The sequence below is a fragment of the Crocodylus siamensis genome, chromosome 1 (assembly GCF_052110815.1).
Source record: "Crocodylus siamensis isolate JL-2025a chromosome 1, ASM5211081v1, whole genome shotgun sequence".
In the NCBI taxonomy this organism is placed as follows: domain Eukaryota; kingdom Metazoa; phylum Chordata; order Crocodylia; family Crocodylidae; genus Crocodylus; species Crocodylus siamensis.
The window spans coordinates 378595713-378739891 of NC_143395.1; the positions used below are offsets into that span (position 1 = coordinate 378595713).

At 47.0% G+C, this 144179-nt stretch overlaps 1 protein-coding gene across 2 annotated transcripts; it reads left to right on the plus strand.

Annotated features, from left to right (window-relative positions):
• The first annotated feature begins 37550 nt into the window (after positions 1-37550).
• KATNAL1 (katanin catalytic subunit A1 like 1) lies at positions 37551-102539 on the plus strand. Of its 2 annotated transcripts, none has more exons than XM_090028142.1 (11): positions 37551-37703; positions 56202-56377; positions 70275-70435; positions 76751-76919; positions 87649-87776; positions 88294-88399; positions 93601-93759; positions 94523-94649; positions 95762-95896; positions 98324-98450; positions 100617-102539. In XM_090028142.1, exons 2-11 carry the CDS (start codon positions 56216-56218, stop codon positions 100813-100815), a joined length of 1473 nt encoding a protein of 490 aa, XP_089884268.1. In that variant the 5' UTR covers positions 37551-37703; positions 56202-56215; the 3' UTR covers positions 100816-102539. The 2 variants fall into 2 exon arrangements, with proteins under 2 accessions (XP_089884268.1, XP_089884276.1); XM_090028150.1 differs by lacking the exon at positions 37551-37703 and adding an exon at positions 38358-38376.
• The last annotated feature ends 41640 nt before the right edge of the window (positions 102540-144179 follow it).

Consider the following 144179-nt stretch of genomic DNA (forward strand, 5'->3'; position numbering starts at 1 on the left):
AGGCTGAGTTGGGCTGCCAAAAATACAATGAGCAGGGAGTTTCAAGACCCTGGCAAATCAAGCCTGGAAGATGATAAATGACATGTCTTCCAGGAAGGTAGGGAGGTTTGTGTTTTTTCTGAGAGGCAGGAGAGAATAAAACATGTTTCCATCTTCTCAGTCTTCTTTTTCACCAGAGATCTCTCATCTTCATATCCTTGGCATTGTCCATTATCCCACCCTATCCTCCTTCTCTTTCATCTCTCATGTCTGCATGCCAACCAGGGGGATACTCCATATAGATACAGTCAACCCCATTTATAAATTCACAGGCAGTGCTGCCTGTAGGTTTGAGCCTGGGACTGTGTAGCAGGGCACTGGTAGTGCCAGCCACTTTAAGGACTGGGCCAGGGAGGGGCAGGTGCCTGATGAGGGCAGCCATGTTAAGGACCAGCTCCCTAAGCTGAGGGTAGTTCATGATCAGCCAGCAGAGGAGAAACATATCTCTACTGAGCTCTGCCAGGAACACCTTGGAGGCCATGGGGATGGCTTGGAGGCCTCATTGGTCCTGAGCATGACCTAAAACTGCACCCTGCCGAGGCAGGAATGCCTGGTGGGGATGCTGCTGGTGTGGCAGCCCCCAGGTAAATGCCAGGAGTGAGCACCTCCCCACTGTAAGGTGGGTTGGGGCCCCTTAACCTCAGCCCCACCTTCATATAATGTGGGTTATATAATGCAGGGAAGGCCAGGTAAGCTTCTTGAAGCACCTGAGCCTGCTGGGGCGAGTGATCCTGCAGGGCCAGGCATGCTTTGTGAAGCACCTGAGCTGGAAATGAGGGACCCTGAACCCTGTGAGCAGGCAAGCTGCTTAGACTTGTCCTGAGGGACCCTTGACTGGCCCAGGCTGGGGCCAAGACCCAAAGAGGGGTTGAAGGGCCAAGGTGGCCCACTGTGAGGGATGCCTAGAGTAGAGAGTATCAGGATCCCGACTGGCCTGAGACAGGGCTAGGGCCTAAGGGGGAGCCAAAGGTCCCAGAGAGGGGACCACACTAAGGGGGTGAAGGGTACAGCTGAATTTAGCTGCCTGGGATGCTGTCTGTGAGGCTCGGGCTGCAGTGTAGGGGTGGAATGGAGCTGTGGATATTTCCTTAAACATCGGGGTTCAAAATGGGCAGCCTCCTGCCTAATTAACATCACAATACTATTACATCAAGGTGTGGCAGGTGAGTGAGGTGGGTGACTGGCCCATAGACAGGAGGCTTGCATCGGGTGTGAAGGTTTGCCCCTGTCATAGACTGACAATTAGGAAGCAGGTGTTCTATATGTCACTTGACCCCTCTCTATTAATCTAAAACCAAGGCATGGTAGAATGTATTACCGCTGAAAAGACTTTGCAATGGAAATCCAAACTAGATGTGAATTTAAAGGCTGTTTCGTAGGTCCCTGAAAACCCAAGAAACTCCATAACTCAGAAGCCTGTGGCTACTATAGAGCTTCAGAATGAATGAATGTCCTCTGGTTGACTTATGGGCCTAGTTAGAAATAAAAAGGCTTAGATAATCATTTTTTTGGCTTCAAGCTATTTGTGAAATGATTGACAGCAAAAAGTATTGAGGTGTGAGATGCAGGCAAAGACATGATTGCTTACGTGAGAGATGAGTGGTAAAGAAGTTGCAAAACAGGGTGAGTGGCAAGAATGGTTACTGAGGGAGAATGTTTGGTTCAGAGCTGTTACCAGTCAAAGGTGACTGGTGAATAATCCATGAGCTCATGATATGTATGTTGTCTATCACCCAAGAGGGATAAAAAGTTGCCATGTAAGTGCTATAGGCTAAGGACAGAAGTTACACATAAACTGGTTTAAATAATCAGAAATTGGTTTAAGCCTGTAACAGAACAGAAGTTCAGTGCACATAAACCAGTTTCCAAATGGCTGAAACTGGTTTAAGATAAACCTGGCTGAATGTAGTATCAGACCTAACTGATTTGTTTCAAACGGGTTTATGAAACTTCTGTTCCAGACCCCTTCCTGGTTCACATTAAATCAGTCTCCCAGAATCCCAGCATGCTTTGCAGCCCTGGGCTGTACTGTCTGCTCCAGCACAGAAGAGTTGATGGGGAGGGGAGAGGCAAGGACTGCCTCACCACCTGGCAAACCCTGGCTGGGGTTCTGGGGCCAGGGATGGGGTTAAACTCACCTTCCCCTGAGTACAGAGCTGCCCTGATGCTAAACTTACTTAAACTTACTGCTGGCTGCAACTGTGGACTAGAAATCCTAGAGGCATCTGGAAGGAGGAAGAGGATGTGATGAGCAGCCCTGGAGAGTCCTGCTGCTGGGATTCTGGACTGCAAATCCCAGAGACCTCAGAGGCAGCAGGAAGAGGAAGCGAACACACATCCCATTATGGCTATGTGCCAGAGAGGTGTGCTCTAGGGCGCTCCCCATCCTGCTTCTGGCTTGAGCCACAGCAGGCATGTAGCTTCATTTCCTGAATTAAAAGTAAATGTGGGTCCAGTTGTTTCTGCAGTTTAGACTAACCTGCAAAGATTGAATTGATTCAGCCTCGGGTTTTTTGACTGCCTGTTCTTAGCCATAGTGTGCAGGGTGCCTATGTAAAGAATGTAATTTCAGGAATCTCTGAAGAAAGAAGACACCTAGGAAGACAGAAGAGAAGACACATGAAGAGAGAACACCCATCCAGTGCCCAGACGACATTGTGCAAAAAGGCCTTATGTAAACATACCTTCTTCTGTTCCAATTGTATTTTAGTGTTTGTTACTGTTAATAAATCTAATCTTGAAGCTGGAATAGTTACACTAATCATTTAATCTGCTTTACCCACCCCCTTTTGCTAAATTGATTAATTTGGCATGACAGTTTTATAATCACCATTGCAGGGGCACTGAGTCAGGGAGCACCTGGCCTCAGTTCTGGTTAGCATCCTCTCCTAGGCCTCCACAATTTACTTTTGCAGCTACTTTCAAAAGTACAAGTATCTTGTATCTACCTTCAAGTACAAGTATCTGCTCTCCAGAATGTACTACGCACAGAACAGCACTGAGTTCTGCTACACGTACAGACGTACCAGGATATTACCTTTGTTCTCAGACAATTTTGCTTGTCTCATATACATTTTCTCATCCAGTCCAAAACTGCTGTCCTTACTTCTAAAACTTGCTTGTGTCATGAGGCTTTTCTCTCTCTGCTCCCCACCCCAGCCTCTCTATTTAGCACTGACCCCCCCTACTACTGGTGTCAGAGCCTTCTCCTTTGCTCCTACTTAGACAGTCTTGATCCCTCATTGACTCCATAATTGAGGGCATAATTTGGATTGTAAAACCTGCATGACTAATGATGGTGCATGAGTCAGAAAGGACTTGTAGAATTTAAGCTGAATTTACTAAGCTGGCAGTTAGAAAAACCATATGTGACATTTTAGCCCTATTGAGGTCAACAGAAGTTTGCCATTGATTTAAGCAAGGCCAAGAGTTCACCCCATATTTTTATTTGCAGCCTGTGAACATTTATTTTAGAAGTCACTGAGATGCAATGAAAATTGAGCCCTACAGAGCCATTTTTAAAGTCATTGCTCAGAGCAGAACCACACTAGTTCTCTGTGCCTCTTTCATCCATCTGTAAAATTGGTCTAATAACGCTAGGGTGGTGTGTGGATTAGAAAAATAATGTTTGCAAATTGCTTTGAGATGCTCTGATGAAAGGTGTTAGGGCTGTGCAAAGGATCATTAGATTACATTCTCTCTCTCTCCGTAAATCACTTAGTGATATTTCCAATGAAGGATGATGCTGTATAGTAATGACCAATTCGTATTGTAAGTGGTGTATGCAGCTAAATGCTTCCTTTCTTCTTGCTTTATGATCTAGCGATGAAGCCATTCTTGTGTGCTAAGAGTGTGTTTTTAACATTTTTCCTGGAATGTATCTAATGGAAAAGTATATTTAAAGTTAGAATTTCAAGCACAAATCTGTTTATTGCTGTAAATTGGCCCGTGTTTGGGTAGATGAGTTGACAAGTCCATGGTCCTGTAGCATATTGTAGCACATATAAACAATATGGCTAGCCTCTTGATTTTCTGTTTTTTGAGAACCAGGGCAGCTGATTTATTTAAGCATCCTTCAAAGAATTGAATGCATTTAGAATATCAATTAAACTAAATTGAATAGAAACTTAATCTTTCAAACAGGGGAAAAATACAGGCCAAATGCTACTGTGTGCTAGAAATATCACCAAAGGATTGCATCTAAAGTTTCACTGCTGGGTCTGTTTGGAAAAGTGATTGATACTGCAGCTGTGTCATACTCTGTATGTAAATGTAGCATGTTGTGTGGAGTAAAGATATATTTTGCATTTCTTTTTCCAAAACAGTTAGTGACAAATGGTTCCCCTATGTGGGTTATTCCTGAATGTAAGACTCAGATCTCCAATATACTTCCTAGCCGTAATTACAAATACTATATAAGTGCAGTTCACAGACTGCCAAGCTACATTTTATATCATCCTATGTTTGTAATTTTTGTAGAATTATACTTGGATGACTGGGTGGAGAATATAATCAATATTGCATATGTCAGGGATGAAAGGGTTATAGACTTACAACAAGAAGTATAATTCATTCCATTTTTATTTATTCAATGCCTCTTCAGAGTGTCATTGTACTGTATGATGTCCCTGTGGGGTAGATTTTACACTTAGACCTCTGAGCTAGCTGACAGCTGTGCAGAATTGCAGAGAGCTACTGACTGTGTGTGAGAAGGCCTCAGCATGCCGCTTGATTACAGTCAGTGTGAGAAATATCTTGTGCTTATGAAATGTAGTGTTAGTTACATTTGTTATCAAAGGCTGCATATGAATGCTGAATGTGTGCATCTAATCTGCCTGGACCTATACAATTATACTGTGCTCATCCGAATGTCTAAGCACTTCAGGGCTGAAAGTTGATGCTTTGGGGGAAACCACACTCCATTTGCTGAATGCCTGCTTCCAGGTGTGGGTGTACCAGCCATCCAGGGTAAGATATTCAGAAGCGTGAGTGTTGGCCTGATGAAAATATTGCCTTCCTTCTCATTATGTCTCCTCATAGTAGATTTGGGGGAAAGTAAGGGTTAGTATTAAGATCAGTAATTATTATTCCTTTCCTAGGAGTTATACATCCTGCATGCTTAGGATAAAAGTCTAATCTCACATCCTGCACTCCCTGTAGAAGAAAACTTTGCATCCTACGAGGGAAGGACTACAACTGAAGCAAAACTAAGGAAGTTATTTTCCTGCTTTGCTCAGCATTGGTGAGGCTGCTGCTGAAATACTGTGTCCAGTTCTGGGTGCCGCACTTCAGGAAGGATGTGGAGAAATTTGAAAGAGTCCAGAGAAAAGACACTCGTATGATTAAAGGCCTGAAGAGCAAGCCATAAGAGGAAAGGCTGGAAGATATGGCCAGAGTAGAAAAGAAGACTTTGGGGGGTTTGGTGGTATTTTACAAATATATCAGGGGAGAGCATCAGGTGCTAGGCAAACAACTATTCACCAAGGCGCCCCAGGGGAAAACCAGGAGCAACAGTCATAAATTCCTAGAAGAAGGTTTCAGACTAGTTATAAGGAAAAACTTCTTCATGGTTATTTGACCCCAGCAGCCTCTCATGCTCAGAGCAGTACAGGCACTGTCCTGGGGGAGAGCAGTGGAAAGGACCCCAAACAATAAACGGGGACCCCCTGGGACGGGAACCACACATTAGGGCTGTGCAGAGCAGGTAATATTCGATTTGACAGCCATGTTGAATATTAAACCAGGTCCCACTTTTTTGCCGTCTGCTTTGAGTCGAAGTGGGTCCACTTTGACTTGAGGTCGAAGCTCAGTTGAATATACGAGCTGCTTTGACTTCCCCATAGGCTATAATAGGGAAGGTCAAAGCAGGCTATAACTTTGGCATTTCTTGTCTGATCTTGACGAAACTTGCAGGAATGGTAGCTCCTGAGGAACCCACAAAGCCTGCCAAGTTTTACTGAGATAGGTTCAGGGGGTGCAGAGAAACTGCACCCACCCCAAATTCTTGAGAGCAAACCGCTTCTAACTTCTATGTGGAAAGCCACAGGGAGCTCAAACTTGCAGGAATGCTAGCTCCTGAGGAGCCCACAAAGCCTGCCAACTTTCATGGTAATAGGTGCAGGGGTTTGGACGAAACTGCACCTTAGGCTGCTGACAGACAAAACTTGTGATACAGATGGAGTGAAGAGGGTGGCACTCAGTCCGTCTGCACCTGGCGCTTGGGGAAGTCCAGCAGCAGGAGGTTCACCTTGAGGAACACCAGCTGCTCCACCAAACCAGGATCCAAGCAGGTGCGGTGGGGTGTCACAACATCCACAGCTATGCTGAACACCCTCTCGCTTGGCACACTGGTTGGTGGACAGGACAGGTATTCCCGGGCAACTGTGGCCAGATCCAGCCACATTGGGCTGCGGGTTGCCCAGTAGGCCAAAGGGTCACAGTCCAGGGGCTCCACAGGCTCAGCAAGATAGGCAGACACCACGGTGTGAGGGCTGTCTGCCTGATCCTGGGGTCTGGTGGGTCTGGACCCCCTAATGTTTGCCATGGCCTTAGTCCATATTGGCAGTGCCTGTGGTGGAGGGGAAGACTGGCTCGTGGGTGGCAGGCTAGGTTTAGGCAGTGGATCCCCCTGTTCCACTTCCCCCCGCCTCTGCCGTTCCGCCTCCGTCACTTTCTTAATAAGTACCTCCCTCCAGTGACTCAGTGTCTCACTGCCACATATGGTGCCCTTCACCCTTGGGTCACAGATGGCAGCCAGCATATGCACTGTGTTGGACCCCAAGGGTTCAGGCCTTTTCCTAAGGCCTTTCTTCAGCCGCCTCACCAGTGCCTGCACATCTGGTGAAAGCGGCCTGCCCCAGCCAGGAGCATTGGCCCCCAGGAAGCTCTCCATTTGGCTGCAGAGCTCCTTCAGTATGGGGACTGCCTGGCTGAGGAAGGCATCAGCAGCACTGAGGGTCTCACTGGCCTCAAGGAAGGACTTGAGGACCAGCAAGATCTGAGAGATGGCATCCCACTCAGCTTTGGTCAGGGGGCTGCTGATCCCAATCTCCCCAAGCAAGGCCAGCTCATGGATGGCCTTCTGTTGCTCCACCAGCCTCTCAAGCATCAGGTATGTGGAGTCCCACCGAATCTCCAAATCCTGGATGATTCTGTGCTGTGGGACATTTAGCTCTGCTTGTTTGTCCCGCAGCATCTTGTCCCCCTTGATGCTCCGGTGGAAGTAGCCTGGCACCTTCCTGCATCTGGAAATGATCTTGCTGGTGTTGCTGGTGCCATCACCGGCATCCCTGTCCCCCTCCAAGACATCCTTCACAATCAGATGTAAATTGTGTGCCACACAGTGAATACCAGTAAAGTTGGCATCACGGACTGCCTTGACCATATTGGCCCCATTGTCAGTGGCCATGAAGCTGTGGGTGAGCTCAGCTGCCCAATGCCCAGCCACCCCTGCACCATGTGGCTCATGGCCCCCCTTATCTCTGCTGCTGTGTGCGACTCATCCTTGGCATGAAGGAGAGCCCACTGATTGCCTGGCTGGCCACACCAGTGCCCTGTGAGGGAGAGGTACACATGATCTCCACCCTGGCTGCTCCAGATGTCCGAGGTGAAGTGTACGGTCACCTGTGGACCTGTCTTGTGTAGCTCCTCCCTCAAGTGCTCCCTGCATGCTTTGTATAGGGAGGGCACCACCGTCCTGCTGAAGGTGGTGCGTGCAGGCACCTAGTAGGATGGAGCCAGCAGTGCCAGAAGTTGCCTGAACCCTGGCTGCTCAACAAAGATGAAGGGCTGGCCATCCAGAGCAAGCATCTCCCCAATGGTCTGGGTGACCTTGCTCGCATTTGCAACTGGTCCCTTTTGCCCCCAATGTTCCAGGGTGCCCTGCCTCTGCTGTGGGGGGACAGTGGCTGTGGAGTGAGTGGGGGCCATTCTTGTGGCAAAGGGGTGGTAACTGCGGAGATGATTCAGCATCCCCAAGGTGGTCATATGCTTTTTTCCCTTGCCCCGGCTGATTTTGGCTCAGCAGTGCACGCAGAAAGCAAATGCGGGATCATCTGCCAGCTCATAATGATCACAGGGTGTTCATAGAGGGCCTAACCCTAAGGGAGTTCATAGAGAACAAAGGTTACCCTAGCGTAAGGACCAGGGAGGAGATCGTATGGGTTCTTTGTGATGTAGCTGTATTGTGTTTCTTTTTTCCCCCCTGTCACGGAGCGGGGCGCAGGAGCGGCCGTGATCTTTCTCTAGCGCCCCCTGCCATGCCAAGTAGGCGGGTTCAGCACCCTCTTACTCTCCCGCCACGTCTTGTTGTTATAGGGTTCTAGAAGGGAGGCTGCCTCTTGTCATCCTGGACACTGTGCTATGCTTATATTGTCCCCCGTTCCGTAGGGAGTGACCTGGTGAACCCCAGCCTTATGGGCTATGCGTGCCTCCAACCTACCCTTTAGCATGCCCCAAGCCTCGCAGATGTACCGGACGTTATCTGGTCAGATTCCTGTATGCACCCTTCACGGGCGCCCCTGGGCTTGTCATGCAACGGCGCCTCAGGCTTGTCACGCAACCGGCGCCCCTTCACCGGCGCCCTTGGGCTTGTCACACAACCGGCGCCCCTTCACCAGCGACTCTGGGCTTGTCGCGCAACCGGCGCCCCTCTATCTGCTAGCCCTCTCGGGCCTACTAATTATATCCGCCCCTCTCCTGGGGTCCACTCAATATACTCGCCCCTCCTGGGGCCTCTCCATGCACAGATGGTGCCCCCCCCACTGAAGCCTGTCCCTCCGTGCACTCACCCTCTCTGGGCTCTCTATAATCGCGGACTCACCCTCTCCGGGGCTCGTCCCTAGAGTAGCACCCTACCCTGGGCTTCTCTTCCTGTGTGCCCCCTTTGGGCCTAACACGAGCCCCTTGGGCTTCTCGCGGGTGCTCCTTGCAAGTGGGGCTCAGGTGGCCTTAGCCATGCCTGGCCCCCCCCAAAGTCCTCTTTGCCCCTTCTCAGGGCTGGGGTATTACACCCCGAACTACAGTGCCCTCTCCGGCGCTGTGCACCTTGTCAGGGTAATACATCCCTACTATGGTGCCCCCGCAGGCCCCGGGGTCCCCACCACTGTGGAGCCCCTCTGGGACTCTTCCCAATTGGGCTTAGGCGGCCCTCGCCTTACCTGGCCCCCTTGACCCCTTTTTCTGGGTCCTGTCCCCCTGGGGCTTCTACCTACACCCACGCTGGGCTTCCTCTCACTAAACGTGCCCTCCCCAGGCTCCTCAATCTGTTCGCCCCTTCTGGGGCTGGGGTCCAGACGCCCCGCAATACAGCACCCCTCTCTGGCACTGGGAGCACCCCACCTCCCTGGGGAGCTCCTGATGAGGCCTCCTCCACCCCTACAGCCTCGCCCGGTCCTCCAGAATAACAATAACTAAACAGAACCATAAGCCAGCCAGCTGTAACACAACAATAAGCCTCCTGGCTATAACATAGGATCTAGGCCCACCTGGTTCTCTTGCAAAGGTCTTCCAGTCAGGGTTCTCTCCACCCTTACCATGATGCAGCCCCTTGGGTGATCAGGCTGCACTGCTCGTTTCTGCTCTGCTTGGCTCTCCTGCAGGGCTCCTGCACCTCAGGCTGCCAGAAGGGAACTGCTGCTAGGCTTTGGCCTGGGCTGTTGATAAAGGCCCGGCCCTGCCCCCTTCTGGTCATGTGACCAGTCTGGCTGCTCCGGCAACCAACACCTGTGCTGTCTCGGGGAGCGTCAGCAGCCCTTATTCCTTCATAGGAACAGGGCACCCAAGTGCTCCTGTGACACCCCCCCTTTTGGAGGGGTTGAGGAGTAGGGCAAGGCAATGCAGACTGGATAGCTGCATCAGAGCTCCTTTGTACTCCATCTTTGTCTTGGGGGCATGGGTTAGGAGTCTGCTTCAGGACCGGAGTGAGGGACTGCGGGGAACTCATGGCTAACTGAGTCATCATAGAATCACAGAATCATAGAATCAATGAGTCGGAAGGGACCTAGACAGATCATCTAGTCCGACCCCCTGCCATGGGCAGGAAGGAGCACTGGGGGTGGCAGGGGTCATAACACCCCAGCCAGGTGCCTGTCCAGTCTCCTCTTGAAGATCTCCAGGGAAGGCGAGAGCACCACCTCTCTGGGAAGCCTATTCCAGGCTCTGGCCACGCTTACAGTGAAGTAGTTCTTCCTAATATCCAACCTAAACCTATCCTCCCTCAGCTTGTAGCCATTGTTTCTGGTGACTCCAAGGGTGGCCCTGGTGAACAGAATTTCCCCGAGTCCCTGCTGGTGGCCCCTGATACAGTTGTAGGCAGCCACAAGATCCCCCCTGAGTCTCCTATTGCAGAGACTGAAGAGATTCAGGTCCCTCAGCCTCCCCTCATAGGGCTGGCCACAGAGGCCCTCAGCCATACGAGTGGCCCTCCTTTGGAATCTCTCCAGGTTCTCCACATCTTTCTTGAAGTGTGGCACCCAGAACTAGACACAGTACTCCAGCTGCGGCCTGACCAGTGCTGCACAGAGGGGGAGCAAGATCTCTCTGGACCTGTTAGTGATGCCCCGGTTGATGCATGACAAGGTGCGGTTGGCTCTGCCTATTGCTTCATCACATTGGTGACTCATATTCATCCTGGAGTCAATCCTGACTCCAAGATCCCTCTCTGCCTCTGTGCTGCTGAGAGAGTCAGCCCCTAACCTATAACCTTGGGGAGCAGTACCCCAGGAAGGGAGAGGGCTACAAAAGTTACCAAGCCCAGGAGTATGACAGTATTGGGAGTACGGCCGAGAAGATTTAGTGACCCGCCAAGGGTTGGCGTGATGCTGGGGTGTAGGGGAGGTGGAGCCCCACAGAGGACTGCCGGATGGACTCCCTGCTGCAGAGGAAACCCAGGTGGTCTTCCCCCCCCAATGGTATAACATTCAAAGTTGTGGCAGGAGAGACTGGGGGAGGCCGCTTTGGGGATAAACATCTACTCATTGGCCTACAGGAGACCGAAGGGTGATCACTACTGGTCACTCGGGCCAAGGCCGCACGTGACCAGATGTTCAAGGCCAGGCGGGCACAGGCACTATAAGAAACAGCCTACAGACTGGTTCATGAAGACTCTTTTGTAAGCCCTGGTGCAGGTGGTATGTCTACAGTGCTCAGCAATCAGAGATACTAGGTAGGGTAGCTGCCTCTGGGGCAGACAAAAGCAACTGCCATATCTTAGACAGGTCCTAAGGGCTGTAAACATTAGGCTAGAGGCATGTCCAGCTTCCCTGAGCAGCTCAGAATTAAGTGAATAAATTAGTGACCTAGCACAATCTAAGCCCCATTGCATTCTGGGCTGGGAGTTCTTTGCATCTTAGCAGCACAGCGCAGTGTCATCCTCAGTATTTCAAGTCTACTGTGTGTAGAGTCATTCTACTATGATTTTCAAACTCTGTGCTTTTGCTTTTATGACATGTAATTACAGAAGCCCCAGTCCTGCCTGCACTCACATGTAAGTGCTGTCCTTGAACTCAGTGAGACAACTCAGATGTGCACATTTCCTCACTCTGCAATTGTAGGATGGGAGTCACATGTTGTAATTCTACTGTATTTCTAAGTATAATGGAAAACAAACTTCCTGATTATATACAAAGCACTACTTTTCTTGTTTTAGAGTCACAAGAGGGATGATTTGGAGAGAAAATGTGTTCATGAAGAAGACAATATGAGATACAGGAAAGCTTAATGTAACTTCAGGACATTTTCTTGTGAAGTTTTTATTTCTGTTCTTGTTTGGTTGATTCTTTAGGAATCATCCCCTTCTTTCTGTCCTGGAGTGAATGATCAGAGAAAGATGTTTAGACTTTTAGCCAAAGAAGGTAAGAGGCAAGTCATGGTGTAGAATGTCCCAGAAAAATATCTTTCAAAAACCCCTTTACAGATTAGGGTCATCACATGTTGATGTTTTGCTGTTCTTCAAAGAGTACATGACATAATTTTTTCAAAAAGGAGACTAGTAACTATTAAAAATGGTAAGTTGGTTGAAACACTGGATCTATCATTTTGTTGGATTTCTGACCACCCCTGGTAAGTTGCCCTAAGCCATAAGCCAATTAATTATATGAGCTGATAAAATATATTACCACTAGTCAATAGTGTGAGGGAGAGAAGGAGCCAGCAGGCTCCGGGGCCCCACGCCCGAGCGGTAGCCCACTAGTCCCGCGCCCGCAGGCACAAGACGCTGGGCGGGAATTCACTTTTCACAGGTGTGTGGGGAAGGGTGGAGCTGGTGCTCCTGGGACCGGCATAAAAGAGAGGGCGGGGCCGGCAAAAAGCAGCCGCGCGGAACCAGAAGCAGGCAGCGGAGGGGCTGGAGCTGGCCAGAGCACGTTGCAGCAGATGCAAGCAGCTCTCAACCGCGGTAGGAGCCTTTGGAGAAGGGGTGAGCCCCAATGGGGCTCTTGAGCCCAGTCAGCTGGCTCTTGTGGGACATGGGACTGTTTTGTTACCGGCCGGGAGCAGCTGGGACCCGGCGGGAGCCGAGTACCGCATAAGCCCTAATAGCAGGGCACTCATTGACTATGGGCACCGCAGTTCCTATAATAGGGGAGGAATGGCCACGGTGAGCCTTAGTTATAAAGGGAAGAATCGAACAAGCCCTCAAGAAGAGCTCCACGAGAGCGGGAGTGGGGTTTCGACCCCACAGCCTACGGGGGGAGGGATATCGGAGACCGCCTGCTGAAGGCAGAAGCGGCGGCCCCAACCCTGGGAGACCCCTAGCTATAGCATTTGTGTTGATCTGTACCTTTCTTTCATGGACAATCTGTGTGGTCTACGGACACGTGGCAGAGCCAGATAGGCGGCCACCTCCCAGTGGAACGGGCGAGGGTGTAGGGGTGGCGGAGCCCTCATCAACACAGGACCCGCGGGACGCCAAGGAGTCTCATATTTAGACGACACATGCCGGACCATCTGAACCAACTCTAATATCATCAAAGTTGTGGCAGGCGAGCCAAGCGCGTGTAAAACGCCCAACTCAAGGTAAGCCAACACTTGGCGACCGGTAAGCGGCCCCGACGCGGGGAGGCGGTCGTGGCTGTACCCCGACAAATAGACATTGGAAAAAACTCTCTTAACATTGGTCATTGATGGAACCAAACACTGCTGAACTGGAGTACCTTCTTGAAAGTCTAAACAGAGACACAGATCTGTTTATAAAAGTCAGGAAACCTTTTTATAGCATATTAATCATTAGGCTATTTTGCTTAGGTTCTGAACCTTGAATATGAGTAACAGATACAGAGCCTGTTCTTCTTCTTACGTTTAGATTGACGTAAATCATGAGTATATGGGCTGACATCTGGAGGCCCACACTGGCATGATATTAGTGTAAGTGAAACCAGAAACAGGTTCAGACTGAGTGAGAGGAATGAGTATTAGCCAAAAGGTGGCTCATTCCTGTAATGACATACTTTTTTTCCTGCATCATTGACCCTGAGTTGACACATTGATGTATTTGCATGCATTAGGTAAATGCACACAAAATTTTAAAAATGTCCAGTTTCCAAGTACAGTACTAACATTAACATGCAAAAGATTCCCTGGTTTTGTACCTCTGATGATCAGAACCAGATTGAATTGTTCACATGGAAACAATTACATGAGTTCTACAGTAAATACATTATGAGACTTTCCAATAAAAAAAATCAGCATGTAATAGACAATTTTAAAATGTGACAAAAATTAATCTTATCTATAAAGAGGAGGATAAATTAACCCTTTCTCATCTAGCAGCTATGTTCACCCAGCTAGGCTTTGGAACCAGAGTTTATAGTAGCGTGTGCTTTGTTTTTTAACTGCACTTTCTAAACTTGTGATTCTTTACAAAACAGACATGTATCCTGAGCAGTGGTTCACCATTCTAGTTTGTTATTTTCATCAGATCTTCAGGATAGCTTGCACATCAATAGGTTAGTAGATTCAAAATGAAACCAAGCACTTGTTTTTATTTTGCTCTCTCATTCTTAAACATTTTTTTAAGTTTCCATTAGGAACTTTGGCTAAACTTTCATTCCAAGCACTTAGTCTGTTGTTTGCCTTAGGTCAGAACTTTCCATCAAGTCATAGAATATGTTTGGTTAGGATGCGAAAAAACTTTCTGTTGCTCTCCTGATACACCTGGGTTACTTCTGCAGTTCCTCCACTCTGCAGTGCCTTCCTACAGAAGTTTACTGCCTTTTTCACTGCATCCCTCCAAACAACCATTTGTAGTCTGTCATGAGCACAGCACTGTTGAGGCTGGCCCAAACATTTTGGGCAGGGTTATTGGCACTCTTTTCCTAAATATGGCATTCAACTTCCCCTTCAGGGCTAGGGACAGACATTACACATAAACCTTCACTAGCGTGTTTTGCATTCTGTTTGTTTCATCAAGCTTGTTTAGCTGCTGCACTATCTCGTTTCATTTCTATGCTCCTAAACTTATCTTCCACCCATCAATGGCTGTCTCTACAAATATTACCCAACTACCATTCTTTTCATTAACATTCCTTGGTACCTTCTGTCACCTCTGTTACACTGAATGCTCCGGCTCTACCTCAAGGCTGTGTATGCTTTCAAGATTCAATTCAAAATACTGTTCTTGTTTAAAAACTTGTCCTGAGCCCTCAGCAGGTTTCCAGATAACACCAAACTGAAGAAAGTAGTAGATACACTGGAGGCTAGGATGCAGAGTGACCTAGACAAATTGGAGGATTGGGCCAAAAGGAATCTCATGAGGTTCAACAAGGATAAGTGCAAACACCTGCATTTAGTGTGGAACAATCCCACGCGACGGTACAGCCTGGGGGCTGACTGGCTGGGAAGCAGCTCTGCAGAACCTGGGAGTTACAGTGGATGATAAGCTGAATATGAGCCAGTGGTGTGCCCTTGTTTCCAAGAAGGTATACTGGGCTGAATTGGTAGGTGTGTTGCCAGTAGGTCAAGGAAAGTGATTATTCCCCTCTATTTAGCACTACAATAACCAATTCCAATACCCATAACTTCTTGACACTTGATAAGATTTTGGGCAAGCCACATAGGACAAGGCTTTCAGAAACATCTTCGCATTTTTGAGTGACCTCCTGTGCTACTGTGGCTGTCTGCCAGAAAAAGTGATGGGATCTCAGGCCCACTTTAAATATGGTGGCACTGATGTGCCACAGATTTCTGTGTCTAAGCTCTTTGCCAGTGTCCCATGGGGACAGTCACCAGGAGACAAGAGACCCCTCCCATGGTAGGACTTGGGGCAGGGACAGCCCACCTCGACAAGAAAAGCCCTGAAACCAGGGCAAACTTACTGATTTCAGGCCAGGGAGGGGCAGACAAGCTGTGCCAGCATGAAGCATCTGCATGGTTCATGAGCCATGCTTATTTCCAGCTGGAGCCAGCATGGGCGGGTGGCATCACCCTGGGATGCTGTCCAGCCAGGATAAAAGTCAGCACTGGGAAGGACGCTGGGGGAGCACTGCAGGGAGTGGAGGATGGAAGTGCTTCCCGCCCCGGACATAGGTAGTGCTGGCGACTGAAAAGAGACCCGGAGATGGACCCACTGGAGAGGTCCGTGAGCAGAGAAAGGAGCCAGGATGATGCCGGGGGACAGCTGGGACAACCAGCTCCAGGACAATGAGTGGACTGTGTCATTCCTCCCCCACCCCCGTCAACCCGTTCTTCTGTTAATTTCTTCCTTCCCTTTTTTGTTGCTACCGGGGACTATCTGAAGAGACCCCAAGATGAGGATTGGGACTGTGACTGACACTCCAAGGGAGGAGTGGCCGGGAGACCCTGCAGGCAGCCAGGTTAGAGCCAAAGACCTGAAAGAAGAGCAGGGACAGCCCAAACATCCCGAAGCAGAACCAGCTAGATGGAGTCAATGGTAGCCCAGCTGATAAAGAGAGCAGGGAAAGTCATTACCGGAGGATGGGTCACACCAGCACTAACAGACCCTCCTGAAGGCTGGCACATGGCTGGGGTGTAAAGGAGGTGGAGCCCCATAGATGCCTGTCAGGGGGCGCAGCTGATCTAATTCGCTGATGATACCAAAATTTGGGGTGAGGTGAGCACACTAGTAGGGAGGGAAAGATTGCAGCAAGATCTGGATAGGTTACAGGAGTGGGCTAACATAAACAGGATGCGTTTCAATACTGACAAGTGCAGGGTGCTGAACTGAGGCAGTAGAAACCAGCAGCACACTTATAGAATGGGAAACTCCCTTCTAGAGAGCACGGAGGCAGAAAGGGATCTTGGATTCATTACTGACTCCAAGATGAACATGGGCTGATAATGCGAGGTCACGGTTGGCAGGGCTAACTGGACCTTGTCGTGCATCCACAGCGCATCTCAAGCAGATCCAAGGAGGCGATCCTCCCCCTCTATGCAATGCTGGTCAGGACACAGCTGGAGTACTGCGTCCAGTTCTGTGCGCCCCATTTCAGGAGGGATGTGGACAACATTGAAAGGGTCCAGAGGAGGGCCACCTGCATGATCTGGGGACAACAGGGCAGACACTATGTTGAAAGACTGAGGGACCTAAATCTGTTCAGCCTTCACAAGAGAAGGCTGAGGTGGGACCTGGTGACTGTCTATAAACTCACTAGGGGGGACCAGAAGGTTTGGGGGAGACACTGTTTCCCCTAGCACCCCCTGGCATGACAAGGAACAATGGACACAAATTACTGGGGAGTAGGTTTAGATTAGACATCCGCAAGAACTACTTCACAGTTAGGGTGGCTAGGAGCTGGAACCAACTTCCTAGGGAAGTGGTGCTGGCTCCTACCCTGGGGGTCTTTAAGAAGAGGCTTGATGTCTACCTGGTTGGAGTAATTTGAGTCCAGTTTTTTTCTCCCACCCAGGCCAAGGGTCAGACTTAAAGATCTACAAGGTCCCTTCTGACCCTACTTCTATGATTCTATGAAGGGGGGTTGCGAGAGGGAAACCCAACACTGAAAGAAAAATCAAAGTCGTGGCAGAAGAGTCTCTGGGCTTCTTTCAAGAAGATTGAGGGATCTCTCTGAGACCACTGGAGCTTACGCAGTGACCAGCATTAGGATCATGTGCTAAGGCAGCACGTGAGTGCCTCCTTGAGACCTGGCAGGCACAGTCAGTGTGAAGTGAGATGTGTTAAGTGTGTGTTATAACATATACAGTGCCCTGAGAGGGATGTCATGACACTGCATAGATTCATAGATATTAGGGTTGGAAGGGACCTTGGTAGATCATTGAATCTGACCCCCTGCCCTGGGCAGGAAAGAGTGCTGGGGTCAGATGACCCCAGCTAGGTGTTTGTCCAGTCTTCTCTTGAAGACCACCAAGGTAGGGGAGAGCACCACCTCCCTTGGAAGCCCATTCGAGATTCTGGCACACATTACTGTGAAGAAGTTCTTTCTAATGTCCAACCTAAATCTGCTCTCCATCAATATGTAGCTATTGTTCCTAGTTACTTCCGGGGGTGTCCTAGTAAACAGAGCATTTCCTATTCCCCGCTGCCCTTCCCTGATGAATTTATAGGCAGCCACAAGATCACTTTTCAGTCTTCTCTTGTGAAGGCTGAAGAGATCTAGGTCCCTCAGTCTCTCCTCATAGGGACTTGCCTGCAGGCCTCTGACCATACGAGTGGCTGTTCTCTGAACCCTCTCAAGATTCTTCACATCTCTCTTGAAGTGCGGAACCCAAAACTGGATGCAGTACTCCAATTGCGGCCTGACCAGTGCTGCACAGAGGGGAAGCATCACCTCCCTGGACCTGTTTGTCATGTACCTGCTAATGCATGATAAAGTGCAGTTAGCCTTGTTGATCACTTTTTCACATTGATGACTCATATTCACCTTGCTGTCAACATGATGTAAGTGTGGAGTGGCTGGATGTGTTCCCAGCCTGTAATTGTGGTGGTGGTTCTTTTTGCCCAGGTGCAGCACTTTGCACTTGTCTGTGTTGAACTGCATCCTATTACATTCTGCCCATTTTTCCAATCTGTCCATATCCACCTGGATCCATTCCCTACCCTCTGGTGTGTAAACTTTGCTCCATAATTTGGTATCATCTGTGAACTTGGACAGCGTGTTCTCTAAACCCTCATCCTGGTCACTGATGAAGACGTTGAATAGCACCCGCCCAAGGACCAAGACTTGTGGGACTCCATTGCCCACATCTTTCCAGGTTGATACCAACCCATCCCCTACCACTCTCTGAGTGTGACCCTCTAAGCCAATTTGCTACCCACCTGACTGTGTGGTCATCTGTATCACAGACTGTCAGTTTATTTATGAGAACAGAATGCAATACCATATCGAAGGCCTTCTTAAAGTCTAGGTAGATGACATCTACCTCGACTTCTGCATCTAAGCATTTTGTGACCTGGTCATAAAAAAGAAACAAGGGTAGTTAGGCAGGAGCTACCTGCAGTGAACCCATGATGATTTCCTTTCAGCTTTATTTCCCCTGCTGGGATCCCACAAATGTGATCCTTAATGATTTTTTCTAGAGTTTTCCCAAGGATAGAGCTGAGACTAACTGGCCTATAGTTTTCCGGTTTCTCCCTCCTCCCCTTCTTGAAAATACAGACTACATTGGCTCTTTTCCAGTCCTCTGGGACCTGACCAGAGCACCATGAGTGCTTGAACAACCGTGACAGCTGCTCTGCTTTGACACTGGCCAATTCCTTCAGCACCCTTGGATGAAGTTCATTTGAGCGCACTGATTTGAACACATCCAGCCACTCCAAGTGCCCCTTCACTAAGCCTGAGTTAACAGTTAGTGAGCTGGTGCCCCTCCTGTGTCTGTCTATGGTCCAATTGGGAGATTTGTCCTGGTCTGTGTCTAGGAATACAGATGCAAAGAACTCATTGAAGAGCTCAGCTTTGTTCCCCCTCTCTGTCACAAATTGTCCTAGTTTGTCCTGTAGGGGTCCTATGCTATCCTGTGCCTTCCTTTTGCTCCCTATATGCCTGAAGAAGGACTTTTTATTGACCTTAATTTTTGTCACCAGCCTAAGTTCTAATTCTGCTTTGGCCTGCCTAACTGATTCCCTGCAAGTGTGAGCCAGGGAGGTACACTCCTCCTTGATAGCTACCCCGTTTCCACAGCCTGTATCTCTCTTTGTTTGCCTTTAGGCTTTCGTGGACTTCCCTGTTCAGCCAAGAGGGCTTCTTGGTCCCTTTGCCCCCTTTTATGCGCAATAGGATTTGTCTCCTTCTGTGCTGGTAGGATCGCTCCCTTGAGGAATGATCATCCTTCCTGGACCCCCATTTCACCAATGCTCTTGAGCTTTAATGCCATACTAACTAATCTACTGAGCACATTGAACTTAGCCTTTCTGAAGTCTAGCACTTCAGCCCTGCTGGTTAGTTTACCCATCTGTGGCAGTGACACGCCCCCCACAGGGTTTCAAAGGGGTGGAGGCGAGCCCCGCAGGTCCCAAAACAACCAAAACAGACCCCCCCATGGGGAAAACTTAACTCCTGCTGGCCTGGCAGTACAGGAACCGGGACCGCAGCCGCAGCTGCGTGAGCCGGCATTATGCTGGCTGTTTAATCAGCTGTTCCCCATGCGGGCAAAAGCTGGATCAATTGCGGCAGTTGTACTGGCCGCCGTGTGGAAGTTTAAAAGCCCCGACAGACCCTGTGTGGGAGGGGAGCCAGAGGAAGAGAGAGGAGGTGGGCAGCACCTCAGAGGTGTTGAGGCTCCTGCGGGGAAGAGGAGCAGCACAGCTGGGACAGCACTGGCGAGCAGGGCAGGGGAAATCTTTGAGCCCCCTGCCAGAGGCAGAGCAGGGGAAACACTTCGGGCCCCTTTAGGAGGCAGGGCAGGGGAAGCACTGCAGGTCCCTGCTGAAGACAGACCAAGGGAAGCATTTGAGCTCCCTGTAGGAGGTAGAGCAGGGGCAGCATTTGAGTTCCCTTAGGAGGCTGGGGAAAAGGAGGCAGCTCCACGTCCCTCTTCTCCCGAGGTGAATATTTCTTCTAAGGAAAACAAAAAGAAAAGAAAGGGAAAAAAATTAAAGATATATAGAGAGAAGGGTGAGGCATCTCAGAAGGACAAGAGCCGACTGAGACCACTAGGATGTGGGTTCACCCCCACCCCACCTGAAGCAAGCAGCAAGCAAGCCCGTGGGGTCAAAACCACCATCGCACCATCACCTATCCGGTTGGCGAGTGGACGGGGTGTAGGGGAGGTGGAGCCCCGTGGAACACCACACCTAATAACTGTGAGTACTGCCATTGTTGGGAAGCCCTCCCAAGAAGATCTCCACTGAACCCCCCCTCTTTATAGCTTAACATCAAAGTTATGGCAGGTGAGTTGAGGGGAGGGGCTACATACCCAACAGGCTGTGCTACTCTTAAGGCCCCCCAGTGATCACACCATCCTTTGCCAGATAGTGAATTCAATCAATCAATGGTCACTATCCCCTAGGTTACCTTGTACCTGCAGATTCCCCACCAGGTCATCCCCTGTAGCTAACACCAAGTTCAGCAAGGTGGTTCCCCTAGTGGGATCGTATACCTCCTGCGTTAGGTGGAGATCCTGTATGGAGGTTAAGAACCTATGTGAGTGGTTAGATTTGGCGAACTGCTCCTCCCAGCAGATGTCAGGGTAGTTTAGGTCACCCATGACAACCATATCTCTAAACTATACAGCCTCTGAGAGCTGTCTGGAGAATTCCAGGTCTAGCTCATCCTTCTGGTGTGATGGTCTATAGTAGACCCCCACTACAAAGTCCCTTTCCCCTGATCCCCTTGTATCCTGACCCACAGTACCTTGGGGTCCCATCCTCTGATCCCACCAGATTATAGAGGATGTATATTGTTCCTTAATGTAGAGAGCAACACTCTCCCCCTTTTTTCCCTACTCTATCCTGTCTGTACAACCTGTAACCCTCAACGCCTACTGCCCAATCTTGAGTAGGGTCCCACTAGGTTTCAGTTAGTTCAACCAGGTCAAAGTTGTTCCTTACAAGCAGGAGTGCAAGTTCCTCTTCCTTGTTCCCCTTGCTCCTAGCATTAGTGTAGAGACATTTAAGTGCCCTTGGTACCCCCCCATCCTGATGTCTATTGGGCCCCTTAGTGCTTACCTTAGTACTTACCTGGACTGATCCAGTGCATTGCTTGTGGCTCGCCGATCCTAGGTTCTCCTTATCCTTTGCTTTTCCGTTCCCGGATGAACCTAGTTTAAAGCCCTTTGGAGGAGATCAGCCAAGCTGTAACAGAACAGACTCTTACTTTTAGAAGAGAGGTGAAAACCATCTTGTCCTAGGATGCCTCTCTCATGAAAGTTCAGACTGTGGTTATAGAAGCCAAAACCTGCATGATGGCACCAACTCTGGAGCCTCAGGTTGATTTCCCTGATGCAGGTGTCTTGATGCTGATGGCAACCGCTGACCAGAAGGATGGACGAGAAGACCACCTGTGTCCCCGACTTCCTAAGCCTGGACCCTAGAGCCCTGTAGTCACTCATGACGCAGTCTGGACTACTTCTGGCCATCAGTGTAGAAAGCTTAGAGAAATGCACAGAATCCCATTTGATCTGGAGGGAACATCTGGCACTGGGGGCAGCATAACATGAAGCTGCTTTGATCCAGAGGATGGAAGGAAAGCAAGAAAGAAGAAAGTAGTGTTCTGAAAACTTGGACTCCAACTCAGACAATACATGGATATGTGAAACTTGTAAGGAGCTGTGTTGTTCTTCAGTTGGACTTGTTGGCTACAAGTGGGTGCATCAGCCATCTGACTAGACTTCTTACACATACACCATGATCCAGAGGATTGACAGTTGCCTATCATGCTTTGAACCATATCAGGCTAATACATGAATACACATAGCTAGGTATTATTCCTTTTTCTTTCATATCAGTACATTACCATTTTAATTCATCCTCTGCATTGCTTGCCATACCTTGTCAACGTTTTTTTTGTTGAAATTTTGTGTCTCAGGCCAAAGCAGCCAAATCAGTTTTGAATTCTATCAACTTAGAATAAATCAATCATTCAAATCTGTGTGGTGCTACCACCAGCAAGTATCCTACTTCCCAGACTCTTCATTCTGGTGCTTCAGACACTCCCAAATCCATGGAAGGCATCCTATACAGCCCCAAGCCTGGAGGCCTTGGAGTTCAGATACCCACTTGTCTTGCTTGCCCCAAGCCAGAAGACCAAAGGAGCAAGCTAGAGGGAAAGTCCAAAAGCAATCCCCCATCACCATAACTTGTAGACTACTCCACATTGGGAGGCTTTAGTAGACTCCTGACGGGGTGTCTCCTTGCAGTGCAAGGGGCAGGTCTCCACCCTTTAACTACATGAGTTATTCAAGGCTGAGAACAGTATCTCCCCTGCCAAGTAAGTAAAACCACCTGAGCTGAAAAACGTTTCAAGGTATCTCCCCTGCCAGGTCACTACATTTTTAGCTGCCATGATACCCAGGAAGCTACACCTAGATTGAGGGAATACTGAATAGTGGGCATTTACAATCAATTTTAACCACTTAAAACCTCCCAGTCGTCCCAGAATGTTCATCACATTCCTGTTACAGTTCCATGGTGGATATAGCATTAAGCAGTGCCTCAGGAAAAATCCTGGAGAAAACTGTCAAGGGATTCATTGGCACCGGGCTAACAGAAGGCAAGTGTCTGAATGCCAACCAATGTGGCTTTGTGACTGGCAGGTCTTGCCTGACCAACCTCATCTCCTTCTATGGCCAGGTAACACATGTCCTGGACAAGAGAGATGATGTGCATGTCTTATATCTGGATTTCAAGAAAGCCTTTGACCTAGTTCCCCATAATGTCCTCATAGTTAAGCTGGGGAACTGTGGCCTTGATCATCCGATGGCTAGGTAACTGGTTACAGGGTCTGACCCAAAGAGTACTAGTTGACGGGAACAAATCAATGTGGTGCAGGGTGACCAGTAGAGTCCCTCAGGGCTTAGTACTTGGGCCAGTACTCTTTAACATCTTTATTAATGATCTGGATTCAGGAATCAGATGCGAACTGGCAAAGTTTGTGGATGACACCAAATTATGGGGGAGGGCGGTCACACCACAGGACAGGCTGGAGATACAGGCTGACTTGGACACACTCTCAAGGTGGGCTGACCAAAACCTGATGGGCTCCAAAGTAGAGAAGTGTAAGGAGCTGCACCGTGATAGGAAGAATCTTTAATATACTTACAGGCTTGGCAGCGCTATGTTCGCTAGCACCATGACTGAGAGAAACTTGGGGGTCTTGATTGACCACAAAATGAATATGAGTCACCAATACTCTTTCAAAAAACATATGGATGTTTTTCTTGCTGGGGTCACTTCATCCCAGCTGACTTCTTGCCTATGGCGGGGGCTGTACTCGATCTCACGAGGCCCCTTTTAGCCCCTAATGTCTATGAATCTATGAAATCTATGAAAGGCTTTCATCCTAAAACAGTCAACACACCATACTCTTCCTACTAAGTCCAGAGCACTGTATGGTGCCTGGAACTCTGTGTTATTCTTTGTCTGGTTCTTATGCATGATGAAGGGGGATGCTGTTATGATTAAGTAGACAAGTACTGTTTGAGGTGGTCCTTGAAGAAAGGGGAGTCCACTGCTGACAACTTATGAGCTTCTGAAGATTTTTTCCCTGGCTTGTGTAGGTCTCACAAAAGTACATAATACAGCAACTTGTATAACAATTTGGGGGAAGCAATGTATTTTATGTATATGTGTATATAAATGTACACACACACATACACATGTATTACATATGGCAGGCTCGGGGAACTGGTGGGCAGGATCTCCTGGGAGGCAAGTCTGGGGGGAAAAGTAGTCCAGGAGAGCTGGTAGTACTTTAAAGAGGCCCTTTTACAGGTGCAGGAACAGGCTACCCCAATTTGATGGATGGGAAGTACAGCAGGAGGTCAGCCTGGCTTGACAGCAATCTCTTCAATGAGTTGAAACTCTAAAATGAATCCTACTATGACAGGCCAAGTTAGCCATGGTTGTGAGGGGGCAAACTCCCCACAAGGTGAGATACCCAATTAAAGGACCACTTTCAATATAGACTACCAAAACAAACAATACAACCACGTAATTGTCATCCCTATAAAAAGTTGAAACTTGAACCTAACACTGGGGAAGAGTAAAGAGCATCATAAGGGCATGCAGGGAAAAAATTAGGAAGCCCAATGCATGATTTGAGATACAGCTGCCAAGGGACATAAAAGGCAATAAAAAGGGATTTTGCAAGCACGTCAAGAGTAAAAGAAAGACCAAAGAAACCATAGCTCCCTTATGGAATGCAAAAAGTAATTTATGAGGATAGATTCAGAGGGTGGTTTGGAGACTAACAGCAATTTTGAAATAAAACCATTTTGTGTGCAGTGATGGTTTACTGGACCACATCGCTTCTCTATGTAATTGTAAAGGATAGGGTGCTCAATAAAATGCCACATCAGTGTTCTCTGGTGCTGTGTTACTTTGTTGCAGACATATAGCCTGGGCAGCCATTTTGCTGTTAGTTTCTATAGTTACAGATGATACAGAGAAGGCTGAAGTATTTAATGCCTCTTTTACTTCAGTCTTCAGAAGTCAAATCAACTACTGGATGATGCGTGCAGTTGGCAGCAAAGATGGGAAAGGAGTCCAACAGCCTAGAGTAATGGTGGAAGAGGTAAGAGATGACTTAGAGATGCTATATCAGGGGTGTCCAACCTTTTTGAATGTGGGGCCGAATCACAAACTTTTTATCACCCAGTGGGCTGGCAAGCCATATTCAAAGACCTCACAGGAAGTGGTAGCACATCAGGAAGTGATGTCACGTGACCTTTGACACCAATTAAGTTGGGTCTGGAAATGTGGTTTAAAATCCAAAATAAAAACAATATAAAAGCAAGAATGAAATAATACCAAACACTTGACTAAAATAAACACTACTCACTTCTCAATGAATGAAAGAAGCCTGCTGCAAGTCGACAAATCAAATGTGGAAAAGATATCAGCCAGAGTGTAAACTAATCAAAGCAACAAAATATGGGCATTTTTGAGAATAATCTTCAAGGAGATTTACTTTTATTGAATTAATAACTTGTTAGTAACACATCTTTAACAAGTAGTAACAAGTTGAACCCCCAGTCCTACACAAAGAGAAACAGAAGTAAACACAAGCCAAACACAGGACAGTATTTTTACAAAGATTTTTTACCTGCTCCAAATTTACGTTGAAGCCCAGATCGTTCATGCTCTATTCTTGAGCATATTGTTCAGTCTTAAAGGAGCATACAGCACAGCTGCAGGGGGTACAGCCACAACTTTCCCTCCCTGTTGCAGCCCGGCTAAGCCAGCTCATCCCCTCCCCTATCAAGCGGTGGCTTCCCCATGTGCTTCTGCACTTTCCCCCTACCTGCGCCAGCTGGTCCCAAAAGGCAGGAGGCTTTACTGCCACTTCTACTGGCCAGTGCCAACCCAGCCAGGCACCCCCAGCAGCACATGGGAAGCTGGCTTCAGCCACATGTCGCCCCACCCAGCTGGGTCAGCACCAGCCAGGAAAAGCAGCACACAGCTGAAGCCGGCTTCCCACGTGCTGCTGGGGGCAGGAGGTCCTGCGTGAACTGTTGGCCCCTGCCCTGCAACATTGCTCACCAGAATTCCTGGTATTTTGTTTTCATAAAAAAGAGGAAATTGGTGTATAAGAGTGTAAGATGACACTGAATCATTCTCAACATGTAATTGTGACATTATGGGACCCGTCCCTGACTATGAAGTAAATTCTAGTATTATAGAAGCCTAAGTCTGTCTGTCTGTAACACTTTATTCACGCTCTGATTGGCTGACGGAAACAGCCAGTCAGAGTGCTACAAGCATGGGGGTGTGCGCCATGATTTCCAAGCTGCGCCCAGGACCAGACAGGGGATGGGAGAGCCAGGGCCACCCCGTTCCCTGCAAGAGGCAGAACAGTGGCAGCCTGGGGTGTTAGGTGGCAGCACTCCATCCCAGGCACCCCCCCCCCGCGGTCATTCTTGATGGGCAGCTGGCTAGTATTACACATAGTTGCATGTGAAACAGATGCTTATTCAAGGCTTAAGTGACTGCTGCATTGATGTCTCAGGGGGAGTCTAAACCAATCACGGTAAGGTAACATCTTTCTTTATCTCTGGGCAGCAATAGAGACAAGATTGATCTAGCAGGCTTATGACTGGCCCTAGGCCAAGTAGCCCTGGTTACAGAGTCTCTTGTAAGGAGAGCAGGGCAAGCTTTAAGGAGAGATCAGTGGCAGAGCAGGCCTGTTGTCACAGAAAAACCTCCAGGGGAAAGAGTTCAAGTCATGAGTGAATGTAAGAATCTGTGGATCCTTAAGGGCCAAAGTCAGAAATTAATCTGCAAGAACATAATAATTAAAATAGTATATATTGCCTTTCTTATATTTCCCAAGAAAATAACAACATTAGACATAGCACATATTCAGGTTCACATATTTCCCCACTTCAAAAAGTACTTAAATGTAAAGTGTCTATATAACTCTTGGGGGAAAAAAACATACTAAAGGCCTTCTTGATTGAAGAAGCCTGTGCTCCAAACTGCAAATCTTGCTTTCAGTATTGCAGAGATGACTTGCTCTCTTTTGGTCCTTCAAACACCAACAGTTGCTTACTAATGTTAGAAATATTATTAAAAATGCATTATCAATAGCTGTTAGCTCCCATCAATAGGGTTGTCCTTTGAATAAGCAAGGCTGCCAGCCCTCCTTGTCTCCTTAATGAGAGAGGGAAGGGGGGGTTGGAAACTGAAGGAAAAACTCCAAGAACTCTCTTTGTTCTGCAAATTTACTATCTCTTTGTTACACTAAATCACACTTTCTTTCATGGCTCCCACGGCTCTTAGGCTAAGATAAGAATAATTGCCATCTTAGCCTTGAGGTTAAACCCTCCATAACCTCCAGTGCTTTCTGGGCAAGCGCAATAACCTAATACATATTAAGCCTATCCGCCCCGCATACTTAAGTAGCTAATTATAATACACATGGGATGCATGATCTGACGTATTCTCATGCATGTTTGTATGAACCGGAAATGAGTTGTAAGAGTTCCTGTTTCTGTACACGTGCCAGAAAAGAGGGGATAAAAGCCTGCTAATGATTGTACTCAGGGGCAGAGGGTTTTGATCTTTTGTCTTCTCCCTCTGACCCTATTTGCAAATATATACCTTTTGCCTCACCAACAATGTGTGCCTAAGGATTTGTTATTCAATGAGCCTCCAAAGAAAACGAACCGAGAGAGAGTTTTTTTTTACCTCACTAAGGCCCATAAGAATATGAACAATCTCACAATGCCCTTGATCAAGGGGTTAAAGGCTAAATATACAAGTTTATTCTCTGGTAACATAACAAAGACAATCCTCCTCCCCCTCTCTGCAGTTACTTTCTTTTTCCTTAAACAGGGCAGGGCGTGTTTATCCTCTGCCAGACCCACAAGCCTGAGCCAAGTACAACCCAGCTTATGGGGGTAATTATATGTGGCAGTTACCACACAGAAAGGCCTAGGAGTGGTGTGAGGCCAGGCTTTGAGGGAGGAATCCTTCCTTCCTGAGTAGTAGAGGAGGCCAGCCAGCAGGCCATCTGTGAGACTGAGCCGGGCCCTGGAAACTGGTAGGAGAGAGAAGCTCTGCCAGAAGGGTTTGGAATTTGGAGGTGCTCAGGAGAAGTACAACCCTATTCCTATTCCCTTAGCCCTGTGTATGAAAAAATGAAGCACTTACCAATCTGGGGCATCAAAAAGAAAGGAGACAAAGGAGAAAAAAGCTCGGGATGAAAAGGGGAGGCAGACGCTGGATCAGTTTGGATGGGTGGTGAAAGGAAATAAGGAAGTTGGAAGGGGAACAGGTGATGCAGGTGGCACATCACTTGCAGGGGATGAAGAATATTCGGATCATAAAAACATCACAAAGAGAAGCAAGCAGTGATTTAGCAGGAGAACGTGAAAATGAGTCAGGTTTGGTGGTGCAAGCTGAAGGAGACAGCATCACATGAGAAAAATGAGACAATTGATCTGGTTTCCAGATCTGCGCCTGAGCTTCACCAATTCTGGTCATCTTCAACATTATTTACAGTGGAAAGATCTTGCAAATGCTGTTAGTGGAAAAGGAACCATTGATAATGGTCTTGAAAAGGGTATACATTCAGAGAAGGAAAAGTGGAGTAAAGTGTAGCAAGGTCTGGCTGACGTTACCCTGTTTCTGGCAGACCGAAATTTGCTGTTCTGAGGATCCCATTCTACCCTAGAGCATGACGACTGAGGGTTGTTCCTTTCTACTGTGCAATTCATCAGTCAATACAATCACAATCTGAAGTGCTACCTTGAAACTGTCACGGTCCATCAAATGGTTGGGGAATGAATGCAAGCATACTTCTTCATGTCCTGGCATAGTCAGAATGAGTATTTGGAGGTGTGTGCCAAGGAAGTACTAAATATGATTCTTGAGGAGGTGAGAAATGCTCGCTACTATGGAATCATCATAGATGGGACACCTGATGTCTCACATACTGAGCAGTTGGTATTTATCATAAGATATGTACACGAAAAACATGGAAAATGGGATGTGCAGGTATGATTTCTGAAAATAGTGGACCGCGATAAAAAGAAAGGAGTAGACATTGTGGAGCAGATAAAGAAAGTACTGGCCGAGTGTAAGATAGAGATGCAGAGCTGTAGAGGCCAAGGGTATGACAATGCTTCAAATATGGGAAATACCAGGGTGTGAAAACTAGGATACAGGATGAAAATCCTCAGGTATTGTTTTCACCCTGCAGTACACACTCTCTGAACCTATGTAGTACCCGTGGCATGGAGAAGAGCCCTGAAGTGAAAACATACTTTAGAAATGTACAGAAGCTGTATACTTTATTTTCATGCAGTCCTGCAAGTTGGAAAATTCTTCAGCAAACTGCAGGACTCTCTCTTCACTCCGTGTCAACAACTAGATGGGGCTCGAGAATTGATGCTGTTTCCCCCCTTGTGAAAAATCCTAAAGGGATGCTGAATTCTTTCTTCAAAATTGAAGAATTGGACTTGACAACAGAAACCCAGGCTGATGTTTCAGGTCTCATGGAGTGGATCCAATCCTTTGAGTTAATCCTTCTGACTACAGTGTGGTACAAGATATTGCAGTCCATCAATATCAGAAGCAAGCTTGTCCAAGGATCCAAGCTCACCATGGAGGAAGGGGTGCGACATGTCAAGAGCCTCCTGAAAGAAATGCAGTGGTTGAATGATTCCAGGCCAAGTCTTCTCACAGAAGCTAAAGACATTGCTGAGGGGTCAGGTATCACTACCGAATTTAAGAGAACACACAGAAGAATATAAAAGATGGAGCATTTTCACAATGAGCCAGCCAATACAGAACACACAGTCTCTTCCCCTGAAGATAAATTCAGGGTCGAAGTGTTCACCACAGCCATGCATCTGCTCCCCTCAGATCTCCGAAGCCTAGCTGAGACTATGGGGGAACTCTTAAGCTTTGTTCTCACCCATACTTGACCCACCAGCTGTTGCAGAGGATGAAGAAATTGCGAAGTTTGCAGAATCCCTGTCTAACACAAACCCACGAGATCTGAACAAGGATGAGTTGCAAAAAGAACTTTGCCAATTTTACAAAATCAGGAAAGACTCACATTTGTACACCTCTGGTGGAGCCATGGACACTGCACCTGAGCTTCTCAACCAGATTTATGGCAAAGGTGTAGAATCTATGTTCCCTTAGATATGCATTTGCTTGAGAATGCTCATTGCCTTGCCAGTCTCTGTTGCATCCGGGGAATGCACTTTTAGTAAGCTTGAGATTATTAAGAACTACCTGCAGTCAGTGATCAGGGAGGATAGGCCGAACCATTTGACCATGCTCTCAGTGGAGAACAGACTTGCAAAGCAAATAAATTATAATGATGTAATTGATGACTGCATCCATGACGGTGAGAAAGAAATACTTTAGTTAAACTTTCCTCTTCTCATTTTATTCTTAAGTTCCTAACTTTGTAGCATAAGTTTAATAAATGTTTCACTTTCAAACTGTTAATGTCATTTTGCTTTAGTAACCTGTCTCCAAGGTAAATTCTCTCTGCCTAGCCCTCCTTGCAACGAGAAGTGGGGAAAGCCTGCTTGTTCTGACTTCCCAGGGGAAGGGAAGGAGGAGTCGCATGTGAGAATTCTTACATGTGATGTGTGCGTGCAGGAATTCTCAGACGTGGTCCCTCAGCTTTGTATACACACACAGGGGTCCTTGTAGGGGGCAGTGGTGGGGTCCCCAACATCACACTTACCCCAGGCCCCATAAACGCTCAGGGTGGCCCTGATTAATTCACCAAGAGCTAGTAGTCATACCTGACCTTTGCCACCAAAAGTCCACCTTCCCCGCTCACTGCCAGAAGCACTCCTTTTAGGAGAGGGAGTTTGCTACCTTGGAACCTGAAAAAAAAATCATATACTAAAAATCAAAATCTACTATAACATATTTTAATTTTATTTAAAAATATTTTGTCCTGATTTAGATCTATTTGCTTAGTGTAAATTGAGGTCATTACATAATAGCTCAAAATAAAGTTTTATTCTTGTATATTGTGTGTGTGGCAGGGGTGGGATTTGTGGAAGGGTGTGTGTGTGAGGTTTGTGAAGGGCTGTGGGGTTTGTGGGTGTCCAGGCAGGCTCTGTGCCACCATGTGCGGCTCCCCACTGGAGTGGTAGAAGTCCCACATGGAGGCGCAAAGCTGCACCATCAGCCTGGCCCAATGGCACGCAGCTCCCACCTGCAGTGTCAGGAGCCCCATGTGTTGGCATGGAGCCAGCCATGTTTGGTTTGAAGGTGTCAAAGACTGCGGAGCTGGTGTCATCGGGAAGGGTTTGGCTTCCATGACCACAGCCCGCTCTTTGGCGAGAGAGGCAGCGAGCTGCTGGGAAGAGATGGCCTCCACCTCTCTCCCCTGGGGAGGAGGCTTTTGTCAGCCAGGCTGGCTGACCTGCTCCACCGGGCTTTAAACTAAGCCCGCTGGGGGATGGGGGGACTACTGCCACTGCTGGCCCGCTGAGCGACCCTTGCAAAGCCAGCAGACCAAGGCACTTAAGGGAGCCCACCCCTACCCCAGCCCTGGTACAATCTGTGGGCAAGGCAAGAGCCCCTAAGGGCACACTTGCCTGCCTGTACACTAATGCCAGGAGCCTGGGTAACAAGCAGGAGGAGCTTGTCCTCCTGCTCAGTGCAAAGAATTATGACGTCATTGGGATAACGGAGACCTGGTGGGACTCCACCCATGACTGGACCACGGGTATAGAGGGCTATACCCTGTACAGGAGGGATCGTGTTGACAAAAGGGGCGGGGGTGTAGCTCTCTATGTGAAGGAAAGCTACATGTCCCTGCAAGCTGATGTTGGCGACCAGCATGGACAGCTAGAGACTTTTACATGGGTAAAAATTCGTGGGAAAAACGGCACAGGGGACACAACGGTGGGAGTCTACTACAGACCTCCCACTCAAAGTCCCGAGCTTGACCAGGAGTTCACCCGGGAACTGACTGAGGCCGCTTGATCCAGGACCTTGGTTGTCATGGGTGACTTCAATTACCCGGACATCTCCTGGGAAGATCACTCAGCAAAATCCGAGCGGTCGCAAAGCTTTCTCTCGTGCGTGGATGACCTCTACCTGACTCAAGAAGTCTATGGGCCAACGAGAGGCAAAGCGCTGCTCGACCTGGTACTGGCTACGGGGGACGACCTAATCGGTGACCTAGTGATCGATGGGAAGCTGGGTGACAGCAACCACGAGCTGATCACCTTCACCATCCGCTGTAAAGCTGGCAAGTCAGTCAGCAACACAGAAGTCCTTGACTTCAGAAAAGCCGACTTTGACAAGCTCAAGAGGCTAGTCAGTCAGGCCCTTAGGGACCATGACCCCAGGGAGATGGGAGTTCAAGAAGAGTGGTTGCTTCTCAAGGAAGCGATCCTCAATGCACAAGCTAAATCTATTCCAACACGGAGGAAAGGCAGCAAGAAGGCACAGCAGCCCTCCTGGCTCTCTAGGGACCTAGCAGACCTCCTGCGGCTAAAAAGGAAAGCCTACAAAGGATGGAGGACGGGATTCACCTCCAAGGAGGATTATTCTGTGCTGGTCCAGTCCTGCAGGGAGCAAACCAGGAAAGCCAAGGCTGCAACTGAACTCCAACTAGCTTCAAGCATCAAGGACAACAAAAAGTCCTTTTTCAGATATGTGGGGAGCCGGAGGAAAAGCAAGGGCAACGTTGGGCCCCTGCTAAACCAGATGGGGCAACTGACAACTGACACCCAGGAAAAAGCCAACCTATTAAATAGGTACTTTGCGTCAGTCTTTCATCAGTCCCGTGGGATGCCCATGCCTGCTATGGGACAGGGAGATCCGGGTGATGGGGATCCCCTACCCTCCATAAATGCTGACCTCGTGAAGGAACACCTTGAGAAGCTGGATACCTTCAAGTCAGCCGGCCCTGACAATCTGCACCCCAGGGTACTCAAGGAGCTGGTGAGCGTCATAGCCCAGCCCCTGGCACGGATCTTTGAAAACTCCTGGCGCTTTGGTGTAGTGCCCGAAGACTGGAAGGAGGCCAATGTGGTGCCGATCTTCAAGAAAGGGAGGAGAGTGGATCCGGCTAACTACAGGCCCATTAGCCTGACTTCTGTCCTGGGGAAGATCTTAGAAAAGTTTATTAAGGAGGCCATCTTTGATGGACTGGCCCAGGCTAACATCCTAAGGGATAGCCAGCACGGGTTTGTTGCGGGTAGGTCTTGTTTGACCAATCTCATTTCCTTCTATGACCAGGTGACCTATCACCTGGACAAGGGAGAAGAGATTGATGTCATATATCTTGACTTCAAAAAAGCCTTTGATCTGGTATCCCATGATCACCTCTTGGCCAAACTGGCCGGTTGTGGCCTTGGCTCCACCACGATCCGCTGGCTGGGAAACTGGCTCCGTGGTCGGACCCAGAGGGTTGTAATCGATGGCAGTCACTCATCGTGGTGCCCTGTGACCAGTTGGGTCCCTCAAGACTCTGTCCTGGGACTCATCCTGTTCAACATCTTCATTAATGATGTGGACATTGGAGTCAGGAGTGGACTGGCCAAGTTCGCCGATGACACCAAACTTTGGGGCAAAGCATCCACGCCAGAAGATAGGCGGGTGATCCAGGCTGACCTGGACAAGCTCAGCAAATGGGCGGACGAGAACCTGATGGTGTTTAACACCGAAAAATGCAAGGTTCTCCACCTTGGGAGGAAAAACCTGCAGCATCCTTATAGGCTCGGCAGTGCTACGTTGGATAGCACTACAGAAGAAAGAGACTTGGGGGTTATCATTGACCACAAGATGAACATGAGCCTCCAATGCGATGCTGGGGCTAGTAAAGCGACCAAAATGCTGGCGTGCATCCATAGATGCTTCTCGAGCAAATCCCGGGACGTCATTCTCCCCTTGTACTCGGCCTTGGTGAGGCCGCAGCTGGAGTACTGCGTCCAGTTTTGGGCTCCACAATTCAAAAAGGATGTGGAGAAGCTTGAGAGAGTCCAGAGGAGAGCCACGCGCATGATCAGAGGTCAGGAAAACAGATCTTACGATGACAGGCTGAGAGCCATGGGACTCTTTAGCCTGGAAAAGAGTAGGCTCAGGGGTGATCTGATGGCCACCTATAAGTTTATCAGGGGTGACCACCAGGATCTGGGGGAACGTTTGTTCACCAGAGCGCCCCAAGGGATGACGAGGTCGAACGGTCACAAACTCCTGCAAGACCGTTTCAGGCTGGACATAAGGAAGAATTTCTTTACTGTCCGAGCCCCCAAGGTCTGGAACAGTCTGCCAGCGGAGGTGGTTCAAGCACCTACATTGAACACCTTCAAGAGTAAATTGGATGCTTATCTTGCTGGGATCCTATGACCCCAGCTGACTTCCTGCCCTTCGAGTGGGGGGCTGGACTTGATGATCTCCCGAGGTCCCTTCCAGCCCTAATGTCTATGAAAGTCTATGTCTATGAAAGTGTGCACCAGCATGTAGGATTGGGCAGGCTCCATGCCACCATGTGCAGCTCTCAGGATTCAGCCAGAGCTGTGCAGTGCTGAGGGGCTCTGCCTGCAGTGGGCCAGGAAAGCCCTGAGGGCCTACCACCTGCTGCTGCCACTGCCAGCAGGAGCTGTGCACCATGGCAGAGGGGCCCACCCCCACCCACAAACCCCACCCCCACTTCTGCAGGCAGGAGCTCTCCTTCCCACTCACCAGCTGTCCAGTAGTGTGCCATCACATTTAGTGCCTCTGCACAGGGCTCCCAGATGAAATGTCAGGAGCCCCTCAGAGGTGGAAACACAAAGCCTGCCTGATCCAATGGCACGCAACCTCTGAAAGCCCACCTCCCACTGGCTTTCAGAGGGGCAGCCACGGGCTGGTAGTAATTGTTTTATGGAGGGGCCCCATGGGCCAGACAGAGTCACCTGGCAGGTCAGATCCAGTTCACAGGCCATATTTTGCCCAGCCCCGGACTAGGCTAAAGTACTGTAAAGTGGATACAAAACTGGTTGAATCGTTTTGCTCAATGAGTAGTCCCCAGTGGCTCAGTCTAGTTAGAAGAAGGAATCTAGTGGGGGTCCCCAGTCATCTGTCCTAGGTCTGGTACTGTTCAACATCTTCATTAATGATTTGGATGATGGGATTGAGAGCACCCTTAGCAAATATATAGATGACATCAAGTTGGGTGGAGTTGCAGAGCCTCTGGAGAGTGGGCCTAGGATCCAGAATGTCAGGGACCCTAACCAGGCAGCTCAGCCTGGGTTGATTGCCTGGGCAGCCCCACCTGCCATAAGTCTCTGACAAGCTCTGGCCCAGGTGACTGACTGACTTCCTAATTCGTGCCTGAGTGTGCTGCCCATCCATGTTGCCCTAGCGGCAGAGTCCCAGGCCAGCCAACAGTTCTGATCCAGTCTACTTGGGCAAGCTTCTGGTTCCTGTGCTCACTGGCTTTCCTGGTTCTTGACCCCAATTTGGCTCTATTCTCAGACTTTGACCTGTGGATTATTCCTGAGACTTGGTAACTTGGCTTCTGATTTCTAGACCCTGACCTGTGTTTTTGGACTTTGCCCTTGGATTTTCCCTCCAGACCTGGTGATCTGGCTCCCAAGCTCTGACCCAGCCCCTGCTGTCTGTCCATGGCCTAACCATTAGGCAAGACCACCTACAACTTGGTCCCTGACACAGAATGACCTGGATTGACTGTAAAAATGGTCCACAATCAGTCAGATGCTATTGAACAAGGACAAGTGCAAATTCCTGCATTAGAACAGAATAGCTGGATGCACAAACACAGATGGGGGAATGAGTAGCTAGGCTGCAGTACTGTAGATAAGGACCTGAAGGTTACAGTGGACCATAAACTGAATATAAGTCAGTGGTGTGCTCTTGCCACAAAAAATACCAACACCAGACTGGGTTGTATTAATAGGAATATAAATTGCAAATCAAGGGATGTGATTCTTCTGCACTATTCAGCATTGGTAAGGCCTCACCTGGAGTACTGTGTCCAGTTTTGGGTCCCACTCTTCAAAAAAGATGTGGACAGGTTGGAAAGGGTCCACCACAGAGTAACAAAAATGATTAGGAGCCTGGGAAGCATGGCTTATGAGGAAAGGCTGAAAGAGCTAGGGCTATTTAGTTTGGAGAAGGAAAGACTGAGGGGAGATTGGATAACAGTTTTCAGATACTTAAAGGGTGATTATGGAGAAGATGGAGATCCCCTCTTTTATATGGCTGTGGGTAGGGGATAGGACTAGGAGCAATGCCCTCAAACTGTTGCAGAGGAAACTCAGGTTAGAGATTAGGAGTAATTTATTTTCTGATTATGAGAGTGTTCAAGCATTGGAACAGCCTATAGAGAACCTTTAAAATCTCCATCCTGATAAATTAGACAGACATTTTCGGGATAGTTTAGTCAGGGATGAGTCTGCCTTTGAGCACTGGTCACAGAGATACTAAATGACCTTCTGAGGTCCGTTCCAGCCCTAATTTTCTATGCTCCTATGTGATATTTTGTAGCTTAGGGCAGGGGTTCTCAACCTTTTTAAAGGAGTGCACCCCTTCTGGTGGGTATCCCTTCTGAAGTGTAACCCCTTCCAGAACATGGGGAGGGGGGTGCTGACAAATGGACAGATGTGAAGCCAGTACCGCATGGCAGCATGGGAAAGTGGTGCATGGCAGGGGTGCAGAGTTGTGAATGACGGCAGGGGGGCGGGGAGCTTACATGCAGCAGCCACTGCCACCATTCACCTTTCCATGCTGCCATGCGCTGCTTCCCCATGCCACCGTGCATACCGCCTGGGGCTTTCCCAAATACCCCTGGTTGACAACCCCTGGTTAGGGGAAAGAGCGCAAGCCCAGGTATAATCCTATTATCTTCTACTGAAAAACACCAAACACTTGATTGCAAATGAAGACCTCCTTGTGCTACACTTAGGGAAGTAACTATAATTCATGTTTTATAGAGAACTAAGAGCTGACACAGTCTTGTCAGGCACAGTTGGGAAAATCTAATTACTTTGCAACAGTGCTTTACAGGAAGATCCTAAATCAGGCACTTCTTTTAGCCACATGTTTCACTAGCAGGAATCTTACATGCTTTATGACTGCTCCTTCTTCCCTGCTAACAAAACTGCTAAGAGCAACCTTTTTGTCTTCTAAGAGCTGCCTTCTGTTGTTTATATTAAGTCACAGAGATACTGGCTTCCATATTTAGTGATAATAGATGACTCAGCAGGTGTTACATTTGGCGTGGTTGTCTGTAACCACTAGGACATATTTTGGTCTCAGACAGAAAACAAGACTCCTAACATTCAGTGCTCCCCTCACCTGACAAACACTGGTACAACTCAGGAGCAAAGTATAGGTCAGTCTACATGAAGGACAGCAGCCTCCTTTCCTTCCCCAGTTATCCGTGTGGAAGTTTTTAAATCCTGGTTCTGCTATGGGGCAGTCAGACCCTACTAACACCCCATTGAGAGGTGAAAAGCACGTCTCTGCGTATGGACCTGCAGCACCTGTGCTGAGACTTTGCTCATTAGAGGCTGTCCTGGAGTGCAAGCTTTTCCTGGGGTGCACCGCTTCTCTGCAGGCAAGGTGCATTGAGTAGAGGTGATCTCTTTTATTAGACCAACTAATACAAAGATATAAAAGACACCTCCTCTACCCAGAGAACCTTGCCTGTCTGTCCTTAAATGGGTGTCCCAGTTGTGGCCATATGGGTCTCAAGGCAAAAGGAATCAGGAGTCCTGCTGGAGGTGGTATCTTTTATTAGACCAATTAGATTTTTGCAACAAAAAGATAAAAATGTTTATTTAATTTCCTTAGGTCAACCCGGCTACAACCAACAGGCTTGGTAGGCTTTTTGGCCATGTCTAGAAGGGCCTTGTGCCTGGCAGTAAACCCGGGCTCCCCGGCCCCGCCAGGACAGCAGCGGGGATTGGAGGGGGGGGGGGGGGGCGGCGCGGGGCCAGGCGCGGGGGGCGGGGCCGCGGGTTGCCGCAGCCCGGCGTCCTCTTCCCTCCCCCGTCTCCATGGCAACGGGCGCCGCTGCCTGGCGGAGCTCGCGGGCCCCCCCCACCCCTCGGGCGCGCTGCAGGTCGAGGGCGGCGACGGCGGCGGCTCAGCCCAGGTAACAGCTCGTCTGCCCTACGGGCGGCGGCGGGCGTGACAAACAAGCCCGCTAGAGCTGGGGCCGGCGGCGGTGCGAGCCGGCTCCGGCGGTCAGCCTTCCCCTGCGGTGCTGCGGCGGAGGGGGCACGGGAGGCTTGTGCCGCGGGGCACGCTGGGAGATGGAGTTCTCCGGCTCGCGGCTCCGGGGCAGTCTGGGCGAGGCGTGGGCGGACGGGAACTGCAAGCCCCAGCGCGCTCCGGGCCGGGCCGGGCCGGGCCTGGGTGGCGCTGGCGGAGGCCCAGGCCTGGGCGCGGCCGTGGCCGCGGGGCTCGTGTAACGGTGTTGAGGCGGGGGAGGCCTCTGGAGCGGGAGCTCGAGCTCCTCCATCCCCGCCCAGTGGCTTGGGGGCCGTGGTGACCCCGGCCGCATTTCTCGAGGGCCCCCTCGAGTGCCCCCCCCAGGACCCAGAGGAGGGTCCAGGCAGGGGCGGCGGGATGATGAGCCATGGAGGGGTGTCCATGGGGAGAGAGACTGGAGGGGCCAGGCCTGTTGTGTTTAGAAAAGAGAGGCTCATGGCGAGCACCGGGAGGTCTGACAACATGCTGGCTGGCGGGGAGAGCATCGACAGGGATTTGCTACTGGCTGTCCCCCAAGGCACGAACTGGGGGTCACAACACAAACGGAGTGGGCAGTAAGTTTAAAACTAACGGCAGGGGTGTGGGTTGTAGCTGTGGTGTACGAACATATGCAGACAAGGTCTTCTGTGTAAATCTGATGTCTGGTAAAAGAGACCCAAAGACCCGTGTCAAAGTAATGCTAGGAAGTTCCTTTTCACTCAGAGCATCAGGTAGCGGGGATCTCGCTGTCCCGAGGTGCTGCAGTACTGACAGCTGAGGCCGGTTCAAAAAGGGATGGGACAGGACACGTTTTTGGAGGAAAGGGGCATCGGTAGCTGTTGAGCCCAGACGTTACGGATGCGGCCTCTGAATGAGAACTTTCTAGCCCTTAAATGCTGAAGGCTGTAAGCGAGAGAAGAACAGGGGGGAAAACCCTGGTCACATCCAATTCACTCTCCCTTTCAGCATCTACTCTCTGAGTGACTGAGGGCTGCCCACAGGCTACTGGCAAGACAGACCTATGGTCTGACCCAGTAAATGGCAGTTCTTAAGTTCTTAAAAGCTTAGGAAATTACATGCAAAAATTAGTATTAAAAGAATTTCACTGGGGTTGCAAAGTCAAGCCCTCCAAAGTTGGCAGTGCTGGAGTTGAAGTTGCTAGGCGAGCCTCACTTGGATGCCTTGGCCGCATCTATAAAAGAGGCCGACTGCATGGTTTATACAAGTATTACATGACTGCATTAATGCCGAGGTACGGCTTTCGTGACACTGACTGTGCAGTAGCTCATGACTACTGTGCAGTAGCATTGCATCATGCTTCCTGACATGACACTACTGCGCAGTAGTCACGGGCACCTGTGTAGTTTCATAGTTTCTAGGGTCAGAAGAGACCTGAGTAGATCATCTAGTCCAACCCCCTGCCATGGCAGGAAAGAGTACTGTGGTCAAACAACCCCAGCAAAGTGTTCATCTAACCGCCTCTTAAAAACCCCCAGGGTAGGAGCCTGCACCACTTTGCTTGGAAGTTGGTTCCAGTTCCTAGCCGCCCTGACCGTGAAGTAGTGCCTCCTGATATCTAGCCTAAATCTACCCTCTGCCAGCTTGTGACCATTATTCCTGGTCACTCCTGGCGGTGCTCGGGGGAACAGGGACTCCCCCAATGTCTGCTGATTCCCCCTGACTAGTTTATAACAGGCCACTAGATCCCCCCTCAGCCTTCTCTTCTGGAGGCTGAACAGGTTCAGGTCCCGTAGCCTTTCCTCATAGGGCCTGCCCTGCTGTCCCCTGATCATGTGAGTGGCCCTCCTCTGGACCCTCTCCATGCTGTCGACATCCCTCTTGAAGTGGGGCGCCCAAAACTGGACGCAGTACTCCAACTGTGGCCTGACCAGTGCCGCATAGAGGGGGAGGATCACCTCTTTGGACCTGCTCGAGATGCATCTGTGGATGCATGGCAAGGTACGATTGGCTTTCCTGACTGCCTCCCCACACTGCCGGCCCATGTTCATCTTGGAGTCAATGATGACTCCAAGATCCTTTTCTGCCTCCGTGCTGACAAGAGGGGAGTTTCCTAACCTGTAGGTATGGTGCCGATTGTTCCTCCTCCGGTGCATCACTTTGCACTTGTCTGTGTTGAATCCCATCCTATTCTCATCCGCCCACCCTTATAACCTGTCTAGGTCCGATTGTAGCCTGTTGCTTCCTTCTAGTGTGCCCACATCCCCCCACATCTTAGTGTCATCAGCAGATTTGAACAGGGTGCTTTTTACCCCCTCATCCAAGTCACTGATGAAGATGTTGAACAGTGTGGGCCCGAGGACCGAGCCCTGCGGAACCCACTGCCCACGTCCTTCCAGGTTGGGAAGGACCCATCTACTACCACCCTCTGGGCGCTGCCCTCCAGCCAGTTGGCGACCCATTTGACTGTGTGGGTGTTGATACCACAGTCCGCCAGTTTCGTGATGGGAACGGGGTGAGAGACAGTGTCGAAGGCCTTCCAGAAGTCCAGGAAGACTGTCCACTGCTACCCCTGCATCAAATGATTTGGTGATCTGATCATAAAAGGCCACCAGGTTGGACTGACAGGACCTGCCACTGATGAACCCGTGTTGGTTGCCCCTAAGCATGGAGTCCCCTGCTGGCCCCTCCTCCTCCAGGGCTGCCAGGGCCTTGTACCTGTTCTCTAGCCAGATTGGAGGAACTGGTGCTGCTATGTTACGAGCAGCCCTGGCACAGGAGGTGACCAGCGTTGCCCTGGCCCCTGCTGCTTACCTGTGTCGTCAGCATCTCATGCAGACACGGCACTTGTGTCTGTATATTATGATGCCAAATGCATAATCACAGTTTTTCCATAGATTTCTCCCAAAGGCCTCAGGGCTGCTTTCATGAGCAACTGTTTCAGTACTTTTTCCCTTTGTTCAGTACATGATCCCATGCCTTAATTACAGTCTTTTCAAACCACAGGCTGAAGACAGTTTTCTCATTAGCTTACCTACAGGATCTGGGCTCTTTGCAACCATTGGTAGCTTTATATTCACAACATCCTTTTGAGAAAAGTGAGTATTATCCCTTTTTCACATAGGGAAATGAAGCTATGAGAGATTAAGGAAAAAAGTGTCCACTAGTTCTGGGCACTGTGCCCTGTTCAGTGCCTGCGTTCCAGTTTATGCAATGATTATGGCCCCTTCAGCTTATGCCTAAATCTTGCAAATGCCTTCTGTGTACGATTTGAAGGTTTGGCTTTTTCTAGCTCATCCACACAACTGGCAGGTCTTTTCTAGGTTCTAATCATTGTACACTGCAATTACTGTGCCATATTTTTCTTTGGCCTTAAAAAATGTAGGGTTTTTTCCTGCTCAGATCTATACTGACTGCTGTTGCTTCTTGCTTTTATCAGGGCATTCCTTTCCTCATGCCTCCACTAGCTCCCTCTTGTTTCTCACATCAGACATAAGCTACTCGTTTTCATTTTGAAAGTTTTCCATGGCCTGCCACTTCCCCCACCCAACCCCGCCATTTGCTGTGAAAATGTGAGCTCCCATAGCTGATCAGCCCAGGATACCAACATTCATCATGTGCCCATTACATTTTTAAGTGCAAATCATTGTGTTTGCTCCTAATCTGTTCCTCCTGTGGAGAGAAGCCTCACAGGGGAATAGACATCATAAAGCTATTTCATTTCAGATTCCTTCTTAACATTCTCTTTTGCCACAGTGCCTACAAAAATGCTTAACAGGCTGCTAGTGTGCAAGAGCACTGCCTATCATGCTGACCAGTGCTGTCACAGTGTACTCTCCCATCTGTTTGTAGCCATCTGGTATGTTTTGTCTTATGCTTAAGTTGCAAGCCTTGCAGAGTGAGAGGATGGAGCTTTTGTGCTGTGTTTGTCCACTACCTAGCAGGAGTTTCCCAGTCTACAATTAGAGTGCCTAGGAACTACAATAAGGCAAAAAAAAATGAGAACAAAGGTTTTATGCAACCTCATTCACTCCCCAACCTTGATTCATCCCCCAAAGCACGGCTTTGCTGCATACTGAATGAGGCAGGGCTTCTTTGGAAAACCTAGGTTGTAATCCTTTACTAATTAACAACTATATCATAATACACATGCACAAGAGGGCTGAGTAAAGATTACACAGGCAACCTTAATTCTATCACTTCCTATCTTTTAAGCACTTGAGTTTGCAGCCTTAATGTTTCATTTTGCCTGTGTGTAATTTAATTAGAAAAACATATATTCATACTAAATGCAGTGGACACATGTAGGGTGCTGCTCAACAGCAAAAGGGTTAAATGTTCTCAGTACTTATTTATTTTACAACATCCAAAGGTATAATACATCCTTCAGAGACAAGAAGGATGCTGTCCTTACCCAAAACAGCCGACTATATTTAGACATGACCTCTTGTGTGAAGGTGTGAGGGATAGAACAAACCAGGATGAAGGTTACAGCAATAGCATAATGTGATTATTCATCACTAGGCATGTTCACATCTTAGTGCTCTTTAATTAGAGAAATAGAACAGATCCCATTAAACACAATGAAAATAGTTGACTGTCTTCTTACAGACTTCACAGAAGAGTAAGGCTGTAACAGGACCTTAAATGAGAAGATAATATTGGCTTGGTTGATGAGCATAGTGGGCAGAATGAGTAAAGGTGAAAAAATGCACAAACAAAGTAGAAAGCAGCTGGTATCTTTTGTCTTTTAAATTTCTCATCTGTGCTGCTTTCACCAATTAATGTTCCACTGACAGCAGATGAACCATTAGGATACCTGCTACCTGATAGTTATGTACAGCAGTGTGACAACTGTCTTCTGCCTGATGTAGCTAGATGCAGTAGCAGCAGTAAAGCTAATTACTTGTACTCTGCTGCTAGAAGGTATCGGAGCATATTCTAGTCAGGCTTTCAAAGATTGAGGACCAAATCTTCCTTGCCTTACTCCTGCCAACATTTCCAATGAATTCATTTGAAATGCTTGAACAATTATGGCAAGGTTGGCTTTGACCCCAGATGATTAGTTTTATTTTTAGTGTTTGAGCACAAACTTAATTTGTTTCTTGTGATCTAAAAACACACTCTGAAAGCCAGCCACTTTTCTCATTTCTAAACTATACATCTTAGAAGAACAAGAAACATAATTTCTCACAGAAATATAAATAAGACATTCACTGAAGTCTCTGTGGCCCCTGCTACACATTACATCCGTCATGCAGTTGACTGCATGATCACAAAATAAATGTAAACCAGCTATAGATGCAAAGTAATTACCACATGAAATGTCTGTCCAGCTGTAAAAAGTGGATCAGCTATAAAACTAGTGCTTGAAAATGTGTAACAACTCTGTAGCTGGTTTTTATCCAGCTTTAATTTGAACATGTGGTAGGGCCCTCAGATAAAAGGTGATATTGTTTAAAATATTATCTTGTAAGGTGATATTTTAAACAATATGCTAAACAGCTATTGAATCTCTGCTTCCCAAAGGGACTCTCAAACAACCACCCCTTTCCTGTTTTGTCACAGTAGCGCACAGTGCTTTCCCAATATTCAGTAGGGAATGGGCCCTACCCTAAAGAGGTCACAGCTCAGCTCTACCTAAAGATAGGCGGGCAAGTAAACATAGGTTGGACCAGGCAGATCCCTTTAAGAGCACAGGAATTGGTGTACAGACGGCTAGCCTTATCTATTGCATGCACACACCTGCAGGAGCAGAACATTATTAAGGTTGCAGAGTCAAGCACTCAGAAGTTGGCACAATGCAAGTGCCCTGCACAGCCTTCATTAAACTGCCTTGTGTACATGCATATAATACAGTTTTTAACTGCATGGTCACATTTTTTTTCTACAGGACTCCTGCCCCATTCAGTGCATAGAATGAGCCTGGCGTGGGGTTGTGTAGCGAAGCAGGCTTTTGTCTCCAGGGTTCCGCTAATTTGTTTCAGAAGTTGGAAGGTGTATAGCAAATGGGGCAGAGGACTGAATGCAGGATGAGAATGAGACTGGAAGGTCTCATTGTTAAGGCAATTGAATATGAAGAATTGGATTCTCACTTGGCCTCTGACATGGAGGCCTTTTGTGATGTTTGGCAAGTCATTTAAACTAAACTTTTCAGAGGTGATTGCCAGTTGTGGAGTCCTCTTATCTGAGTGATGGACTTAATGCCCTGGCATTTGATTTGCAGAAGTTCTGAGGCTTGCAGTAGTTGCTGAGGTCAAGGAAAGCTGTGCTTTGAACAAAGTGGTTATGTTATGCCAAGTACTCTGAAGAAGTCATGTCTTTGGCATCTACAATTAATGGCTACTTTTTTACTTTATTATTTCTATACGTTGTTTCCCTACCTGTGAAGTAGGGTTAACAGGGGCTGGACTTGATGATCTCCCAAGGTCCCTTCCAGCCCTAGTGTCAAATGTGTATGAAATACTGCTCCTTCCTTCACTGTGCAGGTGTGTTGGGAAGACAAATGAATGTTTGTGAATCACTTGGATGATGTAGTAGTGAGTGCTATAGTAGCTTCTGAGGTGATACTGTCTTCATACTAGAGGTTTGACTAAGGTGGAGTAAATATGGCCTGATACTACAGCTTGAACCATGAGAATACTGTACAATTGAGTAGCATGCATTTAAATGAGTACAGCCTATCCTGTGCACAAGATGAGCAGAGGTCCTGTGGAGAAAAAGAGTATGCAGTCATGTGATTGATTATATTATAATACATATGTACAAAGTGGCTTGGGTTCTGTGCACAGTTCTGAGTGCTTGATTTCATTAATATTTCAGTATCCCCTGATCATGATTTCTTAGTTAAAAAAATGAAAAAACAGAAATTCAAACAATATGGATATCCACATTGTTCATTAGGAGCACTAGACATTTTAAATATATTGCACGGTCTTCTGCCACATGCACTAAGAAAGTAGCTGATGGCAAAAATAGGCTATTATCTTCACTATGGGGAATAGTGAGGGTTCAGAGAATAAGACAAGCAGGGATGGGAGGGACCTCCATAGGTCTAGTCCAACCATCTTGCCAGAGGCAGGATGATACCATACAGATCCATTGTCCACAGTCCCTACCCATCTGACTATAGGGTAAAACTCCTTCCTGATCCCAAAGGTGGTGATTGGTCTGATTTTGAACGAAGGGGGCAAGACCCTGTAGCTGGGAACCTCTGGGTTTAAGTCCCAGTGGGAACACTGGCACACCACACACAAAATTCCCAGCCCAGGCTGCAGATAAGACATGCTTTGTCATTGGGTCCCATACATACTTGCTGATAGGAGAAGAACAGTGAGTCTCAGAAACCATAAATTCTGTTCCAGGTTTTGGAGGGCAGGGTTCTTCTACCCCTTTCAACCTGTCCTGTCACTGTCCCTTTCCCGCCCTTTGCACAATCCTACTTCCTGTCTCACAGTCATTCTTGTTGCGTATCAGTCCCCAGTTTCCTCAGGCTTCTCATACCATTCACAATCTCGTTCAGCATTTAGGCCTCCCCTCCCTCCCCCAGTCTTTATCCAGTTTCATTCTCTCTTCCCATCTTGGTTCTTCTTGTCCCAGTCTCCAGTTTCCTTAACTAGACAGGACCAGGACCCATCCTGTACCCCAATTCCTTGTCAGATCTGTTTGTCTGCCATTGTTTTCTCTGTTGCTGGTTGATACTTCCACTTTCCTTGTTCAGAGGGTCCCAGTTTCCCCCTCCATTGCTTCTCCTCCAGTCTGTTACAGCCTCACATTCTCCTTCTCAGCCAGATGGCTGCCAATTATCCTTTTATTTCTCTTAATGACTCCTGATACTTCCCACCAGCCTCCAAACTTACAATCCCTATTTTCTTACGCGAGTAATCACAGATCTTCTCTCTCCACCTAAAGTCCTAGTTTCACCCAACTTTTGTTCCAGGCAGGTCCTTTCTGTCTTCCTTGGTCCAGGTTTTCTCTCCTCAGCATGTCAGTCAAATTCTTTTCACCTCTTTTCTTCTACTACTAAGGCAGCATTAGTAATTGAGAACAGAGGTTTCTTACTCTCAGCTCTAGTGCTTGGCCCTGTGCTGGAGCAGCATTACAAGAAAATTCAAGCTTTACCCCATAGTGTTGGGGCAGAATGTGGCCATTGCTCTTTGAGGAAGGCATATGCCCAGTCTGTGAGCACCAGTAATCATGAGAGGTGCAACTATGAGGTTGGAATTGTTGGAAATCAAAGAAGGTCTCTGCCAAGTGTTTCTGACACAGTACCTGCCCAATTTCAAATCGCAGCTTCAAAGAACGGGGACACTGATCTTAAAGAAAAGGTCTCAAGAATTTTTTTTCATGTGAACAGACATACCATATTTACTCAGTTCTAAGACAAGGTTTTTCGTTCCCATTTTTCACTCCCATTTCACTCCCCTCATCTTGGAATTGAGCACGAGTGTGGCTGTGGGGGGGCAGCAGCTGCTGTGGCTTGGACTTCAGCCTGTACTTGGGGTTGGGGCCATAGCTGCAGCTGCTGCCTGCCCCCTTCTGCTGCCTCTGCACCCTACCATCCCCTCCTTGTTCCCTTCACATAACCTCTGCTTCCCTGCCTGCCCATCTGTCTTCTTCCCTTACGCTTGCTCTGCACTGGTAGTCTCTGTCCATGTTGTAGCCTAGGACACTGAGCACACTCCCAGCCTGGCCCCATGGCAATGGCATGCACAGAGGCTGGGCTGGGGCCATGGTCAGTGCCCCAGGTCTGCACTGTGGATGGATCCTGCTGGCATGGAGCAAGGTAAGGGTGGAGGGAGCGAAGGCTGGGGAGGGGAGGGGGAAAGAGGGTGCAAAAGCAGTGTGGGGATGTGGGGGCAGAAGCTTGAGTGGGAGAGGGACAGGAGGGAGTGCAGAGAGGGAAGGGGAGGACAGAGGTAGCAGGAGGAAGGTACAAGCTGTGGGCAAGCTACTTGACATCCTATACCACCTGCTTCTCCACTGCCCGCACCCTACAGTGGTGGGGAGGGCGAATTAAGACAACTGTCCAATAATTTGTTTATATACATTGTTACATTTATACATTTTCCATGTATAGAATCTGTTGAGGTTGGGGCATCTTAAATTCAGGGTTGTCTTAGATTTCATAGTTTCATAGTTTCATAGTAGCTAGAGTCGGAAGGGACCTAGGAAGATCATCTAGTCCGACCCCCTGCCTTGGCAGGAAAGAGCACCGGGGTCAGATGACCCCGGCAAGGTGCTCATCTAACTTCCTTTTAAAAATCCCTAGGCTAGGAGCCTGCACCACTTCCCCTGGAAGCCGGTTCCAGGCCCTAGCCGCCCTGACTGTGAAGTAGCACCTCCTAATATCTAATCTAAACCTACCCTCTGCCAGCTTGTGACCGTTATTCCTGGTCACTCCTGGCAGCGCACGGGGGAACAGGGACTCCCCCAATACCTGCTGATCCCCCCTGACCAGTTTGTAGCAGGCCACAAGGTCCCCCCTTAACCTTCTCCTGTGGTGGCTGCACAGGTTCAGGTCCCGTAGCCTCTCCTCATAAGGCTTGCCCTGCTGACCCCTGATCATACGAGTGGCCCTCCTCTGGACTCTTTCCATATCGTCCACGTCCCTCTTGAAGTGTGGCGCCCAGAACTGGACGCAGTACTCCAGCTGCGGCCTGACCAGTGCCGCATAGAGGGGGAGGATCACCTCCCTGGACCTGCTCGAGATGCATCTGTGGATGCATGACAGGGTACGGTTGGCCTTCTTGACTGCCTCCCCACACTGCTGGCCCATGTTCATCTTGGAGTCAATGACGACTCCAAGATCCTTTTCCGTCTCCGTGCTGGCAAGAGGGGAGTTCCCCAACCTGTAAGTGTGGTGCCGGTTCTTCCTCCCCATGTGCAACACCTTGCACTTATCAGTGTTAAACCCCATCCTATTCTCATCCGCCCACCGTTGCAACCTGTCAAGGTCAGCTTGTAGCCTATTGCACCCTTCTAGTGCACCCACATCCCCCCACATCTTAGTGTCATCAGCAAACTTGAACAGGGTGCTTTCTACCCCCTCATCCAAGTCACTGATGAAGATGTTGAACAGTGCGGGCCCGAGGACCGAGCCCTGCGGAACCCCACTGCCCACGTCCTTCCAGGTCGAGAAGAACCCATCCACTACCACCCTCTGGGTGCGGCCCTCTAGCCAGTTGGCGACCCATTTGACCGTGTGGGCATCGACACCACAGTCTCCCAGCTTTTTGATGAGGACAGGGTGAAAGACAGTGTCGAAAGCCTTCCGGAAGTCCAGAAAGACTACATCCACAGCAACCCCTGCGTCTAATGATTTGGTGACCTGATCGTAAAAGGCCACCAGGTTGGTCTGACAAGACCTGCCACTGATGAACCCATGTTGGTTGCCCCTGAGCATGCATTCCCCTGCAGGGCCCTCCTGGATGTGTGCCAGGATGATTTTTTCAAAGAGCTTACCCGGGATTGAGGTAAGACTAACTGACCTGTAATTTCCCGGGTCCTCTTTTTTTCCCTTTTTGAGGATAGGGACTACACTGGCCCTCTTCCAGTCCTCCGGCACCTCACCAGAGCACCACGAGTGCTCATAGAGCTGCGCCAGGGGTCCCGCAATGACCTCGGCCAGTTCCTGTAGAACCCTAGGGTGAAGATCGTCCGGACCAGCGGACTTGAACACGTCCAGCCTCTCCAGAAGTACCCTAACTAACTCCTCGCTAACCCCTGGCTCAGGCGTGTCTCTCCCGGGGCCCGAGGGGGGCCCAGCAGGGAGGTGGCTGAACTGGTCCCTACTTAGGAAGACAGAGGCAAAGAAATCGTTAAATATGTTAGCTTTGTCATCTGGCATGACGACTAAGTTGCCCATCGTGTCCTGCAGGGGCCCCACATTACCCGGGACCCTCTTTTTACCCCCTATGTATTTGAAGAAGGACTTCTTATTGTCCTTAATCCGGGAAGCTAGTCCTATCTCCATCTCTGCCTTGGCCTTCCTGACTGCCCCCCTACATCCTCGGGCGACTGTAACATAGTCCTTCTTGGTGATGACCCCATCCCTCCATTGGGTGTATGCCTCCCTTTTAGCAAGGAGACATTCCCGGATGCTCCTAGTGAGCCATGGGGGTTTATGTGCCCTCCTGCTCCCTTTGACCCTTGTTGGGATTACCTCCCTTTGGGCATGGAGGATCGTCTCCTTAAGGAGCAACCACTCACCTTGGACATCTGGCTCCCTTCCCCTCTGGGTCCTCAGCGCTTCCCCAACGATCCTCCTTAGCTTGTTGAAGTCAGCCCTCCTAAAGTCTAGGGCTGTTGCCTTGCTGCAGCCCTTTGCCACCTTACGCTGGATGGTGAATTCCAGCAAGCGATGATCACTGTCTCCCAGGTGGCCCATCACCCGCAGCCCCCTCACCAGGTCATCACCCGTGGCCAGCACCAGGTCCAACAAGGCGTCTCCCCTGGTGGGGCTGTGCACCTCCTGGGTTAGATGGAGGTCCTGCACTCTGGCTAAGAACCGACGTGAGCGGTCAGACTTGGCTGACTGCTCTTCCCAGCAGATGTCTGGGAAGTTCAGGTCCCCCATGATGACCACATCCTTAGCCCTCACTGCCTCTGTGAGCTGACCTAAGAATTCCTGGTCGAGCTCTTCTCCCTGGTTGGGAGGTCTATAGTAGACTCCCACCGTTAAGTCTCTCTCCCCTGGACTGCCTTTTACTCTAACCCAGAGCACCTCAGAGTGCCCCCCCTCTACCCCCTTGCTAATTGACGAGGAAGTATATTCCTCCTTGATGTAGAGTGCTACTCCTCCACCTTTCCTTCCTATCCTGTCCCTCCTGTATAGCCTATAGCCCTTGACACTCACCGCCCAGTCATGCGATGAGTCCCACCACGTTTCTGTGATCCCCACTATGTCAGGGCTGGTGACAGCTAGGAGGAGGGCGAGTTCCTCCTGCTTCTTCCCCATACTTCGAGCATTCGTGTAGAGGCATTTGAGGCCTCCAACGGTTGTGCCCACTGACCCCCTAGTCTCAGCAATGCCCCATCCCCCATCACTTACCTGTTTCTCCCTTTTGACCATTGGTCTGGGCTCGCTGGCTGTTGCTGGGCCTGGTAGTTCATCGTCTCCTCCGCCCTCATCTTCCCCCTCCCCCGACGAGCCTAGTTTAAAGCCCGCCGAAGGAGGTTCACCAACCTGGAAGAGAACACACGCTTACCTTTAGGGGAAAGGTGGAGCCCATCCCATCCCAGCATGTCTCTCATCACGATGTGCCGGTCATGGCTGAGGAAGCCAAAGCCCGCCTCGAAGCACCATTCCTATTTGAGTAAATACAGTATGTATTTTCCCCTAACGTTGTCCTCTGAAACATCTGAGCTGTTTTGTTTGAAATTTCCAGTCCAAACTTCAGCCTGAGAAAGATGCCTGGTATGGAAAATTTCAGCCCAACAGGTGGATGACTAGTAGAGTTATAAGCCACTGAAAACATTCTTACTGTGAGAAGTCTTGGGCAATCTTAATGGATGGTGTTGCCTGCTCTGCCTAAAATATGCATGGGCATCTAGGTGGTCTTTATGTATCTGATGTTTCTGAGAGGGTTCTTGATCAATTGTGCATTGCAGTATCGTAGGAAAAAATCTTTTCTGACCCCAGATAGGGATCAGCTCAGCTTATGCTCCAAAGAATGAACATTAATATCCCTGGTGACCTTTTTAGCCTAGTAAGTTGTAGGATTTTTAACAAGTGGGCTTAGGGTCCACGTGTGGCAGCTATATTGACAAGAAGGTCTGTAATGTTTCCTTTCGTCAATGATCCGTGAGCTAAGAAGTCCCAAAGGGTGTCTTGAGATGCTATGGAGCTGTTATGGTCTATTGCAGGAAGGAGTCGCATGATAATTAGATGAGAAACTGGTGCTATAAGTAACTGTTTTAAACTGCATCAGCTGTTTTAAAGTTACCTGGAACAGTTTTCCTTTAAAAAAAATGCAACTATTGTATAGTAGGAAATATAAACAGATTAATGGAAAATACGTTTATGTATTATTTTATCAGCAGAGAAACATTGCTTTAAAAGTTCCAGCATCTTTGGATATAGTGTATTATGTGGTCTGAAGGAGGAATAAAGAAATTATATTTATTAAGTGTAATATAATTTATATATTGCATATAATATGATTATAATATAATATGTACAAAATGTTATGGGAAAGACAAAATTAAACCATCAGACTAATAAGTTAAAATCAACTAAACTGGAGCGCAGAAACATTCAAAGCAAGCAAACACAAGAAAAACAGTCCAGAAAAATTTCACTGTTCTCTCAAAAAAATACAAAGAAGAATAAATTAACTACTTTCTTTATAAATATTAATTGCATTAAGCTCAAAATACCCAATGGCTTGAAGAATAAGCCAAAACAAAGAGATCAAGTCCAAGGCAAGTTTTAAACTATGTTAAACTGGCACAGTTTCAGGTATAAATGCCAGATATCCTTCATTTTTGTAATTGGTCCTTATGGAATTGTTTTGAAGACACAGTTAGCATTGATTAGAGACTGATGGGAATATGGAGTTTTGTTTGTTTGCAGGTTCAGATGTGGCTCAAAGGGATGGATGCTTAGATGAGCAGTCAACAAAATACTTGGATGCTTTCAAGTTTTCAACAAAACAATTCACAGCTGGCAAGAACTGGCATTTTTATCAGCTGATTCTGGGTTTGTATGCACTACAGAGCCTTTGCTACTATTTTACTGCCATGACTAGCAGTCTGTAGTGAAAATGCAATATAAGCTTTCAGGAGTTTTTTTTTTTTTACCTGTAAACACCTCATGAGCAATAAACTAAGGTAATAAAAACACTCATGTGTTGGAATAGCTACATCTACACCAGGATTTTGCTGATACAGCAATGCTGGCATAATGTAGGGTGGACCAGACATTTGAAGAGAAGCCATTTAGTGATGAATGTGGAGACTTAATTATAATCTCTCCTACAGGGGATCTCCTTAGATAATTATTTGTGTGTTGTTAGTATAGATCTCTGTTCTTGGCATCCTTTGGAAAAGCTCTGACTTCTGGGAACCTACATATGCTTTATTTCAAACTCAGAAGTGTTTTTAGCCAAAATTATTTAAAAAGGGGTTGGCTCCACATTCTTCCTGACTGAGCAGAGAACTGGAACTCCATGGCGTCTTTAACTTCCATCTTCACTTTTCATTTATTTCTCTTTTCTTCCAAGTTAGTTTTAATAACCAAATGATGGTGATAGTCTTTTTTTTAAAAAAAAAACCAATCTCCTGACTTTAACATATGTTTCCAAGAATTAAATATTTCTTATTTTTTCTGGAACCGGTTAGGAGGTCATTCTTTCTGCTGCAGTGGCAAAACTGGGAGAAGGACTGGATTTGGGGACTTAGGGAAGTGAGTTGTTCTTAACTATGCCAAGCACCAACTCATTTAATGCTTGGAGGAGAGCCGTAATTCCCAGGGATGCTCCATTTGCTTCAAACTCATTGCTTGGGTTTATCCCCAAATAGCCTCTAGTCCTGTGAGCCATTCACCTGTGAGGGGGAGAAGTGGATCTGAATCCTCTCAGACAAATGATGGAATTGAATCATCCTGGGTGAGGTTTCTAGTCACTGAACTGCTCTATTGAAGTGTCCTTTTCTGGCTTCTACTGGAAAGTAGCTGACACTGCTGTGCTTCACCTGTTAAGCAACTTAAGGGAGTTAAGCAAGACTGTCATTGCTCCAACACTCTTCTTGATATTCCTTATTGTGATGCTACATCTGACCACCAGCAAGCTTCCAGTCAGAGTGGAGCTAAGTTACCAAATGGATGGTAAACTGTTTAATATCAGCTGATTCTGAGCCAAAACCAAGACAACCCCAACCTCGATCATCAAGCTCCAGTATGCTGATAATGCTGTAGTGTATGCTTACTCATAAACAGACCTTCAGGCAATTGTCAATGTCTTTACTGAAGCATACAGGAAAATGGGACTGATGCTTAGCATTCAGAAGACTATTATGTCTTCCATCAACAAGCTCTTAATGAGCAGATCCCAGCTCCAATTATTCAGATTCATGGTGAGGCTCTAGAGAATGTTGAGTATTTCCCGTGCCTCAGAAGCCATTTCTCACAGAAGTCTGACGTCAATGAAGAAATCCAGCATTTCCTCAGATGTGCAAGTGGGATGCCTAAGGAAATGGGTGTTTGAAGATTGCGATATCAGATCTGAAACAAAACTCATGACTTATCAAGCAGTCATGATCCCTAGCTTATTGTGTGGAGCTGAGATGTGGACAATGTACTGGAGACATCTCAAGTCACTGGAGAAGTACTATCTATGGTGCCTGCAGAAGATCCTTTGAATCCAGTGGGAAGACAGACACACCAACATTAGCATCCTCTTGCAAGCGAACACGATGAACATTGAGGCAATGATTATCCGATACCCACTTTGCTTGGCCGGGCACGTCATTCGGATGTTGTATAGCTAGAACCAGACTGATCAGTGAGCATACTGCCAGTGGTGGCGGAAGTGCCAGCTGTGGTGCCTGCCCACTGCCAAGTACCTCCTGAGGCCATCCCAAGTACCACCAGGGGTACACATACCCCCAATTGAAAACCTCTGTCATATCCTATGACTCAGAGAGGTCTTGCATTTGCAGTGTCGCTGTTGGGAGGGTAGATTGGGCCATATTGTATAGCTAGAACTTGGCTACACAATCCAAATTAAAATCAGTTGGAGACTGTGTAGATGGATTTTTTTCCCACCTATGCATGAAGTCTAACTGACCTCTTTAACATAGCGTAGTTGGGAACTATTAGCTTTGAGATAACTACAGAGATACATACCCATGAAGCCTTAACTCTGCCTTATGTGAACCAGTAGGGCATGTGTGCTTGTGCTCCAGCTGCATTTTCTGTGTTAGGTGGAGGGATTAATGGGAGCAGGCTGGCAGGCTGGTGATTGTGATACAAGACTTATTGGGAGGGCTGTACATCTCTGGGAGTAGTACGAGCTCATGGACTTTTCTTTGTAGTCAAGAGAAGGGTGCATGTGAAATCTTGAGAGATCCAGTGCGGCGTGTTTCAGCACTGCACTGCATAGTTTCAGGACAGCAGAAGGGCACAGGAGTGTTTTTGCCATGGGGATTGTCAGCAATTAGTTAGAAAATGAGTGCAGTTTCTGGGTTTTATGTTAGGTAAGTGAAAATACAGTGTTAGGTTGCTTTGTGTGAGTAAAGGTGAAGGAGATGTGAAAGGCAATAGAGAGAGGCTTCAGCGTTTAGAGAGGATGTCCTTTCCATTTAGTATGCTGAGTATTCAGCTGTAAGGTAGGAGTAAGGAGCCCCTGTTCTGTACAGTTCAAAGGCAGAGGAAAAATATAGACATACAGTATTAGACCTGTGTTGGGGCATCGCTAAATGAGGGCAGAATTAAGGTTGTGTGGCCATGTACCACAATAGTGTGGAACTCTATTTCCAGGCAACTGTTTCTCTGTGTTAATGAAACTTTTATCATTTAATTTTTCATTGCTTTTTTATTCAGTGAAAGAGAAATGTTTGTTGTTCTAGTCCGTAAATAATCTATACAGTTACAGTTAACATGTAGGCTTGCAAGGGGGAGGGGAGGTTAGAACGAATAAATAGAAGTAGGGGGTGCTGTGCAGTTCACTGCTGTTGTCCCCTTCTGCACACTTTACTGCCAAGGAAAGGGGATGGTGGTTGTACACTGAAATGCTTGGAGTCTGGTTTCTAGTAGGGACACTGAGCATCATCTGTCCCCCCACACTTGCCGAATTTTAATCATGTGAGAGAAGAGTGGTTTATCTGTCTTTTACCCCAGCAACCCACATCCCCTCAAAATAATTTACCTTTCCTGTGTAACACCACCTTTTCCAGCTGACTCTTCCCTTTCTGCCCCATTAAGAAATTAGCATTATAGAATCCATTAGCCTGTAAAAATTTGCTCTTTGCTGTCTGGTGCCTTGTGTTTCTTTGTACATATGCCACAGTTGGCAGTTTACTGGAGCGTTGGACGCTTCCTAGGTTATACAGCTTAAACCACGTGCTAATGATCTGGCTTCTACAATCCCACCTTGCTGGACTCCTGCTTTGATCTGGCCAGGCCCCCTTCAGCCACACCTATGGCCTACTTAGCTGGCCTGCCCTCTGTGCCCCCTTCCTCTAGACAGTTTTCCTGCACACATTGTTAGCATGTACCTTAATTTTTTATTTCCTGATTTTTCTGAGGTTTAAGTTTAGGCTACCTTCAGGACTCCTTCAAGTCCTGACTTAGAGCTTGTGCAGGTTATCAGGAGCAGGGGCACTTAAAGAGGCAGGGACTTACCTCCTTTCCATTCTCATATCCTGGCATGTACCTGATGGACAGGTACAGGAGTTCAGAAAACCCTAGAGGGGCAAGGCCTACTAGATGCCACCAGGACACATGCACACACACAAGAGAGGAGAGTGTGGTGTTAAGCGTTTTTCTCTCTTGCTAATCTCCCACTTGCTCTGCCACCCACTCCATGTCACCTATTCTTTCCTATGCCTCCCGCCCCAATACATCTTCCCTTCCTACCACTCCCTTTTCACTCCCAGCAACCATTCAGGTGTGTAATGGATTCTCTTTTCAAAATAATTTGAGCACCCCCTGAATTTTTTACTGTGCATTGTACAATATGACATCCTCCAAGGAATATTGGGTGGTAAGCACTAGATGGAGAATGTGTTTGAGCAACTTAAATCATTCTGGGCCCAATCAAAGCCATGATTTGATCCCTTCTAAAATGTTGGTAGAACTTTTAGCCATAAGAAGCTCTTTATGAAGGGGTAGGTGAGGGGCTGTAGCTAGGGAACCCATGTTTGGAAAACAAGCCATAACCTGCACCACTGCATTTTAGAGCAGTCCCTAAGGAAGTGAATTTTAGAGTACATAGGAAAATTGACCTTCAAGCAGCAGACCTGGTGTTCCACTGTAATGTAACCTCATTAGGTAAGGACACTCCAGAGGTGTTAATTGGGGCATCTAAGCATGTATGTAACACAAATAATATAATAAACAATTTACCGCCTCATGTGATTTGTACTTCACAGGTTGCTGGCTGCTAATATGTTGTGGTGTTATATAAATGGAAGCTCAATTCTTTAGGTCTTTGAAGTCAGCTGGGTGCATTGTGGGCAAAGCAGACTGCATGCAGTGAATTAACAGGGTCAGGGCCAAAAACAGTGTACTGGTTTTATCAGTGATAAAGGTCAATCAAAACTTATTGCATCAATAATCAGGATCATAACAAGGAACCATAATAGTTTCTATATCTTAATGATAAAATGGACCAAAAACAGCCATAAAAGAAATGACAAAATGACACCTGTCTGATGTTTTTCCTGAATCATTAAACAGCATGCAAAAAGATTTTCTGATGAATAAATGTTATGTTTTTAGGTTTGTGAAAGAAAATGAATTTAGCTGAGATCTGTGATAATGCCAAAAAGGGGCGAGAATATGCACTTCTTGGGAACTATGACTCCTCCATGGTATATTACCAGGGTGTCATCCAGCAGATTCAGAGACACTGTCAATCCATCAGAGACCCAGCAGTCAAGGGCAAATGGCAACAGGTATGAAGTATGTCTGTATACTCGGTGTGCTTCTGCTTCACTGTATATGTAGATTTTGGAAGCAATGCTGCATTGTCCAAGCTTTAAAAAATGTAGTTCATGCATATTTTTGCTTAGATGAAGTTTATAACACTTAGTTGACATTTATCCAGCAATGCTTTTGTGGCCTATTTAGAAGGGATTCTTAGTTTTAATTGGATCCATTTTCTCGTTTTCACATAGTTTGTCTTGCTAATCAGTGGTCTAATTGTGCGTGACTGCATATTTTGGAAATACAGTTATGCCAGTGATTTTCTTTTGCTGCGTCATCTTTTAACCATCTAATCTGCAGTGAGCTATGATTTGAGGGGATGCACTTGCATCATTAAAAGGACTGATTTAGTGGCAGTGAAACAAACTGTTAACCAGCAGTTGTTAAATTAGGTTCCCGGAATTCAAGTTGGTTACTCTGAAGCTGAGAATTTATAAACATCCCAGGTACCAGTTTAACTTCACTCACATGATAAATACAATTGAATTTAGCCTGGGCTGAAAGTTAAATTTCCTTCTAAGTGCTGCTGGATTTCTACTTACTAATCTGCCATGGCCCTCTTAAAGTGATTGGCACAAAATACCCTGACTTCCAGGGTGGGAAGCCTGAGCAGTTTGTTTTATGTCTTGATTTTTTACCTTCTCAGTGCTACAAAGAAATGTTCTCTAATACCAACAAATGAACGTTTGGAGGATATACAAATAATACTGCTCTACAGAGTGCTAAGTAAGAGAAGATGAAGATGCATCCCTTACCTAAAGAGAGAATGCCAAGTCATTATGTTAAAATTCAGATTGTTAAACATGTAATACCAGTTACAAGCATTAATTGTGTCCTCTCCCAGGTTTGTCTTTTTTGTCATGATAAACTTTGGGTTTTTCTTTGAGTTGAGCGAATTGGTATATAACATGGAATATTTGTCTAGCAATTACTTTAATTTACATAGTGCCTTTTACAAAACATCTCTTGCCTGACTTATATTGACATCAATACAATTATATAATGTTTATTTTAAAATCTGCCCTCTAGCCACAGGAGAGAATACAAAACATTGGACCATGCCTGTTGACTTCAGTGGATTCCACAAAAATAAAGATTCCCTTTTACTTTTTTCTCTGCACTGGTTTAGTACCCTTTTTTAAAATGATGGGTTAGGAAACCAGGAGGTAATGTATATAAGAATTTGTTTGTTCTCATGTTCATGTTAAGGTAAATCATATTCTTTGACCTGAAATTCAGAGGATCATAGGAAATCGGGGTTAGACCTCAGGAGGTCATCTAGTTCAACCCCCCTGCTCAAAGCAGGACCATCCCCAATTCGATCATCCCAGCCAAAGCTTTGTCTAGCTGGGTTTTGAAAACCTTTAAGGATGGAGCTTCTACCACCTCTCTGGGTAACCTATTCCAGTGTTTTACTACCCTCCCGGTGAGAAAATTCTTCCTAATATCTAACCTAAACTTCCCTTGCTGCAACTTAAGACCATTGTTCCTTGTTCTGTCATCTGCTGCCACTGAAACAAGTCTAGCTCCATCCTCTTTCGAACCTCAGTTCAGGTAGTTGAAAGCTGCTATTAAATCCCCACTCAGTCTTCTCTTCTCTAGACCAAATAAGCCCAGCTCCCTCAGTCTTTCTTCATAAGTCATCACCCCCAGTCCCCTCACCATATTTGCTGCCTTCCACTGGACTGTTTCCAATTTGTCCACATCTTTTCTGTAGTGAGGCGCCCAAAACTGAATGGAGTACTCCAGATGTGGCTTCACCAGTGCTGAATAGAGGGGAATAATCACTTCCCTTGACCTACTGGCAACACACCTACCAGTGCAGCCCAGTATGCTGTTAGCCTTCTTGGTAACAAGGGCACATTGCTGGCTTATATTTAGCTTCTTATCCATTGTCACCCCCAGGTCCTTTTTTGCAGAGTTGCTGCCCAGCCAGCTCCCCAGCCTGTACTGGTGCATAGGATTGCTCTGTCCTAAGTGCAGGACTTTGCTCTTGTCCTTGTTGAACCTCATGAGATTCCTTTTGGTCCAAACCTCCAATTTGTCTAAGTCACTCTGAATCCTAGCCCTAACCTCCAGTATATCTACTTCTCCTCCCAGCTTGGTGTCATCTGCAAACTTGCTAAGGGTGTACTCTATGCCATCTTCCAGGTTATTGATGAAGAAACTGAACAAAATTGGCCCCAGCACCTACCCCTAGGGCACTCCACTTGATACCAGCTACCAACTAGACATCAAGCCATTGATTACTATTCTCTGAGCCCAATGCTCCAGCCAGTTTTCTGTTTACCTTACAGTCCAGTCATCTAGCCCATGCTTCCTTAGTTTGCCTGAGAGAATGTTGTAGGGGACTGTATCAAAAGCCTTGCTAAAATCAAGGTACACCACATCCACTGGTCTTCCCACATACACCAAACCAGTCACCTCATCGTAGAAGGCAATCAGGTTGGTCAGGCATGACTTGCCCCCAGTGAATCCATGCTGACTGTTCTTAGTCACCTTTTTCTCCTTCAGGTGCTTAGAAAGGTATTCCTTGAGGATCTGTTCCATTCATGACATTCTCTTTTAAAAGATTGTCTACATACCCACTTAATGTGCTGAGATTTTTTGGTAAGCAGTATCCATTTGATGCACGCATAACCAGAGAGTTCATGTGTTTTGCATCCAGAAGATAAGAAGGTAGCATGCACTGACTATGCCTTGGTTCATTTCCCTCAGTCACTTCTTGCTAGAGATGAAGTTTCTTGTTGTCTGAGCTATGACCTCAAGAAAATTCTTTGGATCTATAATGGTGTCTTTGTTGTGGCATGGATGTCAGTCTTGCCCTGTTGTAATGGGGACTGTACTAAATATAGGCACAGCCTCATAATGCCTTGACTCTTTCTGATCATCCCATTTTTGAGGAAAAGTTTCCACCTGTACATCCTTCAATTTCTGGATCCTCAAGGACAAGGAGACTGTATTACAGACTTATCTCCTGGGCAAGTCTCTGAAGTTCACAGTAGACTAGGTTTCTAGAACTCCCTTAGGCATGTTTCCTGGGAGTCGATGACCATGAGTGCAGACTCTAAAGCCCAGATGACACCTGCACCTGCTCAGACCAAGACCAGAAAGAAATGCTCTTCAGACAAAATAAAGGCATAGGACGTTCCAGGAACATATCCTCCATGAAGAGCCACTACAAAAAGACATCTTCACCACATAACCCTCCCACCAAGGCTCTGAGCAGTTCACAGTAAAGCTGGCATGCACAACTGCACTTTATGACTTGATACTGGAGTTTCAGAGAAGACCTGATGCCTTTGATATTATGGAGTGCCATAGGTCCTGGCTCCATTGACCTGCCATTTTGTGATGGGAACACTTGTGGAGGCTCCTTTGGCAGTGTTCATTGTAATAACTCAAAATGTAGCACGGATCCTTAGGGGACAATAACATCACCTCAACCAGTCTACCTGTGAGTATGCAGCCCGTAAGAAGTTCATGCCACTGACAGGACATATTTGTCAGGAATCCGAGTTGTGGCAGCTGTCCACCTCATTTCCATTGATAATATCAGGACTCTACGTATATAACGGAGTTGAGATTTCTTTTGGCTTGACACCAAAGGTAAATGATGATGCCATCTACCTCCTCCATTGAGTTAGACAATAGTCATAGCTCAAAATGTTTTCATAAGTGTAGTCACATGTTTGCTTGAAATGGTTGTAAATCATTGGCATGCTATGACATATTGAAATTATTATGTTAGATAATCCTTGCCTGACAGGGAGCAACTTCGCAGTGTCTCAGTGGCACTTAACATATACTAAACTGCTTGAACATGCATTTGCTTATGTTTTAACTGAACTTAGTAAGTGTTAAGTTGAACATGTGGCATCACCCATAAACACTCCCACAAGTGTGTCCTCAGCCTTTGATTTCCTACAGGAAGTCAAGAGTATTGTTCTGGAACAAATACTGAGACAGTCATCATCCATCTCCAGGGCTCATCTCAATGGCACCCTACTCGCATGGATTGCAAGGACCTTATTGGTTGTACCGGACCCTGTCAGCATGATAAAGAAAAGAGAACTACTGACAAACCATACCACTCTGTATGACCATGCCATACCACTCAACTGACAGCCTTACGTACTTAAGATTCCCAACAGCTTTCATCTGCTCACCTATCCTTGGAGCAGGAAGACATGCTGAAATCCTGGCAGCGTACTCACTTGGTCTGTAGAATGGATTGGCAGGCAACTAAAGTAGAATTTTTCTTTGTATCATGTAAGAAAGATGAAAGATTCCACTTTCAGGATACTTTCTTATCCTCGGATTATACTTGAGTAAGGCATTTTGCAACACAAACCAACAAGAAGTGTCATATCTTCCATTCAAGGCAGTGCCTGAGTCCAGAATCCCTGTCCAGTGCCTTCCTGACTCCATAGATGGGATCAGAGTACCAAATGATCCTGCTTTTCATTTGTTTGTGATTTCATGACTAATAATGGGAAGCTGCTATAGACATCTGATACCTGGCACAGTGGATGAGATTTCCTTCCTGATGTTGTAGCGATTCTTAACACCATGTGAAACATTGAGACTGTGAATACCTTCTGAAATGAAAACAGAGGGATATATCCTTAAATTCAGTTTAAGTAAGCTAAGTGATGACTTTTGGCACCCGTCTGCCCTGAATGGTCAAACATTGTATCCAAGCTAGGGAAAAATTGAAGGGCCTAACTAAGATATTTCTATCAGAAGAAGATTTGTTCCTGTTGTGGGATGTTATCTTAGTCTTGTTGGTTCTTGTTGGCTCTCCATTCAAAACAGCAGCATCATGCTCCTTGCTGCAGTTCTCAGTGGAAGATGTCAAAATTCTGCTAGCAGTCACCTCAGCAAGGAGCATAGGGGAGATCTAGGGCCCAATAGTGAACCCTCTTGCCCTTTCTCCTGCCTTACTTGGTTTTCCATCTGGATTTGGTATGTCTAAATTTTTCTGCAAAGTGATCACAGGGTTCTGCCTGAATCAGAAGCTTCACCAACTCATATTTTTCCCAGAGCTGCATAGCTTCAGACCTAAAGTATCTCTGCATGTTCTGAACTTGAAATAGGCCCAAACTTTTTATCTGTAAAGTGATGAAACCAGTTGATTTGTCTCTTAGAAGAGCAGTTGGCAACCTGCAGAGCCATTAGATCTTGCCCACGGAGCATGGGTTTCAAGGGCATTTGGCAGCAAGGGTTTTGCTTATGCTACCCATAGCTGGGCCCTTCACCCATGTTGCACTGCAGCTGGGCAGCAAAGAGGAGTGATGGCGGCAGCAGCTGGGTCATAGATTCATAGATGCTAGGATCAGAAGGGACCTCAACAGATCATCAAGTCTGAGCCCATACCTGGGCAGGAAAGAGTGCTGGGGTCTGATGACCCCAGCCAGATGCCAATCCAGCCTTCTCTTAATGACCCCCCAAGATAGGGGAGAGCACCACCTCCCCTGGAAGCCCATTCAAATGTTGGCCACTCTCAAATCTGCTTTCTGTCAGTTTGTGACCATTGTTCCTTGTTACCCCAAGAGGCGCCCTGGTGAACTGAGCATCTTTGATACCTTGCTGTGCCCCCCTACTGAATTTGTAGATGGCTACAAGATCACCTCTTGGCATTGTCTTGCGGAGGCTGAAGCAGTCCAGGTCCCTTAGTCTGTCCTCACAGGGCTTGGCCTGTAAACCCTTAACCATACAAGTGGCCCTCCTCTGGACCCTCTCAAGGCTATCTGCATCCTTCTTAAAGTATGGCGCCCAAAACTGGATGCAGTACTCCAACTGCGGTCTGACCAATGCATAGAGGGGAAGTATCACCTTTTTGGTTCTATTGTCATGCATCTGCTATGGTTAAAGTATGTTTAGCTTTGCCGATGATTTTGTCTCACTGACGACTCACGTTCATTTTGGAGTCCACTATGACTCCGAGATCCCTTTCCGCTTCTGTGCCGCTGAGAGGGTCACTTCCCAAACAGTAGGTGTGCTGGATATTTGTATACCCTAAATGCAGCACTGTATTTGTCCTTTTTGTCCTGCATCTTATTGTGTTCGGCCCACTTTTCCAACCTGTCCAGGTCTGCCTGCAATTGTTTCCTACCGTCTGGAGTGTTCACTTCACCCCACAATTTAGTATCATCCGCAAACTTGGACAGAGTACACTTCACGCCCACATCCAAGTCACTGATGAAGACATTGAAGAGTACAGGTCCAAGGACCGAGTCCTGTGGGACCCCACTACCCACATCCTTCCGGGTCCTAGTGCCGCATACCTTTGGCCTGAGCTGGGTTATTCCAGCCCACTTCTGGAATCCATTGCTGAGACTTGTTTTAGAAAATTTGTGGATACAGAGATGAGAACAAAGTCAGTGTCTTCACCAGTTAGCTTGTCAAGTGAACTGTACATGGTATTAGGATAAATTATGAGATAGTTAAGACCAACTACTTAAATCCATTACAGTATACACCACAGAACACAAGCTCTGTAAAGCAGCTATTTGGAGCTCTGTTTACATGTTGGGTGCATCTACATGTGTAATCTGTATGATAAAATAAACTCTGGTGCAGTTCACCTGGGACTGCAGCACATTGAGCTGGGCTGGCAGAGGGTCCAGACTCCGGGCAGTGAAGGGCATGAGGGTCCTGCAGTGTTGAGCCAGCTAGCACTTAAGCACCCTCGTACCCAAGCCTGCCCCTGTCACAGTCTACATGTGCATTTGATGACACATAAGTACTCTGCTGTAAGATAGTACTGTCTCATACAGTACTGTGTTACAGCAGAGTTAATCTGCTTCACCCTAATACTGGCAGCCGTGTAGACTGTGATGCTTTACTGTGGAGCTAATTAGTCTACCCAGCAGTAAAGTGAACATGTAGATGCATCCGTTATGTGATATATGAAGCCTCAAGATCATATGCTGCATTTAACAAAGCAGTGTTCAGATTAATAGATGTTTGGGTTGGAAGGGACCTCAGCACATCATCGAGTCTGACCCTCTGCCCTTGGTAGGAAAGAGCGCTGGGGTCAGAGAACCCCAGCCAGATCATTATTCTCTTCATGTTTCAAAATCCTGATTACATGAACAGGTCTGCTTCTTTGGAGATGCCAATAGCAAGAAGTTCACCTGGCTGATCATTTGGAAGAAGGATGAGATATTACTTAGAGCAGGGGCAGGCAAAATATGGCCCACAGGCCTGATCCGGCCCACCAGGCCATTCTATCTGGCCCATGAGGCCCCTAATAAAATTTAGTAAATTAATATATATTCACTCCTGGCAGTCAAAGCTGACAGGAACCAGGGGCAGTAGGACCCAGAGGGATCCCTCAACAGGCTTGAGCAGCCCAGCCCAGCCCCACCCCCAGCCAGTTACCTGCTTTCCTGCCGGGCCCTGCTCCAGTAGCACATGGCTCCTGGCTGCAGCACTGGACTGCGGAGCACGGGACTGTGCAGGTAGGTATGTTTGTGTGCGTGTGTGTGTGCAGGCTCAGGGCAAAGTATGTGTGTGTGGAGGCACAGGGGCAGTGTGTGTGTGTGCAGGCAGGCTCAGGGGCAGTGTGTGTGTGCATAGGGTAAGTCCCATGCACACCCCACCATACACATGCACCCACATCTCCCCTCCCACTGCCATAGACAAACCCCAGCTACCCTCCCCCCACATACATTCTCCCACAAACCCCATACCCACCCACACCCCATATATCTACACACACCCACATGCTCCCTCACCCCACCTACCCACACACCCACAGCCCCCCACAAACCTATGCCCACCCCCCACAACATACAAGAGTAAGACTTCATGTTAAGTTATTGAGCAGTCACCTCTATGTACACTACACAAACACATGTAAATCAGGACAAAAATATTTTTTGAAATCAAATTAATGAATGTTGTAGATGTTCACTTTTTAGAATATAATTTGGTATTTTTCTCATTCAGAGATGGCAAAACCTCTTGCTGAAAGGAGTATTTCTGTGGGCAAGGGGAAGGACCTCTGGTGGCAAAGGTCAGGGGTTAGCAGGTGCGACTTCTGGTCATGAGATGGTAACCAGGGGCAGGGCACCTGTCAAGGGGCAGGGCTACCCATGTGGCCCTTGACAGCTTTCCAAAACTCAGTAAGCAGCCCTCCACTAGAAATGATTGCCCGCCCCTGACTTAGAGGAATTGGAGTTCTTTGAGATGTGTTGCCCAGATTCACATTGTGCAATGGGTGCTCCATTCCTTTTGGCTTTTATGGTACTTTATATTACAGATGATTTAATAAAAGATATAATTTAATAATACCATTCCTTTTGTTTTTTTTACAAAAGTGTGAGTGCAGACAGCTATAGGTGCCACTGTGAGAAATTTTTATGAAAAGCACAAATATTTAGAACCACAAATACAAACTAACAGAGACAACAGCATGACAGTTTGAAACAATATGAATAGATAATTCCTAAAAAAGGGTTTCAGCCTAGTCACGCTCCTGGAAATGTTAAGAACAGGAATACCATGGCAAAACCAGCCCCTCTTTGCACCCTGTTGGGTTGGAGGGCTCAAAGTGTGCCCCTAGGAGCTGTTTTTGATACTTGTAGGTGGTGTCTGTGCCTCCAGGAGTCGTTGTAGCTAAATGCTGATCCCAATAAGAACTGTCCTCCAGAATCTATAGGAAAGGAAGAAGAGGTGGACTGTGGGAGAGCTTTAGTGAAACATGTTTTTTGGCATGCTGTTTTTGTTCATGTTTTTCACAAGCTGCTTTTTCCTCTCCCTGGCATTTTCCATGTTCTCCTGGGTCTTTGCACAGCTTGCTTAGCCATCCTTCTGGATATAGAGAGGCCCTTCACTGCTGGCTTCTGGGTTGTCTTTCTTTCAGAGCTGAGAAACCCTTCTGTTTCTCAGCTCTGGGAATCCCCCCCTCCTGGTTCACTCAGCCCTACTGCACTGCGATTTATAGGAATGCATCAAACATTTTGATGAACAAAGATCTTGGAGAAATAAATGGACTTTTGCAGCAATTCATTCTGAAATGTCCTATACCTCTTGCCTTGTGGATGCCTTGTATGTGAAAACGCTGAGAGAGAGTTTTCTAAATGGAGTTAACGTTTCCTTCTTGAAAAAAAAACACCTTAACCTTTCTTTGTGCTTTCAAAAAGTAATGCTTTATGCTTAAAAAAAAGCCTAACAAAGACCTAACAGCCAGTGTTGGGTTGCAGGGCTTTGTGCCTATACCAGGTACCTTCTAATATGCCATTAAAACTGTAGCTTTAAAAAGGAAGTGGTCAGACTGAGATAATGCAGTCATTCATTTTGCTCTTAGTTTGTTCCGTACATAGTAAATGCATTTTTATTATAAGAATTTGCTTTTTTAATCTTGTGAGTCTGAAGAGGGAGACATAGTTGCTATTCTGAGAAAGTAAAAGGAGGTTACTATGACAGGAGACTGGTAAGAGCTGAGCAAAAGAAAGGTGAGGTTGGGCACTGACAGATTGGCTGAGAGCAGAGAATTTTTTCTGAGCACATACTCTCCTACTCTCCAGCTGGGCTTCCTGCCCCTCTCAGTTGCCATGTTGGCCACATAGGAAGGGGGCTACAATTTAGAACATCTCTTAGTGGCTCACATCCACACATTGTGGCAGCATCTCATGTGCCTGCAGGAAACTTCTGATGTATATCCTGATATACAATGCCTATTACTACTGATAAGAACAAATCTAGTAAATCCAAACACTCACTAGCTGACAAGCAGAGCATGCAGGCCAGCAACTTGTTAGTCCTCTCAGGCATCCAGCACCTGCCCAGGCTCTTGTGTGGTGAAGAGGTCCTGCTTTTCAGGTCACTCTTCCTCACTGGAGTCCATGTCAGTCCTTGCATCCCTCCGTTGCTTCAGGAGTATCACTACCAGGTGCAGCTTGGTGGTAGCGTCCCCTGATGAAACCTTGCCCAGATCCATGTAGTATGGAAAGGAGGCACAAGCACTACCAGGGATCCAGGTTTTCCTTGTCTTCTTGTAAACTGATTTTACATTCTAGGTTTCAGCCCTGCCCTGGTTCTAACCCAGCTCAGCCATCCCTTTGGTGGTGGCTTTATAAACATCCTTGTTGCAATGTTTCTTCTCCAAGGTTTCTTGAACTTTCATCTCCTAGAAGGCAAGATTTTTCAGTACTTCTGTAAGATTCTAGATAGGTGTACGGTGCCTTGTATAGTTCAGTAATGGTGAATTGATACCAATTCCAGGAGTGTACAACAGAAAATGGACCAATCCTAGTTATATGCCATCATTAAACATCCTCCTAACCTTCCCCAACTCATCATCAGAAGCAAACTCCCCACTGCCCAACAAACACCAGGTGGGACATAGCCTTGCTTTAGCAAGATCTGCTTAACCTGTCAACATATCTCCACTGCTACTACAATCAACAACCCACCCCCACAACAAAACCATCAGAATCCATGGTTCCTACACATGCATTTCCCAAAATGGGATATATCTGATTTAATGCACCAAATGACCTCATGGCAACTAGGAGGGTAAGACTGAACAGCAGCTACTCACCAGAATGAGCTTCCACCGGAAAAAAAAAAAAGGACAGAGACATACGTACACCATTAGAAGCACATTTCTCACAGACCAACCACTCCTTTTCTGACCTTGCTATCCATCCTTGTGCTCAAGGGAGATCTGCTTAACATCTTTAAAAGGCAAACAACTTAGGAACAAAAAAGAAAAGAACATGTTTATCTTTTCTTTTGCTAATTGTCTGTGTGTTACCTCTGGGAATTCCTCTTTGCTTTCTTCCTTACTCTGCTATGCTTAAGCTTAAAAGGTATCACTCTAAGAAAAATGTGCCTCTTGCATCATTTTACAGAGCCATGATACCTGGTCAGCATGACCCCAAAGTGCACTTAGGGAAATAGACCCATTGTTTCTGGTGCAGAGCACTTGGAGGACCTCCAAAATCGTGTGCAGCACAGGTTTACTTAAATGGACGTTAGTATACATTAATATGCTGCAAACTTACAAGCAGACTTGAATCCAGAATATGAACTGTATCACCAGTTAATATTCTTCTAAGAAATGTGTTGTATGAATACAGACCATCAAAATGCTTAGAAATTGAGCTTGTTGCAGTATAAACACCTCAGTGTAGATCAAGCTTGTCTAACATATGGCCTGTGGGCCACCATGCAGCCTGCCAAGCCGTTTTCTGAGGCGCACGGTGCTGCAATGGGAAACGAAAGTAAACAATGTTTACTTTCATTCCCACCCCTTGTCCCTCCCCCAACTCCTCAGCAGCTTCCTAATGGCTGCTGAAGGGGTGGGGAAGGGACAAGGTTCTCACACACACTGCGTCAGCTTGATGTTGCCGATGCAGTGCGTGTGGGAAGAGGAGTAGCCATGTGCTGCTTGGGACAGGATGAGCCCAGCCGGAGCAGCTGGGGCTCAGCTGCACTTTTCCCTTACCTGTGCTGGTCATGGGATGAGCCTGGCCAGAGTGGCAGAGGCTGAGCTGCATTTTCCCCCTGCCTGCACCAGTCAGTCCCGAGCAGCACATGGCTCCACCACTGCTTCTGCTGGCTGGTGCCAACCTGGCCGGGCTGTTTCTGTCCCCAGTAGCACATAGGAAGCCAGCTTCAGCTGCATGCTGCTCTGGATGGGACAGACCTGCCCAGGTGAGCACCAGCCAGCATAAGCAGTGGCAGAGCCGTGTGCCGCTCGGCACTCACCAGCGCAGGTAGGGGGAAAGTACAGCTGAGCCCCTGCTGCTCTGGCTGGGTTCATCCTGAAGTTCATTTAATGTTTGTAAAATGCTTGGAGAGCCCCACATAGATGCACTACATAGAAATGCAAAATGTATTTTATTTGGTTGGCACCTTAGGCTGAGATTTTCAAAGCTGATTCAGAAGGCCAACTTCCATTAATATGAATGGGATTTAGAGGGCTCCAAATCTTTTATGACAACTTTGTAACATGCCTATCTACCCCTTTTTGCAAATCTCAGCCATAGTTTGGAAGCTCAGCCAAAGAACATAAGAGCTTTTGAATGTAAGAGCATAAAAAGTGCCATGCTTGGTCAGACCCATGGTCCATCTAGCTCAGTATCCTGTCCCGAACAGTGGCAGAGGTGGATGCTATAGAGGGAGAGTTTTGAACTGGTTAGACCCATTTCATTGTCACTTCCTGCAACTTCATTAGTGTCAAAGGTCATGGGACATCACTTCCTGATGTGATACCACTTCCTGTAAAGTCTTTGAATATGGCTCGCCGGCCCATTGGGTGATAAAAAGTTCATGATCTGGCCCCACATTTGAAAAGGTTGGACACCCCTGGTCTAGATGAAGCTTAAGATTTATTAGCTTTTGGGATAGCCACATTGACTTTATAATTTAAATATTTCGGTTTTGCTGAAAAGTGAATTGGGAGCATTATAAAGGAAAGGCTGCTCTTGATTTTAATGGGGTTTGGATTTGGCCAACAGGTAGCAGATTAACAAACATGAAATAAGAAAGCCTTAATATGTGTTTTACTGATGCTCTTGTCATGTTCTGAATCAGTGCAGGACCGGTCCAGCCATTAGGCGAATTAGGCAGTTGCCGAGGGCGCCAAAATTTGGAGGCGCCAAAATTATACACAGAACAAAATAACAGGAACATCATTCTAAATAACAGTCCTGGCCACCTACAGCTCCACCTTGGTCTAAGACCTTTGGTTCGGTAAGGGGAGAAAGACCTCTGAAAAGATCTCAGAGGAAAGAACAGTAGAATCACGACTCTTACATTTTCAGCTCTCAAACGGACTTATGAAGAGCATACTGCTGGCAACGTCATCCTAAAAGATGAACCCATACTCCTTAGACTTCTAATTTTTCTTTATATTGGAGGTGGTGGGGGTACCGAGGTACACAGTTCGTCTAGGGTGCCAATTACCCTTGGATCGGCCCTGCTTCAGTGGTGCTCAACCTCTGCCCCACGGGACATATCTGGCCTGCAGATCCATATCATCTGGCCTGCAGGGCTCCCCAGGGGTTAGAAATTTGGCAACAGGAGAGCTATGGCAGTTGATACTGCCATTGTTCTCCTCTGCCAAATTCCCAAACCCTGAGGGCCAAGTGACACGTTGCTGTGCATGTCAGGGCTGCAGACGTGATTGGCCTGAGGTTAAATTTGGTATACTGGGTCCCAGCTAGAGCCGGAACTGGGCCCAAGGCAGGGATGGGATGTAGATGACAGGCTGGATCTAGCTTGCTGACTGACCCTGAGTCGTATCCACCCATCTGGCCTTGGAGCAGAAAGGTTGGGCACCGCTGGTCTTGATCTAGCTCAAGTTTGTGGAACCGGTAGGCTTCCAAATTGCTTTAAAATTGCGTGTGTGTGTTTGGTGGTGTATCATTAAAAACGCAGACATTGGGGGTTTTTAATCAGAGAATTTTGAATTTTTTTTTCAGAGAATTTTGGATCTTAAAACAGAGAAAAACAGGATCCCTGTACCATTCAGAATCAAAAATAGCATGACCCACTACATTTAATTTCCTTAACGTATTTCAAAATACATCTGCACATTATAAATTCAGCAGGATATTGTGGTTTGATTTTTACGAAGTTAACATCTCATGAGTTAAATGTTACATTTTACTGAACCATGTTGTATTAGGGCCTGGATCTTATGGCCTGTGCTCACTTGAGCGTGGTCACTGCACTATAATAAGAATTAACACATTTTTGGGATAGAACCCTTTGTTCTTAATAATCATCAATTTACCCTTTAGAGAATAGTAACATTTTTCATATTTTCTAAATCTTTTTTCTTTGTTGCAAATTAAAATTATATTAAAAATCTCTTTTTTTCTTAAATAAATTATTTTGAAGGTCCGACAAGAGTTACTGGAAGAATATGAACAAGTCAAGAGTATTGTTAACACACTAGAGAGTTTTAAGATGGACAAACCTGCAGATATTCCTGTATCCTACCAAGATGAACCTTTTAGGGATCCTGCTGTTTGGCCTCCTCCTGTTCCAGCTGAGCATAGGTAAGTGGGTTTGAAAGCCAGGTGGGTTGAAATCACTGATTTTTATATAAAAATATAATTTTTATCAAAAGAATACCTTTAAATGCATTGTTATTGCTAGAAATAAATGCTTGAAATAAAATGCAAAATTAAGACCATTTATAAATTAAGTTCTACAGGTACTATAATCAATTGCAATTTATATTGAATTAAAATAAGCAGGACAGGTTTGCTAAAGAAATCTTGAAAAAAGTCAGAATGCTGAACTGGTTGGGAGTGAGTAGTTAAATATCGGGAATGAGAATTTCTTGGAGTGCTGAGCCAGCCACTGTAGAGAAAATATTTTCTTCTTTTTAGTTTATTCAGCTAGTTCAGGTCTGTCCAACTGGTGGCCAGCAGGCCCAGTGGCAACACGTAGCAGGTGCATGGGGGTTCACGTGCATCCCCTGACAGTGCTGGTGCATTCCCTGACAACCAGCGTTCCCCACTTAGGTGACAGGCGGGGGGGCAGGTGAGAGCGCTGGTGCCCCCCTGAGAGCACTGGCTAGAGAGTGGGGGCACCAGGAGAAGTGCTGCTGGCACTCCTGCGTCAGTGAGACAGGCTGCAGGGGGACACCGTGGTCGCTGACTGGCCGCTGGGGGAGGCAAGTGCCCCCCCCGACTCAGGAGGCACCAGTCGCCCATGTGCAGGCCTCATGTGCCTTCTGAGGGGTTAAATTGTGTTTCCCAGGTTCCTACCTGGCCATCACTTTCCCCATTGCTTCCACTGTAACAGCAGCCAGAGTTTCTGGGCTCCCCTTTTCTCCTCTGGCTGATGCTTTTTGCCTCCATCTCAGGGTGTGGAGCAGTACAGGGACCTGTGAGCAAACTTGGGATGCACAGGCATGCAGTGCAGCAGTACAGGGAGGGTCACTGGCCCCTAGTATAGCGGGGGAGGGTCACAGGCATGTGGTGGAGGGATTGCAGGTGCATAGTGCAGTGAAGTGGGGGAGGGTTGTGTGCACAGTATAGAAGTGGGGGGATCCACAGGCATACAGTGCATAGGGGGTCACAGATGTGCCAAGTGGGGAGGATGGATCGCAGGCATGCAGTGCATTGGTAGGCAGAGAGCATCCATGGAGCATGTAGCCCAGGGGCCCAGGGGTGCCTCTGGTGCAGCCTATGTAGTGTGCAGCCCCTGGCTGCTTGGAAGTTGGATGGCCCTGAACTAGGTTAATGCTATGATGTTACAGGGACTGATTGACAGTTGGAAATCAAAAACCCTGGAAGACATGTGACTAGAAACAATTGATACAATTTACAATTGGTATGTTGTTTAGTTTTAACGCAAAACATGTTTATCTTTTCTTGATATAACCAATGCACTTACATTTTAATTAATTAATAAATAATTTAAAAAATCTGTTTGAACATTCTGTGAAATTTGAGTTGCCATTCAAATAGAGCTTGAAACAAATTGAAAAGTTTTAAAAAATTGTTTTAAAAATTAATTCATCATTTTTAACATAATAAAAACAGTTTCGGGATATTTGAATGAGTGCACTTTAAGCTACATAATTTTAAATAAATGTATTTGGATATGTATTATCTTGGTTAGCAGAAAGAAATAGCAAATATAATATAAAGGCTAGATACTTGTAAATCAGCACTTTAAATGGTAAACAGCCAGTGAGAATCCACCTTCTTTTGGAAAATAATTTAAAAAATGCTAATGCAAAACAAGTCTAAATTGGATGATCTGAATCAAGGTTTCCTACTTGATTTAAATCAGGGCTAGGCAAAATATGGCCTGCAAGGCAGATCTGGTCTGCCGAGGGATTTTGTCCAGCCCACAGCACATCCCTCTGCCCCATGCAGCCCAGGTGCGGTGGGTAGGCTGGGCCATGGTGCAAGTGGCTTGTCACACTGCCCCCGGGTGTGCAGCAGGGCTGGGGTGGCGTTGCAGCTGGATTTGCTTTCCAGTGGCTTCTTCTGGCTGCCAGACCCAGCCCTACTGCCCAGGTACACTAGCGAGTCTGCTAGAGGCTGGAACTGCACAGGCAGTGTGCATGGCCAGATGTCTGGAATGGGGCCACAGGCAGGCCGGGAACAGTGTTCAGGAGTGGGATAGGTGGAAGATGCCAGGATCACAGGGCGGAGTCGTGGGGCAGTGACAGTGTGGGGCTGGGGCAGAGCCATGATCTGCTGCCTGTTGGCTTGGGCTTCATGGGCAGGCATGCACGGGGAGTGGATCACAGTTCTGCCCCAAGCCCTGACCCCATGCTGTCACCACCCCAAGATCCCAGACCTGGCCCTGGATGCAGTTCTCTGCCCACCCATGGCCCCATCCTGTCTGCTTGCCTGCATGGGTCCCAGCTGGTCTCCATGGAGAACCCAGAATCGCTGGGTGGTGATAGTGTGGGGCTCGTGCCAGGGCTGGGGCCCAGGACAGAGTTATGATCTGCCCACACTCCCTTGTGACAGCCACCAGTTCTGTGGGAAGGGGCATGTAGAGAGTCGATTATGGCTCTGCCCTAGGCCCGGCTCCACGCTGTCACTGCCCAGTGATCTCAGGGTCTCCACAGAGACTGGCCAGGACCCCCTGTGGACAGACAGATAGGATGGGGCTGCAGGAGGGTGGTGAGTGGCATCCAGAGATAGGTCTGGGATTGTGGGGTGGTGACAGTGCAGGGCCAGGGCCCGGGGCAGACCCGTGATCCACTCCCTGTATACTCCTGCACGTGGAACCCAAGCCTGTCACAGGGACGTGCGGGCAGCAGATCACAGCTCTGTGCCAGCCCAACCCCATGTTGTCACTGCCCTGAGATCCTGTCCTGTGATCTGGGCCTCACCCACCCATCCCGCTCCCAAACACTGCTCCTCACCCACCTGTGACCCTATCCCAGCTGCCTGGCTGAGTGCGGTGGCCATTGAGGGAGTTTTGGTGAGCTATGGCAGGGAGGAAGAGGGGGGTGCTGACCCAGCCCACAACAGCTCACCTAAATTCCCTATGTGGCCCACGAGCCCAAATAATTGCTCACCCCGATTTAAATAGTTAAAATTGGTGATATACATCCTCTGCAACAAAAAAGAAGATTGATTTGTTGACACATGAAAAAAACCTGCATTGATGGGTATATCTGATATTTTGAGGAATTGGGTTATTATCATACAGTAGAAATGAAAGTGTGTTTGGCTATTATGGATAATGTATTTATGTTAAGGCCTACAATTGAGGTTTGTCAGTATGTTGAAGTTGCCTTAACTAATGATTGCCTTGATAAGAAACTCACTTGAGCAACTATGCATTTGTCAAAATTTCCTTTTGCGATATTAAAATTATCTTGGAATTATAAAAACTAGAGACAGAAAAGAACTATTAGATCATGTTGTCCAGATCCCTTACAACATAGGGTTTGCTATTCACTTGTCTTTTGAGATCAGTGTTGGTTATGACACAGCTCAAGGAATATAACACATTGCTCCAAAGCAAAAGCTACAGGCATCAGTTTACCACTGAAGGAGCTTTTCTTCATGTAGAACAACTTTTTGCAGAGCTGAGGCCTGGACCCGAGCCTGCTGTTGTCTGTAGAATGACCTCCTCTGAATTTGTTTCACATTACCTCAAGCTTCATCAGCATATTTCTGTTCTCATATTCTGTTATGAAAAATGGTGTTCATCTTAGCTAGGTGGTATTCTGAAATTGATGTAATTATCTGTTTTTCTGTGTTGTGAGGGTTGTGCGGCATGTTAGCCTTACTGTTTATTAAAGGATTTTCATAAAGTCTGTAAGATTTTCATGGTGGCTTGTATGGGAGCAAAGCCAGATGTTCCTGGCTAGAGGGTCTTGCCCCTCCACAGGGTGAGGCCAATCACCATATTTGGGGTCAGGAAGGAACTTTACCCCATGGCCAGGTTAATATGAATTGTGGGGGTTTTTTTCTTGGTCTGTAGCGGGGGGCGTGGCCCTCTACCTAGGACCTCATAAGCTTATACTGACAACATTTTATAAAAGCAGGATATTGGTCCCTGTAGTTCCCCTGCTTTACTTGTGAGAGGTTAGGGTGTTAGGCATGTGTTGTGTCAGGGTTGATGGTAGTCTTATGTAGAGTTTAGATTATGGCTTGTATGGGATGGTTTGCGTAGGGATGGTCCTGCCTCAGGTAGGGGTATGGACTAGGTGACATCTGGAGGTCTCTTCCAGCCCTTCTTCTCTATGACTACAAGGTTATTTGCCAGTTGGAAATGAGGAAAACCATAAAATGTGGTGAAAATGCATAGTTGTCTGTTTCTAAAGTGTATCTTCTCATGGAGGAGCCCATAAACAGCATTGTGGGAAGGCAGGCACCTCTAGGATGGCAAGCAGCAATCAACAGGAGTAGAAAGGGTTTTGTGGGTTTTGATCATCTTGCCAGGCATCTTTGACATATGACAGACCTGAAAAACCAGAGAACATTCAACAAAGCTAGGGGCTACCACTCTAGGTGGTTGTAATCAGAAGCAGTTACTAATGAAAGGTTACTTTATGGCATATAGGAAATGAGTTGGTTGTCTCAGCGTGGCACCTGCCAGACAGTAAGCTGATTCTTCATGGCTTTGCCCTGTGTGTAAGGCTATGATTTTTTCACAGAAGTCAAGAAACCATGAACTCCAAGAAAGTTAGGGACTTTTATTCGACACCCTGCCACTTGATCAAAAGGCAGAATGCATAGGACTATGGACAGTGTAGTTCAGCTAGGGATGTTAGCCTGTAGGAGGACTGTCTGACTTCTGAGCATCTGGGAGCCATATGCCAGGTAGGCTGCACTCCTTGCTGTGTGGGTACCCCCTGCCATGTTGTGTCACTGACCTTGCATTGCCAGTGCGCTGTGTAGAAAGTGCCCACCCTGGATTGGCAGGGGTAGGAAGCAGAAGTCAGAGGAAGGAGAGGGATCCCAGAGACTCCAGCAAGCAGCAAGAGAGTGATGTGGGAGCAGTGCCCAGACCAAGAGCCCAGTAGCCGCAGTTTAACTCCTCAGAGGTCGTATGTGGCCCTTAGGCCACTAGTTGGACAGTCCTGCCCTATAGGAAAGACTGTGGGCATGAGCCCTCTAAGCTATACTATAATGCCCATTAGGATTCTCCAGTAAGGCAACTGCTTAGCTGCTGTAAATGTGCAACAAGCATGTTTGGTAATTTTTCTGTGCACATTGTTTTCTTTTTTTTTTTTTGTACCTCCACTGTGAGATTTACTAAAAATTGTAAGGAGAAGAATCATTGCCTTAATCAAGCAAGGCCAAGTAGCTGTAAACCATCTCTCTGCATCCATTTTCTTCTGCTAGTACTTCCATTTTTATAAGCTTTAGCATGTGCAGAAAAATTTGAGCAATATTAAGTACAAAGTGAACTTGCCTGCATTGTTATGGATGAAGCTGTTACATGGTGATGGTATAAGGTACTAGCAGGTCCACTATATTTTTAAAATAAATTTAATTTGGTCCAGCTGCAAAAGGCTAAAAAGAGTTATCATGAAGCATTCAGGTATAGGAGACTTACTATTTTTAAGTAAAAGTTAATGATCGTGTCTAGCTTGTACAAGGGTTACGTTTTTAAAAATTAATATTCCAGTAAAGTAGTTGCAAACTGTGAAATAATGGAAGCAAATGTGAGTAAAGAATTTAAAGGGAACATTCACTTAATAAGTTCACATATTTTGGTTCTGCCTTTCAAGTTCATACTGACTACCAAAGCAAAATGGATAGGACTCAGATTAATCTTTGTAAAACCAAACTGTATGTCTGTGTGCTACCATTCAACTAATACCCATGACATCGGGAGAGATGGTGTGGGAGGTACATTTTGGTTGGATAAGGCCTACTTTTCTGGACAGTTTTTCAGTGTTGACATTTTCACTCAGGAAGATTGAGATAGGGTGCTATTTCTCGCTGGCTTTCTCACTTATATGCTGGGGTCTGTCAAAGTTATTAGCCAGATTATTACCAGGAATTTCTTCCATGGGACCTATGCTTTTCAGGATGGCAAAATACATTCTCATGATTTATAGCTACAGGAAATCCAAACCCAGAAACTAAAATCTACTTCTTTTTTTCCACACTCATGCTGATTTGTTTATTGTAGGTTTGGTTAGCTGTGTCAAGCTACTGACATTGATCATTTTCTTTCTTTCAGAGCTACGTAGCACAAATCAAACACAGAAAAAAGATGTTAGATTTACAGATTTACCACTAGAAAAGAATAAACAAGCAATGGAATTTAGGCCTGTCAGTTTTGCAAGTGATTTGTGAAGGGAGTATTAATAGATTGCCTTTTTATATATTTTAAATGGATCCTAACGCGTATCTTCTTTTTTTGGCTAGGGCTCCCCCTCAGATCAAACGTCCCAACCGAGAAGTAAAACCTTTGAGGAGAGAATCGCCAGGACTGCAGCCACGTGGGCCAGTGGGCCGAGCACACCCAATATCAAAAAGTGAGAAGCCTGCCAGTAGCCGGGAGAGGGAATCTAGAGCGAAAGGGAGAGATGACAAGGTAAGAACAGTGGGGGCAAGGCGTGGGAGCGGGTGTTGTGTTATCAGGCAGAAGGGGTGGGATTCCTTTATTAATAAAAGAACAAAAGTCTGACAGTAATCCCACTGTAGGCTGATGAGCTATTTCTGTAATGTATCAGAGAAAAAGCATGCCTTACAGTGATTCAGCTGCAACGTTACCAAGCTAAATACAGCTTTAAATGCTTAGCTCAGTTTTTAACTATTCTTTTTACACTGCCATGGTTTACTGTCCCTTTGAGCGTCTGTTCCCTTCAGCAAGGTTTGGGGCCTGATTCTAATATCCCTTGGGCCAATATAAATGAAGAACAAAGCCCAGTAGGATCATGAAGGCTTTAAAGTGAAAAATAAAGAAGTGAGAGCAGTGTATTTCTTTAAATGGTATTCAGTGTTCTTAGTGTTTCACAGTATTCATGCACTTCTATATGTTGTAGTTAAGACTTAAGGTTATTTAAAAAGCACTGAGATTTGTTCTGTAGCTCTGTAGAGATATTTCATTTTTTGCAAAAGTATTTTCAATTATACTTAAAACTAGCTAGAGGAGATGTCCCAAAAGCATGCCAATTAAGAGAGGGAATTTTAAGCATTTTATCATCAGAAGATAAAATTTAGGGAAAGATATTTCTTTGAAGAACAGTAGTAAAAAATGCAGAGTATTAAAATAGTTTGGGAAATAGTCTTGAAGGAGGTTTGGAAAAGAGAATCAGTGGTAGAGTTAAAGTGGGAACTGATTCACTGACGTAGACGTATAAATAAGTCACTGTGAAAGGATTTGTTTTGAGAACTGTAGAGGTGTATATCTGTATAAAAACTGGTGTTTGTAAGACAGTTTGTTATAAACTTAATTGTGGAGTCACCAGGAGGAATCCATAGTAACAAATAGTGCCAAACTGAAACATAATGCTTATCTTTGTGAGATACAGTCTTGAATGTTTGGGGCACATAGTATAATAAATACAGGTTGTGACTGGTGAATAAATCTTGATATGTTTTGCATAGGTCTAAACTTACATGCTCAAGAATGAGCAAAGCTATGCAGGGAAGAATCCTGCATTGCCAAAGGGATAAAGAAAGATGACCATTTCCATTACTTTTTATTCTGTACAAAAACATTTTAAGTAACTCTGGAGGTTTAGATAGCTGTGGATAATCTTTCACAGCACAATTGAGAAGCCCACCAAGTAAAGTTCAGTCATTTTTGAAATTTCAGGACTTTGGGTCAGTAAAATCACAAGTGACCATCCTGCAAGCTATAAAAGGCTTTTAAAAATACTGCACAGTTGGTTACAGTTCTGTGAGTTAAATGGAGAATTGGAGTCATGGTGTGTGACAAGTTTAATTCACAGTGTATGTGTAAGGCAGCCTTCAAAGCAAAAGTCCTACCTCTAAACTGAAGGTATAACAATGTACTCTAAGGCAGTGGCTCTCAACCTTTTGTGTACCAGGACCCATTTGTAAACATCAATGGCCAGTCCCAAGCCAGTGCCCCTCACTCCTGACTCACCTTCCTCCTCAGCTCCAGGCCCCAGCCCCCCCAGTGTGTGGGGCAGACAGGGTGTGTGTAGGGCATAGGGAGCCCCAAGCAGCCCCTTGCAGGCTGGAATTCTGCCAGCTGGTAAGGGAAAAGCCATAGTTTCCCAAGTTTTTCTCTTTTAAAGAAGAATCTATTTTTAAAGTTTGTTGATCCATTTTAAATTGGTTCGCGACCCTTTCATATATTCTTGCAACCCATTTTTGGGTTGCGACCCACAGGTTGAGAAATGCTACTGTACAGTTTCTGGTGATGGGCATGAAAGTTTTTACAGTTGGTAAGCTGCACTTGTATTACTTAGAAGATGGTTATTGTCTAGCAGTGTTACTAATAATCCTACCAGAGGGAAGCCAAATGCACAAGTGTCATAAATATGTTAACTTTAGTACTTTTAAACAATGCCTTCATCTGCATAATGTAGTTACTAGATGGCAGAAGGAAAATATTCTGTCTATTCTTGATACAACAGTGCTACAAATATGTTTTTTACACTAGAATAAAATACGTAGCTAGCTGCCATATGGTTATATGTCTTGTGTAGATGAAAAATTCACCCCAATTATACATTCTCATAAATAACCTCTTTTGGAAGTGTGTAGGCTTTCTATTGCAAAGGCTTATTAAATTAAAAGGGAAATGTCACAATCTAAAACAAAAGGCTACATTTAATCATTTACATTACTGTTAAACACAGTTGTCTTCTTCCTCTTTAATTTAACTTTGCTGTTTTCCAGGTTCTGGAATGGAGCTAAAATTAACATTCCACTTTCTTAGTATATCGCTTGACAGAATATCAGTTACCCTTGTATTGAGTTTTTTTAAAAATCTTACAAAGAACTAGAGTCAAACATACTGCAAGACACTTTACTGCTCCTTTACTAATTTAATGTAAAGTAAAGCATCATTGTCTATACATGTGCAGCAATTACTGTGCAGTATATTAGTCTAATGTGCCATTTTCTAGTACCTGTAAATACAGGTACTAGAAAAATGGTGTGTTAACTAATGTACTGTACCTCATATGTAGACACTGACTGGGAGCAAATTGCTCACTGTCAACCTAGGCAACAGGGAGTTATAGGGGGTGGGGAGAGCTGTCTTAGCTCCCTGGGGTTGCTGCCTGCCAGCAGTGTGGAGGTTGGGACCAATCCTGTTCCCCACATGGCTGGGAGCAGCTGCCTCCCAGCCACATGGAGTTTGGGACCCTTCATAATTCCCACATAGCTGGGAGGCAGCTGCCCAGCAGCCAGGACAGCTCTCCCTGCCCTGTGGAGATTGGGAAACAGCTGCCTGCCCAGCTGGGACAACTGCCACCCTTCTCGGGGCCAGCTTGATCTACCCCGTGGCTGGGATGGAGCTGCCCACTGAGGCAGGACAGTTCCTCTGCCCTCCAGAGCTTGGGGCTAAGCCCCCATGCCCTCTGCTAGCCTGTGGCTAGCACCTGAGGAGCCTGGCTGCTGCAGGGAGGCAGAGCAGGGCAGTAGCAGTCCTGAACTGGGCTGCTCCTGTTGGGCTCAGTTTGCTTCTCATGGGGGTGCATGTGTGTGTGCCAGGGAGTGCTTTAATGAGCCTGAATTTTCTGCACAGTAAATTCAGGCACATTAATTGCATGTATAGACATGCCAACTGTGATTAAAATTATGAGTGCTGCTCAGTAGGCCCCCATTGCTGTAATGCAGCATAATCAATAGTACACAGAGAAAATTCTGAAATGACTGCAGATGGGTTTGGGTTGCCTGGCTGGATTTTTTAGAAGTTCTGAAAATAAGATTCTCCTGCAGATGTCAATTACAGGGTGATTGGTTGCATCACCCAAGTTAAAAACACTTTTTTTTTTTGCATTTATAGCTACTGTAATGGTCTCATTTTACTGGCATGTAACCCCTGAGTTTCTGTCCTTTTCTCACATTGTTTCTTAGGCCTCTTCTTTTTGACTGTAAGGTCTACAGGGCAGGCAGTTTACATTATAGCCTTTGATACTGCCATATCCAGCCCCATCTGCCCCTCCCCCCAGAAAGCTGTTTCCCAAATGAGATTTTTTTCTCGGTTCTTAGAGACATCATAGAAATCAGAGAGATGGGTCTGGAAGGGACCTCCAGAGGTCATCTAGTCCAAACCCCTACCTAAGGCAGGATCATCCCTATCTAAACCTTCCTATACAATTTTTAATCTGAACTCTTTGTAAGACTACCATCAAACCCTGAAACAACACAAGACATAACACACTCCCTGCTACAGAGAAAGGCAGAAACCTCCACAGTCTGCATCAGTTTGACCATGGGGTAAAATTCCTTCCTGACCCCAAATATGGTAATGGGTGTGACCCTGAGTGAAGGGGCAAGACTATCTAGCCAGGAAATTCCAGCTTTAAGTCCCGGAAGGAGCATTGGTTTTCAGTAGGAACACTGGTAAGGCCTAGTCAAAATCCCTAGCCTTGGCTGCAGCCAACACCCTGAAGGAGGTTTAAAAACACCCTGACACATGTAGCAGAAAGGGAGGATATAGCTTGACAGACAGGTTAGTCATCCAAATCCAGAAGCATGGGAAATATCCATGGTAGAACATAGGCATAGCTATGCCTAGAATCCCTAATCAGTGGTTGCCCAACTTCTTCTTGAACACCTTCAGTGATGGAGTGTCCACAACTTCTCTAGGCAGCCATACTACTGCCTCACTGTTCTAACAGTGAAGAAGTTTTTTCCTGATATCCAGCCTAAACTTGTTTTGCTGCAACATCAAATCTCCAGCCTGGCTCTCATAGTGTGTCTTCTGTTGGGATTTTAGTCTTTCTGCCCCACAATTTATCTTACAGACAGCATGTTTATTACATGTATGCACCTCACTAAGTGGTATGATGCCCCACAGGTGCATCAGGGGTAGTACTTAGGAACATTCTTAAGGTTGTATTAATATATTAGTTACTAGTGAGTTAGACCTTGCAAAAGTTATTGAACACTAAGAGGTTCTTAACAGATTCATAGATTGGTAGGGGCTGGAAGGGACCTTGCAGATCATCAGGTCCAGCCCCTAGGCAGGAAGACAGCTGGGGTTAGGTGACCACAGCGAGCTGGTTATCTAATCTCCTCTTGAAAACCTCCAGAGTAGGTGATTGCACCACCTCTGGAGGGAGTTTATTCCACAGTCTGAACACCCTGACTGTGAAGAAGCTCTTCCTGGTATTAAGCCTGACGTGGCCTTCCAGGAGTTTGTATCCATTGGTCCTCGTCTTCCCTAGGGGTGCCCTAGTGAACAGTTGTTCACTGAGCTCCTGATGCACTCCTCAGATATAGTGGTAAGCTGCTATCAAGTCCCCTCTCAATCTTCTCTTCTTTAGGGTAAAGAGGCCCAGGGCCCTCAGGCTTTCTTCGTATGGCTTGCCTTTCAAGTCCCTGATCTTGGGTGGCTCTTCTCTGGACCCTCTCAAGTTTTTCCATGTCCTTATTAAAGTGTGGTGCCCAGAACTGGATGCAGTACTCCAACTGTGGTCTCACCAGTGCTGAGTACAGTGGGAATATCACTTCCTTAGTTTTACACAAGATGCATTGGTTGATGCATGCCAGAGTGTTGTTTGCCCTGTTGACCACTGCCTCACACTGACGGTTCATATTCATATGATGGTCAATCATTACCCCTAGGTTCCTTTCAGCCATGGTGCAAGTCAAGTTGTCACCACCGAGCCCGTGTGTGTGTTGAGGGTTGTTTGCCCACAGAGGGAGAACCGTAGACTTGGAAGTGTTAAACTTCATCTCATTCTGATCTGCCCAACTCTCTAGCCTGTCCAGGTCTGCCTGTGTCTGCAACCTATCTTCTGACATGACCACACTGCCCCATGACTTGGTGTCGTCTGCATACTTAGCCAGAAAGCTTTTCACTCCCCCATCCAAATCATTGATAAAGATGTTGAAAAGCACCGGTCCAAGCATGGACCCCTGAGGGACACCACTGGCCACTTTGTGCCAGGACGACACAGATTTGTTCATGAGAACTTTCTGGGTCCTACCCTGTAGCCAGTTTCCCACCCACTGAACTGGCGAGCAGGTGAGCCCACAATCTTCCAATTTTCCCAAAAGGATATCATGGGATACTAGATCAAAAGCCTTTTGGAAGTCTAGGTATATAATGTCTACCTTGCCTCCCACGTCCAGGTGGCGAGGGACCTGTTCGTAGAAGGAGTCATTCAGAATCTTACCTTCTGCGAGCGTATCACATATAGATTCTTTAATGAGCTTTTCCAGGATTTTCCCTGGGATGCAGGTTAGGCTGATTGGCCTATAGTTGACCTGGTCCTCCCTCCCTGCCTACTGCAGAAGATAAGCTGATAGGCCTGCCTAACAGGCTGATAGTTAAGGTAGCCAAATTGCTTTCCCCCATTTTCTTAATATAAATAACATGTTTGCTCTTTTCCAGCCATTTGGCACCACCTCCAGCTGGATAGATTTATGGATATTTACTACCAGGCAGGTAATTTCAGTCACACATTCTTTCAGAATTCTGGGATGAAGTTATCTTGACTTGAGTGCATTAAGCTTCAAGGCCATTAGAGGCAGGTCCTGTCAGACCAACCTGGTGGCCTTCCATGACCAGGTCACAAAATCGTTAGACACAGGGGTAGCAGTGGATGTAGTCTTTCTGGACTTTAGGAAGGCCTTTGACACTGTCTCTCACCCCATTCTCATTAAAACCTAGGGGGCTGTGGTGTCGACACCTACACAGTCAAAAATCTCAGTCACTCCGTAAAATACCCCGAAATCCATGTTCCTCCACAATTAAAACAAAAGTCCACTATATATAGTGAGAGAGAGACAGTGATCAGTTAGGCAGTGTTTTATTGGTATATCTACAGTGTTAAAGCTATTTGGACACCTACCAGTGTCTCTATCATCATAATAAAATGAATTCTGAATATCTATATGTTATGCCTTCGGTTTTCTTACCATAGAGCAGTTAGAGCACCCTCTGACCCCTTCACTAACCAGGATGTGGGGACAGCTGCCCCTGCAGCCCCAGCTCCTGCTAGGAGGTCTTATCCTGTCAGGTAGCTGGGCACACAGGGTGTGTCCTGGAGGGATGTGGGGTTTGCAGAAGGGGGATGGGGGGATGTGAGTGGCTGTAGAGGGATGTGGGGGGCTGTGGGGTGTGTGGGTGGGTATGGGTGGATTGTGGGGGGCACTGCTCAGTAGGGTTGGTTCCCTGCCTCCCACAGGGCACAGCTGCCCTGCACAGCTCACAGCCCCCCCCACAGGGCTACAGCCCCCCACAAGGGCCACAACCCCCCAAAAGGAGCCACATGACCCTCCAGGGGCTATCACCAGCCCACTGCAGGGCCCACGTGCCCCCCCGCTTGCTCCACCAGCCACCCCGATAGCTGCCCTGCCTGGCCCCAGCCCCTGCTTGCACCCCCAGACTCCCGATGGCTGCCCTACCTGGCCACAGCCTCCTGATACTTAAAAAAAAAAAAAAAAAAAAAAAAAAAAGCCCTGCACTCAGCAGCAGTAGCAGCTGCCATCAAGGTCACTGGGGCCTCCTGGCAGAGCCCCCCCCCCCCCCCCCGAGCACAGCACGGGTCAGAGGGGGGGCATTGGGGACTGCTGCCGGCCACCTGGTACCCACACTGCCATTGCCTCATTGCACGGGTGTAGTCCGGGTCAGCAGGGTGTCGTGCAGCTCCACGCATTGTTGGGCAGGTGGAGCTACTGCAGCTATCACCTGGGGCCTGGTACCGCTGCCCCCCACTGCCTCATGCTGGCAGGTAGCATGCTTCAGCACTGGGGTGAGAGCCAGCCATGGAGATTCTCTGGTTGGCTACCAGACCATCTCTGTGGAGGACCCAGCCTCTGGTTGCCTTTTTTTGCCCCAGGGTATTTTTTGACCCCTAGATATCCAGGGGTCTAATTTTTTCCCCTGCACTGCAAATTTGCAGTTCAGGGAACATTTTTTTGTTTCCACTTGTGCTCCTTGCAGCATCTCAAAGGGCCTTAAGACACTGCAAGAGGCACATGCATGCTCATTGGAATGTGTCCATAGGGTTCTATTTTTGACAATACAACTAGTTTTTTTAGACTAAGAAAATGCAGGAGAAGATGAAGAAGGTGGTGTCCTGTGGGGGACAGGGGACCCAACCCTCCTGGTAGAAGAAAGATAAAGTAAGGAACAGATTGAAAGAAACAGTGGTTGTCTGTGATTGCCATGGACTCAACCTAATGACCCAGGCATTCCCTTCCAGTCCAGAACCTGCCTGTTCACCATTGCTGTCCCAAGCTGAGCCCAACCCTCCATACAGCCTGGCTAGAGCAGCTCTGGAGCCCTCCTCACACCGAGGAGTGTGGCAATAGTGGGAGTGGGAGTGACAGGGAAGGGAGGGCACAGGCTTCTGAGTAGGGAAGGGGGTAATTCTTACTTGCTTTGGGGACTTAACAAAGTCCTCAACTACTGCTCCTGTACTATGGTCTACCTGTCCTGGTGGAATGGGAAGGAGGAGACTGGGAACCAGGAACATAGCTACCCCTTCAGTGCTGGTTGCTGCTCCCCCTCTACCCCCCTTTGTAGTATCCTTGATCCACTTCTGATCACCTGAGTAAGGGTTGCGGGATCGGACCCATGATCTGTAACTATAAAACACTTTATCACATGTGAAACCTGTAAACATTTTAAAATTTGCTTTATTTTCAGTACAGATAAGGTATAAAATGTCCTTTCTTCCAAATTGATGCTCAGTCAACATTAATCAGTCTGGCATTAAAGTATTTCTTGAAGTTGGTTTCCTTTTCAGCTCTTTTTATTGGTGAATTGCATCTTTTTTTCTGGATCTTTAAATTTCATCAAGATTTCTTGCCTAAGATTGTCAAGATGCTAGCAAATTGGTATTTAATTCAAAATGGACTCTGAAGCGGTAGAACAACTAAACCTGTCAGAATAGATAATTTACAAGAGACTGTTTAAAAAATAAAACATTCTGCTGTGGAAGCAAATTCTCAACTGTGATTGTTTAGTATATAAACATGATTTATCCAGTAAAAATGCCTTCAATTGTGAGTCATTATTACTCTAGGAGAGCAGCAGCTTGTGAATGCTGTGGGTGAGAGGATCCTGAAGATGGGTGCCAGTGCACAAATGAAACAAGCGTCTCATATTTACTTTGCATACAAGACATATGTATTTGTTTCCTTCCACAGTTATTCTTCGGGCAGGCTTTGTAGTACTGTTGCCAGTCTTCATACAGTGTTTTTCATTTAATGCTGCCACCCTGTGGTTGCTCATCATAATTACATATTGGTTTTAGTGGGAGTGCATGAATAAAGTTGTTGTTAGCATGCCTTCAGCACACGCCAGCTGTGCATTTGGTTCTCTGCCTTTGGCTGTTTTTTTATTTGCAAAGCATTGATATCACCGTGTGTTCTGCATCATTTTATTTATTGCACAGCAATAAGCTACACTAAAGTTTGCACAAATGTGGGAGTCAACCTCAGGTATGTCATTCAGTCCTGCTCCTTTCAGCTGCCTTTGCAGTGCACTAGTAGTCTGAGACCCCCATGTCTTCCTGCTTTTAAAGCATGGCTTAATGGTTAATTTTTGAAAAAAAAATACATCCCTGCAGTTTTTCAGGAGCATGTGTAGCAGATTGATCCACCTTGAAAAAAAGCTTGTTGTATGGGGCTACGAGAGAATTCTGTATTGGGGAAAAGCTGCGACTCTTGCCTTTTCTCTACTATGAATAATGTTTTTATTGTTGCATACTTTTTTGTATCTAAACCTCACTCTCATTTGAAGACTTCTAAACTCTACAGGTGCCTTCTTTGTTCCTTTTCTCTTTGAGGCTCAGTGTCCTTTAGACAAGCAAGCGCTGGTTTAAATGCAACACTCGGCTCTCTTTCTGTCATGAAAACTGAACTGAGAATATTGAGTAGCTATGACTTCGGCTTGAAGTGAGAGTTGAAAGAGGCTAGAAGGACACCAGCTGCTCCCTGAAGGGCATGTGAGCTAATGGGCACAAGGAAGGGGCATTGTACACTAGCCCTTGGCCTTTTCTGCTCTCCTCTGCTAGCTTATTTGTCTCTGCCCCCTCTCCATGCTATTTCCCATGTGCTGCTGTTTCCATTCAGCTGGGATACTTTAGCTTTGTGCTGATGCTTTTTAGAGACTGCGATAACAACTCTAAACCAGTTTCCTATTGAGCCCAGTTCAGTTAAAACAATGCAGCTGCTTCTCAGGCACCACTGAGCACAGCCGTTGAGCTGGGAGGGGAAGTGGTTTCCTTCTGAAGTGTCAGAGTAATGGTGCTTCAGAGAGGAAATGTTTCTTCACCCATTAGCTCAGCAGAGCTCTGGAGCTGCTAACTGGAGACTGTGAGCAGCCTGGGGCAGAGGCTGTGCTTTCCCTGATTCGTTTGATAGTTCCCAGAACCCTGAATACAACTGTGATATAAAGATGGCTTAGGTTGGCTTGGGAACTCATTTAGAGCTCTCAACGCAGTTATTTAAATAAATATGAACTCTTAAAAGTATCCCAGCTGCATGTGCGGCTGTGCTATGAGGGAGAGAAAGGAAATAGGAAATAGATTGTTGTTTGCGGTGTGAGAAGAGTAACGACTGAGTAGGAAAAGCCTTTTCTTCAAGCTCCTCTGTATCTTTGTAAATAATTAAAAAGCAGGGGGAAAGCATCTATTTGCTTCTCCTCATTAAAGCTGATGAGTGTGACATCATCATGATTGTAATACTAGGCTCCTGGTTGTGTACCATCAGCAGGTAGTGCAACAAATGTAACATCATCAGGCCTAACCAACCAATCAAAATACACCTTTGGACCACTTACGGACCTTGATTTAATGCAGCATTGAGTCATGACAGGTTGTTCACTATTAAGGTGTAAATGTATCCTCTCCTGCATTCAGCTGTTCTGGTAATCTAAGGAGTATCTTATTGCTACTAGGGTCTTGTTTGCCCCTATTTAAACAAAACCAAATACATTCTTGATTAACATAAAGAAAAAAGTAGTACATTAAAGCACACTTCTGGGATAGTGTGTGTTCACGGAGGTTAAAACATAAAAATGTGCTTTCTTAGCTGTAATGAGAACAAAACAGTCCAGAGTTGTACATGAAAGTTTGAAATTACACTTGGCTTGAGCAGAGCAGTAGCTGAACAACATTGTTGTATAATTCTGATCTGTGTTATTTCATTCCCAGGGAAAGAAAACCCCTCAGGAAGGTGCTGGAGATGGAGAAATTCCAAAGTTTGATGGAGCTGGGTATGACAAAGACTTGGTTGAAGCACTCGAAAGGGACATTGTATCAAGGAATCCAAGCATTCATTGGTATGAGGATTTTCAGTTTTAAACTTTTTTGCCAGGTGGAAAGGGGCAGAGTACATCCTCTGAGTATGTCTGTGTTTACCACTTACAAAATGGGAAACCATCATGACTTCCCAAACTGGAAAAAAATGGGACTTTTCATTTTAACTGTACTAATTTGACTGCAGCATGACTTCCATTCTTAGCCAATATTATGTGCGATATTTCCATAACAAGTAATGCTAAAATGTGTAACTGCCCTCTGGAGAACTATAAAAATGTTCCTTTGGTGAACACATGATCCAAAAAAATTTTAATTAGCAACTTGCAATAACCTTACTTGAAAGTCACTTTTTCCTTCCTTTCACAAGCAGGTTCATTTTTAGGCTACAAAATTATAGCAATGTTCTCACTAGGAACAGAGTAGCATACTAAAAAGGGCAGTAGTAACAGAAAGACTTTTTTTCAATTTTTCATGTCTTAAAACCAAAGTAAGATATTGCGTGCACAAACTCTGCAGTATTTAACTCTTCTTGCACAGGGATGATATAGCAGATTTGGAAGAAGCCAAGAAATTATTAAGGGAAGCTGTTGTTCTTCCAATGTGGATGCCTGATTTTTTCAAAGGGATCAGACGGCCTTGGAAGGTGAGAATTTATTACCCTAGTCTAGGGGCTGGGTAAGGACATTTACCTACATGCCAGCATATAGTTATATATACATAGTGTTATAGCATGTGTGTAGATGCTGCCTTGATATAGATTTAAAATTTTTATTAAAACAATGTACAGTTAAAAACTGGTTAAGGACATGGGTTTGTGGAGATTAGAGAGAATATGGGACCCCGCACCTGGTGGCTACATGAGGTGTAGTTGGGGTGGGTTGGTGCGATAAAAGACTTGCAGTTCATCATGCAGCCCACGTTAGCCTAGGGTAGAGAGGGGGTGGGGGAAGAAAACATAGCAACACATTGCTGTTGAAAGGATACCAGACCCCATGTATGGTAACCACATTGGTAGGGAGTTGTGAGGTGGTCAAGCACACTCAAATACAGGTTTTAGCATGTGGGGTACAGTTGTTGGGGTGGGGGTAGTCCAGGGCATAGAGAGTGGTTGTGGCAAGTGCAGGGGGGGTTTGGGCCACCCCCTCAGTCTTGCTGATGGCTGTTGGTCTTGGGCAACTGTCCTCATATTGGCAATGGATCGTGATGTGTTCAACGTAGATGTTCCTGGACTAATGGATGGTGTCAGGTGCCATGAGGCATCTCATCACCTACTAGGACAGTAGTGCTGTCCTAGCACACATGCATTTTTAGCAAAGATGAATACTGTAATTACTTAAGGAAATCACAGTATAACCATTTATGCAAAATGTATTGAACTAAATATCTGGACGTGTGGAAAAGCTGGGAGGTTTATAGATGAAAAATAGGTACAGGGCTATAAACAGAAAATAATGTAGTTTTTGGTATGGAATTGACTGATGCTTGTTTAGGGGTATGTCACTTTCTGCAATGAATGTAATGGTGAAACTCAGGAGGATATTTTTCCTATTTACTATATTGTCTGTGGCTCTGATTTGGCAAAGCACTTGTGTATATGGGTAGCAGCAGACATGAAGACTCTGACTCACCAATACAAGAAAGGATGCACATTACTAAAATCTGTCCCTTCTTCCCCGCTGGGGCTGCATATCTAATCACTAGTTTAGGGCCAGACTATGCTTTTTGTTGCCTGGCTGGAGGTTACCTCTGCCCCTGGTTCTCACCAGCAGGCTAGTGGTCTCCACACTTAATTTGTCTTTATCATTTGTAAGTCAGCACTGCCTAAGGGAAATACTACTAGAAGGCACCATTGTCCCCTTCTTCTGAGCATGCCTCCTTTAGCACACTGCTGGCAGCTCCTGTTTTGCCGGTGTCCCCTCACAAGAACATGCCAATGGCTGCAAAACCCACAGTTCATGGATTGGAGCGTTCCTTCTGCCTGTGAGATTAGCTGTGCCTGTCCCTCTGGTGCCAGCCATAGAAACTGGGCAGTTACCAACTGGGAAGGAAATTAGAACTTAGGTTTTTCCTCCTTGCTGTTCAGTCTGAAACATAAGCTGGTTTCTGAAGAACCCATTCATAGTCTGCCATCTGAGAATAGACAGATGACTTGTGAAGCTGCAATTTTGCTTTCTTCCTTTTTACACAGAACAGTGTGTTTTTTCCCTACCACTGCCCTCTGCCTGTGCTAGAAGGATGAAATATTTTGAAGCAAAGGTTGCTTTTTGCTGTACGCAGTGCAGCAGCAGCAAGCAGATGTTGACTCTAGGCATTCAGGGCAATTCAGAGAAAAAGCAGCCAACTCTCCTCTTAGTTGGATACTTGGGCTCTCCTGAGAACAGTTCCCAATCCTGCTTTTGCAGCCTGTCTCTGCATTCAAAATGGGTGCATGGTATGAAAAGGCCAGCTCTCCTGACTAAACACAGGTGCTGGATATTTGCAGCCATTGCTTTCTGAATAGCCAGGAGCTGCTTGTTTCCTTTCTATGTACTGTTCTTTGTGCCAAGAAGGCCCAGTCTCTAGCTGTGCTTCCCACTGCTCTGCTAGTGATTGTTACAACAACAAGAAATAACCCTGCCATGATTTCATCAAAACGCTTGCTCCCTGCAGTGTGTTTTAGCTTCTTATTGGAATACTCTGGATTAACAGCCTGAGAAGGGGAATAAAGAAGGCATTGTGTTTGTAAGGGATTTTAACAAGCCAGTAAATGCCAGACTCCTAGATGATACAAAGAACAAGTAGTTTGATCTGGCACGCTCCTCCTCCCAACTCTGGGCATCTAGCTTAGCTGGAAATTCAGGCTCAGATTTTGTGCTGATCTTCATACTGTGAGCATCTGTCAGTGGCCTGATTCTCTCATGGCCTTCACCTTGGGGGGCTGTCCAGACTTGTGCAAAGTGGATAAATAATGCCATCAGCCTCATTTGGTCACATTACACCTATGCGATAGAGAAGGACACAGCTACTCGTGATCCAAGGCATGGGAGAAATCAGCCCCTTGGATTCACTAGCGGTGATTTAGGTAGAAAACTGAAGGCGGAATTTAGCACCCTGTATTGATTTTAGGACTGAGACCTTACCTATGCTGGGATTTTAGCCACCTGGGGAGCCAGTATAACCACATTTTTTGTGGGTACAGCATGATTTAAACAAGGGAGGCTTAGCTTGGTTTGAAACTGGGGTAAACTGTGAGTGTTTATACACATGCTCCGCAGGGTGTGGGGAGGGGAGGGCTTTAAAAGCAGGTCTGAGATCCCTCTAATTAAAGCACCTGGATTGTCATGTGTATCAGGGTCCCCATGCTGAAAAATGGCAGAGGGGGCACTTTAATTAAAACTCATTGAATGAGTTTTAAAGTGCTCCTGCCACCAATGTTCAGCATGGGAACGCTAATACACATGACGCTGGACTCTGATGCAGCATGGTAATTATTACGCTCCAGTGGACTTGATTAATCAAGTCTGCTCCAACACTGTAATTACAGCACATCGGGGCAGCCTCTGCATGAGTATAGGTGCCTTGTGTTACTAATCTAGAAAGAGCATTAGGTCATCTAACCTGGCCTCTGGTATATCATAGGCCAGGGAATTTCATCCAGTTATCCATGTGTATGCTGTGGGCTGGCAACAATTGTCTAGTGCTGCTGCCATCGTAGCAGTGACTGAATTCCAGGGTAAGCAAGATCTGAATGATCTGAGGGAGGAGGAGCCGATATCTTTTTCATTGTTGTTGTTTTTAATGCCTATTGCCCTGGAGTTTGGGGAATTTTGGGAAGCCTAAAAAGTGACATTGGGCCATTGACTGTATGGGAGGGATATGAACATTTGTAACTTAATTTACCAATGAATATATGTGTGCGCTGCCATTAGCAAAGTGTTAGATGGTAATAAAGGTATTAAGAGTTAATGGAAAATGAAGGCATAGAAAAGCTATTGCTCTTGATGAGTACTTTTTTGAATAATTGCATTCCCGGTTGATTTGTTTTTATAGTTCTTTTCCATGTCATTCCTTGTGCTTTTTGAAGTAAATTTTTGTGAGGAACAGACGAAACTTAATTTGCAGCATAGATCGCATTTAACAGATATTTTATTACTGGCATTTTGTGTAAGATATTAATTGCAGAGCACATTTATGATGTGCAAGTCTAATTCCAGCTAATTTGATTACCCTTGAAACACAGTATGACTTGACTTTAGTAAGCTTTTGTTAGCCTATAATAAGATCTTGTATTTGTAAAAGCAAGCTGCTCAGGAATTGCATTGAAGTCACCTCTTTTCTTCTTGGCCACTATGGAGTGGGGAAAACAATGTACTCCCCCATCTGAAGGAGGCATACAGTTTAGAAGTAGCCTTCTAAAGTGTCTGGAGGAATTGTATTGAAAACATTACTGAGTACCATATTTTCTTGCGTATAGTATACCCCCATACATAGCCTATATCTTGATTTTGAAGAGGAGCCTGAAAAAATATGATTGAGATAAGTCAGTGGCAGCAACTAGGGAGCCGAGCCTGCTTCCAAGTCTGCTGCTGGACCCGTGCACTGGATGGGATCTGCAGACCAACCTGATACACTGGGTCTGCGGTTGTGTGCAGATGGGGAGGGGGCTCCCCATGGGTCCTAGAGCTTCAGCAATTAACGCAGCCACCACTCTGCCCCTTTTCCCCTCCTGACAGATTTTCAGGCCCTAGGCATCTCTTTTCCTTGCATGTAATGCCCAGCTCAATTTTGTCCAGCTGGTTTTGAGGGAAAAAGGTGCAAGTTATGTATGAGAAAATACAGTATTACCCTTCTCCTATGGGTCAGCGTTAACCCTTGACTCCTCCATAGGAGGGGAAATGGTCATTACCATCACCTACCTTCAGGAGGCCCTGCCACCATGGACCATATAAAAATGAATGCCTTCATGGTCAGGTCCAGAAACGAGCAGTGCTGCTAAAACTCTTATTTGGACTATGAAAATGTTCAGTCTCCCCATCACTTAAGAGTGAGTAAATGGATCTGGACTTAGAGGTCACCTGAGACTTCCCATTTTGCCCTTTTTGTCAGCAGGAGAGGGGAGAAAAGGATACCTCAGTGGTTAGGACATAAGGAAGTTCATTTTTTTGATTTGCTGTGGGCATTTCTTGTGCTGCACTGACCACATCATTTAGGCCCAAATCCAGAGAAGTGTTTATGTACTTCACTTCCATCACAGCTAAGAGAGTTCGGTGCCAAAGCATTTCTATTGCTCCCAGTCTCTTCTCTTTGTGCATCATTTCCCCATATGTAAGGTGAAGATGATGACGCTTCCCTACATCACAGGAGTATCCTGAGGCTACAGGCATTGAAATGTGAGGGGCTCAAGTGCTGTGGTAATATGGATAGATTAGAGAGAGAATAAACAGTGTGAGATGCCCATGTACTTTATGAATGGCTTTAGTGAAGTGAAAATCAGCCAGATTTGCACATAGCTGGAGTTAGGAAGTCTGGGTCTTCCACGTCCCAAAGAAGTGCCCCATCCATTGAGCTACTGGCTTTTATCCTTGTATAAGTGTGTGTCTGATTTCATGTAAAAGTGGAAAGAAAAAAAATCCAAAACCTTGATTTTTTTTTTTTGATTTTTTTTTCCTCCCAAAACAGAATTCTTGTTTTCAGCTCACCGCCACTTAAGCATGCATCAGTTACATTGTTGAGCCATTAAAATGAAGACTTGGAGTCACAGCTGGGTTTTAGCACAACATGGACAATTGCAGGGGCTTTGCATTTGCTTACTCTTCGGCTTGCTTTTGCAGTGCCATTCAGCTTTTATTCCATCTTGAATTGTAGGGTGTGCTAATGGTTGGCCCGCCTGGGACTGGCAAAACAATGCTAGCCAAAGCTGTTGCTACTGAATGCGGAACAACGTTCTTCAACGTTTCCTCCTCTACTCTGACATCCAAGTATAGGGGCGAGTCAGAGAAGCTAGTGCGCCTCCTCTTTGAAATGGTAAGGTCTCAATGACATGATCTGTGTGCTGAAGGGACTTGTGGGAAGGGACATGTGTGGTTGGTCCTTATAGCACCCTCTAGTGTCTGGCAGCAGGATGAGGTGGCTAGAAGTGCAGGCTTCATTTACCAGACCTTTCTCAATATATTTTTGAAGATGAGGAGTAATGATAGGTAATGGATTTGGGAAAGAAAATATGTTTTATTTTTGTTGTCTATGTTCCATGGGGGAATGTTGATTTTTGGAAACAAGGGCCAAATCCTGAACTGCTGCTGAGAAATATTTTGTATGCAACTCAGGGTGTGTGTGCATGTGCACAGGTGCAACGTGTCATTTACTCCCTCTGGATCCTCGTTGACTTCTGCCCTAGTACTGGTTAAAGCATCTTGTGGTTTTTGGAGAGACTGAGAATGAGACCCTCCTGTATCCACCTATGTTTTTGACATTAGGAAAGCCAAACTACATCTTGCACATTGTCTGTATTTTGATTGTGTTCTTTTTCTCCCCACTCATTGCAAGATACTTGTTGTCTTAGCCCCTGACCTTGCAAAGCCTGTGTGCATAGAAAGTATCCCCAGTGACTGTCAGCAGCACTGGGTGCCATGTGCAAAGTCTTTGTAAGATTACTTCAGATGCAGTTGTTTGTGGTGTGGGGTGTCTTCCTGTGCATGTACACACTGCATAGCACAGCAAGGCCCTGAGCCTGCTTTGGGTATATGTTTACTGCTGTAGTCTAAATTGTTTTGTTCACTTCTAAATAAAGGCTCGGTTCTACGCTCCAACAACAATCTTTATTGACGAAATAGATTCCATCTGCAGTCGCCGAGGCACATCCGATGAACATGAGGCAAGTCGCAGAGTCAAGTCGGAGCTGCTTGTTCAGATGGACGGTAATTAGTGTTGAGGTGTTGCTTTGAGGTTGGGGTGCAGTTTATTTTCTGGATTTGGGTACAGCTTTGAGGACTCTTCATTGCCCAGCAGCAAGTAGGGCTTGTTGGGGAAATCGGAACCATCTTTTTGAGGGAGCGGGGATTCAAAATGTGTAGTTGGCTTAGTTCCAAGGTGTTCAAAACAGATCTTTTTAATAAATAAAAAAGTCTGGGGTTTTTTTTTTTTTTGGTTTTAAAATGGAATTCTTTTTCTTCTCTTTCTCAGCAGTGAAAAAGTTTTTTGTAAACTCTTCATTTTAAGAAGCGACTTTGACCAAACCCCTCCCCCACCTTAACGTGAAAAAAAAAAGACAGGTAGATTAGGAATATTTGCACAGCTAATTGCAGACTTCTGTTTTTGATGGGGTGCACAGAGGGTACAAAGTTTTAAATAAACTCCTTCTCCTTTATTGACTCACTCTGGCAGGTCCTCTTGGTCTGATTTAACAATCCTGGCCTTAGCAGTGACAATTGGTATCATTTGTTCATCATTTTCACACCATGTCAGGGCATTTGGCATATATGTGTTTTTGACGCCATCATCAAAGGATTGGTGGTATACGGGTTAGGTAACCCATTCTTATGGTGGTGTTGCTCTCACAATCATTTTCTAGTACCTCAAAGTGTGAAGGCACATCAGAGAAAATGTAGGGAAGACACAGCTCTTTCCCCAGAAGGAACTGGTTCCTTTTTAATCTAACTTTAGGTTGGGGGAATGACTGAAAGCTTTTACCACCTCATGGATCTTCAATTGAATGGGTGTTTCAGGTGAGTCACTGGTGGACAGCTGTCCACACATCACAAAATCACCTTGTTGGCAATCTCAGCAGAAGCCTGATCAGCAAGGCAGATGATCTCCTCTCTTCCCTAACATTAGGTTGCTTTCAGAGCAGTTTGGAGACATGCTGGGAGTGTGACATAAGGAAGCTTGCCCTGCTACTGTCTATGTGCTGTCCATTTATTGATAAATGGAGCATCTCCATCCCCAAGGCCTGCCAGTCTAGTACCTGTAAAAAGGCAGGAATTCTCCGAGACTGTTAAAACGACTTTTTCGTACACTGTTGTACTAACAGGGGTAGGTGGTGCCTTAGAAAATGACGACCCCTCTAAAATGGTGATGGTGCTTGCTGCCACAAATTTTCCCTGGGACATTGATGAAGCTTTGCGAAGAAGGTTGGAGAAAAGGATTTATATCGCTTTGCCAACAGGTATGAGTATTACAGGGGTTCTCTCTTTAATGGTTGTTTCAGGAAACTCACTATCTGTAGTGTTTCTTTGAATTGTGAAGAGTTTGCTGACATTTCTGTTATAAACATTGTATTTCAGGAGTTAATTATTTGCCTTTTGTTTTTCTTAGAAGAGAGAAAAATGGCTTGGGGGCTTAAAAACAAAGAGCTGCAGTATTTCATTACAGATCCATTGATGGGTTCTTACTTTTCAAAACAAAGCTAGTTTTAATGAGCCTGGAATTATTTTAAATGTTTAACAGTCAGTCCTTGAGTGATCATCAAAGGCAGCCTTTGGACATTTTAAGAAATATTGCAAATGCACTTCCATGCCCTTGTAGACAAATGCAGAGAAGTGGATCCATGAATTTTTCACTCCCAGGCTTAGAGCATTATAAATCACTGCTTGGTAGCCTTTATGGCTAGACTTCAAGTCACTCAGAATGCAGCAGGCCGATTGCTTTCCTGCCCTAAGACATCTCAGCTTGTATTGTCTTTCGTGGCTGTCATTCATATGTCCTATTAATTTCAAGATCCTTATTGCTTGAAGTTTGCATAGTTTTCCTTCTTGGTACAATGGGTGCCTCATAGCTTTGCATGAGCACTCAGGATAACAAGATGCACGTTCATGGTGACAGCACTTGTGATTGAGTTTAGCGGGTATAAGGACATTTAATAGGCATACAGCTTGTCTTCACGGTTCCCAGACAGGAACAGCTCATAACAGGGTAGCTGTCTTTATGATCAATTAGTTTAAAATTCCACCTGTTTTTTTTTCTCTTGTTTCCTGTGAAACAACACTTGCTTTTGACATAAGTAGTCCAAATTGTACTATGTTATGAGATGTGTTCCCACTGTATTTGTGGGTTTCCATTTTATCATATCATTCCACAGGGGAGGAGATTAAGCTTCTCCATGTAAGTCTAGGCAATGTATTTATAATCACGCTTGGTAATTTGAGACTGTCTGGGATTCAGTTGGAAAAGTTTTTTAAAAAATTGTGGGACATGGTGTGAGTACGAATTTCATCAGGCAGCATTTTTTAAGTTATGGCAAGGCTTTCTGGCCCCTGTGGAAAAGTACTCTGGTTTAAAGAAACAGTTCTGCTTGTGTACCAGATGCATGTGGCGTGTGCTCTGTAAATAACACACACGCATCCAGGAGAAAATGCCAGCTATGTGAGTGTTTACCAGCCTTTTGTACTAGAAACAGTTCTGTGAGGCACTTAGAGACCATGGTCCGATATAGAATCATACAGAGATAGGGCTGGAAGGGACCTCCAGAGGTTTAGTCCAACCCCCTGCCTGAGGCAGGGTCATCTCTATCTAAACCATCCTATACAAATCCATAACCTAACCTCTTAGTAAAACTACTGTTAACCTAACATCCACACACACGCACATCCACACACACGCACATCCACACCCACATACATCCACACACGCACATCCACACCCACGCACACACACACACACACTTTTTCTCTGTTCTCTTATTTCAAGCGAAACCAGTAAAGACCAACAGGGGCTTTGTTTGAAAAACTGTCTACTCTTCCAGTATGGCCATCTTATCCTGAGTCATCAGAAATGAAGATGTTAGTTTCATGTACATTTCCTTTGCAGTAAAATCCAAGAGAAGACCCCTCCTTCAGTCTTTTTCCCCATCCCCAAAGTGACAGGCTTCCAAATGTGGGTTCCCAAGTTGTGAACATAAAGACTTTAATACACATACACTGTGTGTGTGCCAAGTGACTAATTGGCTGTGTAAATGAGAACTTTCTGCAGCAGTTCCCATGTTGTGCACACAGCACCTGTGTTTGAAAACTGACCAGCAGAGTTGTTTCTAATTGTAATACTTCTGTTTTCCATCAGGCATCAGCAACTTTATAAGCTGCCAGTTCAGCAAAGCATTTTGGTGCTAGCTTAAGGTTTGGCATAGTTTTAAGAGCTTTGCTGTATCAGTCAGGGTCTGAGTGTTGTCTGCAACTGTGTGCTAGAAGTATTATTGTAAGTGTCATCAACCTTGTATAAATAATGTGCAGTCTAACTTTGAAGCAAAGGGGTGCATTTGAGAGACTGAGAAGAATCGCAGGTCTGCCGGATCGCATTTCTTGTCGAATATAAGGCAAACAGCCAAATGCTTTGTTACCTGAGAAGCATATGCATTCTGCATGACCGCACATTCTAAAGCGCTCTTGGTTTTTATAAAGTACTTAAGCAATATGTGTTTTAGATGACATGTTCTACTGAAAAGGCAACTATTCTTGTTTTCTGTTTTCCAATATGTGAACTTTTTAATTTGTAGCTTCCATTTAAAGGCAGAAAACATACTTCTGAGTTTTCATTCTCATGTGCTATAGGGCCTTAAACATTACCTGATTGAAGACCTAAAAATATGTTTGTATTGTAGCAAAAGGCAGAGCTGAGCTGCTTAAGATTAATCTTCGGGAAGTAGAACTGGATCCTGATATCCACCTTGAAGAAATTGCTGAAAAGATTGAAGGCTACTCTGGTGCTGATATAACTAATGTGTGCAGGTACCTTTCTCATGTAATTTGTAAAAATAAACAATTATATATAATCATTAGCTAAGTTATTTGATAAAAGGGAGTGGCAAGAGTCCCTTTGTAAAATGCAGTCAAACCCATGCCAGCTACAACCGGTTTTAAGGCATAAATACAGTTGCTAGCACATTGATTCCTATCCTTAGGATGATGCAGTGTGCATGCAAGATGTGACTGTCTACCCTGATTTTGGGAAGAGGGACAGCACCAGAAAATCTTCTGTGTTCCCAGTGTTTACTTTCACTGAGCAATGGCTATTAGTGTGGGGTGAAGCCCTTTTGGATTTATTTTTTAAACCAGGGGTTTAGTAGGTGGAATTCCCTGTCCCAGAGGGAGCCCTTTTACAAGAAGCTTTCTTAAGGGATGGACAGTAATTATTTCGTACCACAGTGGCGTTCTGGTCTAGGATGAAGACAGCTAGGCACTGCTGGCATTACTACTGTTAATGAATGACATTTAGTTTGTTACTAAATATTACCATAGTGTCCAGAGACCCCAGCTGTGAATCAGGGCCCTGTTGAGCCAACTAGAATTGGCTGGAAACTGAACTCTGTTCCATGGGAAATTCTGAAATTAAACAAGCAGAAAACCTTTTGAAATGGAAGGAAAAATTAAATTTCCCTGAGAGAAGGGGGTCTCAGCTTTTCATTTCCAAAAGGTCAGTAGGTCCTTTCTCTCTGACTTTTTCAGAACATTTCTGAGATTCCCCCAGCTGCGGTGAGTTGGGCATCTTGGAGCTATAGGAAGCCCCGGCACTGGGGCAGTCTTCCTGGTGCATCCAGGAGCTGGGGGAGTTGTGGGATTGGGGCTGCTGAGGAACCAGGAGCTTGGGAGCTGAAGCTTTCAGCAGGAGAGCTGCAGAGGAGCCACCGGTGTGAGCTGGCAGGAAACCTGGTTTCCGTCAGAATTTGTTCAAACTCATCATGTTGCCATAGAAATTTGACAGATTGGCCTTTTGTGGGACAGCCTTTGGTTAGAAATTTTCCATGCAGATCTAGTGCTAGATGCTACACCACACATACAGAAACTAGGTGCCGGATCCTGTTCCACCTATTAGGTGTCTAAGTGTGGGTCTACTCCACCTTGCTCAAGTCCATGAAAAAAATACAACTTTTTTTAATGTGCCTTCATCTTTGCCTCAGAATTATGCCGCAAAAAGCAGGCAGAAGGAGGAGAATCTGCTCCCCACCTCGCACAACCCACCTGTTAAGCAAATGGCTTTTCAGGGTCTCGAATATACTTAGTCACTTAGATGCCAGAGTACCATTTAGACACTTGATGGGTGGAATGGAATCTGGCCCTGGATCTTTTCTCTGAGCAACTTATTCTAAATGAACATCTCGGAAATGGTGGCAACTATGCTTTGGCCTTTTGGCTGTGTTAAAATGACTCTGGAGTTCTCAACTCTTTGGAGCGTTGCAGTGGCCGACAGATTAAATGTTACCCCTGAGGCCTGTATTGTCCCTAGCTGAGAAAAGCCTGTTGACAGGAACACGACATTGAAATTTCCATGTGGGCCCTGTTGTGAGGAATGAGCAATGTTCTCCTCTGGTGAGCAAGATTGGCAGAGCTCTGCAAAGGACCAAGAGAAGAGGCTATCAAGCATGTAGAGCATAAGGACCTGCAAGCATCGGTGGCCTGAGCCCTGTGGGTGCCACATAGCATTTGTGTTTTCCAAGTGCTGCTCTGCCCTTTACTGACTCAGTCACTCTATCAGAACAGGTTGCAAATGCTAAGAGCCTTGATGCCATGAATGGGAAGCTGGTGCTTGCACTGAGGGGAATGGAGTGTTTCAGCAAGGAGAAAGCAGCGAGCAGAGGTTTTTCCATGAGTTTTGTGACTTCATTGAAAGCCTGAGATTTCAGCTCCATCAATCATTGCAAGGGGTTTTCAGTTTTATGGTTTTAATTATCTCTGCCCATTTACCATATGCCTAAATGGATTTGGATACCATTGTGTTCTTTACATTGAATTAATGTAGTAATCACTGAGCATGGAAGCTAAGATGCTCTACATCTTTATAATATAAGTAAATGCTTTCTTAAGATTCAGTGGTCTAAGAGAATGTAATCCAAATCCATACAACTCACAACACATACTACTAGCAATTAGTTCCCATACATTTCCTTGTGTTTCCAGGGATGCCTCTTTGATGGCAATGAGACGTCGTATTAATGGCTTAACCCCAGAAGAGATCCGTGCACTTTCTAAAGAAGAACTTCAGATGCCTGTTACCAAGGGGGACTTTGAGCTGGCTCTGAAGAAAATCTCTAAGTCTGTATCTGCTGCAGATCTGGAGAAGTATGAAAAATGGATGGCGGAGTTTGGATCTGCTTAATTTCAGGCAGAGCCTGGCTTTGCTATGGGTTTTTTTTAATTGTATTCAGTTGTGAAATGTAAAATGAGTTAGGAATCTTTTATAAGGTTTAATAAAACATGAGCTTTTTCTCCCTTGTAAACACCCTTTGAAATTGCTGTTCTTTTGCTGCTGTTCTCTGTTGCTCTCAGCAGAGTGTGTGGGTAAATTGGCATCATCATAACAAGTAATGATTGGGTAGCGTCGGCCTTCAAATTGAGGTGATTTGGTTGTTTGAAATCTTGGGGTGGATGCTCATCTCACTTTGGTCTACTCTGCAGTAGTGTAAGTCTTCCCCCACCTTTGACTTGAGAATATTACTTGTGGCTTCTACCCATACATATGAGAAGAAAAATGAAGACTCTTGATTACTTGGGTTCAGTTTAGGCTTTCTTCCTGTACAGAGTAGCAGTAATTTAACTACAAGTGATTTTTAAACTGACTTGACTTATGCCTTCCACTTTCATACTCATCCCATCCGCTTGGATTTGGTTTTTGTGCTTTCTAGATTTTTTTATTGTTATTTATTAAGAAGCATCAAAGCATACATTTGAATGCAAAACACTAATATTAAGACACAGGACAAAGACCTTTCAGTCCCAAATTCCTGTTCCTGCCTGTGCTGCATGGTAATGTTTTTCACTTGTTTGTGTTGTCAGTTGTAACTGTAAGCAGTTCTATTTTATGTTTCCTTTAACATGTACAATACTGGGAAAACACTTCATAGCTGTAGATTTTTCCCTTTTTTTCTTCCCCCTCCCCCTTCAAAGCAAATGAAGAGAAGTGCTGGAACAGGATCTCTGGTATAAGAAGTCCCCTCCTCAGAGCATAGGTGTCATATGCCAGCAGTAGCATGTAAGCCTCTCTACAGGACTCCATCTGGTGTTGCAGAGCTAGCTACTGAGGAGTGTCCTCTGCTGAGAGTAGTGGGGGGCTGCAGTTTGATATATGTCCTGTCGTCAGCCCTCCTGATGACATTGCCAGTGAGGTTGTCAGCAGTGCTGACACGGTTGGTAACCTGCTGTTCTCCTTTTTGGAAATAGAGTCCTCATGGGTTATGTCTGTACCACTTCCTCAGGCCCTTTACGAGAACCACCAAGAAGCACTGTTTTGCCTACTTACTCTTACTCTTCACACCCCAAATTTGGAAGAGGCAGACAAGTCACCTTGGGGTAACCCTGTCTTGTTCTTGGGATCTGTGCCTGTGCTGTGGACATTCCCTAAAGTTGAGTTCACCATTGGAGAGGGGATGCAGGACCTGATTCTTGGCAGCACTCTCAGGTCCTCCATGGAGGCAATAGAGATACACTCACTGCCACCAAATTGCTATTGAATAAAAGCAGCTTCTTACCACTGTTGATTTGGCTAGATCTTGTGGTTCCAGATACCAGCAATAACCCATCAAGCTCACCACAACTCCTTGAATAGCATTAGCTAGGCTTGACGAGAATTGCATTTTCTAGTCACTAGACTGGTCTGGTGCTTCACCAAGTCATTGACTAGTGGGCAGAGAGATGTCAGCAGTTGTACAGTGTATGCTTGTGAACCTGAGCTGTATTGATTGCCCATACTTTGTCTGTTGGTATTTTTTTTTTGTCTAGAAGGCACCTTGGGCTGAGCCCATGAATCGTGCAGTTTGCTCTTTTCAGACAAAGGCTTGCTCTAACTAGGACAGAAGAACATCCCAATAAATATCTTGATGATGGCTTTTGTTTATGCCACCTTGTGATTTTGTTTTGATTACGAATTTCTGACATGGTGTGGGTTCCCCAGGCACAGCCTGTTGTGGCTGATTTGGGTACAGTGCCTTCTGCAGCACAGAGAAGAGAAGGAAGCACAATGTCCTTGCCCCTGCTAGGGCTGGGGAGAGGACCTGTGGGCCCTGCTGCTCTGGGTCCTTTAGCAGTGAGGGCAGTGGGCTCCCTTGACTCTCCCTACTAATCCCCTGCATGAGGGGAGCATAAGCCTACATGTAACTTTTTTGCTGGCCCATTTGTTTGCTTGTGCAGTCCAACCCCCTGCCATGCCAGGAAAGAGTAGTGGGGTCAAACGACCCCAGCAAGATGATTGTCAAACCTTGTCTTAAAGACCCCCAGGGCAGGAGCCAGCGCCACTTCGCTCGGAAGTTGGCTCCAGATCCTAGCCGCCCTGACAATGAAGTAGCGCCTCCTGATGTCTAATCTGAATTTACCCTCTGCCAGCTTGTGACCGTTATTTCTAGTCATTCCTGGTAGTGCACGGGGGAACAGGGACTCCCCCAGTGGCTGCTGCTCCCTCTGACTAGTTTGTGACAGGCCACTAGATTCCCCCTCGGCCTTCTCTTATGGAGGCTGAACAGGCTCAGGTCCCTTAGCCTGCCCTGCTGCCCTTGTAGGGCCTGTCCTGCTGCCCCCTGATCATGCGAGTGGCCCTCCTCTGGACCCTCTCTATGTTGTCCACATCCCTCTTGAAGTGCAGCACCCAGAACTGAACGCAGTACTTCAGCTGCGGCCTGAGCAGAGCTGCATGGAGGGTGAGTATCACCTCCCTGGACCTGCTCGAGATGCATCTGTGGATGCATGACAAGGTGCGGTTGGCCTTCCTGACTGCATCCCCACACTGCCAGCCCATATTCATCTTGGCATCAACGATGACTCCAAGATCCTTTTCTGCCTCTGTACTGACAAGAAGGGAGCTCCCCAGCTTGTAGGGATGGTGCTTGTTCCTCCTACCCAGGTGCATCACCTTGCACTCGTCAGTGTTGAATCCCATCCTATTCTCATCTGCCCACCCCTGTAACCTGTCTAGGTCTGATTGCAGCCTATTCCTTCCTTCTAATGTGCCCACATCCCCCCACATCTTAGTGTCATCAGCAAATTTGAACAGGGTGCTTTTTACCCCACCATCCAAGTGACTGATGAAGATGTTGACCCCACTGCCCACATCCCTCCAGGTCGAAAATGACTCATCCACTACCACTCTCTGGGTGCAACCCTCCAGCCAGTTGGCAACCCATTTGACCGCGTATGTGTCGACACCACAGTTCCCCTATTTCTTAATGAGAACGGGGTGACAGACAGTGTCGAAGGCCTTCCAAAAGTCCAGAAAGACTATGTCTGCTGCTACCCCTGCATCTAAGGGTTTGGTGACCTGGTCGTAGAAGGCCACCAGGTTGGTCTGACAGGACCTGCCTCGAATGAACCCGTGTTGATTGCCCCTAAGCATAGCCTCCCCCATTGGCCCATCGTGGACATGTGCCAGAATAATTCTCTCAAAAAGCTTACCCAGGATCAAGGTAAGACTAACTGGCCTATAGTTTCCTGGGTCCTTCCTCCCTTTTTTGAAGACGGGAACCACATTGGCCCTCTTCCAGGCCTCTGGCACCACACCAGAGCACCACAAGTACTCGTACAGCTGTGCCAAGGGTCCTGCAATGACCTCAGCTAATTCCCTCAGCGCTCTGGGGTGGAGATCGTCTGGACCGGCTGATTTAAATACATCCAATCCCTCCAGAAGTTCCCTGACTAGATCCTTCCTGACCCTTGGCCTAGGTGCGCCTCCCCTGGGGCCTGAGGGTGGCCTGGTGGGGGGGGCTGATCTGGTCCCTGCTCAGGAAAATGGAGGCAAAGAAGTCGTCAAATATGTTAGCTTTGTCGTCTGGTGTGACGACCAAATTTTCTAGTGTGTCTTGCAGAGGCCCCATGTTACCCGGTACCTTCTTTTTGCCCCCTATGTATTTAAAAAAGGACTTTTTCTTGATCTTGATCAGGGAAGCTAGTCCCAGTTCCATCTCCACCTTGGCCTTCCTGACTGCCCCCTGCATCCCCGAGCAACTGCAGTATAATCCTCCCTGGTGATGGCCCCTCCCTTCCATTGGGTGTACGCCTCCCTTTTAGCTAGAAGACATTCCTGGATGCTTTTGGTGAGCCATGTGGGTTTTTGCACCCTCCTGCTCCCTTTGATCCATCTTGGGATTACCTCCCTTTGGGCTTGAAGGATCGTCTCCTTAAGGAGCAACCACTCTTCTTGGACACCTGTCTCCCCTCCCCGCCAGGACCTCAGTGCTTCCTCGACTATTCTCCTTAGCTCATTGAAGTCCGCCCTCCTGAAATCTAGGGCTGCTGCCTTGCTGTAGGCCTTTGCCACCTTGCACTGGATGGTGAATTCCAGCAGGCAATGATCACCATCGCCAAGGTGGTAAAGCACCCACAGCCCCCTGGTTGGACCAGGTCATTGCCTGTGGCCAGCACCAGGTCCAACAAGGCATCTCCCCTGGTGGGGCTGTGCCCCTCCTGGGTTAGATGGAGGTCCTGCATTCTGGCTAGGAACCTACATGAGCGGTCAGACCCAGCTGACTGCTCTTTTCAGCAGATGTCTGGAAAGTTCAGGTCACCCATGATGACCACGTCCTTTGACCTAACTACCTCCGTGAGCTGACTTAAGAATTCCTGGTCTAGCTCTTCCCCTTGGTTGGCTGGTCTGTAGTAGACCCCCACCATTAAATCTCTTTCCCCTCAACTGCCTTGTATTCTAACCCAGAGCACTTCCGTGTGCCCCTCCTCTGACTCTGTGCTACTTGGTGAGGATGTGTATTCCTCCTTGATGTAGAGCACCACACCCCTGCCTTTCCTCCCTGTCTTATCCCTCCTGTACAGCCTATAGCCCTTGATAGTCACCGCCCAGTCATGCGTTGGGTCCCACCACATTTCAGCGAGGCCCACTATGTCTGGGTTGGTGTCAGCTAGCAGGAGGGTAAGTTCCTTCTGCTTGTTTCCCATACTATGAGTGTTTGTGTAGAGGCATTTGGGGCCTCCTGTGGATGTGTGCACTGGCCCCCTAATCACAGCATTGCCCTGGCCCCTGTTGCTTACCTGTGTATGTGTTCCGCTTGTCGGTCTATGCTGGGCTGTACTTGTGAGTGCTGCTTGGTTTAGAGGTCCAAGGCTTCCTCTTCCCTCGTCTTCCCCTTCCCCCAGTGAGCCTAGGTTAAAGCCCGCCGGAGGAGATGTGCCAACCTAGAAGAGAACACATGCTTACCTTTGGGGGAAAGGTGGAGCCCATCCCACCCGAGCATGTCTCTTGTTGTGATGTGCGGGTCGTTGTCAAGGAAGCCAAAGCCCGCCTTGAGACACCATTCCTGAGGCCGCCAGTTGGTCTCTGCAATGCACATCACGTGCCGTCTTCCATGTCCGCTCACTGGTAGGACAGAAGAGAAAACCACCTGTGCACCTATCTCCTTCAGCACGCCCTCCAGAGTATGGTAGTCCGCCATCAGGTGATCAGGGCTTCTCCTGGCCGCATCATTAGTACCCACATGGATTAGGACCATGGGGTAGTAATCAGTGGGCTGGATCATGGCCTGGATCATCCCCATCACGTCCTGAATCTTTGCTCTGGGTAGGCAGTAGACCTCACGTGTCGAGGAGTCCTGGCGACAGATGGGGCCCTCTGTACCTCTCAGGATGGAGTCGCCTACGATGATCACTCAACGCTTTCTCCTCTGGGACTGCTTAGCTCCTTCGGCCTGTTCAGAGTGTGGAGAGTGTGGAGTTGCCTCCTCTCCGGTTGCCTCCTCTCCTTCCTTCTCCTCCAGAGTTGCCAGGGCCTCATACCTGTTCTCCAGGCGGACTGGAGGAACTGGTACTGCTGTGTTACAAGCAGCCCTGGTTCTGGAGGTGACCGTCTGCCACTCTGCAGTGGAGGGCACTTCCCGAGGTGCTTCTTCCTTGGGTGTGTGGACCTGCAGGGAAAGGAATAGCCGTCAATTTCATCCTCCACCTCCCTGATTCCCCTCAGCCTGCTAACCTCCTGGAGCTCCCTCACCTCCAATCCCTGCCCCGCCAGGCTTTGCTGGGCAACCCCACAGGCCAGGGGATGGGGGGATGCCAGCTCCCCCATGGGCTCTGGGTGGAGGCCTCAGACAAGCAGGGGCCCTGGCAGCACTCCGCATCAACACCATCATAGGAGTTGCTGCTTGTTTTTAGCTTAGTGCAGTGCCTTTGCCCTGCCCTAGTAGGAGTCTCTCTCCTCGCCCTTCCTGCTCGCCCACCGGTGTGAACACCGACGCAAAGGCTGGTGTGGTCTTACAGAGCGCGCTGTTTGCATGCTCTGTTTGCGCGGCGTGACTCGGGACCGCGGCTCCCTAGCGGCTCAGCTAAGAGGGATCCAGGGGGGTTCCCCTCCAGATCCAGCTCAGCTGCGTCTGGTCCCTCTGCCCACTTACCTTAGGGGGATCAGCTGCTGCTGCCCCCGCTGCTGGCTCTGCTGCTGCTGCGTCCGCCTCCTCCTCAGATCTGGTAAGGGGGCACACGTGTGTGCGGGACACAGGTGTGCCTGGATCCCTCCTCTCCCCGCTGCTCCTGGCTCCTGAGATGATCTGCTCAGGTCCCTTCTGCCCTTACTAACTATGAAACTATGAAGCATGGCTGGGCAACGTGATACATGATACATGCAACCATCAAACTAAGCTAGTCACGGTCTCCACACTGACATATGAACAAATGAAAACCAGATTTCATCCTTACAGGGTTTTTTTTTTTTGGTGGGGGTGAGGGGGGGGCTGGATGCACAACACATTTACACCAATGTAAACACCACCCAAGCAAGACAGGTGACAAATGCAAGGAGTGCCCAGGTGAGAAACAAGGGTCCAGACAGTCTCCCAAATTGGGGGGTGGCACACGCAGCTAGGCGTGGCCTTAAATGCCTATATACCAATGCTTGTAGTATGGGGAATAAGCAAGAGGAACTCACCCTTAGAATAGCCAGTTCAGACCCAGATGTAAAAGGGCTTACAGAAACTTGGGATTCATCCCATGACTGGGCAGTTAGCATTAGGGGGCTATAGGCTTTACAGGCAATAGAGAAGGAAGGAAAGGCGGGGGTGTGGCGCTCTATGTCAAGGAGCAATACACATCCTCTGCCAACAAAATGGGGTCAGAGGGGCAAGCTGAAGTGCTCTGAGTCAAGATACAAGGGGGCCGTGGGGAGAGGGATCTGACGGTGGGGTCTCCTACAGACCCCCCAACCAAGGGGAGGAGCTGGACCGGGAATTTTCAGGCCAGCTTGCAGTGGCATTTAAGGCAAGGGATGTAGTTGTCATGGGTGATTTAAATTACCCGGACATCTGCTGGGAGGAACAGTCAGCCAGGTCAGACTGTTCCAGGAGGTTCCTGGCTGAGATACAGGACCTCCTCTTAATTCAGGAGGTGCACAGTCCCAGAGGAAATGTCCTGTTGGACCTGGTCCTGGCCACAGGCGACGACCTGGTAAGGGGCTCCAGGTCCTTGACCACCTGGGTGATAGCCATCATCGCTTGCTGGAATTCACCATCCAGCGCAGGGTGTCAAGGGCCAGCAGCAAGGCGGTAGCCCTAGACTTCAAGAGGGCCAACTTCAAGGGGTTGAGGAGATTAGTGGGAGAGGCGCTGGGTTTCTCGAGAGCAAGGGAACTCAGTGCCCAAGATGAGTGGTCGTTCCTTAAGGAGACAATACTCCAGGCCCAAGGGGTGACCATCCCAACAAAAAGCAAGGGGGGGGCAGGAGTGCCCGAAAGCCCCCCTGGTTCACCAAGGGTGTCCGGGAACGCCTGATTGCCAAAAAGGTGGCGTACAACCAGTGGAAGGGGGGGTGCTATCTCCAAAGAGGAGTATACCTCCTCTGCTCGGGCCTGTAGGGGGGCTGTCAGGAAAGCTAAGGCAGACATAGAGCTAGGACTAGTGTCTAAAATCAAAGATAATAAAAAGTCCTTTTTCAAATATATAGGGAGGATGAAGAAAGCACCGGGAAACGCGGGGCCCCTGCAAGATCCTCTGGGCAATCTGGTGGTTGCGCCAGAGGGAAAGCAGACTCTTTAACCAATTCTTCACCTCTGTTTTCTTGTGCAGGGACTGGGACTTCCCCACCGTGATGCAAGACGGACTCGAGGGGAACGCCTCCAGACCTCAGGTTGGGGAGGACTGTGTTAGAGAGCTTCTGGAGGGGCTGGACGTGTTCAAATCAGCAGGTCCAGATGCTCTCCACCCCAGGGTGTTGAGGAAGCTAGCAGGGGTTATTGCAGGGCCCTTGGCACAGCTTTATGAGCACTCATGGTGCTTGGGCCAGGTGCCAGATGATTGGAAGATAGCCAATGTGGTCCCCATCTTTAAAAAAGGGAGGAGGGAGGACCCGGGCAACTATAGGCCCGTAAGTCTTACCTCAATCCTAGGGAAACTCTTTGAGAGGCTCATCATGGAGCACGTCTGCGATGGGCCGGCCTCAGGGATGATGCTCAAGGGCAACCAGCACGGTTTCATTAGGGGCAGGTCATGTCAGACCAACCTGATTGCCTTTTATGATCAGGTCACAAAAGCCTTGGATGCAGGTGTTGCCGTGGACGTAGTCTTTCTGGACTTCAGGCAAGGCCTTTGACACCGTCTCCCACCCCATCCTCATTAAAAAACTAGGTGACTGTGGCATTGATGCCTACACAGTCAAATGGATTGCAGATTGGCTAAAGGGTCATACTCGGGGGGTGGTGGTGGACAGGTCATATTTGACGTGGGGAGAAGTGGGCAGTAGAGTCCCCCAGGGCTCAGTCCTTGGGCCTGCGCTGTTCAATTTCTTTATCAGTGATTTGGACAACGAGGTGAAAAGCAAACTGTTTAAATTTGCTGATGATACCAAAATTTGGGGTGAGGTGAGCATGCTAGCAGGGAGGGAAAGACTGCAGGAAGACTTGGATAGGTTACAGGGATGGGCTAGCAAAAACAGGATCCACTTCAATACTGACAAGTGCAGGGTGCTGCACTTGGGCAGTAGTAACCAGCAGCACACTTATAAGATGGGAAACTCCCTTCTCGAGAGCACGGAAGCAGAAAGGGATCTTGGAGTCATTATTGACTCCAAGATGAACATGGGCCGACAACGCGAGGTCACGGTTGGCAGGGCTAACCGGACCTTGTCATGCATCCACAGGTGCATCTCTAGCAGGGCCAAGGAGGCGATCCTCCCCCTCTATGCAACACTGGTCAGGCCACGGCTGGAGCACTGTGTCCAGTTCTGTGCGCCCCACTTCAGGAGGGATGTGAACAACATTGAGAGGTTCCAGAGGAGGCCACCCACATGATCCGGGGACAGCAGGGCAGACCCTACAGTGAAAGACTGTGGAACCTGAACCTGTTCAGCCTCCACAAGAAAAGGCTGAGGGGGGACCTGGTGACTATCTATAAACTCACTAGCGGGGACCAGAAGGGTTTGGGGGAGACACTGTTTCCCCTAGTGCCCCCTGGCATGACAAGGAATAACGGCCACAAGTTGTTGGAGAGTAGGTTTAGATTAGACATCCGTAAGAACTACTTCACAGTCAGTGCGGCTACCATCTGGAACCAACTTCCAAGGGAAGTGGTGCTGGCTCCTACCCTGGGGGCCTTTAAGAAGAGGCTGATACCTACCTGGCTGGAGTCATCTGAGCCCAGGCAGGGGGTCGGACTTGAAGATCTACAAGGTCCCTTCCGACCCGACTTCTGTGATTCTATGGTTCTTTACACCAGAGTGAAAAAAGGAGCAGACTCATGACATAGTGTTATACAATGTAACTTGCTAGAATCATGGGTATTGTTGCCCAGGACAAATAAGAGATCAAACTCCACTGGTGTAAGTCATAGCAGTGTAGATGTCATCAATCCACAGCTGATCCTGTGGTAGCTGTTTGCTCACAGCATTTTCTCATATACCACATATACATTTTTTCAGAAAAAGCCACCTGCTCGAAATTGGAGTATATAATGTATCCAAGAAATATGGTAAGAGCCATTTATGCCACTTACTGGAGTAAACTGGAAATAAAGCGTGCACATGATCCACAGGGAGCAGCATGATGGACAGACTTAGCTCCCTATCTGCTGCTACTCAGTTACTCACTGGAAGGAAAGATTTTGTTCTTCATTTCTGCCTTTCAAAAACAAGGTGTGGATCATATTCCAGGGCATGTTGCAGGTGAGAAAATATGGTATTATCTGCCCACCCGCTGCCTAGTGGGAAGTGACTATTGTGGCTGCCTGCCTTATGAAACTACCTCATGAGGGTTACATATCTGTCTGCTCCAAATATCAGGGTAATTTACACTGAGTACATAACTCTGGTAACTCATGCTAGTGTAAATGTGTCATCTGCTCAGGTTCTGGGTGGGAGTCATTCCTGGCAGGTGCCAGTACAACAAGGTTTCAGGTTTAAGGGGGACTTAATTAGCTTACTGCCCTTGGCACAAGAATTAATTTCAGCCCTGTGCAGAACTGGGTCTCTCTGGAGAGCAAAAAACTTTAAAATGACATTGCAGGCAGGCTCTGGTGCAGGTATTGGAGCTCGTTGTCTTTACCCTTTTCTGTGAGTAGTCTCACCTGGGTTTTAATCTTACTTTTCCTTGTGGCTACAGCAGAGATCCAGGAGCACTAAAAGGACCAAGGAGATTCTTCCATGCATGGTACTCATTGGCACCTTGAACCCCAGGGAACTTGAGCCTGTCCGTGGCAAGTAGACTAGACCAGGGATTCCCAGTGCATAGCCCATTACCCAGGACTGCCCCTTTGGAATGGCCCTTAAGGGGCAAAAGGTTGGGAACCCCTGATCTAGACAACGAGCTAGAGAGGAAACAGATACAGAAGTGTGACATTATCTGCCCAGCACAGGAAATTGGGAGCAACACTAGGAGCAATCCAGGCTCTTGATCCCCAGTCCACTGGGGCGGGCAGCCCTTATCTACAAGTCTGTTGTGTGACAAAAGGTCTGCAGGTCTTTTTTTTAATTAGAGGGACCTGCCACGTTAACTTTTTGATTAACTCTGACCAGCTTTTGGATCTTGGAACATTACCTCCATCCTTCCACGTGCTTCTTCTTCCACAGTCGGACCTGCTCCGGGGCTGTAACTCTGGTGAGACCACGGGTTCTGCTTGCTACAAGTGAACTCGTGTCTCAGAAGCTTCACACAACTGCTGCACGGTGTCAGTGGCCTCAGCCAGGCACTTTCAGCTACTGTGCTTGATTCTTGATGTCTGCACGTTCACTATTCCCTCTCTTGGGTCACAGCGCCGTGACCCTTGTGCCTGCAAGAGCATTAGCAGGTGCTTGGAGCAGGGTTTTGTTCCTTTGGATTTCACTGAACTTGCTAGCTTATGCCAGTGAGTCACCACACCACATCTTATCTGGTCTGTGCTGGGAATTGTTGAAATGGCTTGATCCCCTTTTAGCTGTTTCCCTGTGATACATTTCACAGTGGAAGAGCAGACATTTGAAAATGCCCCCGATCAACCTTTTATTTATGCAGTGTTTACACCGAGTGGCCTTAGTCAGAATCAGGAATCCTTTGGGCTGTGCACACAGTAGGAGATAGTCCCTGCTCCTAACATTTCACAGTGGGGTGCCTACCTGGCCTACAGGTCGGGTCAGTTAGGCCCTTCCACCCACACAAAGCCCTATCGAAGACAATGTGGGACTCTCTTTGCCCAAGTCCCAGAGATGTGCCCACGCAGGACAGCCTGCAACATCAGTGCCTAGTATACCCGCAGCAAGGCAGTGTACTCATGTGTGAATAGCAGGGCAGGGCTAACATCAGTGGGAACTTGGGGTTGCAGAGATGAGCTATGGATGCATTCAGCAGGACACAGGTCCATATTTTTGTAATATTCTCTTTGCAGTTGTGCCATGGTAGACTGTAGCCTTTGTTCGGTGATGTTTGAACGCCTCAGTGCGTGGCATGTAAATGACATGTAACCTTGACCAACAATTGGATTGTTTATGATCTCTGTACATTGTTCAGTGTCTAGCATCTCAATATTTTCCACCTGAGTTAAAGGGAAAACATGTTTCTAAACTGCATTGAGTTTGATGCAGTCGTTCCAAACATTTGTGAACTCCTTTCTTGCTAGCACCATTAACTCTGTAGTGTTAGTAAACTGGTGCTAAGTAATAAATGTGTGGAGTCTCTCTCTGTTAGTTCCTGTGAATGTTTTACTGACAGTTGATCCAGGAGTCCTCAAACATAAAGTTGGATTTTTCAGCCTTTGGTATTGACATTTGAGTCACTAAAAACCTCTGCAGCAAGGGATTAATGTTCAGAACCTGTGTTTCAGATATAGCCATCAATAATGCTTTCTGTCCTAAATTGGTCTTTTGTTGCCACAAGCTATAAACCTGTGTGCTGCATGACTGAGACTGGGACAGGGAGCACAGGCCCTATCTGATTTTTAGAGTTAATGCCCTGCTCAGACCTCACACAGGTGGTCAGCTTTACTTTATTACCTGCCCTTGAGGATTGAAAGTCTAATCAGGCACTCAGGAAGTTATATGATCAGGTGCTGCTAACCAGGAGGCCTTTCAGAAGGGATGCCTCCAGTAACTGTTAGAAAAGAGGGTACAGAAAAGGTCAGTGCAGAGCTAGGAAGAGAACCATGGTCTCCTAAGACCAAACTGATTTTTCCCTGGTTTCAGGTTCTGTTAACTTTCTCATCCCAGTACCTGCAGTTATCTGTATTTTCTAATCTTTCATGAATGAAACCTTGAGCAAGGACACCTAATAAAGGAACTGGTTCTAATACCTTTAAGAAAGGTAAAAACATTGCCTAGAAAGTCACTGTGGAAGTGGAATACCATGTCCAAGAGCTGCTGCTTTGCCATGGTCTGATCATTGTAAAGAGAAGAGAAGCTGCAGCAAACTAGCAAAAATTATGTAACAACCTAAAGAAAGAATGACATAACATGAAAATCAATTAAAGGCTAATGTGGGATGTCTTGTCAATGTTGGAAGTAGTTGTCCTGACTCTGGTCTAGGAATGCATTCTCAGTCCAGAACTTTCTTTCTCTGTGTACTTATTGTCCCTGCCCTGTTTTTGAGCATGACTAGTTTAGAAATAACAGGGTGCCCATCTGGCACTCTGCAGTGTTGCTAGAATACACTAAATTGGTGTCAACATTTGTGGCAACAGTATGGCTACAGAGCAAAGGCTCTACTTTCTCAGTGTGGGCCAACAGCTGCCAAGTAGCCTGGCAAGGAGTGCATCTCAGCAGGCCTGTGATGGAATAAAACTGGTTGTATATAGCTGCTAGTGATGGTGATGGCGGGTGTTCCTGGGGGAAATGTAAGCATGAGCTTCTAAAGCAAGTTGTAAACTTGTCTCCTCTCCCACTTAACCTTTCTCTGTAATGGCTGAGAAACCCAAAGTGTTCAGTAGCTGGGCAGCAGCCCCCAAACTCAGCTGCTGCAGATGGTATATGCTGCCTGGAAAATCACAGTGTGCGCCAATGCCAAGCCATCTGGGGATTACCTTAATTCAGATAATGAGGTTGACAGTATTTATACCCACTCAGGTTACTGCACTATAAATGCACCTGTCAGAAGCATTGGTCACTGCATGTGCACTAAGCTTTGCTGCCTTGTTCCTACCTCAAATCACATTTTAACTGAACTGCATAAGCCAGCACGTGACACTTGATCTCACACACCACAGGTGCCTGCTTTGTGTTAGCCCTCTACCCTTCGAGCAGGACCATTTTTTTTTCGCAACAAGGTTGTGACCAGTTCATCCTATCCAGTTACCACAAATGTGGCTGAGGAGTATGGGGAGGGGAATGAGTGCAGGTTTTGGAACAACATAAGCATGTTTTCCCATCAGCTGCAGGACTATGTTACCTAACTTTGTGATTCTGGGCAGCTCTAGCCACATTGCCCACTGCAGCTCAACAGAGGTGGTAGCATGTCCTGGCTGGGATGCCCCATCCACCTATTCCTAACTGTGCTCCAATCCTGGATAGGTACTGGTTAGGCCTCTCCAGACTTGTTTCCAACAGCTGCTGTCATGCACAAGGAAAACCAAAGTCTTGAGAGCAACCTCAGAGGGACACCCTCTGAGCAGCCTCACAGCAGCATTTCTGGGTTTGGTGCATAGGAGCTAGAGTGAGTGGCAGGGTGTATCCCTGCCTAGGTACACTGCCACCGTGGTGTAGCTATGCCTGGAGTGTCAGGAGAACATGCTACCAGCACATGAGGCAATGTACTCTTTCAGGTCATCCCACTCAGAGCTGGAAAGAGAAGGTCAGCCAAAACGATTGCACTGGACATGGGTAAAAGTGCCCTGTCTCTACAGCAAATTCCATTCACAGAGGCCCAGAAAAAATGATGGGTTGCTTTTATTCAGAGTAGGTAAGGTACTCTAATGTTCCCCATGCTAGCTGTCCATTCAGGGGCAGAGTTAAGGGTATGGTTGTGTTGTGAGCTGACTCTGCCTTTTCTAGCTTTTGGAAATATGAACCTTTACGGTAACACAAACATTCATCTCAAAGTTAGGTGGAGAAACTTAACCAAGAATTTCTGGTTCCTTTGGCTAAGGACAGACATTCAAAAAGCCTGAGCCTGAATTAATTCAATCTTTGCAGGTTAGTCTAACCTGGCTAGGCTGAACCAGTTTGTAACTGCACAAACAGCCCCTCTAGACTGAAAACATTCAGGCACATGCCTGCAGTGGCTCAGGCTAGAAACTGGGAGGTGGTAGAGCAGCTTTCCCTTCCCTTCTACAGTGTTGAGCTGAGGGGGGTGTGGCCAGGCCTCAGCAGGATGCTCTGATTAGGGAGGGGTTCTTTCCCCCACCCCAACTTCTGACCAACCTGGCAGGGAATTTGATAACTGTGTTTATCACCGCCAACTTAGTGTTTATCAGCCCATTAAGAAAACAACAGAGAGACATTACCAGCTACCTGTTAATTCTGCCTTTGTCCCGTCTGCCACAGCACGGACCATATCCAGCATGTGGTCTGCTAGCTAATGCTGAGAGGTGTCTGTGTAAGGCAGAGGGGATGGCAGAATCCCTGCTTAGAGGGAAGGGAGGAGCAGAAGCCAGGTCATTGCCTGCAGTCTTTGCTGGAGCTGCAGCCAGGGAGCAGAGGGGAGGGGCCAGCCCTGCCATGGAGCAGAGAGACCCTCCCAGCCCAGAGAGCATACCAGGATGCTGGGGGAGTCCGATTTAACTTAAACCAGCAAGGTGTCTGGGACAGACATTGCATAAACCAGTTTGAGCCAAATCAGTTAAGTCTGATACTACATTCAACCAGGTTTATCTCATACTGGTTTCAGCCATTTTCAGCCTGGTTTATGTACACTAAACATCTGTTCTGTTACAGGTTTAAACCAGTTTCTGATCACTTAAACCAGTTTATGTGTAACGTCTGTCCCTAGCCTTTCTGTTTGGGGGTTAGGACGCTCATGGGGTGGCAGCATCTGGAGAACAGTTGCATGCCATCAGCCTTAGTGCTCTGCCTTAATGAACAATTAAGACGATTGTTCATTAAGATTGTTAAGAAACAATATTTCATAGCTTTCAAAAAAAGGAGCATGCACTGAATGGTGTCCTCCTGCACTGGGATTGGCTTTGCCCAAAACCTCCCAAAATAAAAACAAGGTTGTCAGCTTAACAAAGACTGCCCTTTGTGAGCAGTGAATTGCATGAATAGTTCTAGCAGCTTGAGAGCAAGTGCTCAGGAATAAAAGTAAAAAGGGCCTGGACACATGACACAATTACTACTTTACAGTTAACCCTAGAATTGGCTCTGTGGCAATACGGAGCAGGCATATGATCAGCTCTTTTAAACTGGCTCCCTACTATATCACCATGTGACCACTGGGTGGCAAAGGAGCCAGTTTCACTGAGCAAGCACCTCCCCGGTGAGGCCCCTGACCAAATCTGTAAAGAGAAGGGACACGTGTTCCACTTAGTGACTTAGCGACACAGTAAAGTTGCTAACCATTTTTCAAGGGGTAACTTCACCCTGGATCCAAGCCACAACAGGGCTGCAAGTCCTGTGTATCTGCTGCACTTTTACCATGCAGTCACTGCAGTTTTCTACATAGGAAACATGCGTGTCCAGCCCTAACAGTTGTGTGGAGTGACCTTAGGAAGGCAACCCGATAAAACAAACTTGCTTAAAGAAGCCCTTGATTCCAGCCCAAAGTGCCTTTCCACTGGGGAGGTACAACTTCCTGATCTACCTCTAGCTTATCCAGTAGCTAGCTCATTGTGCTGCACTTTATGGTGCCTTTGGTTTGTTTGGAAATGATGGTAGTTGTTTGCATGTCTCTTCTCGCACGTCTTTGACAGATGAATTGGTTCAACAGGCACCTCTCTTGCTTAGCAGTGGGTGTTCTTGTAGAGTCTGTTGAGCAACATATAATAAAGCAAGTTGATTGTGTGAGATCTTCCTTGCGAAATAAAGGTCATTGGGACAGAGAAGGTGAGAGGAAATGCGCTGAATACCAATTGGACTCAAAGTAACAGAAACCATAGCAACTCTGCCAAGGGGGTTGTAAATATGATAAAGGCAAAGGAGAATAACTCCAAGGAGCTGCTGACAGCGCTCTGCAATATGCATGTTGATAAAGACAATGCGGTGCCAATGTCTGTGCTGTCAGGGGGATGAACTGACAAAATGTTCGCTTCCGTGAAAAAAGGAAGCCCCCTCCAGTCACTACCTGCACATTCGTCCACCATCCTGGTTGCTTAGAGACTTGCCAGTCACCAGTTCAGGTTCCCAAGGACACAAGAAAGGACCTTTCTCTGCTTTAATAATATTTGACTTCCTAACAGATCTGTTCCCAGCTCAGTTTCTTTAAACAGCTCCCAGGTATGAAGGGGATTAGTGCTAACACTTGGTGTGTAACTGTAATACAGCAATGTGGTGTTCAAGGTCATGAGAAGGGAAAGGCCAAGCACTGTACAAGATACCATATTTTCTCACATACAACATGCCCCCATATATGATATGCTCTTTGTTTTTGAAAGGCAACATGAAGTGGAAAAAGATTGATTAGAAACTGAGACACAGCAGCTAGGGAGCTGAGCCAGCTTCTGAGCCTGCTGCCAGCCCCACATGCTGGACAGGACCCACAGACCAATCTGGTATGCCAGGTCTGCAGCTGTGCACTGTCTCTGGGGCTACACCCACTGATCTGACCCAGCACAGCAGGTCCAAACCCACATGCTGGGTCAGGGGCTGTGCACCAGGTCAGACTGGCCATGTCATCCATCTGTGGGCTCCATAGGGGTCTGGAAATTTGGCAGCAGGGGAGCTATGGCAGCCTTAACGTGACTCCCAAAGCCACTGCAATTCACACTGCCTCCATCCTACTGCCACCATATTTGGACCTGTGAGGATCCATTTTTCTGGCATATAAGGGCCACCCACCTTTTCACCAACTGGTTTTCAGGAAACAGGTGTGGGTTATATGTGAGAAAATATGGTACTTACAATTCATGCATACAGAAAAGAGCAGGCTGGAAAAGAGAAGTGAAGAGCAAGTCTGAGGCACAGCCAGAAATAGGGCCCATATCTCCTGACTCGCAGCCCAGGGTCCTTTCTCTTGGACCATGCTGTATCCCAGTGTTGACTGACCTTCTGTGGGAAGGCACTGTTCAATTATGCTGATTTTATTTGTACTTTCTGCTAGTTTGTTTGATTAAACAGATGTAACTCACTGGCTGGGAGGTGCTTTAGGGGAGTTTATTTACAGTGAGGATTAGCATTTCATCAGCATATGGCACAGCCGTTTAAAATAAATATTTGACTTATCTAAATTTATGCCCATGCACTGAAGTCCCTAAGCATGCTTATCTGCTCCTCAGTTGCATCTGATTAGCCATCTATGCAATTATACCATGTGCTAGGAAGCTGTGCTCCTTTCTCCCACCTGATGACTGAACACGGAGATCCATGTGTTCCTCCTCCCCGTGCTGGACTCCTGTGACTCCCTGTACCTGGTTCAAAAGTGTCAGCAAGGCAGAGACTCTGTATCACAGAATATAATAGCTGCCAGCTTGCCTCTTCATTGGTACAGGTTCCCAGGAGAAAGCCTTTCTCATTCTATTATGTTCCAGCCCTGGTCTTCTTCAAAGCCCTGAAAAGAGACAGGTCTCAGTTCAGTCAGTGTTCATGTACCTATGCATGACCCTGAAAGGCATCTGTGCTTCTCTGGGACACTGGAGCTCACAAAACCCAGAACAAAGTGTGTGAGAGCAAGACCAGGAGTTCATGGTCTGGCGGTTTCAGCTGTGGAGCGCACTGTGGGAATCAGATGAACTTAGAACCTGACTGCTTTGAGGGCATGCTGCCCCTTGCCCTAGATAATGCATTTCCCACCATAATCAAATTAATTGAGGGAAATAGGAGTAGGTCAACATCCCCCACCCAGTAGAAACATATAGCTGGGAGGGACCCCAAGGGGTCACCTAGTCCAAGCTCCTCAAGGAAGAAACCTCCCTGTCTTGAATCATCTCATCCACGTGTTTGTCTTACCCACTCTTAAAAGCTTTTGATTACACCAATTACAAAACCTCTCAGTAAATCTGTACCAGTGCTTAATCCCCCTCAAAGTTAGCAAGTGCTTCCCAATATCTAACTTAAATTTCCCTTGTGGCTATTTAAACCCATTATTTATCCTGTCCATAAGTGGATACAGAGAACAGTTGACCACTATCCTCTTTATAACAAACCATTTTTTGTATTTCAAATCCCTGCTTAGACTTGAATAAATACTCCCAATAACCTACGCTTCCAAAGAGTCTTGACCCCACAGTCCCTGGTTCTGGAAACCAGCACCTTGTCCATCAGACCACTGGGGCTAAGTAAGGCGTCGAGGAATTCCAGGTAGGGTGAGAACCCACCGTTCTGGTCTAGGAGGACAGTTCCTTATCCATCAGGCCCCTGAAGCCCAGGATCTGATATGGAAGGGGAGCTTTACCAAATAGCATACCTGGTTTTAAGAGGGAGCCTGGTCAGCTCCTAAAAGGATTATAGTAGGGGGCTTACCATGCAGGTCTAATTTGCGTGACATGCCTGTGTGCCAGTTGTTCTTTGGGGAGTGGACTGAGGATCTCCATAGCTCAAAAAAAATTGTTTCAACTTAAGTTGAAGAGTTAGGGCTCTTTCGTCCACATACTTACTGGTATGCTACATGGTGTGCTGAAGGGCCTTTTAGAAAACCCTTTGAGAAGTCCCTCACCATGACCTGAGTGCTGTTAAAAGTCTACAGACAGGCACATAATTCACAGATGCCACAGATCGTTTGACCCCAGTATTATTTCCTGCCATGGCAGGGGCTCGGACTAGATGATCTACTCAGGTCCCTTCCGACCCTAGAAACTATGAAACTATAGATATTAGGGCTGGAAGGTCCCTTCCAGCCCTAATGTCTATGAAATCTATGAAATTAAGGCACCTTCAGGCAGGGATCTGCTGTTTGCTGTTGTTTAAGTGATGAGCCCAGAACAGGTCCACAATCCAGCCCTGTTCCCCTCAAAGCACAGCCAGCAGCACGAACCAGTTCCCCACTTTGTGGTTTCTACCTTCATAGTTTGTGGGAGGAGGGGCAAGGAGAAAAATAGATGCTAAAATCCTCTTCCCCCTTTAGTGCCAGGTAGTAGCTGCAATTCAGCCTTGAAACTGGTGGCCCCTTGGGCCACAACTTTTGCCCTTGGTTCTGCTTGACACTGTATGTCTTGGTTGTAAAACAACAACATTGTGCACAGCTCTGGGGGATACACTGATAAAAGGCTACATTACAGAAGCAAATGCCATTTTGGGCTGCATTAACCGAAGCATTGTGTGCAAGACGTGAGATGATAGTGCCATTCTGCTCAGTGCTGGTTAGGTGCTGGCTGGACTGTTACCTTCAGTTCGGGGCTCTGCATTTTAAGAAGGATATAGAAAAACAAGACAGGATCTAGAGGTGAGTGATGAAGTTGATAAAGGATGTGGAAGGCAAACCATATAGAGCCAGGTTGTTTAGTCTGGAGAGAAAGAGATGAAGTGGGGAACATGAGAACAGGTTTCAAGTATTTAAAAGGCTGCCACAGAAGAGGGAGAACAACTGTTCTTCCTGGCCTTGGAAGACAGGATATGAAGCAATTAGGTTTAAGTCACAGAAATGCAGATTTAAATTAAACCTCAGCAGAATCTTACTTGCAGTCATAAGAGTAAGACAAAGGGACAAGTTGTCCAGGGAAGTTGTGGAATCTTCTTCATTGGAAGTTTTCAAAAAGAGACTGAATAAGCATTTATCTGGGATGGTTTTGGAATAGCACATCCTGCCTCTGCCTGGGGTTGGACTAGTTGACCCTGAAGGTACCATCCGGCTCCAGGATTCTCTGCTAGAGTCACCTCGAGCTCAGCGGACATGAAAGCCTGTGCTTTGGCATGAGCCCACTCCTTCACTAAGAGACAGGCTGCAGCAGCTCCTAGTCTCTTCCACAGATGTGAGCTGGCCTCTGTGTGTCACCACATCCTTTCCAGAACATTTTCCTCATTTGAAAATGTAGTGGGGAAAGGCAAAATTGTAGGAAATAATTTTAGTTTTTAATCTTAAAAATTATTATATTACCATTAGAGGAAAAAACTAGCCTGCATTCATGCAAGTATAGCTGGGTGGAAGGTCTATGAATTGAAACAAGGCATAAAATAGAGATAGCTTGAAGGAAGAGCCTTTGAGGAGTAGACAAGTGTTGCTTACATTATGAAGGGGTAAAGACTTCAAGGGTCTGGTATCACAAAAATCCTTGTTGTTTAGCAGTGGCAGCCTAGATCTGGTGTCAATGGCATGTTGACACACTGAAGTATGATCCCAGTGGAACAAATTGTAAGTGAAAGATCCATTAAACTTACCACGTTGCCAAGGGATAGAAATTCAAGACCTTTATTCCCACTGAGACCATATGAAACAAATCCAGATGTGAAAGGCCCTGGCTGACCCAGTTCATCCTGAAAGGTTTTGTTTTTCACAAAATATTTTTTGGTCACTTTTCACCCTTTATATATGTCAGAAATGTTAGATCTTCTCTGGTGTGTGTTTTTTCAGGAGTCCTTGGATCTCTCAGGTATAGGTTGAAAGCTTCCTTTGCCCATAAATCATGGTGCAAGAAGTTGCTGTTGACTTGCACCTGCTTTTTGGGAGCTTTAGCTTGGCAGGTATTAAAAAAACAAAAACATAGAAAACCCCAACCTTCCCCACCCCCAATGTAGACCACAATCCCCCTCACAAATTTTAAAACCTTTTGAGCATTGCTTACTGACTGTGAGAGGTCTGGGACATCTGGAGGAAAGCATAAGAGCACTAATCTAGTAGCCCTTGAGCACATCCACACATGCATTAATGCATCTTTTCTAATGTGCATTAAATTTAGTACCTCCAATATGAGGTACAAAATGAATGCACAGTAGGCTGTGCTAATGTGCAGTAGTGCATTTGCACACTTTTTTAGTGATGCTTAAAGTGCAGTAGACTTTTACTGTGCATTAGCATAATGTTTCTGGTTTTTTTACGTGACGTTTTAATGCACAGTAAAATAATCCACTGGGCATTAAAGCTCACATGTAGATGCGCCCATTGACTTGCTATGTCAATACTACCTTGCCTCATTACCATAGAGAGGTCATGCTAGCACGGATGCAATGGCTGCCTGTCCCAGCCAGGACAGCTTTCAGCACACCATGCCCATCTGTTCCCACTCCAAGCCCAGAAGCATGCTAGCGAGGTTGCCCTAGGGTCATCCTCAGCAACTGCTGTCCAGCACAGTGGAGATCAAGGATTACCTTCACTGGCTTGTTTCTGGGTTTGCAGTGGGCTGTTTCGGAGCATACACTGCCTACTTACTCTGGCTTGCACAGCGGGGATGCTCTACTGCATGGTGTGTAAATGTCCCATTGAAGTCTGTCCTGCAGTGCTGGGTCTACCAGACAACTGGTGAAGTTAACATCATCCCATGAACTGGAGGGGCATTGGGCTAACAGAAAAGTCCTCAGCTGCTTTTTTTGGGTAAATAATAAAGACAAAACTTTTCCAAGCCTCCTTGATATAGGCTGAAGTAGTAAAAAAGGGCATGAGCTGCTGTATGAGTTTTGCTTTGGGTTAGTGCTGAGGCATAAGCTGTCTGGTTCAGTGGGTAGAAGTGGGCATCTGGGTCGGGAGAATTCAAGGAGCAGATGTAGAAGGTAGGCCATGGGCCAGGGACCAGAGTTGAGCATTTCAGGACAGGGGCATGATAGATGTCATGTTTAAGGCAATGCCAGAGACCAGGAGTCATGGCATCCAGGCTACTGGAAGCAGCTGGGAAAGAGGTGAACCCAAGGTAGGGCTGGGTGAGGAACCAGTCCTGGAGGTGAGCAGAGTCAGGAAACTACTTCAAGAGTGAGGTACTGTGCTAAGTGCAGCTGCTTGTGCTGCTCTTAAGCCAAGGGCTACAGCCAGTTGGGCGAGTTGATTCAACAGGCAGCCTGCTCAGGCCAAGCTGGGGTCAGGGTGTCTAGTGCTGTGCTAACCAGTCTCCTCACGAACCTTAACCCTTCATTGGTCAGTGTGTAACAGCAATGTTGCAGCAAGAAAATGTAATTCAACAGAGCCAGACCTGTCCAAGACTGTCTCATCCCAACAGGCTCCTCTGGCCTTCACTTAGGTTTTACCCTGGGATTTCCTACTAGGGCCCACCCAGCTACCATGCTCCAGTTGTGTATGCCTTTCCAGTTTCTACACAATACCCCAGCAAATGCCCTCGTGAGAGGGCATTCAGAGTCTTGCTGTGGTGTTTTTGAGGTAATTTGGAAGTGGGTGCGTCTGGTTCCAAGGGCTCCATGTGTAAAAGGGAGGTGCTTTAATTAGATAGTATCTAAGAGCCGCTCTAATTAAAGCGCTGCAGTGTCTCATGTATTAGCATCCCCACGCTTCAAAATGGCTGTGGGGGATCTTGAACTAAAGCTTGTTCGATGAAGCAGGGGGATGCCGATATACAAGACAAGACACAGAGCCTGGCTGGAGCACGGTAATTACAATGCTCCAGCAGACTTGATCAATCGAGTCTGCTCTGTCTGACATGCTGTAATTATAATGCATTGGAGCAGCCTCGCAGCATGTCTACAGGCACCCTAACATGAGCAAATTAGCTGGTGACCATGGGGAGAAATCTAATGAAGTTCAGACAAACTTTGATTTTTCCAACCAAAAAAGGAAAGATTTCAGCTCAGTGGCAAGTGACGGAGCTATTGAAATGCAGGGGGGTGCTGGCCTTCCCACCCTCTGCCAACTTTGAAAGCCTGGCTGAGAAGATGCCCCACTGAAGGCCAGCCATAGTTACTCAGGGCCTTGCAAGAGGCAGGGAGAGAGTGAAGGTGCCATGATTCATGTCAAATGCTTTATCCCTTCTTTCCTGCAAGAGGCTCTTACTAGCTCTAGGTAAGTGAGGCAGGGACTAACCACATCTGAGATGCATGAGTTTTCATAAGAGGCTGTGGAGGGACTGCAGGAAGCAAAGCTTCTACACAGAAAGCAAAGGGAAGGGGGATGAAAAAGGAGAGGGCACTGCTGGGGAAGGCAAGGCAGATAGGAAAGAAAACAAAGTGGTTAACCCATTGGGGACAGAGAGCTTATAAAAACTAGTTCAGGCAAATGGGATAAGATTCTTCAGTCTCTGTTAGATCATACTTAACACAAGACAGCCTGTGGATGATTTCTTGTTCTGCAGTTTCACATTCAAGATGTTTTTTAAAGTTGTATTATCTAAGAACAAAATCTACCCTGAGGTCAACAATAAAAAGTCCAGGGAGGTTAAGGTGTTCTGCCACAGGCTTGTTTGTCTTTTCTGCAACAGATGTCAAATAAGTGTTCATTCATTCTTACACATAAGAATCACCCCATCCATCCCAGAGGAGCACTGTGCATCACGTAAGCAGGTGAGGTTGCATATGATGTTGGTGGAGGAGCAGGCAAATGAACCTCAAATAATATATGTTGTTTGATCCAGTGATGAGGTGGTCTGTGTTGATGAGGAGCACAGCTGCTGCTGGGTCAGAGCAAAGTCTGGTGCCATGGTAAGAACAGGGGTTGGGTAGTCCATTGCTGGAGAGTTGCTGTTTAAGGTTGGGAAGCTGCCTAAGCCAGGACAGGGGAGTGAAGCATGCAATGGAGAAGACGGCTGGGTAAATGCAGAATGGAGTCCGGTTTGTATGGTAAGCCTGGTCCGGCTTGTAAAACAAATAACTTTCTGAGCTCCATGGTCATAGAGCTGAGAGACAGACAGACACAAGGGAAAGCTGAAATTGGACTCAATCATTTACTGATTCCTACACACAATGCTGCAATGAACTTTGTTGAATCTCTGTTCCAGCAGATTATACCTCCTAGTCTTTGATTTGCATCTCTGACTGCAGCAATCTGTTGTGTGGACAGTTTGGTGCTTCCTCCTTCTGTTAGTCTTGTCAGTAAGTTGCCAGGTAATTCTTTCGTACATAGAATAGATCTGTCTGTCTCCTTGGATAACATGGGCAAAAACACTAATAGCCACTGAGGAAACATCCTTTTCTGTGCTCTCCTTCTTTGAAAGATTGTCTCTGCCTCTTTCTGCCTAAGTTTGAATGTGGTATTCAGGACTATGTTGAGGCTGGCTACAGTCTGGCAGTGCTTGTTCTTATAAATCAAGTTTATCTTGTAATTCAGAAGCAAAATCTATAATTTACCTGCTGGGTTATAAAAACACACACTTTTCTCGTGCACGTTCCATTTGTGGAGGTGATGCAAATCTAATGGAAATGGGCCAAGGCCATGGAAAAGTTGGGGAGATCAGTACCTCCAAGGTACAGTTCTTCTACAGTCCTGTCAGAGTGGAAACCCCTCTGCTCTTTCACTGTCCCTGACCTTACAAAGCACTTCAAGCATATGCTCAGTTCCCACTGAAGTCACTAGGATAGTCAAGTTAAGCCAGTGTTTAAATATTTTGCTTAGCTAGGGCATCTGTGAGGAAAGAGCTGCGACTGCAGGAGAGTGGCAGGGCAGTGCTGAGGGAGGGCTGCCCTCTGCTGTATCCTGCAGCAAATCCCTGGGGATGTCCCTGTGGGAGATGATGCCAGCTCTCTCAGTCAACTCCTCTCCTTTGAACCCACACACACCCTACAAGGATGTTAAAGATACAGTAGTTACCATAGGGTGGCGGTCCCTGACTACAGGGAATGTGGCTGGAGTAGGGATAATTCCACATAGTTTGAAGCAGGTTCTCTTTTCCCCAATTCACCTCTCCAAATGCCCCCAGACAGCGGTATTACACTGTGAGGCCAATCCCCATGCCACAAGCATAACAACTAGGTGCAGCACACTGGCAGCTGGGGCCAGGCTGACAGCAGTGGCTGCAATGGCTGGGCTAGCAGTGGTGGTGGATGCCATTTTTACATCCCTTCTAAGTGGGTGCCCAGGGCTGGTGCCCCAGTTGCCCACCCCTAGTTACGCTACCACTCCACACTACATGCAACATGGAAAGGTGCTCTATAAAAGATAAAACAACTAGATCACTGAGCCAGTGTAGACTGGGGTTGTGGAAGGAAGGAAGAAGTCATAAAAAATATAGGATATTATGACAGAGACTTAGGCAATCAGAAACAGTATTCAGTATAATAGCATCAACTGGCAACACAGTAATGGCAAGCATTCTCACATGCTGGCCAAATTGTTCAGATATTATTTAGGAGAGGTGCAAGCTAATTTGATGTAAGAAGCTTATATTGTACATGACCTTGGTCAAAGGAAGTCATCTAGCCTAATAATGTCTTGAGAGCACATCTGACAGCCAGCCAAGTCCTTCAGACAGCCTAATTCTTTGTGAGCCCATGTAGCCTGAACATACTGAAAGGTGTTACGTTGGGCCTCTGTGAAGTGTGGATTTAGTTCACTGATTTGTTTGGCACTTGGCAATTGTTGTTTGCTCCTAAAGAGAAACATCAGTGGGTTCCCAGCTCATCTTCCAGAAGCATTTTCTGCAGCTCTTCTGCTCCCAGCAGAATTCTCATCCCATCATTGCAGTGTACCACAAAATTACACCACCTGTATACTGTGCACATAATGTCCCACAAAAGGAATTCATTTGTATTTTGAAAAACAATATCTCTTATTATGAAACAAACACTAGGTAATCATGTCTCCCCTGAAATTACTTGGAATTTGTCTTTCAACCCTAATGTTGCAAAAGCTTTTTTTCTTTTATTTAAATTTGCTGTACAGAAAAGACTATGCAGCTCTTCAACTTGTAGATCTTGTGAGCTCAGGATTTTCACAGACTACACACGTGAAGCTTATAAATGCTTTGATCTGGAGTTGTTTGGTTTTTGGAACTTCCAGGTGGGGTTGTCAACCCAAGAATCTTTTTTTTTACTGAAAAGCAATTTTTTTTACTCTGTGTGTGTTTGTGCATGTGCGTGCATGTGCGTGTGTGGTTTTTGGGGAAAGGTTTGCAAATGTTTACATTTTTATTTATATATGTTTTTACTGACATATATTTTACATAATATAAATGTAACCCTTCTGCCAGACCCTGGGTGGCAGTAATAAAGTAAACACATTTACAGACAGTTGACAACCCTACTTACAAGCTATGTCAGCTTTTTGAGCACTGCAGTTCCTGAAACCCGTCTATACTGCTTCTGTGGTGCTCTCGAGAGAGCTGATAGGGAAGTACTTTCTCACCCACTTCCTGCTGCTTCATGCACTCCAGGTTTGGAAATAAGATAATGAAGCATCCCTGCTGCTGCACTCAGAGGCTTTGTCTGGTGTGCTCAACAGGGGCATTGAGGGGTGACCACAGGACAGGTTCATCATCTCATTTCTGAACTTTGTGGGTGAGGGCAGTTCTCTCAAGAGCTTGCTGGAGGCAGCAAAGAAAGCATCCAGTGAGACTGCCTGCCTTGCACTGCTTAAAGAAGTAGCAAGAGCAGACTTGAAATCCTGAAGCATTTTAAAGGTTGTTTGGCTTTTGGAGCTGGTCGCTTCCTCTGGAGCACAGCTATTTGTAAAATATGTCCTGAAGCAGATGGGGCATCGTAATGGAGAGGAACCGCTTTAACACATTTCACTAACCTTAAATAATTGAGCTACCCTTAATCTCTTAAAACTTCCTTAAGGATGACCTTAAGAACTCAGCAGTCTTAAAGCATTCTCAAGACAGCTGCTAAGATGATTGAAAGCTGGGAGCACTCATGGCCTCCAGGCTGCTGTGGCTCAGATAAGTCCATATGCATGTGCAAGGGGAAGAAACCTCTCTTGCATTTACATACCTGCCTGGAGTAGGGATCAGACATCATGAGTAATTGCTCTCCCATGGCAGAGCTTAGGGCAAAAATGAATCCACAAAGAGGAGAAGGAAGAGGTCACAACCATTGCTACCTCTCCTGCACTAGCTAGCAGGACTGATGTGGGGGCAAGGAATAGAGTTGGTTGTTCCATGCAGGATATACCTTTCCCTCCCCCAGCAGCAGCACAGTTCTGTGCTACCATCTGCTCACTGTCTGTCAGATGCATGATCCTTGTATGAATCTTTTAAGAGGAGTCTGAGCTCAGTTTCACTGATATAAATCAGGAGTAGATTCCTTGGAGTTCCATAAAATTGAATGGAGCTTCTCAGTTGAAGACAGCAAGATTAATGGGATTCCTCCCTACTAACATCACAGGAGTGGACAGAAGACTCTGACCTCAGAAATACCAGCCTGAGCGCCTGGGCTAGGGACAGACATTACATATAAACTGGTTTAAGTGATCAGAAACTGGTTTAAACCTGGAACAGAACAGATGTTCAGTGCACATAAATCATTTTAAAAAAGGCTGAAACCAGTTTAAGATAAACCTGGTTGAATGTAGTATCAGACTTAACTGATTTGGCTCAAACCGGCTTACGCAATGTCTGTCCCAAACACCCCCGGCATGCTCTCTGGGCTGGGGAGGGCTCTCTGCTTCACCGTAGGGCTGGCCCCTCCCCAGGCATTTGCCTGGCTTCTGTTCCCCCACTCCGCTCCCCTCCCCACTCTGTGTTAAGCAGGCCTTCCCCTGTCTGTCACAGACACCTCAGCATTAGCTAGCATGCTGGCTACAGTCCTTGCTGTGGGAGATGACAGAAGCAGACAGGCTTTTTGGAGCTAATTAAAGGATAGCTTAATGTCCTTCCTTGGAAACCCTGTTTAAGAGCTGTTTGCTCCCCGCTCCCCCTCACCACTCCCTGCTAAGCAGGAATTCCCCCCTCCCCTCTGCCTTGCTGAGGAGGTGTCTGTGTATCAGCTAACAGACCACATGCTGGGTCTGTGCTGAATCAACAGGTAGAATCAACAGTCTAAATGGGGTGATAAACACTGAGATAAGAGTGATAAACAGTTATCAGCGCCCCCAACCCCAGCTTGCTTGCCTGTCGGCTTGCTGCAGGCTGTATATAGAAGCAGGGAGGGACAATAAAAAACCGTGTATCATCAGCAGATGCATGCACTGCACACCCCACCTTTGCCTCACTACTGGCTGGGGACTGGCAACACTCTGACCCCTTGAGCAGTGAGTGAGGAAAAGCCTGGGACTGCAGGCAGGCTGGGGGTCTACACCCCTCCCTAAACAGAGCCCTGCTGAAGCCTGGCCATGCCCCCCTCAGCTCACCTCTGCAAGGGAAGAGAGAGCTTCTCTAGCACCCCCTGGCTTCTAGCCTGAGCCACTGCAGGCATGTACTTGAATTTCCTCATTCCAGAGGGATCATCTGTATGGTTGGAAACCAGTTCAGCCTAGTCAGGTTAGACTAACCTGCAAAGGTTGAATCAATTCAGGCTAAAGCTTTTTGAATGTTTGTCCCAGAAGGGACCAGTAGATTATCTGGTTTGCATTTCAATGCATCTCAGCCCATCCTATTTTGCCCAGCTACCCCACCCCACACTCAGTAACTTACATTTAACTAAAGCATTTTTTTCAAAACCCCCATCCCACCATGATTTGAAAGCACAGAGAAGTGGAGAATAACTTCCCTCAGTAGTTTGTTCCAATGCTTAAACCATCTCACTGTCAAAAACTTGGTTTAACTTCATAACTATGCCTTACCGTCCGGCCTTGTTATGTTTTTTTCAGCTCCATTAAAAAGACTGGTGTCCTCTGTGTTTTCTCTCCACAAAGACATTTTTACACATAATCAAGACCTCTTTCTATTTTGTTCCTGATAAGCTAAGCAGATGGAGCACTAAGTCTTTCTCTGTAAGGCATGGTTCTACTTCTTGAGTCATGTTTGTGCTTTTCGCCTGCATCTTCTTCAATTTTCGTTTAAAAGACCTGTGCACACCGCTCCAGCATCTGCCACTAACACTATAAACAGAGGTAAGGTCACTGCCTACTCTCCACTTTGTTGTTTATACAACCAAGGATCCCATGAGCTCCTTTTGCCACAGCCAATGGCAAAAGTCAGGCCTCTGTTTAAAATTGGGGAGCTGGACAGTAGGGCTGGGTGAAATTTCAACGGCTGTTTCGTTTTGATGCTGTTTCAACTAGTTTTGAGCTCAAATCAGCGAAATCAAAACAAAATGAAGGGCTTCAAAACAGCCTTGAAAAGAAACAAGGGCAGTTGAAATGTTTCAAAACATTTCGAAGCTGAAGCTGGGTTTGCCTGCAGGGAAACAGAAAGTAAAGAGAGGGAGGGGGAAGAGAGGAGAAGGACTGCTCTGATATTGACTGTGAGTGTTTGGCTGCCTGAGATGCTGCTAATGCTACTGTGCTGCTTACTAAGTTATTACCTGTTGTCATTTAAAGTGCTGGACCACACTGAGGGTGTAAGGGAGGAGGAGACCTCCTTGGGGCACACTATCATGTTGTGCAGAGGCCCCAGCACCAGGGAGGGCACACCGTAACACACAGTCACACGTCATGAGTTTTGCTTGTCAGCAGCCTGAGATGCAGTTTCCCAAAAACCCCTTTACCCATCCCCTTAGAAGCTGGCAGGTTTTGTGGCCTCAGCAGGGGCTACCATGCCTGCAGTTTTCATCTTGATGTGCCTTAAAGCACACATGTAACATGAGTTTTGCTTCCAAGAATTTGGAATGCAGTTTCTCCGATCCCCCTGCATCTATCTCCTTGAACCTTGGCAGGCTTTGTGGTCTCAGCAGGGGCTACGGTGTCTGCAAGCTTCATCTTAATTAGGCAAGAAATGACAAAGTTATAAGCAGTTTTGTGCTTCCCCATTACAGCCAAGGGCAAAACATCAAAACAGCGTTGAGACAGTGAAACAGTTTTGACAAAACAAAATGGAACAGGGGTTTCAAAATGAAATGAAACTCGAAATGAAACACTGTTCCAAATTAAATTAAATGGTGAAATGCAAGTTGAAACAAAGCAGTGCTGTTTTCGCACAGCCCTACTGGACAGTGTTATTAAAAGTGGGAAATGGAAGCCAGGATGAAAGCAGAACAATGCATCAAAACAGCATTAATTGCACAAGGTGATATTAGCCTGAATAAAATTAGTCAAAATCAAATGCTGAGTAGAACAGCTTCTTCCTCTCTGGAGACTGTTCTAAAACTGTAGTGCCATCACTTCATTTAAGCCATGGTGACATGTTATTGGACAAAGTAAAAAACTGAGATGAGCGTGAGAAGCTGGGTGATGTAGAGCAGCAGTCTGAGGTGAACCATGGGAAGAGGTGAATCTGCTGCTGTGCTGCACAGCTGTGCTTGGGAGAACCTTGTTAAAACTGTGCTAGCAAACTGAACAGAAGTTCGTGGTAGCATCTCTGCCTGATGGAGTCACCCCGTCTCTGAATGCTGCCAGATCGGCTCTGCAGAATGTGCCTTCTCCTCCAGGCTCACACACATAGTGATGAAAAGCCCTTGTCTGTTGTTGTGCCTTTTGAACAAAAATATTTCAGGAAGCAGCTAAAAATGTCCACCACACTGTGACACACTGAACACCATGCTGCCCTTGACTCGGTGTTTGCTGAAACAAACTACAAGCCTCCAGAGCAAATGTACGTATTGTTCGATTGCTTGCCAAGAGGTACTGCCACCTTCCCTTAGAAGAAACATGGGATGAGTCTATTAAATTCTGTTAAAGTAATTAAATCATTTGAAACACTGTTAAAGGTACTGTCATAAAGAGCCTCAAATCACAAGTTATGGAGGGGTATCTTAAGTCTAATGAGGGGTGTCTTGAGCCTAAAAAGCTTGGGAGCCACTTTTTTATAAGATGGTCTTGCAGTCCAAGAAAGAGGAAGGGTGGTCCAGTGGCTTGGGCCCTACCGTAGGGCAGGAGAAACCCGAATTTGAGTGCCTGTTCCAGCACAGGTTTCCAGTGTGATCTCCAGAAGTTACACAGGCCCTGATCTTCCAAGACTCTTTCATCTCTCCGAGCCAGATCCTCTTCCACTTTGTAGACACCTCAGTGTGATCGTACCCTGCTCAAATCCCTGGAAAAATGGTAACGTGTCTACTTCTGTAACATGTCATCATTTTAGCCTTAAGACTAAATCCAGAGGAGTTACTGGTAGGACTTGCACGCGGGGAGGCAGCCTTATACCCGGTACAGTTTTGCACTGGGACTCTGGAATGGAGGCAGTGGGGCTTGAGGTTCCAGTGTTGTGGAGCAGGACGTTGCCCAGTCAACAGGGCTGACCCTCCTCAGCCCCACAACTACTGCAGTTTTATATGGTGAGCGAGGATCCAACGTGCTTCATTTGGCAGTGGATGCAGGGCCAGGGAAGGGTTAACCTGGCTCTTGACAATGACATCAGATAGTTCGTCTTCCAGCATTAGTGTCCATCGGCACCAACTTTGTTTTTTGCTGGTTGCTTGCAGACGTAAAAGGTGCCAAGCCACATGCATACCCAGAAGAAGTGTGTTATTTCAACCCAGTTCTGCAGCATCTGTAAAAAAAAAACAGGCACTTTAGTGGGGCTTTTTTGGTGCTTTTATCTAAAAGCTGATTGAATCAGCTTCAGCTAAAAGTGCCACTGAAGCACCTCATCTTTACAGCCACTGCAGAGCCTGGTTGAAGTGACATGCTACTTCTTCTGGTAAAGCATTTTTTTTGGTTTATTTTGTTTTTTAATATCTGCAAGCGTGACAGTGTAGGTGAGTTGGTGCCTATGTTCGTATCTCCCATAGAGAGCGGGGCTGCAGGCTGATAGAACTCCTGACCATAGGAGATGTGTATGGTGGGGCATATTCCCCCTGGGATTGGCTGCCACTGGCTTCTGCGGGTGGTCTCCACTTGCACCTGCCCGCCCTTGCCACTGACAAGGCCAGCGACATCTGCAGGTGGTCCATGCTAGTCGCTCGCCACCCCCCTCTGCCATCAACACTGACGCCGGCAGCTGCAAGCAGTCCCCGCTCACTGCCATGGTGCCCCCCAGTCTCAGGAGGCACCAGTTGTTCATGCTCCTGACCCCACTCTGCTTTCCATGGCTGAAGCTTGAAGTTCCCTGCCTCCATTCCAACTGACTGCCCAGGGTTTCTGCCAAGTCACCCACCTTTGGTTATGCTATATGGAGACGAAAGGCCCACCCATCTCTTGCACTGACTGTTTTGCAAAGGTCAAGCAAGGTGGGAAAAAATCCACTATGCACCTACTAGGTAGGATAGGATCTGGCCCTCTGGGCATCAGGTCCACATCTGGAAAATGGGAATAACTGGGGTGTTGTGAAGACAGATACACACTGAGAATTGTGGGGTGCTCAGGTACTCTGATAATGCAAGAGCTGTACAAATAGCCAGGGGCTTGTCTGCACAGGCAGGTGATATTGATATAAGAGGATCTGCATCCATCCGGGGCAATTCGTTATACCTGCATAACTGATGCATCGCTGTGGTTCTTTGATCCTGTTGGAACTAGCAGTTGTTTCTCTTTGGAGTAAGCTGGATTATGATGATTTGCGCATGGTTGCATCTGTGTTTCAGACTATTTTGGTAGTTCTCTAGTTTCCATTTCACATTGCTTTGCTCCCACTGGCTGCTGTCTGTGCCTTTGAGTGGCTACTGCTTTGGGATGATGGTGGCTGGATGTGAGCACAGCGCCCAGCCAGGTTCTGCCCCTTTGGGCTTGTGAGCACTAGGAACCAATAAAGCTGGCAAATACACTATTTTTTTCCCCAGCCCTGTGCAGTGCCTATCATTGTTGCAGCTGGAGTTCTCCTGAAGCCCTGTAGGGCCTCCCTGTCTGCGAGAGGGGAAGCCAGATATGGCAACTCTGATGTGTGTGTGTATGGGAATTACTAAGGCAATGGTCAAGTGGAGTCATAACTGGGATGTCATGCAGAGCCCTGTTCAACCAGGAACATGAACACAACTGAGGTTTTATTTAAAGGGTATGGGGGCAATGACTGAATAGGCTTAGTCCTTCATCACACTTCTACAGGCAAACCTTTAATTCTTCGGGGCTTATAAAAGGCTGGGAGGACACTCTGTGAGAGCCCACTGTTAAATTGCCAGCAGCACATGGCAGAGAAAAGTACACCTGAATACCATATGTCGGCTTTAGCTTGATCTGGGGTCATGGGCTCAGAGCAACTGAGCTCTTACAGGAGATCCTAACTGACAGCTGGGGGAGCTGTGCTGCTTGGTCTGCAATTCAGGAGGGACAGAGCATGAGCAGGTGCCTCTGAAACAGAGAGTAACTTGGAGAAGCGCAGACACTACTGTCATCCAATGGGCAGGAAGCTTACTTCTGTACATTGTAGTTGCTGTTGTATTTTTAGCTTGAGAGGCTTTTGCAATGACATACCTGGCATTTCCTTCTGCGAAGATGTGTCTGCAGTGCATCTTTTGTTATGCTACAACAGTTTTGCTTCTCCTGAAAAAGATTAGCAAGCAGCTACATTTCTGTTTTCTCTGATTAATGAGAGTAAAGAACATGAGAGGGACATCATTTAATTATGGCATGGGGTAAAAGGGATGTTTTCTATGCTATGCACCATCTTTCCATCAGCATATTGTGATTTGATGACAAAGTGACAGGTCAGAGTGAGTCTCTCTACTCTGGTAGATTGTATTTCTCCTAACTCTGCTACATTCACCAATACACTTCAGAAACTGTTCAGGAAAAACATAGATTTTAAAAGACTCTAGTGCCTAGTATCTAGTGAAGAAGCTTGCTTTATTGTTCTAATTCAGGGAGCTACTAGTCACTGAAAAGACAGAGGAAGAAGCCTTTTGGATGCTGCATTCAGCCAGGTGCTTCTGTTTCCTCCTCAAGGGGCAGAGACGTTTTGTCAAAAGGTAAACTCATCAAGATGAGTACTTAGCCCTGCCTGGAGCTGAATTTGGCACATTTGCTATAGTAAAATTCAGGTGAGTAGCTTGTCCGTTAATGACCCTCTGGTGGAAAATGCACTCTCTCAGCAGGGGGCACAAGGTCAAGAGTGGACAGTAAAAGATGATCAGCTCAGATCTTCCCTCTTTGTGGATTCTGAGGCCCAAAGGAAAACATCCGGTGGCGTATTGATAGGTTTGAACTGGAAGATGTGCCAGAGCTGTGCCACAGATCAGTGTGAGCTCCTCCAAGTTTGGGAAGTTTCAAAGGAATCTTGCAACAAAGCCAGGGGATTCCAGGAAAGCAGCTAGATGCTCTTTCTAAGTACTTCTCCTTCAGGTATTTTTCCTTCTAATAGTTACTTGCAGCGCCAGCGCCATACAGCAGCAGGTTAACATGCTTCATCACTTCCATAGTTTGAGCTCACTGCATATTCCAGGGGCTCCGGATGTCCCTACGTTCCCTCTATTTGACCCCTGCGTGCTGCTCTCCCCGCCCCTCTTTTTCAAGGATTCCCTGCAACTCCCTACACCAGGGGTGCTATTTGCCTCATTCTTCCCTCCTCCCATACCTGAATCCCCCCAACTCAGCCTCCCCAAGCCAGCAACTCCACGTGGATTTCTCCATTCTCCATTCCTCCTCATGGCAGAGGACCTGTGTGATCCCTATTCTTCCCTCTATCCAAGGACCCCCCACCCCATTCTCTTTCTTTCCCATACAAGACTCATTCCCCTTCCCCAATCACAATTATCTGTTTGGGAGATAAGTCATTCTATGTGTCAACATGCTAAACACTACTGGGAGTGGGAGAATGGGCAGATGGGAGATGGGTTGGTATTATTCAGGAGGGCATTTTTGAGTGCCATCAAAAAGTTGTTTGATCTGTAGGGGATTAGAGAAGTGCTTGAAGCTGTGGCTGTACTAAACAGATGGCAGGGACTCCATCTGTCCCCCACCTTCCCTTCTTTCAATTTTCTGCCCCCTGCCACCTAGATGAGTTTGGTTCTACATACTGCTGCTTCCCTAAACTATAGAACTGTTTGCATACATCATTTGGAAGCTACCACACAACAGGCAAATAAATGCCACTCAGTTGGGTGTATGACCCCATGAGCTTGGCCATCAAATGATAACCATTACATGTCCCTTCTGTTGTGTGGCACCAAATGCAAGCAATATCTCCACACTGAAAGCTAAAAACCAGAAAACTAAACTGCCATTGGCATATGACAGTCCAGCAAATGAGAATTGATTTAGGCAATGTGGCCCCTGACTGCAAAGTAGTACAAGTATTTGTATTCCAGTTGCATCTGGATGCCCTGTTGTAAGTACATTATAAAACCACATGCTCTGAAACAGGCTCTGCTCTCCATCTAGACCTACACTACACCACAATGCTCTGTTGGCAAACTTGGGGGGCATCTATGATGAAAGTTCCTTTATTAATGGAGTTATAACACCTCTGCTGAGCAGCTGGCACTGTTTCCACTGTTGTCTGGCAGCTGGCAAAAGGTTTCTGGTCAGCCCTGCCTTCTGCTGGCTGTGGTGGTCCCTTCAGGAGCTGGTGCCTTCCTAGAGTGCACTTCATGCCTTGGCAGCACAGATACTGAAGGGGAAGCGTTCAGAGGTGGCAGAAGTGCATGGATGTTCATGAGCTCTGGTGGCTTCATGGTGGTGGCTGCAGACTGTTGCCATGTCTTCTGCTGACAGAACCAGATCACTGTAGATGAGGCCAAGGACTAGTTGGCAAGCAGCCCAAGGAAGCACTAGCATCCCTGTCTGATGGTGGGAAACTGAGATGCACAGAGACCCAGGGACTTGCCCCATGGTACACAGGACACCTACAGAAAAGCTCACAGTAGAACTCATGGCTTCTGAATCCAAAGCCAATACTGTAACCAATGGGGTCCCTGGAGAGCTGCCTGAAAACACACTGTTACTACCAGTTGCTGCAGAGCTCAGACTCACAAGGTTCATAGATTTCATAGACATTAGGGCTGGAAGGGACCTCGGGAGATCATCGAGTCCAGCCCCCTGCCCAAAGGGCAGGAAGTCAGCTGGGGTCATAGGATCCCAGCAAGATAAGCATCCAATTTACTCTTGAAGGTGTTCAGTGTAGGTGCTTGAACCACCTCCGCTGGCAGACTGTTCCAGACCTTGGGGGCTCGGACAGTAAAGAAATTCTTCCTTATGTCCGGCCTGAAACGGTCTTGCAGGAGTTTGTGACCATTCGACCTAGTCATCCCTTGGGGCGCTCTGGTGAACAGATGCTCCCCCAGATCCTGGTGTTCACCCCTGATAAACTTATAGGTGGCCATCAGATCACCCCTGAGCCTGCGCTTTTCCAGGCTAAAGAGTCCCATGGCTCTCAGCCTGTCATCGTAAGATCTGTTTTCCTGACCTCTGATCATGCGCATGGCTCTCCTCTGGACTCTCTCAAGCTTCTCCACATCCTTTAGGTTGGGCCTAGGAGGCCAGGTTTTCTCTAGAGAATTGGGAAAGCAAGACCAATGCAGGCTTTAAACTGCTTTAAAAATGTTATTTGGGGTACTGGACAGTAAAAATAGTCTTGCTGTGCCATTCAGCTGTACAGCCCAGGTTGTAATTAGCAACCCCTGTAGCCTCAGGTATATTTTATCCTCCCTCCCGCTCTCCTAGTTTCCAGTGCATACTGCCCATCTGGTGTTGTCAAGAAAATTTAGATCCTCTCCCTGTGGAGAGGAGACAGCCTCAGGAAACCCTGGGCTGTCACTTGGGAGGATTTCAATGAATCTTCACTGAACACACGTCTCAAATGTTTCTCATTTGAGACCCAAATTTGCCACAGATAGTCTTATAGACATTAGGGGCTGGGAGGGACCTCATGAGATCACCAAGTCTAGCCCCTCTCCCCCGCAACCATAGGCAGGAAGTCAGCTGGGATCAAGTGATCCTAGCAAGAAAAATATTCAGATGTTTTTTGAAAGAGTCCAGAGTAGGTGCTTGCACCACCTCTGGTGAGGGAGGAGGCTGTTCCAGACACTGGACACGCGCACCATAAAGAACCTTTTTTTCTTATGTCTAGTCTAAATCGGCCTTCCTGGAGTTTATGGCCATTACACCTTGTTATCTCTCAGGGAGCTCTGGTGAACAGCTGTTCTCCCGGGTCCTGATGTACCCCTTTTATATAATCGTAGGCTGCTACCAAGTCCTCCCTGAGCCTTCTGGCTCAGACTGAAGAGTCCCAAGTCACTCAACTTCTCCAGGTCTTGGATCATATGAGTGACTCTCCTCTGGACTCTCTCAAGTTTTTCCACATCCCTCCTGAAGTGAGGGGTCCTAAACTGGATGCAGTACTTCAACTGCGGCTTCACCAAGGCCGAGTAAAGCGGGAGGATGACATCCCTGGTTTTACTTGAGATGCATCAGTATATGCACACCAGAGTTTGGTTTGCTTTGCTGGCCACAGTATCACATTGGTGACTCATATTCATCTTGTGGTCAATCAGGATCCCCAAGTCTCTCTTGGTCATGGTGCTAGCAAGCATAGCACTGTCAAGTCTGTAAGCGCATTGAAGGTTCTTCCTACCAAGGTGCAGCTCCTTACACTTCTCAACATTGAAGGCCATCTGGTTTTGGTCAGCCCACCTTGAGAGCGTGTCCAAGTCAGCCTATAGTCCCAGCCTGTCCTGTGGTATGACCGCCTTCTCCCATAATTTGGTGTCATCCGCAAACTTTGCCAGTTCACATCTGACTCCATATTGTTAATGAAGATGTTAAAGAGTACTGGCCCAAGTACTGAGCCCTGAGGGACTTCACTGGTCACCCTGTGCCATGTTGATTTGCTCCCGTCAACTAGTACTCTTTGAGTCCAACCCTGTAGCCAGTTACCTAGCCATCGGATGATCAAGGCCACAGTTCCCCAGCTTAGCCATGAGGACATCGTGGGGAACTAGGTCAAAGGCTTTCTTGAAATCCAGATATCCAAGTCATCTCCCTTGTCCAGGCTCATGTCACCTGGTCATAGAAGGAGATAAAGTTGGTCAGACAAGACCTGCCAGTCACAAAGCTGTGAGATTGGCTGGCCTTCAGAAACTTGCCTTCTGTTAGTTTGGTGTTGATGGATCCCTTGACAATTTTCTTCAGGATTTTTCCAGGGATGCACATCAGACTGATTGGTCTATAATTCCCTGGGTCATCTCTCCTCCCTTTCTTGAAGATAGGGACTATGTTAGCTCTTTTCCAGTCTTCCTGGACCCCACCCGAGCACCACAAATTTTCAAATATCTTTGCCAAGGGGGACGCAATGATGTCTGCCAGCTTCTTCAAGACTCTCAAGTGCATTCTGTCTGGGCCTGCGGACTTGCAAATGTCCAGTTTCTCAAGGTGTTCCTTCATCTGATCTATATCAATTTTGGGCCCGCCACCTACTCCCAGGCTGGTTTGTGTCCTTTCTGACAACGTGATCCTCTTGGGAGGGTGAAAAAATTATGTGAAAAAGTCATTTAGGAGATTGGCTCTTTCTTGGGCATCAGATGTCAGCTGCCCGGTTTGATTCTACAGAGGCCCAATGCTATCTTTGTTCGTTTTTCAGCTTCCCACATATCTGAAGAAGGACTTTATGTTGCCCTTAGTCCGCAGAAGTTAGCCTGAGTTCAGTTTGTGCCTTGGCTTTTCTGGACCACTCTCTACAGGTGCAGGTGAGTCCTGAGTAGTCCTCTTTGGTGACACTTCCCGTTTTCCAATTGAAGTAGGCTTCTCTTCTGAGTTTAATGAGGTCCAACAGTTCCTTGTTCAGCCAAGGGGGCTTTCTTGCCCATTGATTACATTACTTGTGAGATGGAATGGCTTTCCCCTGTGCCTCAAGGATTATGTTCTTGAGAGATGACCATTCCTCATGTACACTCTTATCTAGGGGGGTATGGCTTCTAATTGCTTGACTTACTGAATCTCTTGAGTCTGTGAAATTCAGCCTTCCCAAACTTAAGGATTTCTGTTTTACTGAGTGATTTGCCTGCTCTTCGGTGAGCTGAGAAGGTGACCAAATCGTGGTCACTGTCACCAAGCTTCCCCTCGATCCTCACATCGCTCACCAGGTCCTTTTGGCCAGGACCAGATCAAGCAATGCCTCTCCTCTAGTTAGCCCATAGACTTCCTGTGTTAGATAGAGATCATCAATGCAAGCAAGAAAGCTGCATGACCTATCAGATTTGGCCATGTGCTCATCCCAAGAGATGTCAGGGAAGTTGAAGTCCCTCATGACGATCATGTATTGGAAGCACATGGCCTCGCACAGTTCCCTATTGAATTCCCAATCAAGTTCTTCTTCTTGGTGGGGAGACCTGTAGTAGACTCCTACAAGTCTGTCACCCTCCCCATGTTCTCCCCGTATTTTGACCCAGAGGGTCTCAAGATGCCCTTCATGGTTAGAAAACTCAATTTGCAGGGAAGTGAACTGATCCTTGATGTAGAGAGTAACACCTCCATGCCTCTTGCCAAGACGGTCTTTCCTGTACAAGGTATAACCCTCCAAAACAGCAGACCAGTCATAGGTAGAGTCCCATCAGGTCTCTGTTATCCCTACAGTGTCATAGTCATTTTCACATAAGAGAAGAGCCAGTTCCTTTTGCCTGTTTCCCAAGCTCCTGACTTTTGTGTATAGGCAGTTAAGTCTGCCATGAGAAGCCCCATGCTTCCCTATGGGGTGAGGTGGGACTTTTCCTTGGGTTGTCATCAGAGCAGGTTCCCTTGGGCTGCCCAAATTATTAGTGATGTGACTGACATGACCTGGGCTAAAACTGTTAATAGACCACCCATCCCCAGTGGTCTTAGTTTAAAGCCCTGTCAAGAAGGTCAGCCATTCTGGCTGAGAAGAGCTTCTTTCCCTTACAGGTGAAGTGGAGGCCCTCCCTTCCCAACAGTCTGATCTCTGAAGTGTGAACTGTGGTCAAAGAAGCCAAACCCCTCGCGATGGCACCATCGCCGGAGGCTTCTATTCACCTCACCAATGCACCTTTCCCTCCGGACCCCATGTCCTGTGACTGGGAGGATCGATGAAAAAAATATCTGTGCCCTCAAACTCCTGAGCCCAGGCCCCAGAGCCCCGTAGTCATGCATGACCCAGCCCGGACTGCTCCATGCCATATCATTTGTGCCCATGTGGATGGGTAGCATTGGACAGTGGTCAAAGGGCCTGACAAGTTTGGGGATCCTCTCTGTCACATCCTGGACATGAGCTACAGGCAGGCAGCAGACCTCATGGGCTAAGGGGTCAGGGTGACAGACTGCTCCCTCTGTCCCCCTAAGGAAGGAGTCACCCACCATGATAACTCTGCACCTTTTTCTAGGTGCAGGGGCTGGTGGCCCTCCATCCTTACATGCTGGAGCTGGTGATATGGCTGGCTCAGTTGATGTGAGAGGTGCAAAATGGTTGTGCAGCTCCAGGGGAGTGGTAACCTTAGTGTTGTGCCTCTTTGTGGCAGTCATCCCACTTGTAGTGAATCATTTGGAAGTGTAGAGTCAGGGATCTGAGCAGCAAGCAGTTGTTTGTGAGTGGAACTCCAAGGTGATCCCTGCCCTTTTCTGCAGTGCAATTTTTCCTTGCATCCTTGATTCTCGGATGAGAGTAGGGTCTGAGCAATGAACTGGCCATCACAGCAAGACATCTGGTTTTTGTTCTTGCCTCTTATCCTTGCTTGTGCAGTGCTCCTTTGAGCAATGCTCCCTGGGACAAACACATCCAGACTGGTTAAGGTGGTGGGTGGGTTGTAAGAACAAGACCCATACAAATCATGGAGCACTCCCACAGAGCCTAACCCAGCTCAGGGGGGTGGATTAGCCTGTGTAGATTCTTTACACTGGGTCCCACCCTTTCCCTCCTTGTGAGAGGGATCAGGGATATCTGCTTCTCACTGGGTATGTCTAACACAGTAGCATAGTTTACTGCATGATAAGCATGCATCTACACGTGTGCATGCTTACTGCACATTAAAACCCCTTGATACCTGCAAAAGCAGGTATCAAATTTACTCACAGTAATGCAACTAGTTACTGCACAGTAATGCACATGTAGATGCAACCCAGGACAAAATTTGCTCCCAGATCAGAACTGCAACTAGGGGTCTGGGTTGGAAGCCTCTCCTGCCCCAGGGCTGGGCTGCCTCAGACCTTTAAAAGCCTGCAGGCATTTTGAGCCCTGGGGCACACCAGCAGGCAGCCTGAGGTAACTCCAGGCCCTGTGTCCCCCTGGGCAGGCTGCAGGCTAGCCTTACCAGCCTGCCTGCACCCCGGCACCACTAGCGCTGTGTGGCTGCCAGGCCCATGCCGTCCAGGCCTGCAGGCTGCTGCAGGCTCCAGCCAGGCCTGCCAGCACCCAGGCCCAGCTGCAAACAGCTTCTGGCTGCTGGGGTCAGCTCCAGGTGCCCATAGTCCACCCCCAGCAGCCTGCTCTGAGCCTGCAGGTGTTGTGGGGCATTGCCTTAGCCACGTGGCTGTCAGTCCCATGCTGTACCCCTGTGCTGGGCACTGCAGGCAGCTTCCCAGGCCTGGCAGCACAGGGACAGGTGTGCAGAGGCTCAGAGAGCCAGCATAGAATCTTCAATGGCAACATCCTTGCTGACGCCCATGCCCACATCTGTGCCCACCACCCAGGGCCCATACTGATTGCAAGAGGAGACTAGTGACTTTGTGGTGCTGTGGGCTGAGGCAGAAGTGCAGCACCAGTTCAACTGAGGTGGGTGCTCCAACATCCACATCTATGAGGGCCTGTCAGGCTGGATGTGGAAGTGCGGGCACAACCAGTTGGTACAGCAGTGCCACATAAAGGTCAAGGTCTTGCAGGCACAGTGGGTTGCCATCACTGACCACAATTGTCGGTTGGGGAGTGCCAGTAAGTCCATGCCCTTTATGTGGCAACTGATGAACATCCTCATGCCCCGTGACCCAGGCCACAGCCACCCCAGCCTGGCACCCACAGTGACACATCATCAGAGGATGGCCCCTCAGACTTGCAGCTGCCCAACCTGACGAGCTCCCTGGCTGCACCCTCCACCAGCAGTTTGGGGAGCCCAGGCCAGGGCCTGCCATGCCAGTTCCACAGCCCCAGCCCCAGCCCCTGCCATGAGATGCAGCTGGCTCTGCCACCACTGGCAGCATTAGCTCCACCCTGGGGGGGGGGGGGGAAGGTGGCAGCCAGATGCCCAGCTGGCATGCCCCACCATCTGAGAACACCACCCAGAGTTGCATACCATCACTGACAGCCATGACTGCATGGAGCCACTAGTCACGCCAACCCCAGCCATATTGTGAGGCCCACATTGGGGGGGGGAGCCTCCCCACCCTGGCCCCTGCCTCCTCTCCCCACCTAGACTACCCACACTCCCCTGGCCCTGGGTTACTCCTCTACACCATGCAGAGAGTTGGGAGATGGTGCAAAACTTAATTAAGCAGCCTGTGTCCCTACAGGTAGGCAGGCATGGACTTCTCACATGCCAAGAAATGTGTTAATGCTGAAGGTGATGTCCTGCTTGGCAGTGGGGGGTAGGAACAGGTAGTGTAGCCACAGGTAGTCATCCAGGTGGTGGTAGAGAATGCAGGGCAGCCTGGGATTGCCCCCTGCACCGTCGTAGCTCAGGGTCCCGTGCCAGGTACACATGTTTGCTTGGGGCACCATGACCATCTGCAGCAGTGGGCACAGTGGGTTGGGCACCCTTAGGTCTGCACAAAAAGCTCCTTGTACACCACCCAGGGGACACACAGCTGGGGCACACTCAGGGCGCAGCCATGGCATGGAGCATCTAGCCTTGGGGAGCCTTCCTGGAGAGGCCCCCTATGGAGAGAGCAGGGGTATGATGCTCATCCCAATCATCTGGGAGGCTTGCACCCCCAGAGCCTAGGTGCTGTGGGTTGGGAAGCAGCGCAGCAGAGTGGTTGGCCTGCAAGAGGAGGGGGCAGGGGGGCAGCAGGGTATGGAGCCACAGCAGCAGGTGCTACCAGGAGTCTGCCCTGTCTTGCCCAGAGAATGGGGTGGGGGATGTAGGCTGCCTGTGGCCAGTAAACAATGACCCACTGGGTCCAGGGGAGCAAGAAGGGATGGGAGGCTTGGTCAGTGACCACCTGGGCCCAGGCCTGCCGGCCCAATTTACTATGGTCCCTGGGTACCTGTGCACACCTGACTCCAAAGCTGAGGCCAAGCAGTGCATGGCCCCTGGCACAGAGCATCTTAGCTCAGAAATGTTGCAAACTCTTACAAGCAGCTTCTTTCTCATGGCTCTACAGGGCCTGCAGCTACATGCAGGGGAGAGGCCACACTTGGCAGCCAG

What these genes read in the sequence shown, in the direction of transcription:
- KATNAL1 (XM_090028142.1), top strand. Translation starts at nt 56,216, where the DNA reads ATGAATTTAGCTGAGATCTGTGATAATGCCAAAAAGGGGCGAGAATAT. An exon ending in TCAAGGGCAAATGGCAACAG is followed by an intron (nt 56,378 to 70,274) that starts GTATGAAGTATG and finishes ATTATTTTGAAG; the next exon opens with GTCCGACAAGAGTTACTGGA. An exon ending in GATATAACTAATGTGTGCAG is followed by an intron (nt 98,451 to 100,616) that starts GTACCTTTCTCA and finishes TTGTGTTTCCAG; the next exon opens with GGATGCCTCTTTGATGGCAA.